At 35.9% G+C, this 138,093-nt stretch overlaps 16 protein-coding genes and 2 long non-coding RNA genes across 29 annotated transcripts in view; 6 read left to right on the forward strand and 12 right to left on the reverse strand.

Annotated features, from left to right (window-relative positions):
* Positions 1 to 4,230: 4,230 nt before the first annotated feature.
* On the reverse strand, positions 4,231 to 6,854 carry LOC114537818 (spermatocyte protein spe-26-like). The gene is made up of 3 exons (XM_028558916.1): positions 6,758 to 6,854; positions 5,419 to 5,920; positions 4,231 to 5,277 (listed from the first exon to the last, which is right to left on the reverse strand). Exons 2-3 carry the CDS (start codon positions 5,908 to 5,910, stop codon positions 4,252 to 4,254), a joined length of 1,518 nt encoding a protein of 505 aa, XP_028414717.1. The 5' UTR covers positions 5,911 to 5,920; positions 6,758 to 6,854; the 3' UTR covers positions 4,231 to 4,251.
* A 769-nt stretch (positions 6,855 to 7,623) lies between these two features.
* Positions 7,624 to 11,769, reverse strand: LOC114537798 (spermatocyte protein spe-26-like). 2 transcript variants are annotated; one of them, XM_028558892.1, is made up of 6 exons: positions 11,687 to 11,769; positions 9,552 to 10,053; positions 9,319 to 9,381; positions 9,161 to 9,223; positions 9,038 to 9,079; positions 7,624 to 8,783 (listed from the first exon to the last, which is right to left on the reverse strand). In XM_028558892.1, exons 2-6 carry the CDS (start codon positions 10,041 to 10,043, stop codon positions 7,722 to 7,724), a joined length of 1,722 nt encoding a protein of 573 aa, XP_028414693.1. In that variant the 5' UTR covers positions 10,044 to 10,053; positions 11,687 to 11,769; the 3' UTR covers positions 7,624 to 7,721. The 2 variants fall into 2 exon arrangements, with proteins under 2 accessions (XP_028414693.1, XP_028414694.1); XM_028558893.1 differs by lacking the exon at positions 11,687 to 11,769 and adding an exon at positions 10,767 to 10,845.
* A 2,630-nt stretch (positions 11,770 to 14,399) lies between these two features.
* Positions 14,400 to 25,531, reverse strand: LOC114537799 (kelch-like protein 5). 2 transcript variants are annotated; one of them, XM_028558895.1, is made up of 6 exons: positions 25,408 to 25,531; positions 21,199 to 21,700; positions 20,981 to 21,043; positions 20,823 to 20,885; positions 20,700 to 20,741; positions 14,400 to 15,624 (listed from the first exon to the last, which is right to left on the reverse strand). In XM_028558895.1, exons 2-6 carry the CDS (start codon positions 21,688 to 21,690, stop codon positions 14,563 to 14,565), a joined length of 1,722 nt encoding a protein of 573 aa, XP_028414696.1. In that variant the 5' UTR covers positions 21,691 to 21,700; positions 25,408 to 25,531; the 3' UTR covers positions 14,400 to 14,562. The 2 variants fall into 2 exon arrangements, with proteins under 2 accessions (XP_028414696.1, XP_028414697.1); XM_028558896.1 differs by lacking the exons at positions 20,700 to 20,741; positions 20,823 to 20,885; positions 20,981 to 21,043.
* A 1,459-nt stretch (positions 25,532 to 26,990) lies between these two features.
* LOC114537800 (kelch-like protein 23) lies at positions 26,991 to 31,140 on the reverse strand. 2 transcript variants are annotated; one of them, XM_028558898.1, is made up of 5 exons: positions 30,961 to 31,140; positions 28,813 to 29,314; positions 28,579 to 28,641; positions 28,421 to 28,483; positions 26,991 to 28,230 (listed from the first exon to the last, which is right to left on the reverse strand). In XM_028558898.1, exons 2-5 carry the CDS (start codon positions 29,302 to 29,304, stop codon positions 27,169 to 27,171), a joined length of 1,680 nt encoding a protein of 559 aa, XP_028414699.1. In that variant the 5' UTR covers positions 29,305 to 29,314; positions 30,961 to 31,140; the 3' UTR covers positions 26,991 to 27,168. The 2 variants fall into 2 exon arrangements, with proteins under 2 accessions (XP_028414699.1, XP_028414698.1); XM_028558897.1 differs by lacking the exon at positions 30,961 to 31,140 and adding an exon at positions 30,040 to 30,262.
* A 2,426-nt stretch (positions 31,141 to 33,566) lies between these two features.
* On the reverse strand, positions 33,567 to 37,904 carry LOC114537795 (kelch-like protein 5). 3 transcript variants are annotated; one of them, XM_028558888.1, is made up of 6 exons: positions 37,735 to 37,904; positions 35,599 to 36,100; positions 35,366 to 35,428; positions 35,145 to 35,270; positions 35,001 to 35,063; positions 33,567 to 34,809 (listed from the first exon to the last, which is right to left on the reverse strand). In XM_028558888.1, the coding sequence occupies exons 2-6, from the start codon at positions 36,088 to 36,090 to the stop codon at positions 33,748 to 33,750; spliced, it is 1,806 nt and encodes a 601-aa protein (XP_028414689.1). In that variant the 5' UTR covers positions 36,091 to 36,100; positions 37,735 to 37,904; the 3' UTR covers positions 33,567 to 33,747. The 3 variants fall into 3 exon arrangements, with proteins under 3 accessions (XP_028414689.1, XP_028414688.1, XP_028414690.1); XM_028558887.1 differs by lacking the exon at positions 37,735 to 37,904 and adding an exon at positions 36,814 to 36,979; XM_028558889.1 differs by lacking the exons at positions 35,001 to 35,063; positions 35,145 to 35,270; positions 35,366 to 35,428; positions 37,735 to 37,904 and adding an exon at positions 36,814 to 36,977.
* A 668-nt stretch (positions 37,905 to 38,572) lies between these two features.
* Positions 38,573 to 41,917, reverse strand: LOC114537801 (kelch-like protein 12). The gene is made up of 3 exons (XM_028558899.1): positions 41,832 to 41,917; positions 40,047 to 40,548; positions 38,573 to 39,905 (listed from the first exon to the last, which is right to left on the reverse strand). Exons 2-3 carry the CDS (start codon positions 40,536 to 40,538, stop codon positions 38,853 to 38,855), a joined length of 1,545 nt encoding a protein of 514 aa, XP_028414700.1. The 5' UTR covers positions 40,539 to 40,548; positions 41,832 to 41,917; the 3' UTR covers positions 38,573 to 38,852.
* Positions 41,918 to 42,970: 1,053 nt separating this feature from the next.
* LOC114537797 (kelch-like protein 20) lies at positions 42,971 to 46,413 on the reverse strand. The gene is made up of 7 exons (XM_028558891.1): positions 46,341 to 46,413; positions 44,968 to 45,469; positions 44,821 to 44,883; positions 44,642 to 44,725; positions 44,551 to 44,560; positions 44,414 to 44,466; positions 42,971 to 44,222 (listed from the first exon to the last, which is right to left on the reverse strand). Exons 2-7 carry the CDS (start codon positions 45,457 to 45,459, stop codon positions 43,164 to 43,166), a joined length of 1,761 nt encoding a protein of 586 aa, XP_028414692.1. The 5' UTR covers positions 45,460 to 45,469; positions 46,341 to 46,413; the 3' UTR covers positions 42,971 to 43,163.
* A 619-nt stretch (positions 46,414 to 47,032) lies between these two features.
* LOC114537814 (spermatocyte protein spe-26-like) lies at positions 47,033 to 51,091 on the forward strand. The gene is made up of 6 exons (XM_028558912.1): positions 47,033 to 47,128; positions 48,753 to 49,254; positions 49,424 to 49,486; positions 49,582 to 49,665; positions 49,747 to 49,809; positions 50,001 to 51,091. The coding sequence occupies exons 2-6, from the start codon at positions 48,763 to 48,765 to the stop codon at positions 51,063 to 51,065; spliced, it is 1,767 nt and encodes a 588-aa protein (XP_028414713.1). The 5' UTR covers positions 47,033 to 47,128; positions 48,753 to 48,762; the 3' UTR covers positions 51,066 to 51,091.
* Positions 51,092 to 51,996: 905 nt separating this feature from the next.
* On the forward strand, positions 51,997 to 58,061 carry LOC114537803 (cullin-5-like). The gene is made up of 20 exons (XM_028558901.1): positions 51,997 to 52,196; positions 52,408 to 52,507; positions 52,836 to 53,021; positions 53,467 to 53,608; positions 53,690 to 53,835; positions 53,963 to 54,043; positions 54,152 to 54,245; positions 54,334 to 54,464; positions 54,797 to 54,969; positions 55,111 to 55,243; positions 55,716 to 55,759; positions 55,837 to 55,924; positions 55,999 to 56,119; positions 56,213 to 56,292; positions 56,416 to 56,508; positions 56,593 to 56,708; positions 56,774 to 56,819; positions 56,932 to 57,050; positions 57,178 to 57,301; positions 57,867 to 58,061. Exons 1-20 carry the CDS (start codon positions 52,057 to 52,059, stop codon positions 58,059 to 58,061), a joined length of 2,352 nt encoding a protein of 783 aa, XP_028414702.1. The 5' UTR covers positions 51,997 to 52,056.
* Positions 58,062 to 59,479: 1,418 nt separating this feature from the next.
* Positions 59,480 to 66,209, forward strand: LOC114537826 (sestrin-1-like). The gene is made up of 11 exons (XM_028558924.1): positions 59,480 to 59,834; positions 59,959 to 60,024; positions 63,164 to 63,364; positions 63,626 to 63,655; positions 63,915 to 64,067; positions 64,137 to 64,467; positions 64,718 to 64,964; positions 65,084 to 65,189; positions 65,286 to 65,330; positions 65,414 to 65,488; positions 65,574 to 66,209. The coding sequence occupies exons 1-11, from the start codon at positions 59,583 to 59,585 to the stop codon at positions 65,649 to 65,651; spliced, it is 1,584 nt and encodes a 527-aa protein (XP_028414725.1). The 5' UTR covers positions 59,480 to 59,582; the 3' UTR covers positions 65,652 to 66,209.
* Positions 66,210 to 66,653: 444 nt separating this feature from the next.
* LOC114537806 (DDB1- and CUL4-associated factor 6-like) lies at positions 66,654 to 75,187 on the forward strand. The gene is made up of 12 exons (XM_028558903.1): positions 66,654 to 66,795; positions 66,912 to 66,973; positions 67,412 to 67,504; positions 68,002 to 68,079; positions 68,158 to 68,262; positions 71,297 to 71,410; positions 71,660 to 71,889; positions 72,538 to 73,762; positions 73,950 to 74,106; positions 74,421 to 74,506; positions 74,597 to 74,705; positions 75,103 to 75,187. The coding sequence occupies exons 1-12, from the start codon at positions 66,708 to 66,710 to the stop codon at positions 75,126 to 75,128; spliced, it is 2,373 nt and encodes a 790-aa protein (XP_028414704.1). The 5' UTR covers positions 66,654 to 66,707; the 3' UTR covers positions 75,129 to 75,187.
* A 129-nt stretch (positions 75,188 to 75,316) lies between these two features.
* On the reverse strand, positions 75,317 to 80,010 carry LOC114537804 (PC3-like endoprotease variant B). The gene is made up of 14 exons (XM_028558902.1): positions 79,650 to 80,010; positions 79,330 to 79,434; positions 78,757 to 78,846; positions 78,548 to 78,656; positions 78,404 to 78,441; positions 78,243 to 78,316; positions 78,064 to 78,152; positions 77,760 to 77,932; positions 77,462 to 77,683; positions 77,207 to 77,307; positions 76,845 to 77,066; positions 76,288 to 76,672; positions 75,988 to 76,156; positions 75,317 to 75,777 (listed from the first exon to the last, which is right to left on the reverse strand). Exons 1-14 carry the CDS (start codon positions 79,938 to 79,940, stop codon positions 75,347 to 75,349), a joined length of 2,499 nt encoding a protein of 832 aa, XP_028414703.1. The 5' UTR covers positions 79,941 to 80,010; the 3' UTR covers positions 75,317 to 75,346.
* Positions 80,011 to 80,264: 254 nt separating this feature from the next.
* LOC114537811 (protein kinase C and casein kinase substrate in neurons protein 1-like) lies at positions 80,265 to 82,662 on the reverse strand. The gene is made up of 5 exons (XM_028558909.1): positions 82,382 to 82,662; positions 81,772 to 82,041; positions 81,236 to 81,566; positions 80,648 to 80,768; positions 80,265 to 80,566 (listed from the first exon to the last, which is right to left on the reverse strand). Exons 1-5 carry the CDS (start codon positions 82,572 to 82,574, stop codon positions 80,465 to 80,467), a joined length of 1,017 nt encoding a protein of 338 aa, XP_028414710.1. The 5' UTR covers positions 82,575 to 82,662; the 3' UTR covers positions 80,265 to 80,464.
* Positions 82,663 to 84,061: 1,399 nt separating this feature from the next.
* On the forward strand, positions 84,062 to 97,116 carry LOC114537820 (unconventional myosin-VI-like). Its single transcript, XM_028558918.1, has 32 exons — positions 84,062 to 84,271; positions 84,511 to 84,580; positions 85,917 to 85,990; positions 86,161 to 86,290; positions 86,385 to 86,444; positions 86,569 to 86,614; positions 86,879 to 86,940; positions 87,044 to 87,141; positions 87,310 to 87,474; positions 87,995 to 88,178; positions 88,256 to 88,406; positions 88,893 to 89,050; positions 89,128 to 89,292; positions 89,475 to 89,602; positions 89,720 to 89,815; positions 89,951 to 90,124; positions 91,277 to 91,315; positions 91,385 to 91,551; positions 91,890 to 91,947; positions 92,067 to 92,144; positions 92,231 to 92,360; positions 92,457 to 92,547; positions 92,697 to 92,758; positions 93,720 to 93,808; positions 93,920 to 94,137; positions 94,540 to 94,618; positions 94,744 to 94,793; positions 94,925 to 94,982; positions 95,130 to 95,179; positions 95,359 to 95,447; positions 95,531 to 95,674; positions 96,719 to 97,116. The coding sequence occupies exons 1-32, from the start codon at positions 84,155 to 84,157 to the stop codon at positions 97,081 to 97,083; spliced, it is 3,645 nt and encodes a 1,214-aa protein (XP_028414719.1). The 5' UTR covers positions 84,062 to 84,154; the 3' UTR covers positions 97,084 to 97,116.
* A 6,322-nt stretch (positions 97,117 to 103,438) lies between these two features.
* On the forward strand, positions 103,439 to 104,801 carry LOC114537821. Its single transcript, XM_028558919.1, has 3 exons — positions 103,439 to 103,609; positions 103,724 to 103,990; positions 104,114 to 104,801. The coding sequence occupies exons 1-3, from the start codon at positions 103,568 to 103,570 to the stop codon at positions 104,621 to 104,623; spliced, it is 819 nt and encodes a 272-aa protein (XP_028414720.1). The 5' UTR covers positions 103,439 to 103,567; the 3' UTR covers positions 104,624 to 104,801.
* A 444-nt stretch (positions 104,802 to 105,245) lies between these two features.
* Positions 105,246 to 107,154, reverse strand: LOC114537812. Its single transcript, XM_028558910.1, has 7 exons — positions 106,787 to 107,154; positions 106,490 to 106,572; positions 106,310 to 106,417; positions 105,974 to 106,188; positions 105,833 to 105,901; positions 105,621 to 105,716; positions 105,246 to 105,492 (listed from the first exon to the last, which is right to left on the reverse strand). Exons 1-7 carry the CDS (start codon positions 106,935 to 106,937, stop codon positions 105,246 to 105,248), a joined length of 969 nt encoding a protein of 322 aa, XP_028414711.1. The 5' UTR covers positions 106,938 to 107,154.
* Positions 107,155 to 126,245: 19,091 nt separating this feature from the next.
* Positions 126,246 to 133,335, reverse strand: LOC114537824. 4 transcript variants are annotated; one of them, XR_003688643.1, is made up of 4 exons: positions 133,297 to 133,335; positions 127,860 to 127,957; positions 126,927 to 127,021; positions 126,246 to 126,393 (listed from the first exon to the last, which is right to left on the reverse strand). It is a non-coding gene; the product is annotated as an uncharacterized LOC114537824 (long non-coding RNA). The 4 variants fall into 4 exon arrangements; XR_003688642.1 differs by lacking the exon at positions 133,297 to 133,335 and adding an exon at positions 132,536 to 132,574; XR_003688640.1 differs by lacking the exon at positions 133,297 to 133,335 and adding an exon at positions 130,208 to 130,249.
* Positions 133,336 to 133,943: 608 nt separating this feature from the next.
* LOC114537822 overlaps positions 133,944 to 138,093 on the reverse strand; it is a 6,788-nt gene continuing 2,638 nt past the window's right edge. For 2 of the 4 annotated variants that reach the window (XR_003688636.1, XR_003688637.1), the window contains 3 exons: positions 135,916 to 135,965; positions 134,557 to 134,646; positions 133,944 to 134,354 (listed from right to left, as the gene is read on the reverse strand). This is a non-coding gene — a long non-coding RNA (uncharacterized LOC114537822). Of the gene's footprint in view, positions 134,355 to 134,556; positions 134,647 to 135,915; positions 135,966 to 136,174; positions 136,190 to 138,093 lie in introns of those variants that run through there. The other 2 variants (XR_003688638.1, XR_003688639.1) reach the window with 2 other exon arrangements.

Consider the following 138,093-nt stretch of genomic DNA (forward strand, 5'->3'; position numbering starts at 1 on the left):
ACAGAGAGTTGCGAGGGAGATCGTCTCAGAAAGGCTCGGATGGAACTTCATTTCAAGCTGAGGTAACGATTTGGTGATTTTGCAAAAATATTGCACCCAGATGTGACCTACTTTAGTATTTCACTCCGTCTAATGTCAGATGATTTTACTCATCAGTGGAAGAGTACTGTCAGTTAATAAGTTAACAAAACTATCTGTCAGTGTCTCTTGTTAACCCATTAGCTTGCAATGCACCCAGATGTGACCTACTTTAGTATTTTACTCTGTCTAATGCCCGATGATTTTACTCACCAAAATATTTCGCGTTAATACTGTTTACCGATCTCTTGTAATGCAAAATTGAATTTCTCTAATCAGGAAGTGGAAAACAGTGAAGAAAACACCTTCAGAGGAAGTCGTGTTGGAGGCCTGGGACGATTTTCCCCAACCAACAAAAGACTTCGTTCAAGAATGCGCGGGAAATCTTCTCATGACGTCATAGCCAGCAAGGATGTCGTGGATGATGACACACCCAATCATGACGTCATACCGACTAATGACGTCATGGAAGCGACTGGCGTCACGTCAACACAACCATCCTAAGTGATTCGAATAGAAAATGCTCAAAACATACACAAATTTTTTGGTTTAGATAAAAGTGTTCCTTTACATTAAAAAAAGGGATATCAAAGGATATTACATGTACAACGTTGATCGAGTACTCTTGAAATAAGCCTGTGTAAATTAATGGTGAAAATGTCAATATCTAATAGCAGTAATTTGATTTAATTTTTTCTACCTATCCCTTGGCGAAGGCCAAGCAAAAACGAGATTGGGTGAGTATATTTTATTCGTGTACCTCTCCCAAAGAAGTTCATGGTCAAAACGTGAAAGTGTTCCTCGTATTTTTCATGTATCCTATTTCTAAAGCGAGGCACATTTATTTTCCGGAGTTACAGTTAATTTTCTTTTAGATAAAAAGATACCCTTGTTCTGGCCCTTCTGGCCCTACACTACATTTACATATTAGTATTTCCTGTTTCTTCATTTCGCGCTAATTTACTGCTATAGCGGCTCTCATTGGCTCGCTGGGTTCTACCTGGGGGGTCCCTTCCTTCGTTTTTGCTTGTGTATTATTTACGCTTTACAAGTACACTCTTTTTACGGACAAACGTTAGTAAATAAAGATTTTAAAACTATTGCTTCGTCGTTCGTTATACGGCTGCTGAAGGGCAACACGTGTTCAACGTTGCCTGAAGGAGCAGCACAACCCTGAATGTGGAAAAAATAGGGCATCATTACCACAGCACGTAAAAGTTATTCACGGATATACACAAGAGAAGGCCGTAACACAGCAAGGTTGCAACGAATAGGCAAAAACCAAGGCGGCTAACTTGCAATCTTGGAGCCTTGCGTTGTCGAGAATTGCACCCGGACAGTTGTGACGACTGGCCCACATATTTGCAATTATACATGAAATACATAAAGGGTCAGAGGAATATGTTTTGTAAGTATGAAAACTCAATACTGCAAAACTCAATACCCAAATTCATAAATTTAAGTAATAAATGGTTAATTCCCATTCTGTAGTCTGATGTGCAAAGCAAAAGAGTGGCGAGGAATCCGGAGAAGGGCGAGGAATAGAAAACGCACCTTCTCACAGCCCAGTCACGGTCCTCCGACACCTTAAGACCCGGAGAGAGGGGAGATAGCAACGAGGGTGAAAAGAAACCCGGTGTTAAAAATGTTCAACAACTATTGTACATTTTTAGAACCGGGTTTCTTTGACCCCTTTGCAAATAAATATTGAACATTTTTGACATTTTTAAAAGACGTGCAGCGGAGAAGAAGTTAGCAACGTTGGAAAGTTACTTTTTCAGGTTGACCAAACGGCGAACGATTGCTCGCTTCTTTGGAAAGAGGAGACCGTCGAAATAATTAGAAGGAACCTCTCTTAAATAGTTGCCTTCTTTCTTTGAAGGCAACAATTTAAGAGAGGTTCCGAAGCAACCTGGCACATTAGTACATTATAGTTTCTCCTATATGTCTTTTCTAAACTTTGCTAAAGCACACAATCTCCAATTGAAATGCTTGATGGAGTTCGTCCAAGTTGATTTGAACAGCATAGAAACAGCAATCCTAAAGATAAAAAATTGGGGAGAAATTATCAACACGGGTAAACGGCGAAGATCACATGAACTGAAATGAAAACAAAGGCAGAATTTGATTACGGCGGAACAATACCAAACTGGGCTCAACTGTGAAGAGTCTGTAAGAATTGGAAATAATTTCTCCCAGGAATCTTCGCAGTCTATAAGAACGGAAGAGATCTTCAACGAATTCAGGGAGTACCTTCTGCTCCCGCTACTGTTAAGAGCGATTTCTCAACAGCTGCTGGAACAGGAGGTACTCTCTTCTTAACTCAACTTAACCATGGATGAATTTCGTGTGGCAGAAAGGCGAAACACGACAAAGGCGGTAATTCGCTGATGGTAACCCATTTGTGGTAGCACAAAATCTCCAGCAACGGTCCAGCACCATTACTTTGGAGTGAATGCGACTTTTCTATGGCAACAAAGTATTTCAGATACCTACGGCAGACTTACACAACATGCCAATCGCAAGGTAAAGCGCTGAACAATCACTTCTTTATCACAACTTCTGGTACGTAATTAGTTGGTAGTCTAACTAACTGCTTACCAGACGTTGTGTAAACGACGTGTTAACAATCTCGCTACGTCCCTTTGTCCCAATTCCAAAGCTTCATTCAAGACCGCAGTAACACGGCGCAGAGAGAAATATCTCGGAATGATGACACTTGTACGATACAAAGATTTCAACTGGCTAATGCAATGAGTCACTTGCCACAAACTTCAGACAACTACTATGCTCTGACTGATAAAACTGACGACGTAGTCAACGCTTATCAGTACACTCAAAATCAAGTTCTCTCACAGGACCCGAAACTACACTTCGAACTGTGAGGTTAGTAGAAAACGAGCCAATTTCTTCCCTGCCAGAAACGCAGGGAAGAAATTGGCTCGTTTTCGTTCATCACAACCCACGTTTGCAACTAAAAGAACCAGAAGAAAAATGTCTTCCATCGAAGAAGAACAATTCAAAACAGCAGTCGCCAATTTGCGACAAGACGAGAACTTACCCATCAAAAGCAGTGTTTACACTAGAGACCTATTCCTGACCTAAGACCTAACTTAAGCAGTTAGTCCTGTAGTGTAAACGCACTAGGACTGACCTAAGACCAACCTAGGACCGACCTAAGACCATGATTTCAGGCCAAGCATTAGAGGTGGCCTGAAAACATGGTATTAGGTAAGTTCTAGGTAAGTCTCGGGTCAGTCTTGCGGTGTAAACACATTTTCATTAACCCAAGTGTGATCCAAGCTAATTTCCATGACAACAAACGTAAATTCGAGTCTTTGATGTCAGCATTCAGCGGTCTTGAAATTTTAGCGTGATTTTGAAAAAATTAGGGGGAAACTCAGAGTTGATAATTAGCTACATTGCGAATTTCGGAACTTGCCGATAAGTTATATCATACATTTTTTAATTTTGCATGAAATCGTTGTTTGCCATTAATGCCAGTAATCACTACGTCGTATTCTTTTACGAGACTTTGTAGTTTGTACGAAAAAAACAAACAAAGAACTGCAAGCTTATTTTAATACTCTTCTCAAAGTACTTTATGTTGCGTGTATGTATATAAGTCCCGTTAGGTAACTGGTGTAAACACACCCTGTAAAACTTGGTTAGGTACTTCTCAGGTACGGGTAAATGTCAGGTAAATGTCAGCCCCTTCGTGTAAACACGGCTAAAGAGAAGCGACTCAGAAAATACGGATGCTGCTGTTCAAACAACCACCACCGACTCTTGAGATCACTAATACAGAGTTTTCAGCTATCCAGGCTCCTATGGCCAGGAAGCTATCCAGGCTCCTATGGCTTTGCTAGAAATCAATCTTAACCCGATTACAGCTTTGAACAACAGCAATTATTGGAAATTGTGCCCTTCTGCAAAAGAATTCACAAAACAACAAATTAGAGACAAATTCCAAACGTTAGTAAGAATAGAAAAACATGTAAGCATTCACCACAATAAAACCTAAGAAATTTATTTTATATTTGTATTATTATAACTAACAGATGTATCAATGGATATGAATTATCTCCCAGTTAATTCAGTCGAGTTAATCTCGTTTTGAACACTAGATAAAAGTTCTCGACTTTTTTGGAGTGTTTATTTTGAGAAAACGTTTCAGTCGTGAGGTTTAACAACCGCAGTGGATAGAAGTCGTTTTTCTATCATTCCTGGCAGTTCTTTCCAGCCATCTCCACCAATAGTGAAAGATTCCACTGAGTTGAGATATCCCTGCTCTGCGTTGTGTCCACCAAACACGACAATAACGCCATCCATGATCACGGCAGAGCTGCCTTTCCTTTTGTAAATCATGCAGGGCAGTCGCTCACTTAATCCAGTCTCAGTGTCGTACATAAAAGCGTCATTTAATGACCGATTATTTCTATCTGAGCCCCCAAGAACAATGATTTTATCACCCCAAGTGACTGTGGACATGCCACAAACAGGCTGAGGTAACGATGGATATGGTTTGAACTCATTCTTAATCAAATCATAAACAACAACGCTGTCAAGAGCATCTTTACTAAGACCGGTTGTTGTTCCGCCCAAGATAAATAGCTTTCCATTAACAAGTTCTGCTCTGTGATTCTTTTTTGCTTCAGGCATTCTCGTCAGCAGCTTGGCAGTATAAGGTGGTGTAAGAGCAATCTCATAAATGGCATTCAATGTTTTTCTTTCATCCCAGTCATATCCTCCTATTATATATAATTTTCCATGGTAAACTACGACGTCATGACCAGATAATTTGACAGGCAGTTTACCATCAAACATTGTCCATCGCAAAGGATGTTGGCTCATCTTCAAAACTTCGATCCTGTCAGTTCCTTCTTTACCATCGAAACCACCAACGATAAGAACGTCATTGTTGTAAACACATGATGTTGTTGATAAAAGGGGATGATTCAATCGTGGTAGCGGAGTTGACTTTCTTTGTACTATGTTGTATTTCTCGACTATATTCGAGATCTGATTATGTCTAGGGCCATACTGACCGCCGATGACAATAATATCTTGGTTGTTGATTGGACCAGTAAGAACCATTCCTTGCAATAACTGATTCATCATTTCCGTCATTCTTTCCAACTGTTGTTTCACCTCAGCTTCAAACCTCGCTTGGGATCGTCTCATCTCATCAACTTTTTCCTAAATTGAATGGAAAATGCTACGGTTTGAATTTAACGCGACCCTTTCTCAGTACACTGCATGCAAAGTTAATATGCCTTAACTATATTAACAAAGCAATTCTACTATTAACAACCTTGAACCAAACAAGAACAATCTTACCATAGTTTCTCTTTGACTTGCTCTTATTTTCTTGCAGTCGTGACATCGGGCGATTCTAAACTCACAAAGATCTCTCTCGTGAAGATCTTTATCTCTTTTATTCACCTCCATTCCACATCCTTCATTCTTGCAAGTCACGGGTGCAAAATCACATTTATCAACATGATTTTGTAAATTCTCAAGCAAGACAAAGCCTGGACAACCTCTTTCGCTGTATCCACACTTGATTTTCAGCGCTGCCAGAGTGTTCTTCATAAATCTCGGAGGATCTTTCAGGGTTTCTGGAGTGAGATGTTCTCTGCATTCAGGACACGTGTGGGAATGACGAAGATGTTCAGAAATACAAAAATGACAAAATGCATGTTCTTTATGGCAAGTTCGAGGGTTTCTGAGCACTCCTTGACAAATAGAGCAGAAGAGATCTTCGCTGATTGTTCCTTCAAAACGACTTTCATCATAACCTTGTTCGTCGTCCTCCATTCTCTGAGCCATTTATCGACGCCTAAAAAAATGCCGTTCAAACTATTTAACTGCGTCTAATTGCAGTCTGAAGTGCAGCGTTTGATGGCATCCACTGCAACTCGCCTCCAAAGCTTAAAAATCAACCAGATCAATTTTTGTATATTTTATGAATTGGAACTTGTAACATGATATTAAATCAATTCATGGCCAATTCAATACGTATTAGGCTTATCTGATACGTGATTTAACGCATGCATGAGGTATATTGTGCCTACATCGAAAGATTTTCATCTTTCTTTGTCTTTCCAGCGCTTGCATGACAAGCCATACAAAGCTGTCTGAAACAAAGAATTTATTCACCTACAATGCTTGTTGTTAAGCAAATAAACGGATGGATTTAAGTGCTATAAATTCCAAGCCTTTAAAAACAAAGTTTATGTCTAAATATAAAGTATTTCACTATTAGGCAAAGGATTATATATTTTAAACTTGATGATGAATTGTATTGGTAATTTTAGACGCTAATATTTTGGACTTCGGTAATCATAGAAAGTCTAAAGTTTTAGCAAAGGTTTTCCGATCGCAGTTCATAACAGACAGGTTTAACTACAAGTCGTGATTCATCTGTTGAACCAGTCAGATCATTATTAATCGAACTGGAACGAACCGAATATCTCTGCTATTCAAAACCTCAATTACCTACAAAACTAGTTCAACGAACATTCTAACAGTAACAGTCAAACGTTGACTTATAAATACGACTCGAGGTTAACTGTTTGGCAATGTTTACGATCCATCTTAAACAAATCTTTACTGCTTCATCAACTAGATTCACAATGGCGCTGTTATTGACAAAAAATAATGAAATTAGACCTACCAGGGTTATTGAATATCCTAAGAGCTTTTTACTGTACCATTTGCAACAAGGTTTCTATAACGTCGTCAGCGGTATTTTGTGTTTAAGACGAAAACTTGAAATCTTATCTTTGATGCTTCGTCTTATTCAAAACATCCGGTATTTCTACGTCATTCTTTGACTGATTCTTTTAAAAAGATCACTGGAGCATTGACGTCTGTCAGGATTTCAAGAGAACGTGTTTCTACACAGGATTCAGAGATCACTATTGGACACTGTGGAATATCGTAAATGCCGACTTCCGTTTCATGAACTTGCATATCGTAGTCACGGGTATTTTCTGTGCACAGAATGCTACAAGTGACGTCATATAAAGGTATAAATAATGACATCATAATTCATGACATAATGACGTAATGAAAAAGACTGAGCACAACCAAGTCATTGAAACTTAGAAAAGTACAAAATATAAAAAATCTACCTTTATTTTAATTATATCAAATTGAAATTAAAAATTCTACTGATTTCACTATTAAGTGTTCGCTAGTTTAGATTAAAATGTTCGTTTAAAATGAGATATACCAATATATATTATATCTACAATATTTACAAAGTAATTATGAACGAAGCTCGTTTAGTTTCGTTGAGATTTCAAAATGAAATCATTAATTAACATTTTTAAGCTAGGCGCTGTTACACTATGCAACTTTTCTTGCAACTTGCAATGCAATAATAATTTTGAGGGATGTTAATTTGTAAAGAGTGTTCGAAATGCTAAGAAAACGTCAGCAGATCGTGAGAAATGTTCGTATTAGACAACTTTAGATGCCTCAGGAGTAGAATTGCATTGCAAGTTGCAAAGAAAGTTGCATAGTGTATCACCGCCTTCATTCATCTCCTGCAAGAGTTGACTGAAATGTTAGACACAAAATATATAGTTGTAAATATTACCCTTCGAAATTACTACCGTTTGTGGAAAATCTTTTCAGTTGTGAGGTTTAACTACAGCAGTAGCATACTTTCTCTTTTCTATCATTCTTGGCAGTTCTTTCCAGTTATGTCCACCAATGGTGAAAGATTCCACTGAGTTGAGATTTCCCTGCTCCTTATTCCATCCACCAAACACGACAATGAAGTCATTCATGATCACGACGGAGCTGTGGCTCCTTTTGTAAATCATGTAGGGAAGTCTCTCGCTTCGCCCCGTTTCAGTGTCGTACATGATGACGTCATTTAATGCCTGGCAATTTTTATCCAAACCACCAACGACGATGATCATATGACCCCAAGTGACTGTGGACATACCACAAACAGGCTGAGGTAACGATGGACATGGCTTGAACTCATTCTTAATCAAATCATAAACAACAACGCTGTCAAAAGTATTTTTAATATAAAGGCCGGTTCTTCCACCCAAGATAAATAGTTTTCCATTAACAAGTTCTGCTCTGTGATTTCTTCTTGCCTCAGGCATTCTCGTCAGTAGCTTGGTAGTATAAGGTGGGGTAAGAGCAATCTCGTAAATGGCATTCGATGTTTTTCTTTCGTTCCAGTCAATTCCTCCTATTGTATATGATTTTCCTTGATAAACTATGACGTCATGACCAGATAATTTGACGGGCAGTTTACCATCAAACATTGTCCATCGCAAAGGATGTTGGTTCATCTTCAAAACTTCGATCTTGTCAGTTCGTACTTTACCATCGTAACCACCAACGACAAGAACGTCATTGTTGTAAACACACGATGCTGATGCTGTTCGAGGATGATTCAATCCTGGCAGCGGAGATGACTTTCCTTCTACTATGTTGTATTTCTCGACTGTATTTAATACTTCGGAATCTTTTGACTCGTACCAACCACCGATAATAATAACATCTTGATTATTTTCTACAGTTGCTGGTTCCATAGCGCTGGCACCTTTGATGTTGTTGTTTAAATTGTTTCCTTGCAATAACTGATTCATCATTTCCGTCATTCTTTCCAACTGTTGTTTCACCTCAGCTTCAAACCTCGCTTGAGATCGTCTCATCTCATCAACTTTTTCCTAAATTGGTAAATTTTAAATGTCAAGAATCACATGTTATATAACTTTTTCCTATCTTTACATAGGCTACAATTATTGATCGGAACGTTTCATTTCAATAAATATAACGTACAATAAGCTGAAATTAGGATCTTTCCGATAAAACCTTAAAACATGTTTACACTATTCTAAGAAAGCAAATACTGCCTTACCTTCGTTTCATCTTGACTTACTTTCATTTCATCTTGAGTTACTTTCATTTCATCTTGAGTTACTTTCATTTCATCTTGAGTTACTTTCATTTGATCCACACAATCCTGAATTGAAAAACACTGTATTTAATTCATATGCTTTTCATTAGTAAACAAAACTGCAAAAGAACAAAGGAAATCTCTTGCCTTAATTCTGTTTGATTCTACTTTCATTTCATATTGAGTTACTTTCACTTGATCCACACAATACTGAATTAAAAAACACTGTATTTAATTCATATCCCCTTCATTAGTAAATCTGTTCTCAATGCAAAACTCCAAAAGAAGAAATAGAATTTTCTTGCCTTCATTTTGTTCGATTCCACTTTCATTTCAGCCTGAGACTGCTTCATCGCTTCAACGGTTTTCTTCAAAGAAAAATTTAAATATCTAAGATATGGCATTGTATAAAACATAACTTTTAAATAAGGATAGAACATAAGCTAGCGTCAGTTATCTTTGTAAAAATGTTTGTTTCTACGGCATCTACAAAACAATCGAATTAGCTTTTTGAAAAACCAAACAAGAACAATCTTACCTTTGTTTCATCCTGACTTGCTCTAATCTCTTTACAGTCGTGACACTTGGCGATTCGAAACTCACAAAGATCTTTCTCGTGAAGATCTTTATCTCTTTTATTCACCTCCATTCCACATCCTTCATTCTTGCAAGTCACGGGTGCAAAACCACATTTATCAACATGATTTTGTACACTCTCAAGCAAGACAAAGCCTGGACAACCTCTTTCGCTGTATCCACACTTGATTTTCAGCGCTGCCAGAGTGTTCTTCATAAATCTCGGAGGATCTTTCAGGGTTTCTGGAGTGAGATGTTCTCTGCATTCAGGACACGTGTGGGAATGACGAAGATGTTCAGAAATACAGAAATGACAAAATGCATGTTCTTTATGGCAAGTTCGAGGGTTTCTGAGCACTCCTTGACAAATAGAACAGAAGAGATCTTCGCTGATTGTTCCTTCAAAACGTCTTTCATCATAACCTTGTTCATCTTTCTCCATGCTCTGAGCCATTTATGGACGACTAGAAAATAAATTATGATTTATGGATTACATGGCTTTGGTTGTACAATTCCTGTTTCATCGCACGCGACGGCAGTTTGAACAAGTTGCGAGTTACAACATTATTACAACTTGTTGTCAGGTTTGCTATAAATGTGTTATCAAATATAGTTTCGTTTACTTATGTAACAAGTAAAGCATGTCTTTGGCTGAATTAAACCTGCCCTTAATCTCGCTAAACTTGCATTTGCTTCGCTATTGTAAAATTAAATTCTCTGTCCAATTTTCGTGCAAGATAACAACAGATAGACACTGTGCATCATTTGTAACTTTGCCTTGTAATTCGACCTTGGTTAAAAGCTCTACTCCTTACAATTCAAAATGCTGTCAGAAAAAACTGTGAACTCATTGCAAGTTGCATAAAAAGTTAAACCAACTTTTACTTTTGCAAATACTGCAAGACAATACTTCACAATCTCTCTGCAGCTTGAGTCAACTGATCTCAGCAAGGATTAGACTGTGACTGGATGAATGGTTTATAAATTACAAGGCGTAACATGATCTTAATTCAATTCTTTCAAACAAATACAAAGACGAGACTTGTCGAAAACGTGGATTAGGGTTGCTATGTGATCATGCATACATAAAACAGATTGTGACTATTTCATGTTTCGTCGTCGATACTTCAAAATATTTTCGTTCGTTTTCGTTTTGACAACAATGCCAGTAAAATACCTTTGCTATAGCTTTTGAATTGCGGGCTTGTGTCCTTCAGGCGAGAGACTCATTCTTGTAACTTCCGTGCCTCATAACGACTGTCAGAATATCAAGTCGTATAAAGCTTTTTCAAATATAATTATAGGAATCATTTACTTGATGCGCGTGTTTAGAATCAAGTCAACAGTTTCATGAGCTAAAATCTATCCTTTCGAAACAAAGTTTATGTCGTAATATTTTCCCCATAGCAGAATGGATCAGACAAATCAAAAGCTATTCGTAATTTGAGGCGCTGATGTTTTGAAATTGTGTAATCATTGAACAGTCTACAGTTTGTTGTTCTCTTTATCTGATATTTCACCAGGATTAACAATGAATTATAATATTCTACAGTACGCGAGAATTACTGTTAGTCGCCTTAATTCAAACTCTTCAACAATCACAGCAACAGAAGGCTGGTTGCGTCAGTTGCGTGGCTGCAGTTGAGAAGATTTGAAACTTTGCATTCTCCGACGTCAACAATTGAAACAAAATTTGTCTACTCCTCCATATTATCTCGTCTTTTTCTTCCTGTCACAACTACCTTTGGTTTCGGTATCTTAATTTTAACTGTGTAATACCTCGCGTTCATTGTTGCCTTGCGCGTTCAGACGTATTGCGCTCAATAATATTGGTGATGTGTTTAGAGGGGAAAATATATGCTTTGAGACAATAAAAACATTCAACGCTTTACTAGAAAAGCAATTGATAAAGATTATATGAGGTTATATTATAAGTTCAACTAACATTCAAGCAGTAACGATTTAAAACGTGATTCAAAGTTAATTGCGTTGCAGTGTGTTTGCTGTTCGTAGTCAAACTCAATCACAACGCGTTTTATTAATACTGAATAGACCCTGGCAGTTTAAACAGGAAATAGATAATGAAATTAGACTTACCAGTGTTATTGAATATTGAAACTTGAGAGCTTTGCGCTGTGTCGTTCTGCAACAAGTTGATTTTAACGTTGTCTGTAGTATTTTGTGTTTAAAGTGCCCCTGACACAAAATGCGATTTTTACACTGTGTAAAGGACTCGTGTGTCCGAGTATTTCGCTGAAAGAATTTTTCGATTTCATCAAAACGTCGCAATTTTAGAGCCGTTTGAAAGCCTCAAATTTGGGGTTTCCAGTGGTACATGTCCGTGTTATAAGGAAACTGGAACGAGGGTAATTTTTGACGTCATACAAGTGAGTCGGCTTTTGAGTGCTTTTGAGATATAACTATGTTCAGCTATATTCTGTATAAGCATAGTAACTTATGTCTATCGTTGAGAGTTTTATGCGCATGACGCAGAAACCTGTCTCATTACGTGAACGCACATTTTAAAAGTTTTTTTGTAGCTATAAACATAATAACATACCCGATTTAAATATAGTTTCAGTGAGGATTTAATATATGCCCGTACGTAAATAACAAAGAACTATGGTGTAAAGTTACGTATTTTAAATTCGCGTCTTGGTCTCATATAAGTACTCCGTACATTTATCTATCTGTAAAAGTATAAACAGACATTTCGCTTCGTGAGGAGATCGATCGGTTTCGCATTTTACACGTATAAAGACAAAAGACAACACACTGCATGATCACGGTCAAAATCAGTGTATTACAAAATTCGGCATGTCGCGACTATAGGTCGAAACTGTGATGACTATTCGCTATATATAACCCGTCTGGCATTTCATACATTACAACGCAGTTTGTTATGAGATCTTTCTGTGCCTTTTGCTTTTGGTAGGCTTCTGTCTATTCATTGTCATCTAGAGGCTTTTCACCACATGCTAAAGCGGGTACAATTCTGAGTCGTCATCGCGCTCATCATAGCATGCGCGCTTCAAATCGCGCTTCAAATACCCTTATTCTCAGCATCTTCTCTTCGACGATGCAACGTATAACATTTAACCTTAATCCTGATACCTAGTAAAAAAATGAATCCCGCGGTCGACGTGATTTGAAAATAATGTGTATTAAAAACAGCATAGAACCCTAGGAAATACACTGTGAGTTTGCAGCGACTCACTTGCGTGACGTCACGAAAATCGCTAGTCCCAGTCTTCTGTTACGACGGCCATGGGTTCAAAAATATATCGATTCAAGAGGCTCTAAAATTTGTTCTTTTTTTAAAATCGAAAAATTCTTTCACCATAACACTCGGACAAATGCGTACTTTCCATGGTGCAAAAATCGCATTTTGTGTCAGGGGCACTTTAAGAATCGAGACAACACCTTGATATGTCGTAATTTTCACCCCTGGCTCAGGAAATCTCGTGGTTTCAACGTGATCCTTAGTCAACCTTATAAGGAAGTCACCAGGATATTTACAGGATATCCTAAGGATATCACCAGGATATTTAAAGATATCCTAAGGATATCACAAGGATATTTACAGATATCCTAAGGATATCACCAGGATATTTACAGGATATCCTAAGGATATCACCAGGATATTGTTTTAATTTCTGTATGGTGAAAGTTATAGGCGAGTGTAGACCATTGAAACATTGTTTCTTTTTTATTTTCTTTTTCTAACAATAACAGTTATATGAACATTGACTTTAAAATACGATTCGAGATTAAAGCCTTGTTCACACTTGTCCTAAGAATCTGGGATTGCCTTTGTCTGAAATGACTAGTGTGCAAAATGCTTTGTCTATCGGAAAATAATATAATGGATCCCCGACTCTAAAGAGTGTGAATCAGACCAACTGTTTGGTAATGTTTACGATCCATCTTAAACAAATCTTGACTGCTTCATCAACTAGATTCACAATGGCGGTTTGAATGAGAAAAAATAATGAAATTAGACCTACCAAGGTTATTGAATATTCTAAGAGCTTTTTACTGTACCATTTGCAACAAGGTTTCTATAACGTCGTCAGCGGTATTTTGTGTTTAAGACGAAAACTTGAAATCTTATCTTTGATGCTTCGTCTTATTCAAAACATCCGGTATTTCTACGTCATTCTTTGACTGATCCTTTTAAAAAGATCACTGGAGCATTGACGTCTGTCAGGATTTCAAGAGAACGTGTTTCTACACACGATTCAGAGATCACTAATATACCCTAACCCTATAAATTCCGACTTCCGTTTCATGAACTTGCATATCGTAGTCACTGGTATTTTCTGTGTACAGAATGCTACAAGTGACGTCATATAAAGGTATAAATAATGACATCATAATTCATGACATAATGACGTAATGAAAAAGATAGTTCACATCCAACCTAAGTCATTCAAACTTAGAAAAGTACAAAATATGAAAAATCTACCAATTATTTTAATTATATCAAATTGAAATTAAATATTCTACTGATTTCACTATTAAGTGTTCCCTAGTTTAGATTAAAATGTTCGTTTAAAAATGAGATATGCCAATATATATTATATCTACAATATTTACAAAGTAACTATGAACAAAGCTCGTTTAGTTTCGTTGAGATTTCAAAATGAAATCAATTTAAACACTTTTCAGCTAGGCGCTGTTACACTATGCAACTTTTCTTGCAACTTGCAATGCAATTATAATTTTGAGGGTTGTTAATTTGTAAAGAGTGTTCGAAATGCTAAGAAAACGTCAGCAGATCGTAAGAAATGTTCGTATTTGACAACTTTAGATGCCTCGGGAGAAGAGTTGCATTGCAAGTTGCAAGGAAAGTTGCATAGTGTAACATCGCCTTTCTACATCTCGTGCAAGAGTTGACTGAAATATTAGACACAAAATATATAGTCGTAGATATTATCGTTTGAAATTACTACCGTTTGTGAGAAATCTTTTTAGTTGTGAGGTTTAACTACAGCAGTAGCATTGTGTCTTTTTTCCATCATTCCGGGCAGTTCTTTCCAGATACCTCCACCAATGGTGAAAGATTCCACTGAGTTGAGATCTCCCTGCTCCTTATTCCATCCACCAAACACGACAATGACGTCATTCATGATCACGACAGAGCTGCCGCACCTTTTGTAAATCATGGAGGGCAGTCTCTCGCTTCGCCCAGTCTCTGTGTCGTACATGATGACGTCATTTAATACTTGATCATTCTTATTCCCACCGCCAACGACGATGATCTTATGACCCCAAGTGACTGTGGACATACCACAAACAGGCTGAGGTAACGATGGATATGGCTTGAACTTATTCTTAGTCAAATCATAAACAACAACGCTGTCAAAAGCATCTTTACTAAGGCCGCTTGTTGTTCCGCCCAAGATAAATAGTTTTCCATTAACAAGTTCTGCTCTGTGATTTCTTCTTGCCTCAGGCATTTTTGTCAGCAGCTTGGCAGCATAAGGTGGGGTAAGAGCAATCTCATAAATGGCATTCGATGTTTTTTCTTTATTCCAGTCATATCCTCCTATTGTATATAATTTTCCTTGATAAACTATGACATCATGACTATATAATATGACAGGCAGTTTACCATCAAACATTGTCCATCGCAAAGGATGTTGGTTCATCTTCAAAACTTCGATCGTGTCAGTTGCTTCTTCACCATTGTAACCACCAACGACAAGAACGTCATTGTTGTAAACACACGATGCTGATTCTGCTCGAGGATGATTCAATCGTGGCAGCGGAGTTGACTTTTCTTCTACTATGTTGTATTTCTCGACTGTATTTAATACCTCGGAAGCTTTGGGCCCGTACCAACCACCAATAATAATAACATCTTGATTATTTTCTACAGTTGCTGGTTCCATAGCGCTGGCACCATTGATGTTGTTGTTTAAATTATTTCCTTGCAATAACTGATTCATCATTTCCGTCATTCTTTCCAACTGTTGTTTCACCTCAGCTTCAAACCTCGCTTGAGATCGTCTCATCTCATCAACTTTTTCCTAAATTGGTAAATTTCAAATGTGAAGGATCACAAGTTATATAACTTTTTCCTATCTTTACATAAGCACCAATGATGTGTCCGAACGTTTCATTTAAATAAATATAACGTACAATAAGCTGAAATTAGGATTTTTCCGATAAGAGTTTAAAACAGATTTATATTAATCTAAGAAAGCAAGTACTGCCTTACCTTCGTTTCATCTTGGCTTGTTTTCATTTCATCTTGAGTTACTTTCATTTGATCCACACAATCCTAAATTAAAAAACGCTGTATTTAATTTATATGCTTTTCATTAGAAAACAAAACTGCAAAAGAACAAAGGAAATCTCTTGCCTTAATTTTGTTTGATTCTGCTTTCATTTCATCTTGATTTGTTTTTATTTCATCTTGAGTTACTTTCACTTGATCCACACAATCCTGAATTAAAAAACACTGTATTTAATTCATATCCTTTTCATTATTAAATCTGTTCTCATTTCTAAACTTCAAAAGAAGAAATAGAATTTTCTTGCCTTCATTTTGTTCGATTCCACTTTCATTTCAGCCTGAGACTGCTTCATGACTTCAACGGTTTTCTTCAAAGAAAAATTTAAATATCTAAGACATGACATTGAATGAAACATAACTTTTAAATAAAGATATTACATTAGCTAGGATCAGTTATCTTTGTAAAAATGTTTGTTTCTACGACATCTACAAAACAATCGAATTAGCTTTCTTAAAAACCAAACAAGAACAATCTTACCTTTGTTTCTTCTTGACTTGCTCTATTCTCTTTACAGTCGTGACACTTGGCGATTCTAAACTCACAAAGATCTTTCTCGTGAAGATCTTTATCTCTTTTATTCACCTCCATTCCACATCCTTCATTCTTGCAAATCACGGGTGCAAAACCACATTTATCAACATGATTTTGTAAACTCTCAAGCAAGACAAAGCCTGAGCAACCTCTTTCGCTGTATCCACACTTGATTTTCAGCGCTGCCAGAGTGTTCTTCATAAATCTCGGAGGATCTTTCAGGGTTTCTGGAGTGAGATGTTCTTTGCATTCAGGACACGTGTGGGAATGACGAAGATGTTCAGAAATACAGAAATGACAAAATGCATGTTCTTTATGGCAAGTTCGAGGGTTTCTGAGCACTCCTTGACAAATAGAACAGAAGAGATCTTCGCTGATTGTTCCTTCAAAACGTCTTTCATCATAACCTTGTTCATCGTCCTCCATTCTCTGAGCCATTTATGGACGACTAGAAAATAAATTATTATTTATGGATAACGGTTGTACTAAGAACTATCTCCAGCTTGTTAACGAGTTTGTTAATTAGTGGCTTTTTCGTAACTTTCTTCAAGGTTGTTGTTGACTCGAAAGACTTGTTACAAATTGTTCCAACAACTTGGTGTATGGTTCTACAATTCAACATCTTGTCAAGTCGAAATTTGTCTGAAATGTGTCTAGAGTTGCTTCTCAATGACGACAACGTGATTTTGAATTGATCGTGATTTTGTCCTAATAGTTGTGAACACGCCACTTTCACCGATGAATAATTAATAGTCTGGATCTAAATTTGTCTTTATTTCTGTATTCAAATCAATAATTGTTGAATGAAAACAAAGAGATATTATATAACATCAGCCACCTTCATGGAAACCAGGCAACACATAAAACCGGGTGAGACTTGTTGAGGTGTTTCTCATCTTCAAATATTTTATACTCTCTTTATCTTACCAGCATTTTTGGAAAAGATATGTTTTCCATAACGCTTCTCAATTCGGATTTTATAAGAGCCATTTTAGTGTTCTTCAAACCGGAAAAATATGCGAGGAATTCATTCACCTGCTGTGTGATGTTATGACATGTATCAAGTCGATAGCATTTATTACTCAGAGCTGGTATTTTAACTCTGTACTTCAATCGAAATCTGTACTTCAAACGTGTTTTGTCGATTGTGTATGCAATCTTAACCAACACATTTAAAAGTGATCACGCCAAGACACAGACAGTGTTGTTTGTAAGACTGCTATTAAGAAAATATGTCTTCCATTTAAGCCGTTTTTACAAATTCCCATGCTGCATTACCACGTCAAATACAGGCGTTGGAAATAAGTTCAATAAATGCTCTAAATGTCTGCATGTTAACGCGATTCAATTTTGCAGGATCCAATTCACCTCTGTCGTATGAAATGTAGTCAGGTTATTGATAAATCAGTACTGCATAAGTCTGCATTGGCTTAAGTTGATTTGCTGCGCTATACATTGCATTTCAACAAACTATAAAACATCCTTTAGGAGTTAATTGGAACCGACAAATTTGGATCGTGTGAACAGACTTTAAAAATGACACTTTTCAATTAACTTTAAAATATGATTCAAACACGGAGAGTGGCGTTTGTGGTCAATAGACTAAGGCAATTTTAACTTTTTTATCAACTGGATTAACCCATTTACCCTTGACAGTATAGTTATATAGTTAAACAGCACAAAAATAATGAAATAGACTTACCAAATGTAGTGAATTTTGAGAGCTTTTTATTTAACAATCGTACAGAAAATTGATCTTGACGCCGTCAACAGTATTTTGTGTTTGTGACAACACCTTAATATGTCGTAATTTTTATTGTGTTTAAGACATCGCGTGACTTCAGAGCAGTCTTTTAACATCCTTATAAGGAGCTAACTGTTCCCCTGGACAATAGAATCTTTACCATCATGCTGTGACCATTTTAAATATATTTTCAAACATTTGCATTTCACATGATCTGTTGCCTTCGTTTCGATAAATCTCGGTGTACCGGAAGAGACCCTATGAAAAGACGTTATAAAATATGCAAGAAAATAAAAGAGAAACAATGTGTCAATTACACTCGTCTATAACTTTCACATTACAGAAATGAAAACCATATCCTGGTGATGTCCTTAGGGTATCCTGTAAATATCCTGTGTTTAAGACGAAAACTTGAAATCTTATCTTTGTTGCTTCGTCTTATTCAAAACATCCGGTATTTCTACGTCATTCTTTGACTGATCCTTTTAAAAAGATCACTGGAGCATTGACGTCTGTCAGGATTTCAAGAGAACGTGTTTCTACACACGATTCAGAGATCACTATTAGACACTGTGGACTATCATAAATGCCGACTTCCGTTTCACGAACTTGCATATCGTAGTCACGGGTATTTTCTGTGCACAGAATGCTACAAGTGACGTCATATGAAGGTATAAATAATGACATCATAATTCATGAAATAATGACGTAATGAAAAAGACTGAGCACATTCAACCTAAGTCATTGAAACTTAGAAAAGTACAACAAATATCAAAAATCACCTTTATTTTAATTATATCAAATTGAAATTAAATATTAGTTTACTGATTTCACTATTAAAAGTTCGCTAGTTTAGATTAAAATGTTCGTTTAAAAATGAGATAAACCAATATATATTATATCTACAATATTTACAAAGTTACTATGAACGAAGCTCGTTTAGTTTCGTTGAGATTTCAAAATGAAATCATTTTAAACACTTTTAAGCTAGGCGCTGTTACACTATGCAACTTTTCTTGCAACTTGCAATGCAATAGTAATTTTGAGGGATGTTAAATTGTAAAGAGTGTTCGAAATGCTAAGAAAACGTCAGCAGATCGTAAGAAATGTTCGTATTTGACAACTTTAGATTCCTCAGGAGTATAATTGCATTGCAAGTTACAAGGAAAGTTGCATAGTGTATCACCGCCTTTATACATCTCGTGCAAGAGTTGACTGAAATATTAGACACAAAATATATAGTTGTAGGTATTATCGTTCGAAATTACTACCGTTTGTGAGAAATCTTTTTAGTTGTGAGGTTTAACTGCAGCAGTAGCATTGTGTCTTTTTTCCATCATTCCTGGCAGTTCATTCCAGCCATCTCCACCAATGGTGAAAGATTCCACTGAGTTGAGATCTCCCTGCTCCTTATTCCATCCACCAAACACGACAATGACGTCATTCATGATCACGACAGAGCTGCCGCTCCTTTTGTAAATCATGGAGGGCAGTCTCTCGCTTCGCCCAGTCTCTGTGTCGTACATGATGACGTCATTTAATATCTGGTTATTCTTATTCCCACCGCCAACGACGATGATCATATGACCCCAAGTGACTGTGGACATAGCAAACACAGGCTGAGGTAACGATGGACATGGCTTTAACTCATTCTTAATCAAATCATAAACAACAACGCTGTCAAGAGCATCTTTACTGGCCTTGGTTGTTCCGCCCAAGATAAATAGTTTTCCATTAACGAGTTCTGCTCTGTGATCTCTTCTTGCCTCAGGCATTCTCTCAGCGCTTGGCAGTATAAGGTGGGGTAAGAGCAATCTCATAAATGGCATTCGATGTTTTTCTTTTACTCCAGTCAGTTCCTCCTATTATATATAATTTTCCTTGATGAACTATGACGTCATGAGCATATAATTTGACAGACAGTTTACCATCAAACATTGTCCATCGCAAAGGATGTTGGTTCATCTTCAAAACTTCGATCCTGTCAGTTGCTTCTTTACCATCGAAACCACCAACGACAAGAACGTCATTGTTGTAAACACATGATGCTGATGCTGTTCGAGGATGATTCAATCGTGGCAGTGGAGTTGACTTTCCTTCTACTATGTTATATTTCTCGACTGTATTTAATATCTTGTTATTTCCTGGCCATCTCGAACCAATAATAATAATATCTTGATTATTTTCTACAGTTGCTGGTTCCATAGCGCTGGCACCATTGATGTTGTAGTTTAAATTGTTTCCTTGCAATAACTGATTCATCATTTTCGTCATTCTTTCCAATTGTTGTTTCACCTCAGCTTCAAACCTCGCTTGAGATCGTCTCATCTCATCAACTGTTTCCTAAATTGGTAAATTTTAAATGTCAAGAATCACATGTTATATAACTTTTTCCTATCTTTACATAGCACAATGATTGTCGAACGTTTCAATTAAATAAATATAACGTACAATAAGCTGAAATTAGGATCTTTCCGATAAAACTTTAAAACACGTTTATATCATTTTAAGAAAGCAAGAACTGTCTTACCTTCGTTTCATCTTGACTTACTTTTACTTGATCCACACAATCCTAAATTGAAAAACACTGTATTCAATTCATACGCTTTTCATTAGTAAACAAAACTGCAAAAGAACAAACAAAATCTCTTGCCTTAATTTTGTTTGATTCTGCTTTCATTTCATCTTGAGTTATTTTCACTTGATCCACACAATCCTGAAATAAAAAACACTGTATTTATTTCATATGCTTTTCATTAGTAAATCTGTTCTCATTGCAAAACTCCAAAAGAAGAAATAGAATTTTCTTGCCTTCATTTTGTTCGATTCCACTTTCATTTCAGCCTGAGACTGTTTCATGACTTCAACGGTTTTCTTCAAAGAAAAATATAAATATCTAAGACATGACATTATTAAATAAAGACAGTACATTAGCTAGGGTCAGTTATCTTTGTAACAATGTTTGTCTCTACGACATCTGCAAAACAATCGAATTAGCTTTTTTAAAAACCAAACAAGAACAATCTTACCTTTGTTTCTTCTTGACTTGCTCTAATCTCTTTACAGTCGTGACACTTGGCGATTCTAAACTCACACAGATCTTTCTCGTGAAGATCTTTATCTCTTTTATTCACCTCCATTCCACATCCTTCATTCTTGCAAGTCACGGGTGCAAAACCACATTTATCAACATGATTTTGTAAACTCTCAAGCAAGACAAAGCCTGGACAACCTCTTTCGCTGTATCCACACTTGATTTTCAGCGCTGCCAGAGTGTTCTTCATAAATCTCGGAGGATCTTTCAGGGTTTCTGGAGTGAGATGTTCTCTGCATTCAGGACACGTGTGGGAATGACGAAGATGTTCAGAAATACAGAAATGACAAAATGCATGTTCTTTATGGCAAGTTCGAGGGTTTCTGAGCACTCCTTGACAAATAGAACAAAAGAGATCTTCGCTGATTGTTCCTTCAAAACGTCTTTCATCATAACCTTGTTCATCTTTCTCCATTCTCTGAGCCATTTATAGACGACTAGAAAATAAATTATGATTTATGGATTATGGCTTTGGTTGTTCAAATTCTTGTTTCATCGCACGCGACGGCAGTTTGAACAAGTTGCGAGTGACAAAATTATTACAACTTGTTGTCAGGTTTGCTACAAATGTGTTGGCGAAAATATAGTTTTATTTACTTATGTAACAAGTAAAGCATGTCTTTGGGTGAATTAAACCTGTCCTTAATCTCGCTAAACTTGCATTTGCTTCGCTATTGTGAAAGTAAGTTCTCTGTCCAATTTTCGTACAAGGTAACAACAGATAGACACTGTGCATCATTTGTAACTTTGCCTTGTAATTCGACCTTGGTTAAAAGCTCTACTCCTTACAATTCAAAATGCTGTTAGAAAAAAACTGTGAACTCATTGCAAGTTGCATAAAAAGTTAAAGCAACTTTTACTTTTGCTAATACTGCCAGACAGTACTTGACAATTTCTCTGCAGCTTGAGTCAACTGATCTCAGCAAGGATTACGGCTGTATTCTAAAAGCTCACTCACACTCACACTCAAGTTAAACTCGAGTGAGCTGCTCCCAAGTGTGATTGAAGTGTGAGAATAAGTGGAGTGTGAGTATAACTTTGCACTTTGAAAGGTCGTACTCATTTGTTAAACAAACAGGTCAAATTGCATTCAAAAAGCTTACTCAAGTGTGACTAACTGGAGTGCAGTGCAGTAAACAATCATGTATATAAGAGTTTGATTTTCTCGGCTGTGTCCAAAGACAACGTGCAGTGAGATGTCCCAAGGCAGGCAGTATTTTTCACAACTAGAAAAGTAATTTCTTACAGAGTTAGTGGCAAAACACAAAGACGTCCTGGAAAGTGAAAGAAATGATTTTAGGACAATATCCCAGAAAAACACGTTGTGGGAAACGTTATCGCAAGAATTTAATTCGCAGTCAGGTGTGACTAAGCGGAAAATTTGAAGATGCGTGCCAAAAAGGTTCTTGCTAAACAAAAACGGGCCGCCAAAAAACCCAATCGTCCTTCATGACCTTCAACATCCGGAATCTCGTCATCTTCCTCTGGAATATAGTCCGGTTCTTTAAACGGATCATTTCGGCTTCGGACAAAGTTGTACAAAGTAGCTGTAGCAACAATAATAGTGAGTGTTATTTCTAGTTTTGTACGTACACTCATTGATAAGCATGGAAATAGTCTCTTTAATAATCCAAATGTTCTCTCTATCGTATTTCTCGTCCGTATTTGGGCCATGTTATATCTTCGCTCTTGCGGTGTTTGCGGATTCAACAGTGGTGTCATCAGATAAGGCCGACATGGATAGCCACTGTCGCCCAGTAAAATACCATTAATGTCCCCTCGTTCAAACTTTGCACATAAGCGACTGTTATCAAAAATTCTCGCATCGTCGTGCTGCCGCGTGTGACAATATTTAGAATTTCCAAATTTGCTCCGGAAACAACTTGCACGTTAATGGAAAAATACCCTTTTCGATTTCGATACAGTTCTGCATTTTGACCCCCGGGAGATGTAATTTTAACGTGGGTACAGTCTATTGCTCCAACAACGTTGGGAAATCCAGCAATGCGCCAGAAATTAAGCTTGCTTTGCTGTAGCATATTCTCATTAGGGAATGTTTTTTTTGTGATTATTATTTAGACGAGCAATAGCTTCCGACACGCGTTTTATAATGCGACTTGCTGATGGCTGGGATATTTCACATAAGTCCGCACATGCTAACTGGAACGTACCAGTCGCATAAAATCGGAGAGTTATCAGCAGTTGAATATCAGCGGGAATAGGTCTTCCCCTGTTGTTATGTGCACGTATATGTGGTCGAATAATTCGCAGCAACTCCTGAAAAGCATCCTTTGTTAACCTATATATCTCCTCCTAAATTGCTCATCGCCATACGTGTCTATATTGAACGTATATGTCTTCCGTTTATTTCTGTTATTGAATATAATATTATCGACGGCATTCAGTTTATTTAGCCATCTGCCGGCCATGTTTTTATGACATACACACTCGTGAGTGCAGGTCAAGGGAAGTATACATTTCACTCACACTTCACTCCACTTTTAGGCCTCATTGGAGGGTGAGTAACGTCTTTGAATGACTGGAGGGTGAGTGTAACAATCAACTCAATGAGTTCGAGGGGGATCTCATTGAATTGTAAGTTTTACTCATTGAGCATAAGCGTCCACTCGTTAAGTGTGAGTGTGAGTGAGCTTTTAGAATACAGGCGTGTGATTATTTCATGTTTCGTCTTCGATATTTCAAAATATTTTAGTTCGTTTTCGTTTTGACAACAATGCCAGTAATATACCTTTGCTATAGCTTTTGAATTGCGGGCTTGTGTCTTTCAGACGAGAGACTCATTCTTGCAACTTCCGTGTCTCATAACGACTGCCAGAATATCAAGTACATACATACATACATACATACATACATACATACATACATACATACATACATACATACATACATACATACATACATACATACATACATACATACATACATACATACATACATACATAAACAATTTATTTACTGACGCATTTCTCATCATCATTAAATTTATGTTCTTCCTGAGAAGCATCACAGAGATAAAAACATATTTACAAAAAAAATAAAACTTTAAATGGTAGGTTTCTTAGAAGGTCTTTGATAATAGTTATTGATCAAACTAGGCTTCAAGATGCCTTTTAAAAGCACTTAAAGTAGTTGATAGCTTTGCATCTGTAGAGAGCGAATTCCATGTTACAGCCCCACTATACTTAAAAGTTTTTTTAAGATATTCGCTCTTAGGTTTAGGGATAATCAAATCAGTTTCCCTATTTCGTAATTCATAGTTATTTTGAATATCATTCATTCTAAAATAGACTTAGTTGTATAGTCGTATAAAGCCGTTTGAAAAATAATTATAGGAATCATTTACTTCATACGCGTGTTTAGAATCAAGTCAACAGTTTTATGAGCTGAAATCTATCCTTTCAAAACAAAGTTTATGTCGTAATATTTTCCCCATAGCAGAATGGATCAGACAAATCGAAAGCTATTCGTAATTTGAGGCGCTGATGTTTTGAAATTGTGTAATCATTGAACAGTCTACAGTTTGTTGTTCTCTTTATCTGATATTTCACCAGGATTAACGATGAATTATAATATTCTACAGTACGCGAGAATTACTGTTAGTCGCCTTAATTCAAACTCTTCAACAATCACAGCAACAGAAGGCTGGTGGCGTCAGTTGCGTGGCTGCAGGTGGGAAGATTTGCATTCTTCGACGTCAACAATTGAAACCAAATTTGTCTACTTTCTCCATATTATCTCGTCTTTTTCTTCCTGTCACAACTGCCTTTGGTCTCGGTATCTTAATTTTAACTGTGTTTTACCCCCCGGTCATTGGTCATTGTTGCCTTGCGCGTTCAGACGTATTTCGCTCAATAATGTCGGTGATGCGTTTAGAGGTGAAAATATATGCTTTCAGACAATAAAAGCATTCAACGCTTTACTAAAATAGTAATTGATAAAGATTATATGAGGTTATAATATAAGTTCAACTAACATTCAAGCAATAACGATTTAAAACGTGATTCAAAGTTAATTGCGTTAGAGTGTTTGCTGTTCCTAGCCAAACTCAATCACAATGCATTTTATTAATACTGGACAGACCCTGGCAGTTTAAACGACAAATAGATAATGAAATTAGCCTTACCAGTGTTATTGAATATTGAGTCTTGAGAGCTTTGCGCTGTGTCGTTCTGCAACAAGTTGATTTTAACGCTGAAAGTAGTATTTTGTGTTTAAGAATCAAGACAACACCTTGATATGTCGTAATTTTCATCCCTAGCTCAGGAAATCTCGTGATTTCAACGTCATCCTTTATCAACCTTATAAGGAAATCACCAGGATACTTACAGGATATCCTAAGGATATCACCGGGATATTTACAGATATCCTAAGGATAGCACCAGGATTTTTACAGGATATCCTAAGGATATCACCAGGATATTTACAGATATCCTAAGGATATCACTAGGATATTTACAGGATATCCTAAGGATATCACCAGAATATTTACAGGATATCCTAAGGATATCACCAGGATATTTACAGGATATCCTAAGGATATCACCAGGATATGGTTTTAATTTCTGTATGGTGAAAGTTATAGACGAGTGTAGACCATTGAAACATTGTTTCTCTTTTATTTTCTTTTTCTAACAATAACAGTCATATGAACATTGACTTTAAAATACGATTCGAGATTAAAGCCTTGTTCGCACTTGTCCTAAGAACCTGGGATTGTCTTTGTCTGAAATCACTAGGGCGCAAAATGCTTTGTCTATCGGAAAATAATATAATGGATCCCCGACTCTAAAGAGTGTGAATCAGACCAACTGTTTGGCAATGTTTACGATCCATCTTAAACAAATCTTCACTGCTTCATGAACTAGATTCACAATAGCGGTTTAATGACAAAAAGTAATGAAATTAGAACTACCAAGGTTATTGAATATTCTAAGAGCTTTTTACTGTACCATTTGCAACAAGGTTTCTATAACGTCGTCAGCGGTATTTTGTGTTTAAGACGAAAACTTGAAATCTTATCTTTGATGCTTCGTCTTATTCAAAACATCCGGTATTTCTACGTCATTCTTTGACTGATCCTTTTAAAAAGATCACTGGAGCATTGACGTCTGTCAGGATTTCAAGAGAACGTGTTTCTACACACGATTCAGACATCACTATTAGACACTGTGGAATATCATAAATGCCAACTTCCGTTTCACGAACTTGCATATCGTAGTCACGGGTATTTTCCGTGCACAGAATGCTACAAGTGTCGTCATATAAAGGTATAAATAATGACATCATAATTCATGACATAATGACGTAATGAAAAAGACTGAGCACATCCAACCTAAGTCATTGAAACTTAAAAAAGTACAAAATATGAAAAATCTACCTTTATTTTAATTATATCAAATTGAAATTAAATATTCTACTGATTTCACTATTAATTGTTCGCTAGTTTAGATTAAAATGTTCGTTTAAAAATGAGATATGCCAATATATATTATATCTACAATATTTACAAAGTAATTATGAACGAAGCTCGTTTAGTTTCGTTGAGATTTCAAAATCAAATCATTAATGAACACTTTCAGGCTAGGCGCTGTTACACTATGCAACTTTTCTTGCAAGTTGCAATGCAATAGTAATTTTGAGGGATGTTAATTTGTAAATAGTGTTCGAAATGCTACGAAAACGTCAGCAGATCGTAAGAAATGTTCAAATTTGACAACTTTAGATGCCTCAGGAGTAGAATTGCATTGAGTTGCAAGGAAAGTTGCATACTGTATCACCGCCTTTATACATCTCGTGCAAGAGTTGACTGAAATATTAGACACAAAATATATATGTAGTTGTAGATATTATCGTTCGAAATTACTACCGTTTGTGAGAAATCTTTTCAGTTGTGAGGTTTAACTGCAGCAGTAGCATAGGTTCTCTTTTCTATCATTCCTGGCAGTTCTTTCCAGCCATCTCCACCAATGGTGAAAGATTCCACTGAGTTGAGATTTCCCTCCTCCTTATTCCATCCAACAAACGTGAAAATGACGTCACTCATAATCACGACACAGCTGCCGCTCCTTTTGTGAATCATGGAGGGCAGTCTCTCGCTTTGCCCAGTCTCTGTGTCGTACATTATGACGTCATTTAATGCCTGCCAATTTTTATCCAAACCACCAACGACGATGATCATATGACCCCAAGTGACTGTGGACAATCCAAAAACAGGCTGAGGTAACGATGGACATGGCTTGAACTCATTCTTAATCAAATCATAAACAACAACGCTGTCAAGAGCATCTTTACTAAGGTTCGTTGTTGTTCCGCCCAAGATAAATAGTTTTCCATTAACAAGTTCTGCTCTGGCATATCTTCTTGCCTCAGGCATTCTCGTCAGCAGCTTGGCAGTATAAGGTGGGGTAAGAGCAATCTCATAAATGGCATTCGATGTTTTTCTTTCTTTTCCGTCATATCCTCCTATTGTATATAATTTTCCTTGATAAACTATGGCGTCATGACTATATAATTTGAGCGGCAGTTTGCCATCAAACTTTGTCCATCGCAATGGATGTTGGTTCATCTTCAAAACTTCGATCTTGTCAGTTCCTACTTTACCATCAAAACCACCAACGACAAGAAGGTCATTGTTGTAAACACACGATGCTGATGCTGCTCGAGGATGATTCAATCGTGGCAGCGGAGTTGACTTTTCTTCTACTATGTTGTATTTCTCGACTGTATTTAATACTTCGGAATCTTTTGACTCGTACCAACCACCGATAATAATAACATCTTGATTATTTTCTACAGTTGCTGGTTCCATAGCGCTGGCACTATTGATGTTGTTGTTTAAATTGTTTCCTTGCAATAACTGAGTCATCATTTCCGTCATTCTTTCCAACTGTTGTTTCACCTCAGCTTCAAACCTCGCTTGAGATCGTCTCATCTCATCAACTATTTCCTAAATTGGTAAATTTAAAATATCAAGAATCACGTGTATATAACTTTTTTCTATCTTTACATAGGCCACAATGATTTGTCGGAACGTTTCATTTAAATAAATATAACGTACAATAAGCTTAAATTAGGATCTTCCGGACAAAACTTTAAAACACGTTTATATTATTCTAAGAAAGCAAGTACTGCCTCACCTTCGTTTTATCTTGACTCCTTTTCATTGCATCTTGAGTTACTTTCATTTGATCTACACAATCCTAAATTAAAAAACACTGTATTTAATTCATATGCTTTTCATTAGTAAATCTGTTCTCATTGCAAAACTTTAAAAGAAGAAATAGAATTTCCTTGCCTTCATTTTGTTCGATTCCACTTTCATTTCAACCTGAGACTGCTTCATCGCTTCAACGGTTTTCTTGGAAGAAAAAGTTTAAATATCTGAGACATGGCATTGTATAAAACATAACTTTTAAATAAAGACAGTACATTAGCTAGGGTCAGTTATCTTTGTAACAATGTTTGTTTCTATGACATCTACAAAACAATCGAATTAGCTTTTTTAAAAACCAAATAAGAACAATCTTACCTTTGTTTCTTCTTGACTTGCTCTAATCTCTTTACAGTCGTGACACTTGGCGATTCGAAACTCACAAAGATCTTTCTCGTGAAGTTCTTTATCTCTTTTATTCACCTCCATTCCACATCCTTCATTCTTGCAAGTCACAGGTGCAAAACCACATTTATCAACATGATTTTGTAAACTCTCAAGCAAGACAAAGCCTGGACAACCTCTTTCGCTGTATCCACACTTGATTTTCAGCGCTGCCAGAGTGTTCTTCATAAATCTCGGAGGATCTTTCAGGGTTTCTGGAGTGAGATGTTCTCTGCATTCAGGACACGTGTGGGAATGACGAAGATGTTCAGAAATACAGAAATGACAAAATGCATGTTCTTTATGGCAAGTTCGAGGGTTTCTGAGCACTCCTTGACAAATAGAACAAAAGAGATCTTCGCTGATTGTTCCTTTAAAACGTCTTTCATCATAACCTTGTTTATCTTCCTCCATTCTCTGAGCCATTTAGGGACGACTAGAAATTTAATTATGATTTATGGATTATGGCTTTGGTTGTTCAAATTCTTGTTCCATCGCACGCGACGGCAGTTTCAACAAGTTGCGAGTGCTAATTTTGTTACAACTTGTTGTAAGGTTTGCTAAAAATGTGTTGGCGAAAATATAGTTTTGTTTACTTATGTAACAAGTAAAGCATGTCTTTGGCTGAATTAAACTTGCCCTTAATCTCGCTAAACCTGCATTTGCTTCACTATTGTGAAAGTAAGTTCTCTGTCCAATTTTTGTACAAGGTAACAACAGATAGACACTGTGCATCATTTCACAATAGTTTTTAACTTTGTCTTGTAATTCGACCTTGGTTAAAAACTCTACTGCTTACAATTCAAAATGCAGCTAGAAAAAACTGTGAACTCATTGCAAGTTGCGTAAAAAGTCAAAATAACTTTTACTTTTGCTAATACTGCGAGACAATACTTCACAATCTCTCTGCAGCTTGAGTCAACTGATCTCAGCAAGGATTAGACTGTGACTGGATGAATGGTTAATAAATTACAAGGCGTAACATGATCTTAATTAAATTCTTTCAAACAAATACAAACTCGAAACTTGTCGGAAACGTGGATTAGGGTTGCTATGTGATCATGCATACATAAAACAGATTGTGACTATTTCATGTTTCGTCTTCCATATTTCAAAATATTTTAGTTCGTTTTCGTTTTGACAACAATGCCAGTAAAATACCTTTGCTATAGCTTTTGAATTGCGGGCTTGTGTCCTTCAGGCGAGAGACTCATTCTTGCAACTTCCGTGTCTCATAACGACTGCCAGAATATCAAGTCGTATAAAGCCGTTTGAAATATAATTATAGGAATCATTTACTTGATGCGCGTGTTTAGAATCAAGTCAACAGTTTTATGAGCTAAAATCTATCCTTTCGAAACAAAGTTTATGTCGTAATATTTTCCCCATAGCAGAATGGATCAGACAAATCAAAAGCTATTCGTAATTTGAGGCGCTGATGTTTTGAAATTGTGTAATCATTGAACAGTCTACAGTTTGTTGTTCTCTTCATCTGATATTTCACCAGGATTAACGATGAATTATAATATTCTACAGTACGCGAGAATTACTGTTAGTCGCCTTAATTCAAACTCTTCAACAATCACAGCAACAGAAGGCTGGTTGCGTCAGTTTCGTGGCTGCAGTTGGGAAGATTTGAAATTTTGCGTTCTCCGACGTCAACAATTGAAACCAAATTTGTCTACTTCCTCCATATTACCTCGTCTTTTTCTTCCTGTCACAACTGCCTTTGTTTTGGTATCTTAATTTTAACTGTGTAATACCCGCGTTCATTGTTGCCTTGCGCGTTCAGACGTACTGCGCTCAAAAATGTCGGTCATGCGTAAGAGGGGAAAATATATGCTTTCAGACAATAAAGACATTCAACGCTTTACTGAAACAGTAATTGGTAAAGATTATATGAGGTTATGCTATAAGTTCAACTAATATTAAAGCAGTAACGATTTAAAACGTGATTCAAAGTTAATTGCGTTGCAGTGTGTTTGCTGTTCGTAGTGAAACTCAATCACAACGCGTTTTATTATAAATACTGGACAGACCCTGGCAGTTTAAACGACAAATAGATAATGAAATTAGACTTACCAGTGTTATTGAATATTGAGTCTTGAGAGTTTTGCGCTGTGTCGTTCTGCAACAAGTTGATTTTAACGCTGTCTGTAGTATTTTGTGTTTAAGAATCGAGACAACACCTTGATGTGTCGTAATTTTCATCCCTGGCTCAGGAAATCTAGTGGTTTCAACGTGATCCTTTGTCAACCTTATAAGGAAATCACCAGGATATTTACAGGATATCCTAAGGATATCACCAGGATATTTTCAGATATCCTAAGGATATCACCAGGATATTTACAGATATCCTAAGGATATCACCAGGATATTTACAGATATCCTAAGGATATCACCAGGATATTTACAGATATCCTAAGGATATCACCAGGATATTTACAGGATATCCTAAGGATATCACCAGGATATTTACAGGATATCCTAAGGATATCACCAAGATATTTACAGATATCGTAAGGATATCACCAGGATATTTACAGGATACCCTAAGGATATCACCAGGATATTTACAGATATCCTAAGGATAGCACCAGGTTATTTACAGGATATCCTAAGGATAGCACCAGGATATTTACAGGATATCCTAAGGATATCACTAGGATATTTATAGGATATCCTAAGGATATCACCAGGACATGGTTTTAATTTCTGTATGGTGAAAGTTATAGACGAGTGTAGACCATTGAAACATTGTTTTTCTTTTATTTTCTTTTTCTAACAATAACAGTCATATGAACATTGACTTTAAAATACGATTCGAGATTAAAGCCTTGTTCCCACTTGTCCTAAGAATCTGGGATTGCCTTTGTCTGAAATGACTAGTGTGCAAAATGCTTTGTCTATTGGAAAATAATATAATGGATCCCCGACTCTAAAGAGTGTGAATCAGACCAACTGTTTGGCAATATTTACGGTCCATCTTAAACAAATCTTAACTGCTTTATCAACTAGATTCACAATGGCGGTTTAATGACAAAAAAAAATGAAATTAGACCTGCCAAGTTTATTGAATATTCTAAGAGCTTTTTACTGTACCATTTGCAACAAGGTTTCTATAACGTCGTCAGCGGTATTTTGTGTTTAAGACGAAAACCTGAAATCTTATCTTTGATGCTTCGTCTTATTCAAAACATCCGGTATTTCTACGTCATTCTTTGACTGATCCTTTTAAAAAGATCACTGAAGCATTGACGTCTGTCAGGATTTCAAGAGAACGTGTTTCTACACACGATTCAGAGATCACTATTAGACACTGTGGAATATCATAAATGCCGACTTCAGTTTCACGAATTTGCATATCGTATTCACGGGTATTTTCTGTGCACAGAATGCTACAAGTGACGTCATATAAAGGTATAAATAATGACATCATAATTCATGAAATAATGACGTAATGAAAAAGATTGAGCACATCCCAGTGAAATAAATATAACTGGAACGCTACCTTCTGACAGGAAGTTAAACCCCCAGTCTTTACACGCAAAAACAAACACGGCCAAAACAAAAATGTTTTTTTGTGATTTCGTAAATTTGATAAAAACTCCCCGAAAAATTTTTTTAGGAAGTTAAATAACTGATTTTGTTAGTGCTTACAGCCGGCTGAGACATTCTTGATGTTGGTAGAATGCATTTTATGGACCTATTATTGGCGTAGAGCCTAGCGTGACAATGCAGGAATATTTGTTTTACTTTACAATTAATACAACTTTTTTGCCATCTAGTCACTTGAAAATAAATAAATATAAACTTATAATATTAAACAATGTCTACCAAGTGTATTTTGCGATAAAATTTTAGCTTTTAGGATATCCGTTTCGTACAAATATTGTTGTCAAAATTGCACATCGCTATAAACTTGTTCCGTTTAAGAAAATTTGTTTCCAATCTGATCGGCAACTCCAGTTGTAATTCGTAAAACAATTTACCTGGTTGAATTTAAGATTAATTCCATTATAATTCCATAAAAAAAAACATTTAAAACCATGAAACAAACAAAAAATCAAATTTCTTTCAAATTCGCTCTGCATCTGCAGTGATCTCGCGAGTCACCCGCGAATGAAGCCAAAAATTTGCCAAAATTTGCGAGACTTTACCTCCAGACACGCGTGTCTGGAGGTAAAGTCTCGCAAACTTTGGCTTCACAAAAACAATGAGGAGGTATCGTTCCAGTTATTTATTATAGTTCACTGGCACATCCAACCTAAGTCATTGAAACTTAGAAAAGTACAAAATATGAAAAATCTACCTTTATTTTAATTATATCAAATTGAAATTAAATATTCTACTGATTTCACTATTAAGTGTTCGCTAGTTTAGATTAAAATGTTCGTTTAAAAATGAGATATGCCAAAATATATTATATCTACAATATTTAGAAAGCAACTATGAACGAAGCTCGTTTAGTTTCGTTGAGATTTCAAAATGAAATCATTAATTAACACTTTCAAGCTAGGCGGTGTAACACTATGCAACTTTTCTTGCAACTTGCAATGCAATAGTAATTTTGAGGGATGTTAATTTGTAAAGAGTGTTCGTAATGCTAAGAAAACGTCAGCAGATCGTAATACGATCTGCTGACGTTTTCTTAGCATTACGAACACTCTTTACAAATTATAAGAAATGTTCGTATTTGACAACTTTAGATGCCTCAGGAGTAGATTTGCATTGCAAGTTGCAAGGAAAGTTGCATAGTGTAACATCGCCTTTATACATCTCGTGCAAGAGTTGACTGAAATATTAGACACAAAATATATAGTTGTAGATATTATCGTTAGAAATTACTACCGTTTGTGGAACATCTTTTCAGTTGTGAGGTTTAACTACAGCAGTAGCATACCTCCTGTTTTCTATCATTCCTGGCAGTTCTTTCCAGCCATCTCCACCAATGGTGAAAGATTCCACTGAGTTGAGATATCCCTGCTCCTTATTCCATCCACCAAACACGACAATGACGTCATTCATGATCACGACAGAGCTGCCGCTCCTTTTGTGAATCATGGAGGGCAGTCTCTCGCTTCGCCCAGTCTCTGTGTCGTACATTATGACGTCATTTAATACCTGGTAATTCTTATCCAAACCACCAACGACGATGATCATATGACCCCAAGCGACTGTGGACATAGCAGAAACAGGCTGAGGTAACGATGGACATGGCTTGAACTCATTCTTAATCAAATCATAAACAACAACGCTGTCTAGAGCATCTTTACTAAGGTCGGTTGTCGTCCCGCCCAAGATAAATAGTTTTTCATTAACAAGTTCTGCTCTGTGATATTTTCTTGCCTCAGGCATTCTCGTCAGCAGCTTGGCAGTATAAGGTGGGTTAAGAGCAATCTGATAAATTGAATTTGATGTTTTTCCTTCATTCCCGTCATGTCCTCCTATTATATATAATTTTTTTTGATAAACTATGACGTCATGAGCATATAATTTGAGCGGCAGTTTACTATCAAACTTTGTCCATCGCAAAGGATGTTGGTTCATCTTCAAAACTTCGATCTTGTCAGTTCCTTCTTTACCATCGTGACCACCAACGACAAGAACGTCATTGTTGTAAACACACAATGCTGATGCTGCTCGAGGATGATTCAATCGTGGCAGCGGAGTTGACTTTCCTTCTACTATGTTGTATTTCTCCACTGTATTTAATATCTTGTCACTTCCTGAGCCATACCAACCACCAATAATAATAACATCTTGATTGTTTTCTACAGTTGCTGGTTCCATAGCGCTGGCACCATTGATGTTGTTGTTTAAATTGTTTCCTTGCAATAACTGATTCATCATTTCCGTCATTCTTTCCAACTGTTGTTTCACCTCAGCTTCAAACCTCGCTTGAGATCGTCTCATCTCATCAACTTTTTCCTAAATGGGTAAATTTTAAATGTCAAAAATCACATGTTAAATAACTTTTTCCTATCTTTACATAGGCCACAATGATGTGTCGGAACGTTTCATTTAAATAAATATGACGTACAATAAGCTGAAATTAGGATCCTTCCGATAAAACTTTAAAACACGTTTATATTATTCTAAGAAAGCAAGTACTGCCTCACCTTCGTTTCATCTTGACTTGCTTTCATTGCATCGTGAGTTACTTTCATTTGATCCACACAATCCTGAATTGAAAAACACTGTATTTAATTCATATGCTTTCCATTAGTAAACAAAACTGCAAAAGAACAAAGGAAATCTCTTGCCTTAATTCTGTTTGATTCTGTTTTCATTTCATCTTGACTTGTTTTCATTTCATCTTGAGTTACTTTCATTTCATCTTGACTTAGTTTCATTTCATCTTGAGTTACTTTCACTTGATCCACACAATCCTGAATTAAAAAGCACTGTATTTATTTCATATCCTTTTCATTAGTAAATGTGTTCGCTTTGCAAAACTCCAAAAGAAGAAATAGAATTTTCTTGCCTTCATTTTGTTCGATTTTGCTCTCATTTCAACCTGAAACTGTTTTATCATTTCAACGGTTTTCTTGGAAGAAAAATTTAAATATCTAAGACATGGCATTGTATAAAATATAACTTTTAAATAAAGACAGTACATTAGCTAGGGTCAGTTATCTTTGTAACAATGTTTTTTTCTACGGCATCTACAAAGCAATCGAATTAGCTTTTTTAAAAACCAAACAAGAAAAATCTTACCTTTGTTTCTTCTTGACTTGCTCTAATCTCTTTACAGTCGTGACATTTGGCGATTCTAAACTCACAAAGATCTTTCTCGTGAAGATCTTTATCTCTTTTATTCACCTCCATTCCACATCCTTCATTCTTGCAAGTCACGGGTGCAAAACCACATTTATCAACATGATTTTGTAAACTCTCAAGCAAGACAAAGCCTGGACAACCTCTTTCGCTGTATCCACACTTGATTTTCAGCGCTGCCAGAGTGTTCTTCATAAATCTCGGAGGATCTTTCAGGGTTTCTGGAGTGAGATGTTCTCTGCATTCAGGACACGTGTGGGAATGACGAAGATGTTCAGAAATACAGAAATGACAAAATGCGTGTTCTTTATGGCAAGTTCGAGGGTTTCTGAGCACTCCTTGACAAATAGAACAGAAGAGATCCTCGCTGATTGTTCCTTCAAAACGTCTTTCATCATAACCTTCTTCATCGTCCTCCATTCTCTGAGCCATTTATGGACGACTAGAAAATAAATTATGATTTATGGATTATGGCTTTGGTTGTTCAAATTCTTGTTCCATCGCACGCGACGGCAGTTTCAACAAGTTACGAGTGACAACATTGTTACAACATGTTGTCAGGTTTGCTAAAAATGTGTTGGCGAAAATATAGTTTTGTTTACTGATGTAACAAGTAAAGCATGTCTTTGGCTGAATTAAACCTGCCCTTAATCTCGCTAAACTTGCATTTGCTTCACTATTGTGAAAGTAAGTTCTCTGTCCAATTTTCGTACAAGGTAACAACAGATAGACACTGTGCATCATTTGTAACTTTGCCTTATAATTCGACCTTGGTTAAAAGCTCTACTCCTTACAATTCAAAATGCTGTGAGAAAAAACTGTGAACTCATTGCAAGTTGCATAAAAAGTTAAACCAACTTTTACTTTTGCTAATACTGCGAGACAATACTTCACAATCTCTCTGCAGCTTGAATCAACTGATCTCAGCAAGGATTAGACTGTGACTGGATGAATGGTTTATAAATTACAAGGCGTAACATGATCTTAATTCAATTCTTTCAAACAAATACAAACTCGAGACTTGTCGGAAACGTTGATTAGAGTTGTTATGTGATCATGCATACATAAAACAGATTGTGACTATTTCATGTTTCATCTTCGATATTTCAAAATATTTTAGTTTGTTTTCGTTTTGACAACATGCCAGTAAAATACCTTTGCTATAGCTTTCGAATTGCGGGCTTGTGTCCTTCAGGCGAGAGACTCATTCTTGTAACTTCCGTGTCTCATAACGACTGCCAGAATATCAAGTCGTATAAAGCCGTTTGAAATATAATTATAGGAATCATTTACTTGATTCGTTTGTTTAGAATCAAGTCAACAGTTTTATGAGCTAAAATCTATCCTTTCAAAACAAAGTTTATGTCGTAATATTTTCCCCACAGCAGAATGGATCAGACAAATCGAAAGCTATTCGTAATTTGAGGCGCTGATGTTTTGAAATTGTGTAATCATTGAACAGTCTACAGTTTGTTGTTCTCTTTATCTGATATTTCACCAGGACGATGAATTATAATATTCTACAATACGCGAGAATTACTGTTAGTCGCCTTAATTCAAACTCTTCAACAATCACAGCAACAGAAGGCTGGTTGCGTCAGTTGCGTGGCTGCAGTTGAGAAGATTTGAAACTTTGCGTTCTCCGACGTCAACAATTGAAACCAAATTTTGTCTACTTTCTCCATATTACCTCGTCTTTTTCTTCCTGTCACAACTGCCTTTGGTCTCGGTATCTTAATTTTAACTGTGTAATACCTCGCGTTCATTGTTGCCTTACGCGTTCAGACGTATTGCGCTCAATAATGTCGGTCATGCGTTTAGAGGGAAAAATATATGCTTTCAGACAATAAAGGCATTCAACGCTTTACTGAAACAGTAATTGATAAAGATTATATGAGGTTATATTATAAGTTCAACTAACATTCAAGCAGTAACGATTTAAAACGTGATTCAAAGTTAATTGCGTTGCAGTGTGTTTGCTGTTCGTAGTGAAACTTAATCACAACGCGTTTTATTATAAATACTGGACAGACCCTGGCAGTTTAAACGACAAATAGATAATGAAATTAGACTTACCAGTGTTATTGAATATTGAGACTTGAGAGCTTTGCGCTGTGTCGTTCTGCGACAAGTTGATTTTAACGCTGTCTGTAGTATTTTGTGTTTAAGAATCAAGACAACACCTTGATATGTCGTAATTTTCATCCCTAGCTCAGGAAATCTCGTGATTTCAACGTGATCCTTTGTCAACCTTATAAGGAAATCACCAGGATATTTACAGGATACCCTAAGGATATCACCAGGATATTTACAGATATCCTAAGGATATCACCAGGATATTTACAGGATACCCTAAGGATATCACCAGGATATTTACAGATATCCTAAGCATATCACCAGGATATTTACAGATATCCTAAGGATATCACCAGGATTTGATTTTCACTTCTGTTTCTGTTTCAACATTGTTTCTCTTTTATTTTCTTTTTCTAGTAATAACAGTCATATGAAAATTGACTTTAAAATACTATTCGAGATTTAAGCCTTCTGTGTACAAAATGCTACAAGTTATGTCAATGAAGGTATTAATAATGACATCATAATTCATGACATAATGACGTAAAGAAAAAGACTGAGCACAACCAAGTCATTGAAATTTAGAAAAGTAGAAAATATGAAAAATCTACCTTTATTTTAATTATATCAAATTTAAATAAAATATTCTACTGATTTCACTATTAAGTGTTCGCTAGTTTAGATTAAAATGTTCGTTTACTGAAAATGAGATATGCCAATATATATTATATCTACAATATTTACAAATTGACTATGAACGAAACTCGTTTAGTTTCGTTGAGATTTCAAAATGAAATCATTTTAAATACTTTTAAGCTAGGCGGTGTTACACTATGCAACTTTTCTTGCAACTTGCAATGCAATAGTAATTTTGAGGGATGTTAATTTGTAAAGAATGTTCGTAATGCCAAGAAAACGTCACCAGATCGAAAGAAATGTTCGTGTTTGACTAGTTTAGATGCCTCAGGAGTAGAATTGCATTGCAAGTTACAAGGAAAGTTGCATAGTGTATCACCGCCTTTATACATCTCGTGCAAGGGTTGACTGAAATATTAGACACAAAATATATAATTGTAGATATTATCGTTTGAAATTACTACCGTTTGTGAGAAATCTTTTCAGTTGTGAGGTTTAACTACAGCAGTAGCCCAGCGTCTTTTTTCTATCATTCCTGGCAGTTCTTTCCAGCCATCTCCACCAATGGTGAAAGATTCCACTGAGTTGAGATCTCCCTGCTCCTTATTCCATCCACCAAACACGACAATGACGTCATTCATGATCACGACAGAGCAACCTTTCCTTTTGTGAATCATGGAGGGCAGTCTCTCGCTTCGCCCAGTCTCTGTGTCGTACATTATGACGTCGTTCAATACCTGGCCATTTTTATTCCCACCACCAATGACGATAATCATATGACCCCAAGTGACTGTGGACATATAACAAACAGGCTGGGGTAACGATGGACATGGCTTGAACTTATTCTTAATCAAATCATAAACAACAACGCTGTCAAGAGCATCTTTACTATAGATGGTTGTTGTTCCGCCCAAGATAAATAGTTTTCCATTAACAAGTTCTGCTCTGTGATATCTTCTTCGCTCAGGCATTTTCTTCAGCAGCTTGGCAGTATAAGTTGGGGTCAGAGCAATCTCATAAATGGCATTCGATGTTTTTCTTTCATTCCCATCATATCCTCCCATTATATATAATTTTCGTTGATAAACTATGACGTCATGACTATATAATTTGACAGGCAGTTTACCATCAAACATTGTCCATCGCAAAGGATGTTGGTTCATCTTCAAAACTTCGATCGTGTCAGTTCCTACTTTACCATCGAAACCACCAACGACAAGAACGTCATTGTTGTAAACACACAATGCAGATGCTGCTCGAGGATGATTCAATCCTGGCAGCAGAGTTGACTTTCCTTCTACTATGTTGTATTTCTCGACTGTGTTTAAGACTTCGGAATCATTTGACCCGTACCAACCACCAATAATATTAACATCTTGAATATTTGCTGGTTCCATAGCGCTCGCACCATTGATGTTGTTGTTTAAATTGTTTCCTTGCAATAACTGATTCATCGTTTCCGTCATTCTTTCCAACTGTTGTTTCACCTCAGCTTCAAACCTCGCTTGAGATCGTCTCATCTCATCAACTTTTTCCTGAATTGAATGGAAAATACTACGGTCTCAATTTATACTGACCTTTTCTCTGCACACTGCATGCAAAGTTAATATGCCTGAACTATATTGACAAAGCAATTCTACTATTAACAACCTTGAACAAAACAAGAACAATCTTACCATAGTTTCTCTTTGACTTGCTCTTATTTTCTTACAGTCGTGACACTTGGCGATTCTAAACTCACAAAGATCTTTCTCGTGAAGATCTTTATCTCTTTTATTCACCTCCATTCCACATCCTTCATTCTTGCAAGTCACGGGTGCAAAATCACATTTATCAACATGATTTTGTAAACTCTCAAGCAAGACAAAGCCTGGACAACCTCTTTCGCTGTATCCACACTTGATTTTCAGCGCTGCCAGAGTGTTCTTCATAAATCTCGGAGGATCTTTCAGGGTTTCTGGAGTGAGATGTTCTCTGCATTCAGGACACGTGTGGGAATGACGAAGATGTTCAGAAATACAGAAATGACAAAATGCATGTTCTTTATGGCAAGTTCGAGGGTTTCTGAGCACTCCTTGACAAATAGAACAGAAAAGATCTTCGCTGATTGTTCCTTCAAAACGTCTTTCATCATAACCTTGTTCATCTTCCTCCATTCTCTGAGCCATTTATGGACGACTAGAAAATAAATTATGATTTATGGACAACGGTTGTACTAGGAACTATCCCCTGCTTGTTAACGAGTTTGTTAATCAGTGGCTTTTTCGTAACTTTCTTCAAGGTTGTTGTTGACTCGAAAGACTTGTTACAAATTGTTCGAACGACTTTGTGTATGGTTCTACAATTCAACATCTTGTCAAGTCTAAATTCGTCTGAAATGTGTCTAGAGGTGCTTCTTAATGAGGACAACGTGATTTTGAATTGATCGTGATTTTGTCCTAATAGTTGTGAACAAGCCACTTTAACCGATGAATAATTAATAGTCCGGATCTAAATTTGTCTTTATTTCTGTATTCAAATCAATAATTGTTGACTGAAAACAAAGAAATATTACATCACATTAGCGTCCTTGATGGAAACGAGGCAATACTTAAAACCAGGTGAGACTTGTTCAAGTGTTTCTCATCTTTAAATATTTTATACTCTCTTTATCTTACCAGCATTTTCACAAAAGATATGTTCGCCATAACGCTTTTCAATTCGGGTTTTATAAGAGCCTTTTTAGTGTTCTTCAAACCGGAAAAATATGCGAGGAATTCATTCACCTGCTGTGTGATGTTATGACACGTATCAAGTCGATATCATTTATTATTCAGAACTGCTATTTTAACTCTGTACTTTAATCGAAATCTGTACTTCAAATGTCTTTTGTCGATTGTATATGCAAAACTAACATTCTCTGTACCATAAGTCCATCTCAACCAACTCATTTAAAACTGATCACACCAAGACACAGACAGTGTTGTTTGTAAGACTGCTATTAGGAAAATATGTCTTCCATTTAAGCGGTTTTTACAAATTCCCATGCTGCATTACAGGCGTTGGAAATAAGTTCAATAAATGCTCTAAAGGTCTGCATGTTAACACGATCCAATTTTGGAGGATCCAATTCACGTCTGACGTATGAAATGTAGTCAGGTTATTGATAAGTCAGTACTGAATAAGTCCGGCTGCTTTGGCTTGAGTTGATTTGCTGCGCTATACATTGCATTTCAACAAACTATAAAACATCCTCTAGGAGTTAATTGGAACCGACAAATTTGGATCGTGTGAACGACTTTAAAAATGACAGTTTTGAATTGACTTTAAAATAAGATTCAAACACCGAACTTTATGGCGAGCGGCGTTTGTGGTCAATGGACTAACACAATTTTAACTTTTTTATCAATTGGATTAACCCATTTACCCTTGACAGTATAGTTATATAGTTAAACAGCACAAAAATAATGAAATAGACTTACCAAATGTACTAAATTATGACAGCTTTTTATTTAACAATCGTACAACAAGTTGGTCTCGACGCCGTCAACAATATTTTGTGTTTGAGACAACACCTTAATATGTCGTAATTTTTATTGTATTTAAGAACATCGCGTGACTCCAGAACAGTCTTTTAACATCCTTATAAGGAATTAACTGTTCCCCTGGACAATACAATTTTTACCATCATGCTGTGACCATTTTAAATAAATCTTCAAACATTTGCATTTCACATGATCTGGCTTACACTTCGTTTCGATAAATCTCGGTGTACCGGAAGAGACCCTATGAAAAAACGTTTTAAAATATGCAAGAAAATAAAAGAGAAACAACGTGTCAATTGCACTCGTCTATAACTTTCACCATACAGAAATGAAAACCATATCCTGGTGATATCCTTAGGATATCCTGTAAATATCCTGTGTTTAAGACGAAAACTTGAAATCTTATCTTTGATGCTTCGTCTTATTCAAAACATCCGGTATTTCTACGTCATTCTTTGACTGATCCTTTTAAAAAGATCACTGGAGCATTGACGTCTGTCAGGATTTCAAGAGAACGTGTTTCTACACACGATTCAGAAATCACTATTAGACGCTGTGGAATATCATAAATGCCGACTTCCATTTCACGAACTTTCATATCGTAGTCACGGGTATTTTTTGTGCACAGAATGCTACAAGTGACGTCAAATAAAGGTATAAATAATGACATCATAATTCATGACATAATGACGTAATGAAAAAGACTGAGCACATCCAACCTAAGTCATTGAAACTTAGAAAAGTAAAAAAATATGAAAAATCTACCTTTATTTTAATTATATCAAAATGAAATTAAATATTTTACTGATTTCACTATTAAGTGTTCGCTAGTTCAGATTAAAATGTTCGTTTAAAAATGAGATATGCCAATATATATTATATCTACAATATTTACAAAGTAACTATGAACGAAGCTCGTTTAGTTTCGTTGAGATTTCAAAATGAAATCATTTTAAACACTTTTAGGCTAGGCGGTGTTACACTTTGCAACTTTTCTTGCAACTTGCAATGCAATAATAATTTTGAGGGATGTTAATTTGTAAAGAGTGTTCGAAATGCTAAGAAAACGTCAGCAGATCGTAAGAAATGTTCGTATTTGACAACTTTAGATGCCTCAGGAGTAGAATTGAATTGCAAGTTGCAAGGAAAGTTACATAGTGTAACACCGCCTTTATACATCTCGTGCAGGAGTTGACTGAAATATTAGACACAAAATATATAGTTGTAGATATTATCGTTCGAAATTACTACCGTTTGTGAGAAAACTTTTCACTTGTGAGGTTTAACTACAGCAGTAGCATTGCGTCTTTTTTCTATCATTCCTGGCAGTTCTTTCCAGCGATCTCCACCAATGGTGAAAGATTCCACTGAGTTGAGATATCCCTGCTCCCTATTCCATCCACCAAACACGACAATGACGTCATTCATGATCACGACAGAGCTGCCGCTCCTTTTGTAAATCATGGAGGGTAGTCTCTCGCTTCGCCCAGTCTCTGTGTCGTACATTATGACGTCATTTAATATCTGGTAATTCTTATCCTCACCACCAACGACAATGATCATATGACCCCAAGTGACTGTGGACATAAAACAAACAGGCTGAGGTAAGGATGGACATGGCTTGAACTCATTCTTAATGAAATCATAAACAACAACGCTGTCAAGAGCATCTTTACTAAAGATGGTTGTTGTTCCGCCCAAGATAAAGAGCTTTCCATTGACAAATTCTGCTTTGTGATATCTTCTTGGCTCAGGCATTCTCTTCAGCATCTTGGCAGTATAAGGTGGGGTAAGAGCAATCTCATAAATGGCATTCGATGTTTTTCTTTCATTGCCGTCATATCCTCCTATTATATATAATTTTCCTTGATAAACTATGACGTCATGACCAGATAATTTGACAGGCAGTTTACCATCAAACATTGTCCATCTTAAAGGATGTTGGTTCATCTTCAAAACTTCGATCCTGTCAGTTCCACCTTCACGATCCTGACCACCAACGACAAGAACGTCATTGTTGTAAACGCACGATGCTGATGCTGCTCGAGGATGATTCAATCCTGGCAGCAGAGTTGACTTTCCTTCTACTATGTTGTATTTCTCGACTGTATTTAACATCGCGTCATCTCCTAGGCCATACCAACCACCAATAATAATAACATCTTGTTTGTTTTCTACAGTTGCTGGTTCCATAGCGCTGGCACCATTGATGTTGTTTAAATTGTTTCCCTGCAATAACTGATTCATCATTTCCGTCATTCTTTCCAATTGTTGTTTCACCTCAGCTTCAAACCTCGCTTGAGATCGTCTCATCTCATCAACTCTTTTCTAAATTGGTAAATTTTAAATGTCAAGGATCACATGTTATATAACTTTTTGTTATCTTTACATAGGCTACAATGATTGGTCGGAGGGATTGATTTAAATAAAAATAACGCGCAATAACCTGAAATTAGGATTTTTCCGATAAAACTTTAAAACACGTTTATATTATTCTAAGAAAACAAGTACTGACTTACCTTCGTTTCATCTTGACCTGCTTTCATTGCATCTTGAGTTACTTTCATTTGATTTTGAGTTACTTTCATTTGATTTTGAGTTACTTTCATTTTATCTTGACTTAGTTTTATTTCATCTTGAGTTACTGTCATTTGATCCACACAATCCTGAATTGAAAAACACTGTATTTATTTCATATGCTTTTTATTTGTAAACAAAACTGCAAAAGAACAAAGGAAATCTTTTGCCTTAATTCTGTTTGATTCTGCTTTCGTTTCATCTTGACTTGTTTTCATTGCATTTTGAGTTACTTTCATTTGGTTCACAGAATCCTGAATTAAAAAACACTGTTTTTAACTCGTATACTTTTCTTTAGTAAATCTGTTCGCTTTGCAAAACTCCAAAAGAAGAAATAGAATTTTCTTGCCTTCATTTTGTTCGATTCCACTTTCATTTCAGCCTGAGACTGCTTCATGACTTCAACGCTTTTCTTCAAAGAAAAATTTAAATATCTAAGACATGGCATTGTATAAAACATAACTTTAAAATAAAGACAGTACATTAGCTAGGGTACCTTTGTTTCTTCTTGACTTGCTCTAATCTCTTTACAGTCGTGACACTTGGCGATTCTAAACTCACAAAGATCTTTCTCGTGAAGATCTTTATCTCTTTTATTCACCTCCATTCCACATCCTTCATTCTTGCAAGTCACGGGTGCAAAACCACATTTATCAACATGATTTTGTAAACTCTCAAGCAAGACAAAGCCTGGACAACCTCTTTCGCTGTATCCACACTTGATTTTCAGCGCTGCCAAAGTGTTCTTCATAAATCTCGGAGGATCTTTCAGGGTTTCTGGAGTGAGATGTTCCCTGCATTCAGGACACGTGTGGGAATGACGAAGATGTTCAGAAATACAGAAATGACAAAATGCATGTTCTTTATGGCAAGTTCGAGGGTTTCTGAGCACTCCTTGACAAATAGAACAGAAGAGATCTTCGCTGATTGTTCCTTTAAAACGTCTTTCATCATAACCTTGTTCATCTTTCTCCATTCTCTGAGCCATTTATGGACGACTAGAAAATAAATTATGATTTATGGATAACGGTTGTACTAAGAACTTCAAATATTTTATAGTCTCTTTATCTTACGAGCATTTTCGCAAAAGATATGTTCGCCATAACGCTTCTCAATTCGGGTTTTATAAGAGCCATTTTAGTGTTCTTCAAACCGGAAAAATATGCGAAGAATTCATTCACCTGCTGTGTGATGTTGTGACACGTATCAAGTCGATAGCATTTATTACTCAGAACTGCTATTTTAACTGTGTATTTCAATCGAAATCTGTACTTCAAATGTCTTTTGTCGATTGTATATGCAAAACTAACATTCTCTGTACCATAAGTCCCTCATAACCAACACATTTAAAAGTGATCACACCAAGACACAGACAGACAGTGTTGTTTGTAAGACTGCTATTAGGAAAATATGTCTTCCATTTAAGCAGTTTTTACAAATTCGCATTCTGCATTACCACGTCGAATACAGGCGATGGAAATAAGTTCAATAAATGCTCTAAAGATCTGCATGTTAACACGATCCAATTTTTTAGGATCCAATTCACCTCTGACCTAAATCAGTACTGCATAAGTCTGCATTAGCTTAAGTTGATTTGCTGCGCTATACATTGCATTTCAACACGCTATAAAACATCCTTTAGGAGTTAATTGGAATTAACCGACAAATTTGGATCGTTTGAACGAATTTAAAAATCACTGTTTTGAATTGACTTTAAAATATGATTCAAACACGGAACTTTATGGCGAGCGGCGTTTGTGGTCAATAGACTAACGCAATTTTAACTTTTTTATCAACTGGATTAATTCATTTACCCTTGACAGTATAGTTATATAGTTAAACAGCACAGAAATAATGAAATAGACTTACCAAATGTACTGAATTATGAGAGCTTTTTATTTAACAATCGTACAAAAAATTGATCTCGACGCCGTCAACAATATTTTGTGTTTGAGACAACACCTTAATATGTCGTAATTTTTATTGTGTTTAAGAACATCGCGTGACTTCAGAACAGTCTTTTAACATCCTTATAAGGAACTAACTGTCCCCCTGGACAATACAATCTTTACCATCATGCTGTGACCATTTTAAATATATCTTCAAACATTTGCATTTCACATGATCTGGCTTAAACTTCGTTTCGTTAAATCTCCGGTAACCTCTCGGGTAACCGGATTTATGTGAACAGACTCTATGAAAAGACGTTTTATAAAATATGCAAGAAAATAAAAGGAAAACAATGTTTCAATGGTCTACACTCGTCTATAACTTTCACCATACAGAAATGAAAACAATATCCTGGTGATATCCTTAGGATATCTGTAAATATCTTGGTGATATCCTTAGGGTATCCTGTAAATATCCTAGTGCTATCCTTAGGATATCTGTAAATATCCTGGTGATATGCTTAGGATATCTGTAAATATCATAATGATATCCTTAGGATATCCTGTAAATATCCTGGTGATTTCCTTATAAGGTTGACAAAGGATCAGGTTGAAATCACGAGATTTCCTGAGCTAGGGATGAAAATTACGATATTTCAAGGTGTTGTCTTGATTCTTAAACACAAAATACTACAGACAGCGTTAAAATCAACTTGTTGCAGAACGACACAGCGCAAAGCTCTCAAGTCTCAATATTCAATAACACTGGTAAGTCTAATTTCATTATCTATTTCCCGTTTAAACTGCCAGGGGTTTGTCCAGTATTTATAATAAAACGCGTTGTGATTCAGTTTGACTACGAACAGCAAACACACTGCAACGCAATTAACTTTGAATCACGTTTTAAATCGTTACTGCTTGAATGTTAGTTGAACTTATAATATAACCTCATATAATCTTTATCAATTACTGTTTTGGTAAAGCGTTGAATGCCTTTATTGTCTGAAAGCATATAATTTCCCTTCTAACACATCACCGACATTATTGAGCGCAATACGTCTGAACACGCAAGGCAACAATGAACGCGGAGTATTACACAGTTAAGATACCAAGACCAAAGGCAGTTGTGACAGGAAGAAAAAGACGAGGTAATATGGATGAGTAGACAAATTTTGTTTCAATTGTTAACGTCGGAGAACGCAAAGTTTCAAATCTTCCCAACTGCAGCCACGCAACTGACGCAACCAGCCTTCTGTTGCTGTGATTGTTGAAGAGTTTGAATTAAGGAGACTAACAGTAATTCTTGCGTACTGTAGAATATTATAATTCATCGTTAATTCTGGTGAAATATCAGATGAAGAGAACAACAAACTGTAGACTGTTCAATGATTACACAATTTCAAAACATCAGCGCCTCAAATTACGAATAGCTTTCGATTTGTCTGATCCATTCTGCTATGGGGAAAATATTACGACATAAACTTTGTTTCGAAAGGATAGATTTTAGCTCATAAAACTGTTGACTTGATTCTAAACACGCGCATCATGTAAATGATTCCTATAATTATATTTCAAACGGCTTTATACGACTTGATATTCTGGCAGTCGTTATGAGACACGGAAGTTGCAAGAATGAGTCTCTCGCCTGAAGGACACAAGCCCGCAATTCAAAAGCTATAGGCATAGCAAAGGTATTTTACTGGCATGTTGTCAAAACGAAAACGAACTAAAATATTTTGAAATATCGAAGACGAAACATGAAATAGTCACAATCTGTTTTATGTATTCATGATCACATAACAACTGTTATCCACGTTTCCGACAAGTCTAGACTTTGTATTTGTTTAAAAGAATTTGATCATGTTACACCTTGTAATTTATGAACCATTCATCCAGTCAGAGTCTAATCCTTGCTGAGATCAGTTGATTCAAGCTGCAGAGAGATTGTGAAGTATTGTCTTGCAGTATTTGCAAAAGTAAAAGTTGGTTTAACTTTTTATGCAACTTGCAATGAGTTCACAGTTTATTCTCACAGCATTTTGAATTGTAAGGAGCAGAGCTTTTACCCAAGGTCGAATTACAAGGCAAAGTTACAAATGATGCACAATGTCTATCTGTTGTTACCTTGTACGAAAATTGGACAGAGAACTTACTTTCACAATAGCGAAGCAAATTTAGGTTTAGCGAAATCAAGGCCAGGTTTAATTCAGCCAAAGACATGCTTTACTTGTTACATAAGTAAACAAAGCTATATTTGATAACACATTTGTAGCAAACCTGACAACAAGTTGTAACAATATTGTCACTCGCAACTTGTTCAAACATCTGTCGCGTCTGATGGAACAAGAATTTGAACAAACAAAGTTATCAAAAATCATAATTATTTTTCTAGTCGTCCATAAATGGCTCAGAGAATGGAGAAAGACGAACAAGGTTATGATGAAAGACGTTTTGAAGGAACAATCAGCGAAGATCTCTTCTGTTCTATTTGTCAAGGAGTGCTCAGAAACCCTCGAACTTGCCATAAAGAACATGCATTTTGTCATTTCTGTATTTCTGAACATCTTCGTCATTCCCACACGTGTCCTGAATGCAGAGAACATCTCACTCCAGAAACCCTGAAAGATCCGCCGAGATTTATGAAGAACACTCTGGCAGCGCTGAAAATCAAGTGTGGATACAGCGAAAGAGGTTGTCCAGGCTTTGTCTTGCTTGAGAGTGTACAAAATCATGTTGATAAATGTGGTTTTGCACCCGTGACTTGCAAGAATGAAGGATGTGGAATGGAGGTGAATAAAAGAGATAAAGATCTTCACGAGAAAGATCTTTGTGAGTTTAGAATCGCCAAGTGTCACGACTGTAAAGAGATTAGAGCAAGTCAAGAAGAAACAAAGGTAAGATTGTTCTTGTTTGGTTTTTAAAAAAGCTAATTCGATTATTTTGTAGATGTCGTAGAAACAAACATTGTTACAAAGATAACTGACCCTAACTAATGTACTGTCTTTATTAAAAGTTATATTTTATACAATGCCATGTCTTAGATATTTAAATTTTTCTTTGAAGAAAAGCGTTGAAGTCATGAAGCAGTCTCAGGCTGAAATGAAATTGGAATCAAAGAAAATGACGGCAAGAAAATTCTATTTCTTCTTTTAAAGTTTTGCAATGAGAACAGATTTACTAATGAAAGGGATATGAATTAAATACAGTGTTTTTTAATTCAGGATTGTGTGAATCACATGAAAATAACTCAAGATGAAATAAAAACAAGTCAAGATGAAATGAAAGCAGAATCAAACCAAATTAAGGCAAGAAATTTCCTTTGTTCTTTTGCAGTTTTGTTTACTAATGAAAAAGATAGGAATTAAATACAGTGTTTTTTAATTTAGGATTGTGTGGATCAAATGGAAGTAACTCAAGATGAAATAAAAACAAGTCAAGATGAAACGAAGGTAAGACAGTACTTGCTTTCTTAGAATAATATAAATCTGTTTTAAACTTTTATCGGAAAGATCCTAATTTCAGCTTATTGTACGTTGTATTTATTTAAATGAAACGTTCCGACAAATCATTGTAGCCTATGTAAAGATAAGAAAAAGTTATATAACATGTGATTCTTGACATTTAAGATTTACCAATTTAGGAAAAAGTTGATGAGATGAGACGATCTCAAGCGAGGTTTGAATCTGAGGTGAAACAACAGTTGGAAAGACTGACGGAATTGATGAATCGGTTATTGCAAGGAAACAATTTAAACAACAACATCAATGGTGCCAGCGCCATGGAACCAGCAACTGTAGAAAACAATCAAGATATTATTATTATTATTGGTGGTTGGTATGGCTCAGGACGTGACGAGGTATTAAATACAGTGGAGAAATACAACATAGTAGAAGGAAAGTCAACTCCGCTGCCAGGATTGAATCATCCTCGAACAACACCAGCATCGTGTGTTTACAACAATGACGTTCTTGTCGTTGGTGGTTTCGATGGTACAGAAGGAACTGACACGATCGAAGTTTTGAATATGAACCAACATCCTTTGCGATGGACAATGTTTGATGGTAAACTGCCTGTCAAATTATCTGCTCATGACGTCATAGTTTATCAAGGAAAATTATATATAATAGGAGGATATGACGGGAATGAAGGAAAAACATCGAATGCCATTTATGAGATTGCTCTTACCCCACCTTATACTGCCAAGCTGCTGACGAGAATGCCTGAGGCAAGAAGATATCACAGAGCAGAACTTGTTAACGGAAAACTGTTTATCTTGGGTGGAACAACAACCGACTTTAGTAAAGATGCTTTTGACAGCGTTGTTGTTTATGATTTGATTAAGAATGAGTTCAAGCCATGTCCATCGTTACCTCAGCCTGTTTGTTTTATGTCCACAGTCACTTGGGGTCATATGATCATCGTCGTTGGTGGTGCGGATAAGAATAACCAGGCATTAAATGACGCCATAATGTACGACACAGAGACTGGGCGAAGCGAGAGATTGCCCTCCATGATTTACAAAAGGAGGGGCAGCTCTGTCGTGATCATGAATGACGTCATTGTCGTGTTTGGTGGATGGAATAAGGAGCAGGGACATCTCAACTCAGTGGAATCTTTCACCATTGGTGTAGATGGCTGGAAAGAACTGCCAGGATTGATAGAAAAAAGAAACCGCGGTTCTGCTGTAGTTAAACCTCACAACTGAAAAGATTTCTCACAAACGGTAGTAATTTCGAACGATATATATCTACAACTATATATTTTGTGTCTAATATTTCAGTCAACTCTTGCACGAGATGTATAAAGGCGATGTTACACTATGAAACTTTCCTTGCAACTTGCAATGCAATTCTACTCCTGAGGCATCTAAAGTTGTCAAATACGAACTTTTCTTACGATCTGCTGACGTTTTCTTAGCATTTCGAACACTCTTTACAAAATAACATCCCTCAAAATTCCATTGATAATTTGCAAGTTGCAGAGAAAGGTGCAAAGTGTGACAGCGCGTAGTTTAAAAGTGTCTAAAATGATTTCTCAACGAAACTAAACGAGCTCCGTTCATGATTACTTTGTAAATATTGTAGATATAATAAAAACTTTATAATAAACTTATGAACACTAATTTTTCGCGATTTTTATCGCGAATTTAGATTTAGTAAGATATAAATGTATAAAAAGATTACTTTGTAAATATTGCAGATATGATATCTATTGGCGTATCTCATTTGAGTTAACCAACGACCACTTTTTTCGCGACTTTTAATGCGTCTTTTGCGCGCCTTCGTGCACAACTTAAAAGACCTTTTCATAATGACATCAAACGCTGAAAGTCTGATGTTACACGAAGTTTGATTGGTTCGATAGTTTTCTGGAGCCAATCAAATTTCGTGTAACATCAGACTTTCCGCGTTTGACGTCATTATAAGAAAGGTCTATTAACGCGTCTTTTGCGCGACTTTTTACGCGACTTAAATTTATCCTATTCATCGCGACTTTTATCGCGACTTTTTCCCCGACTTTCATTTTCATCGCGAGTTTTATCCAGTATTACTATATAGTTCAGTGGTCTACATATCGAACCCAGGCTCCTCTCCGTGTTTCGAATGTCGTCAATTTACTTAATTAATATTGAAAATTATTATAAATTTATAATCTTTGTTTTTTTTGTAATTTTTCGAGCAAAATTCGCCCCGAAAATGAGTTCTCCTTTGCTATTGAATGAAAAGGAGCAAGCCAAAGAACAATTCAATGAGAAATGGCCGGCAATGAAGCCCATAGTTATAAAAATTTTGAAACAAAAAGGTGTTACAAAGTCTGAATGGCAAGACCTCTTCTGGTAAGTTGATGAATCTTTTATGAAGAAAATGAACAGTCTGGTTTAATATAATTAAAGGTCGTTCATTACAGAATATCCAGTTTATATTGAAATGAGCTTAGTTTATTGCATTGCGGTGATTGCACCATAAATTGCTTTCCAATAGAGTTTTTAAACACAAAAGAAAGACGACAACTACAACTAAGTACTAACTAAATATAATTCCTGTTAGGGATGTCCATAAAGTTTCACAATGGGACGAGAAAGGTGTGATGAAGATCTTTGAGGCTCTCAAGTCAGTTGTATCAGAATATATCAATGATGTTCAGAGGGTAAGATATAATAATAAACTAGCTGTGTCTAATGTCAGATGATTTTACTCATCAGTGGAAGAATACTGTCAGTTAATAAGTTAACAAAACTATCTGTCAGTGTCTCTTGTTAACTCATTAGCTTGCAATGCACCCAGATGTGACCTACTTTAGTATTTTACTCTGTCTAATGCCAGATGATTTTACTCATCAGTGGAAGAGTACTGTCAGTTAATAAGTTAACAAAACTATCTGTCAGTGTCTCTTGTTAACCCATTAGCTTGCAATACACCCAGTGCCTTGCTCTGTCTAATGCCAGATGACTCATTTCTTTGATGCTTTTCACCAGATTGTTATGAAAGAAGATGATGACTCAGTTTTGCTGAAAACATATATTCAAGAATGGACAAAATTCTTTGCTCAATGTCAATATATTGCTCAGCCTTTCAAATCCCTTGAGACTCACAATGCTAAAAATAACAGTGGCAAGAAAAATAACAAAACTGGAGTTTCTGAGTCAAGCTCAATTAAAAAGGTAAGAAAATAATCTTTCATTTATCCAGTGTTACTACATGAGGAAACCTAAACTAAACTAACTTTATTTATACTAGATAGCTCTATCAGTTCTAAACTGTTCTTCCTAGAGGTCCAGTAAGGATCATCTCTTATTGATCCAGTGTTACTACATGAGGAAACCTAAACTAAACTAACTTTATTTATACTGGATAGCTCTATCAGTTTTAAACTGTTCTTCCTAGAGGTCCAGTAAGGATCGTCTCTTATTAATCTAGTGTTACTACAGGAGGAAACCTAAACTAAACTAACTTTATTTATACTGGATAACTCTATCAGTTCTAAACTGTTCTTCCTAGAGGTCCAGTAAGGATCATCTCTTATTGATCCAGTGTTTAGTGTTACTACAGGGGTAAACCTGATCTAGCGGTCTCATCAATCTAACTAATCTTTTTGAATTTCTTTAGCTGATGCTGGACACATGGAATGAAATTATATTTTCAAACATAAATAGAAAACTTCAAGCAAGTGCTATGAAGCTTGTTCATGATGAACGTGCTGGGGAATCATTTGATTCTCAATTGGTTATTGGTGTAAGGGAATCCTATGGTATGTTTATGATGTGGTTTCACTTTGGGCCTGGGATTAAAATCATTCTTTTATATCCTGGGACTTTTGTACTTATTTTAGTGAATCTCTGCTGCAGTGAAGATGATAAATTACGAATCTACAGTAAAAATTTTGAGAAGGCTTATCTTGATGCGACCAGGCAGTTTTATTCAAATGTTGCTTCAATGTACTTGGAAGAAAATGGAGTTGAACAATACATGAATTATGTAAGTATTTGACTTTAAGTTGAGGTATTCAAACTGCTTTAAGGTAATCTGCATGCTTTGGACTGTTTTTTTTGTGGAAAAGGAGCTCTGGTGAAACCTTTGGTAACTTTATTTCCATTTATTTCAGGCTCATAGTAAACTACATGAGGAAGAACATCGTGCACAAAGATATCTGGAAACGTCACAAGGATGTAACTCTTGTGAACTTGTGAGTCACTTTTATTAACTGACATTGAATTTCTTAGTCTATGAGGCAAAGTCTCTGATATGTAAGATTTTATCATTATATTATTTTCTGCTTTTTTCTCTCTCAAAGTTAAGTCAAGTTTGTGTCAATGTTCTTGTGAGTGATGTTAAAGATTGTATATTGGAAGAATGTCCTGGGTTTATTGCAGGAAACTGCACTGAAAGTGAGTCAGTTCTGTACTTTTAACTTATGGAAACTAGTATTCAAAAGGAAATATATTTTTAATGGTTCAATCCTTTGACTTTATGTAGAATTGTTAAAGATGTTTCATCTGATGGACAGGGTCTCTGATGGCGTTCAACCAATGATCAGTCACCTTGAAAATCATGTCATAACTACTGGTTTAGCTGATATGATTGGTGCAGCGGCAACAATATCTACGGTATGTCCCTTGATGATATGTCCCTTGATGATATGTCCCTTGATGATATGTCCCTTGATGATATGTCCCTTGATGATAGTTTTGTTAACTTATTAACTGACAGTACTCTTCCACTGATGAGTAAAATCATCTGACATTAGACAGAGTAAAATACTAAAGTAGACCACATCTGGGTGCATTGCAAGCTAATGGGTTAACAAGAGACACTGACAGATAGTTTTGTTAACTTATTAACTGACAGTATTCTTCCACTGATGATTAAAATCATCTGACATTAGACAGAGTAAAATAAATCACTAGTTTTTACCTTTATGATACTTTTTTCTCTTCAGGACTCAGAGAAATACGTAGACAGACTCCTGATGTTATTTAATCGATTCAGTTCTTTGGTGAAAGAAGCTTTCAATGATGATCCAAGATTTTTAACGGCAAGAGATAAATCTTTCAAAAGAGTTGTCAATGATACCACAATATTCAATATAGAATTACCAACGAATATTAAATCGTAAGTAATCTCACAATTTGTATTTACCAATTGATTTTCAAGCTGGATTATCTCTCATATAAATCATCTCTAATCCTTTTTAATCCCTCCTATTCCTCCTTAATTCGTCCTAATCCTGTACAATCTTCCAACTCATAACAGAAGTTCAAGCAAGACAGTGCCAGAGTCAAAATGTCCAGAGTTGCTGGCAAACTTCTGCGATATGTTGTTGAGGAAAAGTCCCTTCAGTAAGAAATTGACATCTGATGAAATTGAAGCAAAATTAAAAGATGTTGTAAGTACCATGATCTGGCTTTTAAGAGGAATAGTCACTTTATAACCTTTGTTTAGGTTTCCTCCTGTAGTAACACTGGATCAATAACAGATGATCCTTACTAGACCTCTAGGAAGAACAGTTTAGAACTGATAGAGCTATCCAGTATAAATAAAGTTAGTTTAGTTTAGGTTTCCTCCTGTAGTAACACTGGATCAATAAGAGATGATCCTTACTGGACCTCTAGGAAGAACAGTTTAGAACTGATAGAGCTATCCAGTATAAATAAAGTTAGTTTAGTTTAGGTTTCCTCCTGTAGTAACACTGGATCAATAAGAGATGATCCTTACTGGACCTCTAGGAAGAACAGTTTAGAACTGATAGAACTATCCAGTATAAATAAAGTTAGTTTAGTTTAGGTTTCCTCCTGTATAGTAATCTCTAGGAAGAACAGCTGTTTCCTCACATGATTATTATTTTCTTGAATGTATAGCTGTTGGTCTTGAAATATGTTGATAATAAGGATGTTTTTATGAGGTGAGTAAGCTCTCTTTCCGTGAAAGAGATTCTGTTCTTACAATCCAGATAATTCCATTATGTTCTTTATTTTCCAGGTACCACAAAGCTCATCTGACAAGAAGATTGATATTAGATTGTTCAACAGACAGTGATTTGGAAGAAAATATGGTCGAATGGTTAAGAGTGAGTTAACTTTACAATTCCTCAGTCAAAATTGTTGGATTTATCCTAAAAATGAAACCTTTTTTCGAACACAGGATGTTGGGATGCCAGCAGATTATATTAATAAACTAGCGAGGATGTTTCAAGATATAAAAGTCAGTGAAGATCTCAACCAGGCGTTTAAAGATGTTTACAGAAATCGTTCACCCATGGCAGGTGATGAAACTTGATAAAACAACTGCTTTTGAAAATTTGTAGTTCAATTTATTGTATCATTCATTACTTGAACGACGTTATTTTTTTCCATAGATTCTATAGCCATTAAGATATTGAATGCCGGTGCTTGGGCAAGAAGTTCTGAAAGGGTAGCCGTATCTTTGCCGACAGAAGTAAGTCGTCTTGACCGTGTATCTCCTCAAATTTCTATTAAACTCACGTTAAACCATCTCCCAGCAAAGTCTCCCAGCCTGTGAATCACTTCAACTGCGATTTCTTGTATATTTTTGAACCAGCTCGAAGATTTTATTCCCGAAGTTGAAGAATTCTATCGTCGAAGTCACAGCGGCCGGAAACTTCAATGGATTCATCTGATGTCCAACGGCGTGGTAAGTCTGAAAGTTTTAAACTCTTGCTATGAAAATACTTGTGTCTTGTTGCAAGTAATCGTGAATTTTCGCTTCATACCATAGATAACTTTCGCAACGGAACAGGGGAAATACGATATAGAAGTCACAACGTTTCAAATGGCAGTTCTGTTTGCTTGGAACGAGAGACGAAGCGATAAACTCTCGTTTCATGATTTAAGGTAAAAATGATTTGGAGTTTTTAGAAAGAAATGATTGAACTAAAAGTTCGAATCTTTATTGTTAGGCTAGCGACGGAACTGCCTGAATCAGAGCTTCGTCGAACATTATGGGTAAGAAATATCTATTTCTCATAACAGCGATTAAATAAACCTCTGAGCACGAGCGGTTTTAGAAAAATACATCGTGTTTATTTCATCAACTTTTCTGTCTATTTTCACCTAGTCGCTTATCGCCTTTCCTAAATTAAAACGGCAAATTCTGATATGTGATCCTGCTGTAAATTCTCCGAAAGAACTAAAAGAACAATCGACATTTTGTGTCAATCACAACTTTGCTCTAATGTAAGTTTGAACAGTCAGTTGCCCCTGTTTATCAACTCTTTTAATTGTTAAATTTTCGAAATCTATTTGGATAACTTTTACCCTATGATAGCGATCATTCATAATCATGAATCTGCTTCGTCTTTAGAAAAAATGGAAAAGTACAAAAGCGTGGAAAAATAAATTTCATTGGAAGGCTTCAGCTATCAACAGATAAGCATCGCGAGGAAGATAATGAAGCCATCGTTGCTTTGAGAATACTTCGGACACAGGTAAGATAAGCGAGAGTTTACATGAGAGTTTCATCAACTATCATTGCTTGATCAAACGAGAACAAGAGTTGTATGAGAGTTGACAAGCGAGAGTTTACATGAGAGTTTCATCAACTATCATTGCTTGATCAAACGAGAACAAGAGTTGCATGAGAGTTGACAAGCGAGAGTTTACATGAGAGTTTCATCAACTATCATTGCTTCATCAAACGAGAACAAGAGTTGCATGAGAGTTGACAAGCGAGAGTTTACATGAGAGTTTCATCAACTATCATTGCTTCATCAAACGAGAACAAGAGTTGCATGAGAGTTGACAAGCGAGAGTTTACACGAGAGTTTCATCAACTATCATTGCTTGATCAAACGAGAACAAGAGTTGCATGAGAGTTGACAAGCGAGAGTTTACATGAGAGTTTCATCAACTATCATTGCTTCATCAAACGAGAACAAGAGTTGCATGAAAGTTGACAAGTGAGAGTTTACATGAGAGTTTCATCAACTATCATCGCTTGATCAAACGAGAACAAGAGTTACTTGTCAGTGATTAATTCTTTTCGTTTTTTAGGAGGGAATTGTACGAATTATGAAAATGCGAAAAACACTATCAAACGCTCAACTTCAGACTGAACTTGTAGAAATTCTAAAAAACATGTTTATACCACAAAAGAAATTAATCAAAGAACAAATAGAATGGCTTATTGAACACAAATACATCAAAAGAGACGAAAATAATATTAATCAATTTATTTATTTAGCATAAAAATATGTACAAAAGAAATTGTTTTTTAAATTAATAATCGTAGTTTTGTTAATTTTCACTGTCTTTTTTCATAGTTGGATATTTAAATAGGAATAATACCAGGTGAGTAACCAGTGTTTCTAATATAACCAAGGAGCAGCATGGCAGCGTCTTCAAACAACTTAGCATCAAATGTGGTATCACAACTGCCAAAATAGACAAAACACTTTTCGACGTTTCAACCTGAGGGCCTTCGTCAACTCTCCTGATGAAGGCCCTCAGGTCGAAACGTCAAGAAGTGTTTTGTCTATTTTGGCAGTGTTTATTTCTGCCTATCTTTTGATAAAAACTTGGAACTGAAAGTGGCATTGCAAAGGTTATACCTAGCTGAATGATTTGTGTTTCATTGATCTCCTGATTTCAATGAGATGTGTTCATGAAATGACTATGTTTCTTAACCTTCTATAACACCATGCAACCATCTATAACACCATGCAACCATCTGCAACACCATGTAACCATCTACAACACCATACTTTTTTTAGGTATTCAATGCTAGTAGCAGAGTTGTTCTAAAGGGATTTACTGATCATACTTGGTAAGGTATATGGAAGGTTATAAAGATTGACCTTCTTTCATAATTTATAAATTTTAGAGCTGTCCATAGCATAGGTACCCAAAATTTTGGCTGTCAGAGTTTAAAAACCTCCGGCATTACAGATGGTAGAAGAGCGAGTATCCCACCCAATGCAATAAGATAACAGATTAAGGATACCCTGATAATATTACAATATAGTGGTGGTCCTTGAGCTGATCATTCCAATATATATCCGAAGAGAAGGAAATGTCTCTTGAAGTCTGAAAACCAAAAGTGGGTGTTACACATGGTTGAAGACCACGCCTAGGTGCTCCACCCAAGTCTGGTTCCAATATGATAACAGGTTGAAGTAATCACTAATCAATGATGTTATAACGATGTGAATGCTCGTGGTGGTCGTTGATTTCCAGGGAGCGAAAGGGACGGATACATGCAATTGAATGTGGGATGTAAAATCGGGATCATCTTTCCAGCACTCCCACGGTTTTTTCCCAAAGTTGTAGGTGTCCACATGTGGGATCAACATTATAAAGCAGACGTTATCAATTCGTCGATTGTAACCAAAATTCGGAGTCGTAGTAACGGCCATCTTATATCCTCAATAGTAAAATTAATATTTTTAACTCCGGAACGACTACATTTGATATATTTAAATCAATAATCCCTGTAGTATAAAACAATAAACACTATTTATGTCCATGTTGTTTCTGATGCAATCTTAAAATTATATTTCTGGGGGCGTGTACCATGACACCACAAATACTGCATCCTGATTGGCCAGAGCCCGGAAGTCCTCGTTTCTGATTGGTTACATTTTGTTCGGCACACTGAAATTTTCCATGGATTTCCTGTAGACAATGGCGGGCAGACTAACTTTATACTCCAATATGAGATGACATTTTGAAGTATTTTCCGAGCATACAACGCTGTTTTCCAACCAAATAATGAGCCAGGGACAAAAGAAATACATCGAGGGGAGTGATTCTCTTCATTTTAATCTACTCGCCCTCTGTTCCAGAGATTTATCACGTCGAAAACACATTCTCGATTTGGTTCGCCATCGGGCTGAGGAGCTGGCAAACGATCGACAGACTGAAGTATTGAAAGCTTATCTTCCAGCTATTCTGCGACTGTCAAATGTTTGTCCATTTGAAGATGTACGCAAAGGATTAACGATACTTTTGCAAGAGTTAAAGGTCAGTTAAACTGAAAATATCAAACGCAATTGTCAATTGAAATTATTGAAAATGACGGCCGCGAATGACTTTTGTCAAATTTGACATTTGTGTAAAGGAATTATTTTTGTTTCATCTTCAACAGGAGAACGGGGAAAAAGTGCCGCGGAAGGTTCATGTGGGACCATCGTTTTTTATTCCTTCAAAAGAGGTTTGTAAAATATACAATATATATTTTAATTCGGCGGGGAAGAGTCTCAAAATGTATATAAAGAAATTATTAATAACTGTTTTGTGTATTTTGTGGGATGAACGAAAGTAACATTTGCAGCTGCGCTTTGAATCTGCGATATATTCGTTTACTCAAATGCTTTTTTGCTTGGCGAAACTTAAAAAAGCACTCCTAGTTGAACGGAAATGATCATTTTATTGTTATTCATAATTTCAAGCTCTTAAAAGCAACAAAAATTTGTGAAATATTGTTACGTAATATTTAACAATTATTGCATTCTTGTCCACAATCACCAACGTGGCCGCTGGGAAAACCCTTAAAACTTCGTAAAAAACTATGTAGTCTTTGAACTAAGCAAGAACTTTATTCATTCTTTTAAACTTTGAGTGAAAACGACACAAGAATCCCAGATAATATATTATATTGAATACTAAAGCTCTTATTCAAATGTTGAATGTTTTTTTGCACGTTTCAAATCTAAAGCCCAGATAGATCATAAGTTTCGTTTAGTTTTTTAGTCTCAAGAATCCTCTGAGCTTCAGTGGTTAGTTTATGCCCAAGATATAAGTTTAAACATAATTATTTCTTGTCGTATTTTATTTTCTCCTGAATATTTCCCAGCGTTTGTCATGTTAATAATAATGTGGTCAATAAATTTAATATGTTGTTAATCATTTGGTTTAACCACAAATTGAAGGGGTAATCGAGAATAGTTTTGTTTTTGCTGTGGGCTTTTGCAAGTTATGAATTCAATATTGTATACATGATGCAGTGTCTGATACCCTGTTGTGAGACCTGTTTTCATGAAAAAGCAATATAAATTGTTGATTTCTCCATGGATGATTTAAGCAAATTAGTCATGGCTTTAACTTTGACTAGAATAACTCATTATTGTTTTTTAAGCATTGCGGGATATTCACGCTTTGTTTACTTATAAAAAACCTCAAAATTTTAAAGATAAATAGCAATTAATATTCTTCTGTTCTTGACCACATATAAATTGTTTATAAATGCTGGTGATATTTCTCATTTTCTCCTTAAGTATTTAAGAGTATTTGTATGCAACATTGAGCTATATTTGGGGCATAACAATGCTAACAATGTCAATTGTTTAGCTTCATTGTAATCAGGTAATGGTCAACATTAAAAGGGGAATTGCATAAAAATACATTACTAGACATTACTAGTTTATTGTGTTAGCAAGAAACACTGTAAAATAGTTATGTTGACTAGTGAGGTTCAAAATCATCTCTAACTAGACAGAGCTTCTTTCTTTTCAAATGATGTGTTTGTTCTCAATCAATCCAGTCTATTCGAATTCAAAATTCTGTTTACATTAAGTAATTCCAGATGATGACATTAGGCTAATTGAATCTATCCTGTAAGGGTTATCAGCAAATACCAATTCTACCAAAATTTTACTTGCTTTGTTGTGTCAAAATCTGTGAACCTTTCTTGTAACCTGCTCAAGCGATTAAATTTGTTTCAAGCTAATTGGATCTCATATCACTAATGGCTGGCTCATTGCAAGTAAAACAACTATAGCAATTCTTCAAGGTGTTATTCACACTGAGAATAATAAACCAGGTGTATATTACCCTGTCAAACTGCTTTCATTAGCAATGTTTTGTGAAGTAAACTGCGTGACCTTCAAGGATTAAATTACAAAGTTTGTCTGGTTGCCTTGGATAATTCTGATGATGCATGTTGACTTAAGATTTTTGGTGTCAAACCTCGTTTTATTGTTAAGAACATGATCTAATGTGCATAATATCTTGCATGTATTCAAAAATTCTAACCCTTCTGTTACATAACTATATTTTATAGCTTTCGTTTCCGCCGAATTGTCCCCAGACAATTACCAGGATGTTTATGACGCACAAATGTGGTTATCCCTGCTAAAAATTCATTCATGCAATGTCTTCCCATTTGGAATCCTACCCCCGTTAAGATATTTTGAATGATTTTGTCTTTGTGGAAAAACCTGTTGCATGAACGTGATAAAACGTGGGATGATTGATAAGGCCATTCATTAGAAAACAATGAACTATATTACGAAAAGAACGTGACTCTAGTGAGACAGTGTTTAGGTAATTATTCTATACAACCAGGGTGCGGCTTTGTTAAAGCAATTTCAGTACGTAACCTCATTGTAACATTTATCATTTACGCACGTATTTAAAACTATTTTTCGCCTGCAAACCTTATCACCATCAAGACTCATAACCGAATTATATCACGCTGAGATTAAAACAAATATCCCGGCTGGATTGTCTACGCAGTATCTGCGCTAGATACACTGTGAAAATTCTGTAAACATTGCGCATTTAGATAGTTTGTGGAATTGTGTTTTCATAATCGTTAAATAACTGATATACCTGCACAGGCTGCACTGTCATGTTTTAGCTAGCGATGCTTTTCAGTTTATGCGAAACATATGTGTAAAATTTATAAGTTTGTTTTTATGACCTTGAATGTACGTGATAAATATAGAAAGAAGGTCAGAAATCTAGAAGTCCCCACGTCATATTTTCGGAAGAGGAAATAGTGAAATATTATTGCGTATATGGGTCAAGTTCCCACGTTGACGTGCCAGGATTTACTTACCATCAACTGTCATTTCTTGACGAGAGCAAGAGTTGCATGAGAGTTGACAAGCGAGAGTTTACATGAGAGTTTCATCAACTATCAATGCTTGAACAAACGAGAACAAGAGTTGCATGAGAGTTGACAAGCGAGAGTTCACATAAGAGTTTCATCAACTATCATTGCTTGATCAAACGAAAACAAGAGTTGCATGAGAGTTGACAAGCGAGAGTTTACATGAGAGTTTCATCAACTATCATTGCTTCATCAAACGAGAACAAGAGTTGCATGAGAGTTGACAAGCGAGAGTTTACATGAGAGTTTCATCAACTATCATTGCTTCATCAAACGAGAACAAGAGTTGCATGAGAGTTGACAAGCGAGAGTTTACATGAGAGTTTCATCAACTATCATAGCTTCATCAAACGAGAACAAGGGTTGCAATATAGAGTCATACAAAGTTGCCCACCCTGTGGACATTCATCATTCGTGGTCAGACTAAACAACTTTCTTATTTCTCGTTTTCTTGCAGGTGATTCCATTGAATGGTAATAAAGATGATACTGAGAGTTTACTGGTTGAATCATTCCTAGCAAGCGGTCGTCTCACCCACGTTCATTGGTTAATGGGTTATCATCCTCAGTACTTGGAGTGTTTTCTAAACACTCATTTCTACCTCATGAGGGCGGAAGGTCCACTGCCTTTCGATTGGAGATGTTACATTGCAATCTTGGTATGTCCTCTTAGCCGTGTTGAGTGCAACCGAACTACTTAACTGAACAATGAACCGCTCAAAATCAGAAGCCCTCGTAGTAGTTTATAATATCTTATGCCCTTCCATATAACTTCTGTTCAATCCATTCTTAGATCTTCTTCCCGGATTTTTATATCAGTTTCCTCTTTTTTCATAGTATTTTTCGTTATGAGCATACTTATTATGATATAGTTTTTTTCCCGTCAAAAATGTTTTTAATTTTTTATTATTCTCTTTTAGGCTGCAAGTCGCCATCGTTGCTGTTATCTGGTAGGTCTTTTTTTATGACATTTAAAAACTACGCTAAAAATTCCTAAAGAGAAGAAAGAAAAAACATATGATGTTTAAGACTTACCAAGACTGCTTAGTTCATCTTGTATGCTTCTGTCTTGACTTGTTCTGCAAAGAAAATCGTCAAGGATAATCATTTTTCCTTCCCTGTTTAACTAGAAGAGTAATTTATACATATTTCCTGACATGAGTGTACTGTAGTTGTCTTTGGGATGTTAAAATTTGCGTTCATTACCAGGTGAAGTTGTACGAGTCAGAGTTTTTGAAGAATGAAGGTGATCCGAAGTGGTTGAAAGGTTTGGAACACATTCCAAAGAAACTGTATAATTTGCATAATATCAACAAAATCTTGGCACATCAACCTTGGACGGTGAACTCAGATCATATGAAGGTAGATACTGCTTTGTGTTGGTACATGAGAAATTCCATCAGAACTAATGAATATGGCGTCTTTATATAGGATCTTCGTGAGGGTGAAGATAGTTGGTCTTTATCTGAATTAGTTCAGGCGATCACCATCTTGATTCACTTCCACTGTCTATCAAGTTTCGTGTATGGGTGCGGGGTGACCCCAGAGATCGACCTCGAAGGTGGACATACCTTCAGACCTCCCTCGTTAACCACAGATCATGATTCGAACGGGCTGGATAATGATGTTCATACAGGGAGGTCTAGGGACAATAAGGAACTCGTAGCGTTGATGAATGCCGTCTCGGAGAAACAGAAAGATCAAGGCGAGGTCTCGGTCGAGAAAATACGTCAAGAATTCGAAAATATAGCTTCTGATGAAGGTACGTCCAAGTGATTTCTGATTTTGATGAATGAATTTTGATTCGCAATATTGCTGCGTTTTTGCAGGGGCATTTTGATGGATGTGAACGAGTGAATTACTTACGCATGTTCAAATAAGAGTTCTTATACATCAGAGCAATCGTGACTAATCACTCGTTCACATCTACCAAAAGAAGAAAATCGCAGCAAAAATTGCAACGTTTAATTTTACTTTTAACGAGCTTTTTATTTCATTTTTTCTCAATTCAGTGGTAAACGTGAGTTATTCTGACAGCACGTGCACCCCGGAACAAAGTTTCTCTCATTACCTCAAGGATCCAAATTTTCGTTACAAGGATTTTGCTGATACGAGAAATGAAAACAATCAGCGATCATTGAACGTCAACGAATATTCTTGGGAAGAATATGGTTTCTCGCTGGTCGATAGATTCTACCCGGAAATGGGACAATTACTCGATGAGAAGTTTAAAGTTTGCGAAAACTTAACCTATAACACGTAAGCTGGAAACATACAATGTAAAAACAGTTTTAAAAATTCTGGACAGAATGCATAATATTCCATCTTCTAAAGTACATGCCAAGATGCTTGACCGAATTTTTGTGTATCATTTCTAGTGTTGGAACGGAAGAAAGTGTTGACACAAGAGCGTTCAGACAAGCAACCTGGAACTACATTCATCTGTTGTTTGGTCTTTTTCACGATGATTACAGATATAATGAGGTAGAATCATCTTTATCGAGTCTTTGCAAGCAAGCTGACTTTAATATACACCTCAATTGTATCATCATTACAACTTCACCGTTTCTGCATTTTTAGGTGAACAGTTTAATGGAAAAAAGTTACAAGACATACATTAAGAAGGTATTTACAGTCCGTGCATATCCCATATTCTTCGTCTTTTTTGGAACTCACAGTCTGTTTTGCTAATTACAAAATTTTTTTAGGTCGTTTGCTTTCCCGGACAAACAACTCAAGACGATTATCTTAATTGTCTTCGACAACTCACTCACTCTGAAAAGGTAAGATTTAGATGTGCTAAAGAAGCTATTTCCTGTTAGATTGCTGGGATATTTCGTAAATTAAGATCTTTTTCTTTCTACCCAGGTTCATATCAACCTCATCGCGTTTGAATCTCGTATGCAGGCAGAGTTGTTATATGCTCTTCGAGCAGTCATGAGGTAGCCTCTGGTTATGTTTGTAAACAAAAATATAGTATTATATAGTAGAGTAATGATATAGAATAGAGTTTATCCTTTGGCACTCAGTGTGAAATTTAACTTATTGAATACGGAGATTTAGATACGAACGGTTTTAGCGATTTGTGGATGGGGCAATTGGTGTTATTTTACGAATCTGTGTCTCTGTTTTATGTGATACAGTAGAAAAAAGTTATCCCTTGTTCTACGATGAAAACTCTGGGTATAAAAGAATATCCACAACTAATATTGCTCTTTCCCAAAGAGCTTCTTAAGTTAGTTCACTTTGTTTACATCGGATATTTTTGAACGGTTTGAACCAGAATTGCTTCTGAAATGTTTTCCAAAGTTGAACTCTCAATTTAGTGAAGTCATGAAATGTTGGTTACTGTAGGTTTTGCCCTAAAAGACTTCACAAAACTAAAATCTTGTCAACACTGATCGTCAATTGTCGATAGTCAACTGTCGATAGTCCATTTTTACTATAGTTTATTTATATTTATTGTGCAGAAATTATATATTTCTGCTCAAAAACCATTTTGTTTTTCTCAATAAGCCATGATTTTGGAAAATTTGTATACATGTAGATGTTTAAATAAAAATCTTTCAACGATGTTCTGTGAATTTTCATTGACCACGGTTGCTCTGTATAGAAATCTTTTTCCACTATCACTTTTGAGAAAATACCTGGTGAAATATGAAACAATAAAAGTACTATGCTATCTGTTGGTAGTTTAATGGTGAAGAAAATGGTATTTTTGGTTCCAATCGACGATTTGAATGCCATGAAAAGTTTTTATCATCTTCGAGGAACAACTGCGGAATGTTAAACTAAATGTTTACGGTGGAAATTAAATCTTTAATTGAGTCTAATTTTAATTAAATGTGGTAATCATTTTAATTGATAAAGAAGCCAAATCATGATTGCAAGATGAAGTATCCCGTTAAAAATCAAGATGGCGTCTCCTCGAATCGAGATAAAAAAATAAGAAAAAAAGTCTGTGAGCTCGACGGAATCATTTCATGAAAATATTAGGTTGAAATGGATAGAAAAAGGTCTATATTCTTCTCTTTGAATGACCGGGCGTATGGTTATAGGCGACACACTAACTTACAGAGAAATGTTTTAGGTAATAAATTCATTTAATTGATTTAAACCAACTAAATTTATCATTTTTGTTTTGTATTCAGAATTATAACGTTATTTCAAGTCATTGATTAGTGTTTGGTATTTTATTTCAACTAGGAAGTGAGTATATAATCAAAAGATTGAAATGCGAGCATTCGTTTATCGGTCATGAGGGATGTGTAAGTATTACCTTCTCATTTTCTAGGGAATACCAACCTTTATATGGTCTCTACACACAAGCAGGGCTGCCCTTACCCAGACGCGGGGAAAAGAGGGTGGCAGCTAACCCCCACCTTCTCCCTCCTCCCTAGAAGACGTTCAACTTTGAATTTTTAAAGCAATATGGTCCAATCTTGCCTTACTATTACAAATGAAGTCGGCATTTTTTTTTCTAGTCTGGCTTTTTATACTTTTTCCCCTTAATTCATGTAAACTTCAATGTAATGCTCGGTTCATATTTGATTGAGGCACGCCTGGGTTTTAATTGTTCATATCTTGTGTTGCATAAATCTTTTTTAATATTATCCAGTACAGCCCACTCACTGTTAGCTGTCATATGTGAACCAGGCTTTATAAGATATAAGATACTTCTGAGGCTAAATTTTGATATTATTCAGGTCAACACTGTCGTATGGAATGATTGTGGAGATACCTTGCTGTCTGGTTCAGATGATTGTAAATTGAATATCTACCATCTCTCGTCTTCTAAGGTATATTTTTCATCAGAAATTATATCAGTTCCTAATTTCAGTACCAGTCAACTTGTAGCAGAGATTTGGTAATCAGAGGGAGTTAGTCATTCACTGTATATGTTGGCATTGTGCTTGCAAAAGTTGCAAACATGACGACCTTATATCAGTTGTTACTCATAATAATGATGCAAAGATTTTAGATTGACAAAAACTCAGATAATATAATTGTACTTGATTAAGTGAAATGTTTGTTGAAACTTGAAACTCACCAATTGATAACAATAACTTACCAATAACTCACTAATTGTACATAACTAACCAATTGGGAGTGGTATTATTCAATACATGAGTTGTAACTCACAAATGGTAACAATAGACTAGGCTTTCATCCAGGAAAGAATGTATAATAGTTTACAAAGCAACATACAAATAAAATGAAGTTGAAATCCATCTGCCATTATGTCTTTGAATTAAAAAAGAAATATTATGTTTTGTTCATTTTATTTTCTTCCCAGCCAGAGCTCACAATTCAAAGTGGTCATAACGCAAACATCTTCAGTGCAAAATTTATCCCCTGTACTGGTGGTACGAAGGTATATAATGTAATATTTGTAATATTTTCATAATATGGTATCTACATAGTACATCATTGTATCCTCATGTATTTCTAGATTGCATCATGTTCTGGGGATGGTATTATTCAATACAACGAAATAAATACTAATTCATCTCATGGAATGAACCCATTTCATTGTCATCGCTCAACAACATATGAGGTACAGTATATGCTTAACTTGTTCTTCCTAGAGGTCCAGTAAGGATCATCTTCAGTGGTGGGGCAAGCGGGGTTGTTGTCCTTTTAGTTGTCCTTTTAGTTGTCCTTTTAGTTGTCTTATTGATTCAGTTTTACTACAGGAGGAAACCTAAACTAAACTAACTTTATTTATACTGGATAGCTCTATCAGTTCTAAACTAATCTTCCTAGAGGTCCAGTAAGGATCATCTCTTATTGATCCAGTGTTACTACAGGAGGAAACCTAAACTAAACTAACTTTATTTATACAGTGGATAGCTCTATCAGTTCTAAACTGTTCTTCCTAGAGGTCCAGTAAGGATCATCTCTTATTGATCCAGTGTTACTACAGGAGGAAACCTAAACTAAACTAACTTTATTTATACTGGATAGCTCTATCAGTTCTAAACTGTTCTTCCTAGAGGTCCAGTAAGGATCATCTCTTATTGATCCAGTGTTACTACAGGAGGAAACCTAAACTAACTAACTTTATTTATACTGGATAGCTCTATCAGTTCTAAACTGTTCTTCCTAGAGGTCCAGTAAGGATCATCTCTTATTGATCCAGTGTTACTACAGGAGGAAACCTAAACTAACCTAACTTTATTTATACTGGATAGCTCTATCAGTTCTAAACTGTTCTTCCTAGAGGTCCAGTAAGGATCATCTCTTATTGATCCAGTGTTACTACAGGAGGAAACCTAAACTAAACTAACTTTATTTATACTGGATAGCTCTATCAGTTCTAAACTGTTCTTCCTAGAGGTCCAGTAAGGATCATCTCTTATTGATCCAGTGTTACTACAGGAGGAAACCTAAACTAACCTAACTTTATTTATACTGGATAGCTCTATCAGTTCTAAACTGTTCTTCCTAGAGGTCCAGTAAGGATCATCTCTTATTGATCCAGTGTTACTACAGGAGGAAACCTAAACTAAACTAACTTTATTTATACTGGATAGCTCTATCAGTTCTAAACTGTTCTTCCTAGATCCAGTAAGGATCATCTCTTATTGATCCAGTGTTACTACAGGAGGAAACCTAAACTAAACTAACTTTATTTATACTGGATAGCTCTATCAGTTCTAAACTGTTCTTCCTAGAGGTCCAGTAAGGATCATCTCTTATTGATCCAGTGTTACTACAGGAGGAAACCTAAACTAAACTAACTTTATTTATACTGGATAGTTCTATCAGTTCTAAACTGTTCTTCCTAGAGGTCCAGTAAGGATCATCTCTTATTGATCCAGTGTTACTACAGGAGGAAACCTAAACTAAACTAACTTTATTTATACTGGATAGTTCTATCAGTTCTAAACTGTTCTTCCTAGAGGTCCAGTAAGGATCATCTCTTATTGATCCAGTGTTACTACATGAGGAAACCTAAACTAAACTAACTTTATTTATACTGGATAGCTCTATCAGTTCTAAACTGTTCTTCCTAGAGGTCCAGTAAGGATCATCTCTTATTGATCCAGTGTTACTACAGGAGGAAACCTAAACTAAACTAACTTTATTTATACTGGATAGCTCTATCAGTTCTAAACTGTTCTTCCTAGAGGTCCAGTAAGGATCATCTCTTATTGATCCAGTGTTACTACAGGGGGAAACCTAAACTAAACTAACTTTATTTATACTGGATAGCTCTATCAGTTCTAAACTGTTCTTCCTAGAGGTCCAGTAAGGATCATCTCTTATTGATCCAGTGTTTCTACAGGAGGAAACCTAAACTAAACTAACTTTATTTATACTGGATAGTTCTATCAGTTCTAAACTGTTCTTCCTAGAGGTCCAGTAAGGATCATCTCTTATTGATCCAGTGTTACTACAGGAGGAAACCTAAACTAAACTAACTTTATTTATACTGGATAGCTCTATCAGTTCTAAACTGTTCTTCCTAGAGGTCCAGTATCATCTCTTATTGATCCAGTGTTCTACAGGAGGAAACCTAAACTAAACTAACTTTATTTATACTGGATAGCTCTATCAGTTCTAAACTGTTCTTCCTAGAGGTCCAGTAAGGATCATCTCTTATTGATCCAGTGTTTCTACAGGAGGAAACCTAAACTAAACTAACTTTATTTATACTGGATAGTTCTATCAGTTCTAAACTGTTCTTCCTAGAGGTCCAGTAAGGATCATCTCTTATTGATCCAGTGTTACTACAGGAGGAAACCTAAACTAAACTAACTTTATTTATACTGGATAGCTCTATCAGTTCTAAACTGTTCTTCCTAGAGGTCCAGTAAGGATCATCTCTTATTGATCCAGTGTTTCTACAGGAGGAAACCTAAACTAAACTAACTTTATTTATACTGGATAGCTCTATCAGTTCTAAACTGTTCTTCCTAGAGGTCCAGTAAGGATCATCTCTTATTGATCCAGTGTTTCTACAGGGGGAAACCTAAACTAAACTAACTTTATTTATACTGGATAGCTCTATCAGTTCTAAACTGTTCTTCCTAGAGGTCCAGTAAGGATCATCTCTTATTGATCCAGTGTTTCTACAGTAGGAAACCTAAACTAAACTAACTTTATTTATACTGGATAGTTCTATCAGTTCTAAACTGTTCTTCCTAGAGGTCCAGTAAGGATCATCTCTTATTGATCCAGTGTTACTACAGGAGGAAACCTAAACTAAACTAACTTTATTTATACTGGATAGCTCTATCAGTTCTAAACTGTTCTTCCTAGAGGTCCAGTAAGGATCATCTCTTATTGATCCAGTGTTTCTACAGGAGGAAACCTAAACTAAACTAACTTTATTTATACTGGATAGCTCTATCAGTTCTAAACTGTTCTTCCTAGAGGTCCAGTAAGGATCATCTCTTATTGATCCAGTGTTACTACAGGAGGAAACCTAAACTAAACTAACTTTATTTATACTGGATAACTCTATCAGTTCTAAACTGTTCTTTCTAGAGGTCCAGTAAGGATCATCTCTTATTGATCCAGTGTTACTACAGGGGGAAACCTAAACTAAACTAACTTTAACAAATTGAATATTTGTTTGTCAGGTGAACACCACACCAGGAGATCCATCCACTTTTATGTCATGTGGTTCTGACGGCACAGTCCGTTTATTTGATCTTCGAATTAAAACGAAGTGCCTGTGCAATGGTTGCAAGGAGGTAATTGTTTATGACTTCTGAAATACAACTTAATTGCAACAAGTCAGCTATATCTATGTGCAAGTTCCTGGGTCAGCAAGCTATTGACAATATCTCAAGAAGCTGGAGAAGCTAGCCTCCTCCGCAGGCATCTCTTATGTATTTATATTAGGCATATTTTATATTTGGCTTGGGTTAGAAGCAGTAAGAAGACATCCTGTGTGGAAGAGCATTTTGTGAATGAAAATTCATTACTCTGTGTTTTTTCAGGATGTGCTGATAGATTGTGGGAAACCAGTGACATCATTTTGCGTGAATCCTGTTCAGCCAAACCATGTTGCTATTGGTTGTGAAAAGAGTTTGCTAAGAGTTTATGATCGAAGATCACTGAGCACTGGTGAGGAAAACAACGAACAGGACAAACAGCGTGGTCTTCTGTATCAGTTCAGACCAAGTGTTTTAAACAAAGAAGTGTGCAAAGTAACGTCATTGAAATATAGGTAAGTTCTGTCTAATATGTTTAGCTTGGGCTTCCTAATACTGGATCAATAAGAGATGATCCTTACTTGATCTGTAGGAAGAACAGTTTAGAACTGATAGAGTTATCCAGTATAAATAAAGTTAGTTTAGTTTAGGTTTACTCCTGTAGTAACACTGGATCAATAAGAGATGATCCTTACTGGACCTCTAGGAAGAACAGTTTAGAACTGATAGAGCTATCCAGTATAAATAAAGTTAGGTTAGTTTAGGTTTACTCCTGTAGTAACACTGGATCAATAAGAGATGATCCTTACTGGACCTCTAGGAAGAACAGTTTAGAACTGATAGAGCTATCCAGTATAAATAAAGTTAGTTTAGTTTAGGTTTACTCCTGTAGTAACACTGGATCAATAAGAGATGATCCTTACTGGACCTCTAGGAAGAACAGTTTAGAACTGATAGAGTTATCCAGTATAAATAAAGTTAGTTTAGTTTAGGTTTCCTCCTGTAGTAACACTGGATCAATAAGAGATGATCCTTACTGGATCTCTAGGAAGAACAGTTTAGAACTGATAGAACTATCCAGTATAAATAAAGTTAGTTTAGTTTAGGTTTCCTCCTGTAGTAACCTGAAAAGTGAATTTCATTGGCATTGTTTTTTTTTGTAGTTCAGATGGTCAAAATCTACTCGCCAGTTATTGCACAGACCATGTCTATCTCTTTGATTCAAATCCTAAATCAAAAGAATTTCAGTCCGAAAGTGAGGATGATCAGGAAGGATCCTGCGCTGACACAGCCAATGAAACATCGTTGTCGCGGTTACGTCTGCGACTGCGCGGTGATTTCTCCGACACTGGGCCGAACTCCCGACCGGAGGGCGAAGGCTCCGGCCTTACTCAGCCTATTCGCGGGTACCTATCAAGATGGATCCAGGAATCTAGACGGAGAAGATCTCCGCTGGAACAACAAAACGAGCCTTCAGCTGTGCCTGAAAATATCGATGACATCATTGAGGATGTGAATGACGTCAGCGAAAATGTCGATGACGTCAGCGAAGAAATAAATGATGTCACTGATAATGTTGATGATGTCAGTGGAAGTATGAATGACGTAATAGAAAATACAGATGTTACGGAAAATATGAATAATAATATGGACACAAGTGAAACATGCGTCGAACACGTGCGAGACCAGCAGGAATCACGTGATTTTAGTTGCGGCACAAGTACTCGTGGTGAAGACAATCCTAATAATAGTGTTTCTGGATCGCAATTTGGTGATCCAAGAGAAATAACGACAAAAACTAGTAAAATTGAATCAAATGTTGATGAGATAAATAGGAGAACTATATCCTCGGAGAATGAACCCTTGTTGGTCACGAATCCCGGGGGATCTCTGCCTGATCAGACGATGGACAATGAGGTACAACGTTTGGAAAGAGACACTGAACGCTGTGACAGTTTGGGATCGCAATTGCCAGAGATGGATTGTGAGGGACAGAACCCAGGTGTCTCCAGAAATACCTCAAGTATTGAAAAAATGGATGATGGTATTCTTGATACCTCGGCGATTGTATCCTCTGTAAATGTTTCACCTTCAATAGATACTAGGGTAACTGCAACCTCGGATACAGATACCCGGGGATCTGAGTCACCCACACTGAACTCTAAGTCTCCGGTTGCGGCAGTCGAGACAGATCGTGAAGACACGGAGAACCACGGCGAACCTTCGAGTTCCATCGACGAAAACTCGAGACGAGACGAAGCCGCTTCGACGATTCAAAATTTCTTTCGTTTTCGAGTCAAAAAAGACTTTAAAGAAATTCCTTGCAAGGTTCCTCTTTATTCTGATGTGAAACAAGTTTTTAAAGGACACCGAAATGTTCGCACAATTGTAAGAACAAAATATTGCTGGATAATATTTTTTACTAATGTCAGATGATTTTACTCATCAGTGGAAGAGTATTATCAGTTAATAAGTTAACAAAACTATCTGTCAGTGTCTCTTGTTAACCCATTAGCTTGCAATGCACCCAGATGTGACCTACTTTAGTATTTTACTGACAGAGTTTTTCCTTTAGATCAAAGAAGCAAATTTTTGGGGAGATGATTACATATTGAGTGGCAGTGATTGTGGTCGAATATTCATCTGGTCAAAAAAGACTTCTGAAGTGGTTATGTTGTTGGAGGGTGATCGTCGCATTGTTAATTGTGTCCAACCACATCCTTTTCTACCCAGTAAGTCTTTCAGTTCTAAACTGTTCTTTCTGGAGGTCCAGTAAGGATAATCTCTTATTGATCCAGTGTTACTACAGGAGGAAACCTAAACTAAACTAACTTTATTTATACTGGATAGCTCTATCAGTTCTAAACTGTTCTTCCTAGAGATCCAGTAAGGATCATCTCTTATTGATCCAGTGTTACTACAGGAGGAAACCTAAACTAAACTAACTTTATTTATACTGGATATAGCTCTATCAGTTCTAAACAGTATTTTCAAGAAAATGTACATTTCTAAAGTATTTTAATAGAAGATTTATTTCGTTGTTTAGTGTTAGCTACCAGTGGCATTGACTATGATATTAAACTCTGGACACCAACAGCTTTGAATGTTTGTGAACTTGAAAATACTGACGAGGTATTTTGTCGTGCATCTTCGATAATTTAGCCTAGAATTTGTTGTGAGATATTTCTGGAAAAGATATTTATTTATTACGATAATTTTTAGGTAATCGCTCGCAATGAGAGAATGTTAAGTGAAGGTCGACACACGCTTATTGTCCCAGCAGCGTTCATGATAAGAATTCTGTCTTCTCTACGTCGAGTTCGGTCCCAAGGTATGTAATTTTTATATTTTCCACACTATGTTCGTTTACACTTCTTTTTGCGATTTTATGAGCGATTTTCTTCTTTTGATAGATGTGAACGAGTGAATTAGTTACTGATGTTCAAATACGAGTTCTTATACATCAGAGCATTCGTAACTAATCACTCTTTTACATCTGTCAAAAGAAGAAAATCGCACATAAAATCACAGCAAAAAATCGCAAGTGTAAACGGGTTTTACCTTAGACTTAACGATAGAAATGGCGAGTCCTTCCACTTCGAATATTCTTTCCTCGTTTCTAGTCAGTTTAGTTCACTCCAGTTGAGTTTTTGTATTGAGACAGAAAAATATAATTGAATAGTTGAATTGAGGAAAAGTTTTTAATGTTTTATAAATGAATTTTGTAGCTGGGAACGATGCGTCTTCGGAGTAAAAAACAGACGGGATTATTGAGGCGTATGTATCAAGTGTGTGTTGTGAAATGTATGCGATTCTGTCTACTCTCTGCTAAAAACTGATCAAAAATTTCCCAACATTCATGATGTCATATGACGGCTGTATGTAACACAAGGGGATAAAATGTACCCCACACATAACCCTGAACATCCCATGGATACCCAATATTAATACACACGTATCCTGAGCATACCCTTATAAAGTGTCGTCATCGTCAGGGGCCTGTGAACCAGTGCCATAAAATGTTAGCTTCCACTGGAGTAAAATCCCCGAGGTAACATGTCCCGACTCGGAGTTGAACCCCGGAACAAAGTCTTCTTGAAATCCGTTATTAACTTGGACTCTTTGGGACCCAGTCTCCTCGAGTGTCTCTTGTGGGTGCGCGTCAATGTACGTCTGTTCACGTTTGCTCTCCGAACTTGTTACGAAGTTCTCACGATCATCGTCGGGATAAATTGAATCGAACATTGTATCTCGTTTAACGTATCTTCGCCCTCTCGGATCTTCGTCGTATTGATACTCGGAAGTGTACGGTTGGTCTACGTAACCGTACGTCATCGGTCGACCGTAGTTAAAGTCATTATAATAAGCGGAGTTTGAGCGATTCCAAAATGTTGGCTGGGTCACTGGAAAGAGAAAATATGAACGTTGATAAACTAGTTTTGGTTGGTTCAATTCAAACTTCGGGTTTAATATTTTATTGGTTTAATTAAGTAACATCGCTCATAAAGATTAACAAATGGAACATGTTTTTATTATTAAATCAATTAAATTAATTTATTGCAACAAAATTAAAGATTTAAAAAATGTAAATAATGTTTAATTGCGACACTAACCATAACCTTCAGTGAAGTATTTTCTGTCCTCAGTTCTTGGCATTCCTCGGTCGATAGTGAATTTCTTCACCCCCTCCGGATATCGTGCGTTATCCTGCACAGGACGGGGGGTGCTCGTTCCGTCATGTACTCGTTCTAACTCCTCTGTCTTCTTTTGATCATCAATGACCTGCAACGCAGCAAGATTATCTGATTAGCTGAGATCCAGTAAGGATTATCTATAGTTAATCCGGTTTTACAATTAGTTCAGAATAGTCTCGCAATCCAGTCATTTTTTCAGATCAGCAACTCGTTACCAACCTCTTGTTCAAGGTCCTCGACATCGGCTGCCTGTTTACTTGTGTCATGTTGAATAAACGTGCCCGCGTTCAGGTGTTTTCCCAGAATGTTTATATTATCAGTAACATTCATAATCCACACGCCTTTCGGGTTTTCTCCCCAATTATGAACCGTCATAAACGTCCAATCATGAAGCCCGTTCCTTGAATCGTCATAGCGACGTGTCGACAGCATTTCGTTCCTAGTCCCACTCGGTGAAAAAAGATCGATACTGACTTGCCCGCGTCTGCGATGTTGGAAGCTCATGGTCAGTGTGACATGCTCCAATTTTTCTATATCGTCCTTCGTGTCTGCACACGCAATCGTGTCTATGGTAACCGATAATGTTCCTCCTGCTGGGATCTCCCTAGAAGAGAAGGATATCATCCGATATCACTCGATATCCCTTACAACCACCTGTTATCTACCACCTACTCGCTATTCAATCCACTATTCAATATATCCCTTACAGTCACCTGTTATCTACCACGCCTAATACGCCGTATATCCCTACTTACTAGTGATATATCCACACTTACTGTTGTGTTTCACTAGATGGTCCCTTACAGACTCTTTGAGGAGCGACATTCTTCCAGGATTTTGCTTTCTGTACCAGTTGGTACGCGTCCATTCTTCCAAAGCCAAACTTATGATTAAAGTGGTAACCTGCACCATTGCTGATCCAGCCTTCGTCAACTGGGCTTGTTACTTGAGCACTTTCAACAATAACATGTTGAACATCACGCCAAGTTAGGTTTGGACTATACAAAACAAATCTCATATGAACGAGCCTCAAAACAACATGAATTTAAGGATATTTTAAATCATTCCACTTTCTATAAATGGGAGTTATTTAATTGTAGTTCTACACTGAAAATTTGAGAGAAGTTGTGATGATTACTTTGCCTCCAACGCGAGAGCTATCATCCCTGCTGCCAGTGGAGCTGCTGAAGACGTTCCTTTAAACTCTTCTGTACATCTGTGATGAAGATCTGTGGTCACCTGGGAGATTTGAAAGATTATAAACATGATATGGCAACATAATTTATCGAGTTAACACAAGATCTCATGGATTTGGTAATCGTTTAAGCCGATATTAAAGAATTGAGGTTGTCCAACGGTATCTATGAAGTGAAGCCTTGCATTGTTAACTTACAATTTTGTTTTCTTCTTTCTCTCTATGGGATCCGCCATTGAAGGTCACAGCGAGCGTTGATGAACACAGTTCTGTGTAATAAGCTGATAGACCGTGGTCACCAATACACCCAACTGATATCGTGAATATGCTGGTGGTATAACCATCACAGTTACAATCATCGTCTGTCAATCCACCATTCCCCGTGGCCCAAACATAGATATTCCCTTTACCATCTCTTCCCTGGATGAAAAAAATGAAGTCATTCTATTAGTATACTCCTTACTTTAATATCAATTTTACTTGTGTTTCCACATACCTTCAACGCGCCTTCCTTTAAAGCTTCCTGAGCGAGCTTCCCTGGTTTCCCAAAAGTCTTCCCATCGTCTTTTGGACCCCAGCAATTGCTGTAGACATCGATGTAGTTTGACTGAAAACTGAGGGCGCTTCCCTCAAGAACGTCTGTCGCTTGACCATCTAACATCCTCACACCTACAAATAAACGTAATCTTTGATGTTTTTATAACGAAACAAGCATCGTTCTAGAGTTCTCTGTGGTAATAAATCGATAGCCTCACGACCAGCATAATTTTTTTGATATTTCCAATGCAAAGTTTACTTACCGCCAATATTTGCATTATATGCGACGCCAACACCACAGATACTATTGTTAGCTTTCGCTGCGACCTCGCCAGCGCATCGTGTACCATGGCTAAATATGGATAACTTAGGTTAGCAATAGATAGAGGAACGAGGGACGGTGTTGGATTGAGTTTGGCTAAACTCTGGATCATTGTCTTACCAGTTGTCCGGATCAGTGTCTCGCGGATGTGGATCAGCGTCCATATCGTTAAAATCATAGCTTGCTTTCTGATCCTTGAAAATACAGCCAGGAGTTTTTTAGTTGTTTCAAGACCGCTCTCGGGCCGAATTTAAAAAAAAAGTGAGATATTGGCCACTTACAAAGTTATCGTGTAGATCAGGATGTGTGCTGTCAACTCCTTTAAAAATATTAAAACATTTTTCTATAAGCTCATGAAAGATTAGAGTATGTTGAAAACGTGAATACCATGCACGTTGTTGCTTCCCTCAGTACGCATAACATACCGTCATCCAGTATACTGACTACAACACCACGTCCTGTGATACCACTTCGCCAAACCGGTACGACATTGACATCAACACCTGCGGGCCCAGATGACTGACCTTGGTTAAACTAAGGCGGAAATAAAAATGTGGTGATCAAACTTTCTCTGTTATAAAGAGTATGTATTCCGCTTGCAATGCTCCCAGACTGAACCAATATCATTGCTTACCAGATACCATTGATCTTGAAACTTTGGATCCGAAGGCACTCCATCACGTTTGTTCCGATTAAGTACATGTTGACGCTCAGCCCATAAAACCTATAACATAGTTTAGTTAGAGTTTCATTGCTCTCATCTGGATCAATAAGAGGTGGTCCTTACTGGACCTCTAGGAAGAACAGTTTAGAACTGATAGAACTATTCAGTATAAATAAAGTTAGTTCAGTTTAGGTTTCCTCTTGTAGTAACACTGGATCAATAAGAGATGATCCTTACTGGACCTCTAGGAAGAACAGTTTAGAACTGATAGAGCTATCCAGTATAAATAAAGTTAGTTTAGTTTAGGTTTCCTCCTGTAGTAACACTGGATCAATAAGAGATGATCCTTACTGGAACTCTAGGAAGAACAGTTTAGAACTGACAGAGCTATCCAGTGTATATAAAGTTAGTTTAGTTTAGGTTTGCTCCTGTAGTAACAGTGGATCAATAACAGATGATCCCAACTGGACCTTTAGTAAGAACACTGAGTTTAGAACTATTTAAAGCTAGTTAAATTTAAGATAATCTATGTTTAGTTCAAACCTCATCCTCAGACATCAGTAATTTGGTTTTTTCATGAGTGCTTCTTTTCCCACGAAATGCGTTTCCAATATGTTTGAAATGATAATAACCAGCGAGAGTGCCAACCTTTCAAAGAGGATAATACTTTATTATAAACTCTCCTGGCTTGGTCAAACAAGAACAAGAGTTGCATAAACGATGGCTAAATCTCATATACTGGATGTTCAAATGAATACGTATAAACTCGCTTGTTGCAGAAGAAAAGATGAAGGTTTTCCTACAGACGTGTGCAAGAAGAACTGCCATATTGTGTATCTTTCTTTCTATATCATACTACGAACCTTTCCTAAATTAGCAAAACCGTGTTTAGCTGCAATTCTATCGGCCACTTCGACTTCAGCCTGATCTGTGAATTTCACTGCCCATGAGTCAGTATAAAACAATTTGCCTTCTTCGTCTTTGAGTGCGTCTTCAAATTTATGAATCTGTTTCCATTCCGCCTTCGTTAGTTTTGGTTCCGTCTTCTGATATTTTCCTCGACTTCGTTTCCTTCCTTTCGAAGGTCGGCCGTGTCCATTCATTATAAAACAAAATCCTAATACTAAACTACAAATATATATCTTTAGGAGCATTTTTTACGCGTTTCATCGGAATTATATATAAAAATCAAAACTAGAAAGTCACTATTGTTTACAGGTGGTTTTTTTTCTTTGACAAAAGTTCATCGTTTAAGTTGAAATGTTTATTATAAGTGTACGGGTGGTAACAGGTTGAAACACTCCGGAATCAAGTCTGATATTATAATAATAAACTAGTTCAAAATTAAGCATTTTTGTCTGGATAAAACCGCAACGGCGAACTCTAGAGTTTCTTCAACCCATTGACTTTGTAAAACAAGTATAGGAGAGTTCCATAAGAAATATCTTATATTAAAATTGCCGTAAACTTTATACCAATTGCTGCAATAAGTCTACAGTTTATGCAAATGATCACGCGATGTTATATTTACAATATTTACACGTTTTTTTTATGCATGAGCTGATTGAATATCTGATATCAAAGATCAAACGTGATGTATAAACGAGCATTGCAATCGAATGAGTACATTTAGTCTTTAAAGGGCATTTTTTTCTTCACACAAATAATGTTATTTACGTTATAATGTAGTGCAAACACCACTTTTATTTCGTTTTGCTGAGCTATTTTCCTCGTTCGTATTATTCTGTGTTTGAGGGCTCGCCGTGGTAGAATCGTATTCCTACAAAGAAGAACTCGTGGTAAGCCTTGAGTGTTTTTAAAATGAACCGGGGAGATTAGCAGCAAATGTTGGGATCCTGACCTCGTATTGTGGTATTTTCAGCTCAGAATTCACACCAACGAAATCCGCGTACCATTCCAGGTCGTCTTTTGTTGCCGTCTTCTTAAAAGTTGCCATCATTCCCTGATACATTGCTGACATTCTGACCAACAACAAAAAAAGGGAACAATTTGTATTTTATTCATAACATTATCAACTCTTATTGATCCAGTGTTACTACAGGAGGAAACCTAAACTAAACTAACTTTATTTATACTGGATAGCTCTATCAGTTCTAAACTGTTCTTCCTAGAGGTCCAGTAAGGATCATCTCTTATTGATCCAGTGTTACTACAGGAGGAAACCTAAACAAAACTAACTTTATTTATACTGGATAGCTCTATCAGTTCTAAATTGTTCTTCCTAGAGGTCCAGTAAGGATCATCTCTTATTGATCCAGTGTTACTACAGGAAGAAACCTAAACTAAACTCACTTTATTTGTTCTGGATAGCTCTATCAGTTCTAAACTGTTCTTCCTAGAGGTCCAGTAAGGATCATCTCTTATTGATCCAGTGTTACCACAGGAGGAAACCTAAACTAAACTTACAATATTCCTGTCGACATCTCACCTTGTAGCGTGCTCCTCACGCGTGACTGCTTTATGGTAACTCAGCAACAAGCTTTCAAAGAAGCTCTTGCGAAGTTCCTCGTGTTCCTGACATTTGTTAAACGAGTACTTCATATCATCTTTATATTTAGGAACGTAGCCGTTGAGATCTCGAAGCGATTCCTCGTATTTCATTTTAGAATCTTTCACGTCCTGCTGACATTTTTCAATCTTGTCTTCCAGTTTTTTTAGTGTTTCCTCGTTTGAATCTTTAGCCTTAGCTTCCAGTTGCTGTTGTTTGCCATTGTCAACATTACGACAAGAATTGTGGTAGGTTTTCTTCGCTTTATTAACTATATCAAGCAAGATAGAGTTAAGGTATTCCCGGGCTATTTTTGTAGGGACAAGGAAACGTACTACATGGGTTTCCTGGAAGCAACTTAATTACCTTTAACAAACCAGAAAAAGTGTTTTAGCTATGTCTGTTGTGGGGTTAAACTTTAAAGACCCCGGAAAACAATGTTTACTTGTCGAGGTAAAAAAATCTACAAGCTTTACCTTCATCGAGTTTCTTATTCCAAGGTTTTTGCGCTTTACCAAATCCTTCCTCTACATTTTTTACTTCCTTGTAACTCATTATAGACTTATGATAATTGTCTTTCTTCCATTGACTAACGCTCTGATGGACCTCGTTGAGTAATTTCTCCCGCAGTTCGAAATGTAAGTCTGCAAGTTGGTCACCCTCAACCATGATTCCAAACATGGCGGTTTTCAACGCACCATATTCTGTGCTCTTCTTGTGATTTTCCTCCCATTTTTTCGACCAAGCTACAAAGGAAAATGGAGAAGAACGCTTTACGCTTAGCAACGGTAGACGTTTGCAATTTAATATGTACTGAAGTAGGAGCCTGAATCGTCGTGTTGCGCTGGCTTTTAAATTCATTTTAAACGCGATTTAAGATGATTGATTTATTCTTGTTCGGGCACTCGTTTTTGACTGCGATATTCATGAAAGTTGAAGGAACTGCAAATTTCATAAATATTGCGGACAAATGTGATTAGATAAACTAGTAGAACAATCGAGGATTAGTCTATTCAAATATCAATTGATAATTGTAACAATCTGTTTTATAACCGACTCAATACCGCGCGCTTAAATGCCACTAACTTCGCATTTTATTAGAATACAAGGCTTCGATCTCAGCTCTTTCGGTGATCATCTTCATAAAATCTTCGCACAGCTTCGCGCCATCTTCCATACGTTTCACAATCGTCTTGTAATAATTCACATCCCAAAAATTCGAATTTGCGCCACTTGCGTCGCTGTTTATTGGGACAGTTTCATCTCCGCTATTGGCCATGATGTGTTGCAACTAAAAATGATTTATAAAACGCTAAACACAACGTTCGAATAACAATATTGCCTTTAAACACAGTACATTTGTGTTTGTAATACGATGCCTGTTTGAGTTTAGATAGTGACCTGCTTGTTGCCAAAGCAACGTTTAAAGTTTAAACAATCTACAAACATTTTTGGGGAATAAAAATCTATTAGAAACCAAGTGCCTACTATTATAAAATTGTTACAATAAAGAGAGAAGTTTTTTTTTGCAACATTTATTTTTAAGCAGATGTTTTATGACAAGAATCACAGATAGTATGCAAATTTCTCTATTTTTCATTGTGTGTTTGTTGCGATAACACATTCAAAATAGCATCCGATTAGAAATTGCAGAAAGGGAAAAGTGACAAAATACGTGATGGTTTAAAGAGGTAAGAGAGGGGTTAAGATAGAGTCGCGGAAATTGAGAGGGTGTCGACACCGCGGAATTGGTAATTATTGAGACCGCACTTCTCAATAATCACTGCGACATCACGCGAGGCAAATCGAAAACTGCCCCCTTACCTAGCGACTTTACGAACTGCATTGAGCCACCTTAACTAGCGTCTTTACGAGCGGCATTGAGCCACCTTAACTGGCGTCTTTACAAACTGGAGTGAGCCACCTTAACTAATGCCTTTACAAACTGCAGTGAGTCACCTTAACTAACGTCTTTACAAACTGCAGTGAGCCACCTTAACTAACGTCTTTGCAAATGGCAGTAAGCCACCTTAACTAACGTCTTTACAAACTGCAGTGAGCCACTTTAACTAAAGTCTTTACAAACTGCAGTGAGCGACCTTAACTAACGTTTTTGCAAACTGCAGTGAGCCACCTTAACTAACATCTTTACAAACTGCAGTGAGCCACCTTAACTAAAGTCTTTACAAACTGCAGTGAGCCACCTTAACTAAGTCTTTACAAACTGCAGTGAGCCACCTTAACTAACGTCTTTACAAACTGCAGTGAGCCACCTTAACTAACGTCTTTACAAACTGCAGTGAGCCACCTTAACTAACGTCTTAACAAACTGCAGTGAGCCACCTTAACTAACGTCTTTACAAACTGCAGTGAGCCACCTTAACTAACGTCTTTACAAACTGCAGTGAGCCACCTTAACTAACGTCTTTACAAACTGCAGTGAGCCACCTTAACTAACGTCTTAACAAACTGCAGTGAGCCACCTTAACTAACGTCTTTACAAACTGCAGTGAGCCACCTTAACTAACGTCTTTACAAACTGCAGTGAGCCACCTTAACTAACGTCTTAACAAACTGCAGTGAGCCACCTTAACTAACGTCTTTACAAACTGCAGTGAGCCACCTTAACTAATGTCTTTACAAACAGCAGTGAGCCACCTTAACTGGGGTCTCAACAAACAGCAGTGAGCCACCTTAATGACGCTTAACGAAGAACGCGGACCATTTCCGGTTGTTGTTAATTTCAATTCCTCGGTTTTTAAATCCCCTTGACATGTTTTGACAGCTTTCCTCTTCAAAACCACGGAATATTTCGAGTAAAAGACCTCCAAATATCATCCAAAGCATTGTTCGCTAATCATGGACATTGCCGGCTTCGTTTGGGCGCCTGATTCGAGTCATGGCTTTCGTCTTGGTCGAGTTGTAGACCTTGGATCTGACACAATTTCTGTCGAACCTCTCGATTCGCGAGGCTCAGTAAGTTCTTCCTTCCTCTTGACTTGAAAACTATCAATTTTTGTATCAATTTTTGTCTTGCAAAATCTCAATTTTATCCCAAATTAGAGTTCTTTCTGTGTATATTTTGTACTTTATGTATATTTTGTACTGTATGTCTATACTAAGGTAATGCAAATCGTTTGTTTCCTAGTAGTTAAATACAAAGTTTCTACCGCTACTATGCAGACAATTAAAAGACTTTCTTCTTGAAATTCCAGGCAATTTCAGCTCCGTACGAACGCGTTTTTCAAGCGGAGAAAGATAATGAAAAGGATGTCGAAGATAATTGTAAGTTGAGGAAATATTTTACTCTCTAAAACCTAATTATGCCGATTGTTAAAACACCTGCATTAAGATCTGCAATGGCTATATTCTATATTATATCATTGAAGATCTTTTTTTTTAAACCTGTTATGTGTAATTTATCACTGCAATGAGAATGCAAACTCTTTGAAAAGGCAATATATTTCAACTTAAAGCAATATACATCGCCTAGCTTCTTCAATATAAATAGAACAAGTGTGGGTGCATGCAATATGTCTATGAAAAAGCAAATGCTGATTTAATTGATAATGTTAATTATCAATTGTTTTTATATTTCTGAACATCTTTGTGATTCAAATCAGACTCAGTGATGTGGCAGACAGCCTTTCGAGGGTCTCTTAAGACAAAGACGTTTAATCCATTGGCTTGCAGAGTTTACCTCTGATTTGTAAAACTGATATTGAATATTTATAGTCAAAATAAAAATGCTTTGATAAGGCTATGTCTTAATTGGTGAAATGCCAGATAATGGTTTAAAAATACTTCTCACACAGTCCTGTTGCAAATCTTTACTAAAACGGTCAGAAAGCATTTCTTAAACAATTGTTTAAACGAGGATGGCAAATACATGCGGAGAAGTCTAATTAAAATAGCAACCATCCAACTGAGTACGCATTAATTTGAGCTTTTGCAACACACAGATGTCTAGGAGAAATTAAATTCCATATCGATATGTAATTTTCTAGACAAAAAGTTCATCCAAATCACTGGCAATCATAGCATGATAGAGTTCCCTTTTTTGAAGGCGAAATTATATGTGAATTTGAAACTCTTCAGGACTTACTTGCCATTATATGCAAATTTTGAGTGGTTATTAATCAAATATGATATTAATACTTGTCACATTTGTTTACATTTTGCAAGATAAATGAAAATTTATTTAAAGGCAACTATGATTTAAAAGAATAATAATTAATTGCTAGAAATCTTTCAAAGAATATAAATATAATTACAAATTGTATTTGCACAACTTGAGAGTGTTTGCCTTCAAAATGTTGACATTAAGTTTTATAATCTGCCTCCCCTAATCTGGTTAAGCTTTTCTGATTGAATTTCAGATTAGCTAGAGCTTGTGTTATTTTTTAAAACTCACATGCAAGATTTTAATGCAAACTGTCCCCTTTAATTGATAGACTAAACAACAATACTCTGTCTTTAAATACTATCATTTATAATAGCTTGATATATCAAGTATTGAAGAGTTTTTGAAAGATTTTATTTATGTATATATTCACTGGTGTTCCATGTTCATAAATTGTTTCGCTATAACAATTAATGAGCCTTTATTTTAATAATTCAGGTGCGTTGATGTTTTTGAATGAAGCTACACTACTAAATAATCTCAGAGTCAGATACAAAAAGGACTTAATCTATGTAAGTAATTAATCTTACTTGAAGTCCAAGAAGCAATTCTAACAGTTGAGAGTTTTGGCAGTATTAATTTTATCTTTTATGATTTGCAAACATGCTAGTTAAAAATACAGATATATCTGGAGACACATGGTATTATATATTTTGTTAAAACACCTCAATTTCTTTTATAGACCTATGTCGCTGATATTCTTCTTGCTGTGAACCCATATCACGATATGCGAGATCTTTACTCATCTGCGATGATGAAAAAATATCATGGGAAATCGCTGGGTGTCCTTCCACCCCATATCTTTGCAATTGGTTTGTGAACAAGTTTTAAGATAAAGTACTTCCAATGACCTGCACTAAAACTGCTTCAATAACTTCACTAATTTCATTGTTTTTCTCTCATCAGCGGACAAGGCTTACAGAGATATGAGAGCTTTGAAGGAAAGCCAGTCAATTATTGTCAGTGGTAAGCTAAGCCTGCCTTAGGATGAAAAAACTTCAGTTTTAAATATTGACCATTGTATATATAATATATTCAGACCTGCAATGACTTAACTCTAGTTGATATCTGTTTAAATTTTTTTTCAAAGGTGAATCTGGGGCTGGTAAAACTGAATCGACAAAATTTATCCTGAGGTAATTAATTGAAGAAATTGAGTTAATTAGTATGTGTTACAGTATCACTTGTTCATCTATAAGTCGCCTATTAACTGTTCTCTGGTACACGGAATATGTAACTGAGAGGATCAAAGAATTTGAAAACAAACCGTACAGTTTCCAATATTTCATCTTTGCCGATTTTTCTTATTGAAACACTAGCTAACACATGACACTAGCAGAGCTAGTTTTGTTAACTTATTTTGGCTAAGTGTACCCTCATATGTTTTTTTTCAATCACAGATATTTGACAGAGTCCTGGGGTGATGGACAACATGGTCATATTGAGGAAAGAATTGTTGAAGGTCTGTAAACCTAACATGCATTTTCATTGCTGAAATCAGACTTTGTTTTAAATCTAAATATCGTGGTCTTGGTATGCTCAACTTGTTTGACACCTTTTTTTAGCCAATCCCTTACTTGAGTCTTTTGGAAATGCCAAGACATTGCGGAACATAAACAGCAGTCGTTTTGGAAAATATGTTGAAGTTCACTTTAACGAAAAGGTAAAGATCTTTCTAGAATACAAAAACTAACAACTACTGGTGAAAGCTCTATAGTGATGGAGTGATTGCATGCTTGATTTAACGACATAGTTGCTATTTAATTTTGCTGGTTTGAAGTTTGCTATTGTAAACCTATTACCAAAAGTCTGTCTCTTTTTTTTCATCCAGCCCAAGGTTGTTGGTGGGTTTATTTCGCATTATTTGCTTGAGAAATCCCGGATCTGCAAACAAAGTCCTGGAGAGAGAAGTTATCATGTTTTCTACAGACTTTGTTCAGGCGCACCAGCAGCTCTCAAAACCTCACTGGGAATTACAAAAGCTGAAGATTTTCATGTAAGTTTACATATCTGTCTGTGTCTCTTGTTAACCCCATTAGCTTCCAATGCACCCAGATCTGACCTACTTTAGTATTTTACTCTGTCTAATGTCAGATAATTTTACTCATCAGTGGAAGAATACTGTCAGTTAATAAGTTAGCAAAACTATCTGTCAGTGTCTCTTGTTAAACCATTAGCTTGCAATGCACCCAGATGTGACCTACTTTAGTATTTTACTCTGTCTAATGTCAGATGATTTTACTCATCAGTGGAAGAGTACTGTCAGTTAATAAGTTAACAAAACTATCTGTCAGTGTCTCTTGTTAACCCATTAGCTTGCAATGCACCCAGATGTGACCTACTTTAGTATTTTACTCTGTCTAATGTCAGATGATTTTACTCATCAGTGGAAGAGTATTGTCAGTTAATAAGTTAACAAAACTATCTGTCAGTGTCTCTTGTTAACCCATTAGCTTGCAATGCACCCAGATGTGTGCTAGATACAGGATTTAATTTCTGAATATTATATTTTTCAGTTCTTAAACCAAGGATCTATACAAGACAAGAGTTTGAACGACACTCAAGACTACAAACTGATGTCAGAATCTATGGACAAAGTCGGCTTCTCCTCGCAGGAGAAAGATAATATATTCAGAATTGTAGCAGCCGTGATGCATCTTGGGAATATCGCATTTGAGGAAGAACTGGACGATAAGAAAGGTTTGTTGAAATTAACTTTCAAAATACACTCGTATTTTGTAAGGCCAGTCGTTATTGATTTTTCTTCTATCATTCAGGAGGATCAAAGGTTACAAAGAAGTCTGAGGGTGCTGTGAGTACAGTGGCGAAGTTACTCCAGGTTGATGATGGAGCATTGAAGACTGCGCTGACCGCAAGATTGATGTCACAGGTTAAACAACTTGGAGCATTGGGCACCGGCAATATCAAGTAAGAACTGCTGTCATTACAAGCTTCAGGTTTCCTCTTGTAGTAACACTGGATCAATAAGAGATGATCCTCACTGGACCTCTAGGAAGAACAGTTTAGAACTGATAGCGCTATCCAGTATAAATAAAGTTAGTTTAGTTTAGGTTTCCTCCTGTAGTTACACTGGATCAATAAGAGATGATCCTCACTGGACCTCTAGGAAGAACAGTTTAGAACTGATAGAGCTATCCAGTATAAATAAAGTTAGTTTACTTTAGGTTTCCTCCTATAGTAACACTGGATCAATAAGAAATTATCCTTACTGGACCTCTAGGAAGAACAGTTTAGAACTGATAGAGCTATCCAGTATAAATAAAGTTAGTTTAGTTTAGGTTTCCTCCTGTAGTAACACTGAATCAATAAGAGATGATCCTTACTGGACCTCTAGGAAGAACAGTTTAGAACTGATAGAGCTACCCAAAGTTACCATTTTCATTTACCATTTAGAGTTCCATTGAAGATCGACCAGGCAACGGCAGCAAGAGATGCCTTAGCTAAAGCTTTGTATTCCCACTTGTTTGATCATATCGTGGCCCAGGTCAATCAATGCTTCCCGTTTAAATCCTCATCGACCTTCATCGGTGTGTTGGATATCGCTGGATTTGGTGAGTCGCTACTAAAACTAGACACTTAAAGCCGTGTCTTTGAATGCCCGTTATTAAATCATTCTTAATTTGCCTAGAATTCTTCGACTTGAACAGTTTTGAGCAGTTCTGTATCAACTACTGCAACGAAAAGCTACAACAATTTTTTAACGAACGTGTTTTGAAGCAAGAACAGGAACTTTACAAGAAGGAAGGACTGAATGTCAGGGAAATTCACTTCATCGACAATCAGGATTGTATTGGTAAGCGAGTGTTGACGGATGATCCGTCTGTTTTCCCCTGTTTATACACAGATGAACTAGAATACGAACCATCTTTCGCTTGCCCAAAGTTCGTCCAGACAGATGATCCGTCTCTGGTATGAATCGGACCATTACTTAAAATTCTGTTTAATACGATGTTAATTGATATAATTAATTTACAGATTTGATTGAGTCGAAGAACACTGGTATACTGGTTCTTTTGAACGAGGAAAGCAAGCTACCAAAATCCACGTATCAACATTTTACAACAGAAGTTTTTCATAAAAACAGCGGCCATTTCAGACTAGCTGTGAGTCATGAATGTTTTGAAATATTCGTCCTCCGAAATCAGGAAAGATTTTGGTTCAGTTTTACTTTACGAATGAACACCAAAATATAGTTTTTTCATCTGTTTTCTCTTCTTTAGTTGCCACGGAAATCTCACTTGGTGATGCACAGGAATGTTAAAGATGACGAAGGATTTCTCATCAGACATTTTGCTGGTGCCGTTTGTTACAATACGGTAGGAAAAAAAGACATTTGACTTGTATTTTTCACAACATAGAATCAATTATGTTGTGAAATGTTATGTGAGCCTAGTTTGTGTATTATTTTGGTCGAATATTGGCAGTAGTAGCCTATTATTTTATGTTTTTAGGCTGAGTTTATTGCTAAGAATAACGATGCTCTACACAGTGATCTTGAAGCAGTTCTACACAACAGTAAAGACAGTTTTCTTAAAAGTCTCTTTCCCAACAAACAAGAAGCCGATAACTTTTTAGCACCAACAAAAAAGAAACTTGCATTTGATAGCATTGGAAGTAAATTCAAGGTAAATGATAAACATATCAGTTCTAAATAGTTCTTCCTAGATGTCCATGTCTGTTATTTATCCAGTGTTACTACAGGAGGAAACCTAAACTAAACTAACTTTATTTATACTGGATAAGCTCTATCAGTTCTAAACAGTTCTTCCTAGATGTCCATGTCTGTTATTTATCCAGTGTTACTACAGGAGGAAACCTAAACTAAACTAACTTTATTTATACTAGATAGCTCTATCAGTTCTAAACTGTTCTTCCTAGAGGTCCAGTAAGGATGATCTCTTATTGATTCAGTGTTACTACAGGAGGAAACCTAAACTAAACTAACTTTATTTACACTGGATAGCTCTATCAGTTCTAAACTGTTCTTCCTAGAGGTCCAGTAAGGATCATCTCTTATTGATTCAGTGTTACCACAGGAGGAAACCTAAACTAAACTAACTTTATTTACACTGGATAGCTCTATCAGTTCTAAACTGTTCTTCCTAGAGGTCCAGTAAGGATCATCTCTTATTGATCCAGTGTTACTACAGGAGGAAACCTAAACTAAACTAACTTTATTTATACTGGATAAGCTCTATCAGTTCTAAACAGTTCTTCCTAGATGTCCATGTCTGTTATTTATCCAGTGTTACTACAGGAGGAAACCTAAACTAAACTAACTTTATTTATACTAGATAGCTCTATCAGTTCTAAACTGTTCTTCCTAGAGGTCCAGTAAGGATGATCTCTTATTGATTCAGTGTTACTACAGGAGGAAACCTAAACTAAACTAACTTTATTTACACTGGATAGCTCTATCAGTTCTAAACTGTTCTTCCTAGAGGTCCAGTAAGGATCATCTCTTATTGATTCAGTGTTACCACAGGAGGAAACCTAAACTAAACTAACTTTATTTACACTGGATAGCTCTATCAGTTCTAAACTGTTCTTCCTAGAGGTCCAGTAAGGATCATCTCTTATTGATCCAGTGTTACTACAGGAGGAAACCTAAACTAAACTAACTTTATTTATACTGGATAGCTCTATCAGTTCTGAACTGTTCTTCCTAGAGATCCAGTAAGGATCATCTCTTATTGATCCAGTGTTACTACAGAAGGAAACCTAAATTAAACTAACTTTATACAACAATGTTTAATCTGTTTTTCGGTTTGTTTTAGAATCAATTGAACAAGTTAATGGAGAAACTTCGTAACACGGTGAGTATAATCGTCTACCAGTTCTCAAAATCACGTTATTTATGTTTTTCGTTATTTTCTCGTCTCAAGGGAGCGAACTTCATTCGTTGTATCAAACCCAATGGAACAATGCAGAGCAGTAGCTTCGAAGGAGGATCTATACTGGGTCAACTGGAGTGTGCAGGAATGGTCTCAGTATTACAACTCATGCAAGAAGGATATCCTTCAAGAACATCGTTTAATGATCTGTACAAAATGTAAGTGTATTAAGTTGCATAGCAGAAACTGATCTGGAGACGGTTGTATCAAGCCCGTTTAGCTTAAACGGTGAATAAGTTCAAAATAGAAAGCAAGTCTATCGTTTTATTCAACAAGCAAACTAAATGTTTTCAACCTTAATACAAAGATACTGTTTACAACTACATATTCAGTGCATAATATTCAAGTTGAGTCATTCAAGAGAGATGTAAGAGTGTTATTTAATTTTGACTTATCCACCGTTTAAGCTAAACGGGCTTGATACAACCGGCTCCTGATACAAAACTAGATATAAGGGCTAGTGTATCACTGTGAACTGTATCACATTTCTTTCAAGGTATGGAAAGTATTTGCCAGAAAAGTTAGCCACACTCAATCCAAGAACCTTCTGTCAGGTAAATATCACATATCTCATTTGTAATTGCCCTTTCTTGTTCTCGAAATCAATCGTTGTTAAACCACCTCTATTTTATGATATTTTAATGAACAATTTTCCAACAAACTTTATTATCAGGCGCTCTTCAGAGCGGTCGGCATGGATCCTGAAGATTTCAAGTTTGGGTTGACGAAAGTATTTTTTAGACCAGGAAAGGTAAGATTATCGTAACCTTGTTAAAGTGATTGATTTATTGATAGGTTTACACTAAAACATGGCTAAGTTCATTTTCATTATTGTAGTTTGCAGCATTTGATCAAATAATGCAGTCAGATCCTGAGAGTCTAAAAGCTCTTGTGTCGAAAGTTTCAAGGTGGATTGTTGTCAATCGCTGGAAGAAAGCGATATGGTGCGCAATCTCAGTCCAGAAATGTGAGTGACAATTCTCTCTATATGCTTGACTTCGCTGAAAAATCTTGGATATAAAGTCAAAAATCTGGTTCTAACTCTCATGTCTTCCTTCAACAGTGGCAAACAAGATCAAGTTCAGAGCAAAAGCTTGTGTCACGATTCAGAAGACCGTCAAAATGTTCCTCGCATGGAAGAAACATCAGCCAAGGTACAGTATATCAGGACTTTACAAAATTCTACTTAGGACAATAAAACTATTCCACCAAAATCTCTTAAGATCAACTATTTCCAAGTATTCATAATTAGTTAATGAAGCACAAGCTTATCAGACTTGTTTTGACGTTTTGTTTTTCACAGATATAAAGGAATGACTATGATTAAAAGACTTCATTCTCGATTAGAGACAATGAACAGCATTGGTAAGGAATGATCCTTACTAGACCTCTAGGAAGAACAGTTTAGAACTGATAGAGCTATCCAGTATAAATAAAGTTACCTTAGTTTAGGTTTCCTCCTGTAGTAACACTGGATCAATAAGAGATGATCCTTACTGAACCTCTAGGAAGAACAGTTTAGAACTGATAGAGCTATCCAGTATAAATAAAGTTAGTTTAGTTTAGGTTTTCCTCCTGTAGTAACACTGGATCAATAAGAGATGATCCTTACTGACCTCTAGGAAGAACAGTTTAGAACTGATAGAGCTATCCAGTATAAATAAAGTTAGTTTAGTTTAGGTTTCCTCCTGTAGTAACACTGGATCAATAAGAGATGATCCTTACTGGACCTCTAGGAAGAACAGTTTAGAACTGATAGAGCTATCCAGTATAAATAAAGTTACCTTAGTTTAGGTTTCCTCCTGTAGTAACACTGGATCAATAAGAGATGATCCTTACTGAACCTCTAGGAAGAACAGTTTAGAACTGATAGAGCTATCCAGTATAAATAAAGTTAGTTTAGTTTAGGTTTCCTCCTGTAGTAACACTGGATCAATAAGAGATGATCCTTACTGGACCTCTAGGAAGAACAGTTTAGAACTGATAGAGCTATCCAGTATAAATAAAGTTAGTTTAGTTTAGGTTTCCTCCTGTAGTAACACTGGATCAATAAGAGATGATCCTTACTGACCTCTAGGAAGAACAGTTTAGAACTGATAGAGCTATCCAGTATAAATAAAGTTAGTTTAGTTTAGGTTTCCTCCTGTAGTAACACTGGATCAATAAGAGATGATTCTTACTGGATCTCTAGGAAGAACAGTTTAGAACTGATAGAGCTATATCCAGTATAAATAAAGTTAGTTTAGTTTAGGTTTCTTCCCGTTGTAACGGTTGGGGGTAATTCTACAACACCTTCACTGACGGTTTCCTCATTGTTTCAATGTAGTTTCAGGTTTAAAAACCGACAAGAATGTTCTGACCAAACAGATTTCTGATATCGAAAAGGAAATATCAGCTGCTATGCAGAAAATCAAGGTTAGTAGACGTGTTGAAATGCTGCCTCAGGAACTTATCACGGAGTGTTGTTGAAGGCCCGTCTGTTATATATCATTGTCGATCTAATAATCTCTTGGTGCTGCATTTTAGAACACGATAATGAGCCGTGATCAGATCGAGAATCTCCACCGTGGTCTTGTGGCGAAGGTGGACAAACAAGTTGTAGATTTACAGAAGCAAAAAGAACTTCAGAAGAAGAGGGAGGAAGAAGAGAAGTTGAGAAAAATCAAAGAACAGATGGAACTGGAAAGAAAAAGGCGAGAAGAGGAGGAAAGGAGAAGAAAACAACTCGAAGAAGAAGCGAGAATGTAAGTTTAAAATGATCAAGTTTTACATTCAACGATATCCTCTTCTTTTTTCTCCCTCGTCGAGTTAAGATATGATAGTTTTTCTAGGAATAACTATGACACCAGATGATCCAAAATGGCGGGAATAGATTTTGACTATTTGTCAAACAAAAATCAAATCCTCGGTTGAAACAACTTAATATCACTTGAAGTATATGTCACATTTATCGCAGTTCTTATAACTAAACATTATCACGAAATTTCGGCTAGTTTCATAAAGAATAACAAAAGATATGATGGATTAAATACTGCAGAATGGTTTTCTATTTTGAAAACCTTGCCAAGCACTGATTGGCTATAATATGAGCGCTGGCTGTGTACGATATTTAAATGTTTACATTTTGTTTTTTTTGTGTGTTTTAGTAAAGCTGAAATGGAAGCCGAAAGGCGAAGGGCAGAAGAGGAAGAAATGAAACGGAGGGAACTTGAAAAAGCGAAACAGGTTTTGAGCATTATTACGATAAATAAATATAATTATTTTCAAAACTTTTTACATGTATTTATGTCGTACCATACTTGATCACCTCTGGCAATATTTTTACCGTGAATCTTTTCTGGTTTTTTTAGAAAGAAATCGAGGAACAATTAAGGAAAGAGGAAGAAGAGGCAAAATCTCGGTATGAACTTATTTTTGCTACCATAAACATCTTTGCGAGGTTTTACAAAAAAATTCCCAAGTCCTTTTTATAGACTCACACGTAATGCTTTAAATCTGATATTTTTTCAATGTAAAATTTTATTATTTTAGACAAGCTGCTCTTGAACAGGAGAGATTAGATCACGAACTGGCCTTGCGTTTGGCAAAGGTATTATACATGTATCTCAATATTTTTTCAATTTCTTTAACGATTAATACTACTAAATGCTTCCGTTTAACATTTCAACTGTGTGGAAGTTTATGTCCATTTTCTGCTAGACCGAATTAAGCCTATACTAATTTGTTCTCATTTTAGGAATCCAACTCGAATGTAGAACCCATGGAGGAACAAAAAGCTATTATAAGGTAAATATTTTATAATATTGTATAGCTCTATCAGTTCTAAACTGTTCTTCCTAGAGGTCCAGTAAGGATCATCTCTTATTGATCCAGTGTTACTACATGCAGGAGAAAACCTAAACATACTTTATTCTGATCAGCTATCACAAACAAGATACTAAAAAAATGAACTTGTTTCGTTACAGAGCGGCTTCCTTGAAAGATCCGAATAAGAAATATGACCTGAGTAAATGGAAATACGCTGAGTTAAGAGACACCATCAACACCTCGTGTGGTATGTGTTGTTTTCATTACTTGGTTCCTGTGGAAAGTTTAGTTTTTAATACAAAATATGGACTTCTGTTTTTGTTTTTCTAGATGTCGAGTTATTAGAAGCTTGTAAACAAGAGTTCCATCGCCGTCTTAAGGTTTATCATCAGTGGAAAAATAAAAATAAGGCATCGAAGTCGACGGGTCAAAGTGCTGGTGATCAAAGAGCACCTCAAGAGGTCGTGGAAGAAGGTTGGGAAATAGTTAATATCAACATTATATGCTTTTATTTTAACAAGTTCATTTATCAGTTCTGAACTGTTGTTACTACAGGAGGAAACCTAAACTAAACTAACCGGCTTTATTTAAACTGGATAACTCTATCAGTTCTAAACTGTTCCTCCTAGAGTTCCAGTAAGGATCATCTCTTATTGATCCAGTGTTACTACACGAGGAGACCTAAACTAAACTAACTTTATTTATACTGGATAGCTCTATCAGTCCTAAACTGTTCTTCCTAGAGGTCCAGTAAGGTTCATCTCTTATTTATTCAGTGTTACTACAGGAGGAAACCTAAACTAAACTAACTTTATTTATACTGGATAGCTCTATCAGTTCTAAACTGTTCTTCCTAGAGGTCCAGTAAGGTTCATCTCTTATTTATTCAGTGTTACTACAGGAGGAAACCTAAACTAAACTAACTTTATTTATACTGGATAGCTCTATCAGTTCTAAACTGTTCTTCCTAGAGGTCCAGTAAGGTTCATCTCTTATTTATTCAGTGTTACTACAGGAGGAAACCTAAACTAAACTAACTTTATTTATACTGGATAGCTCTATCAGTTCTAAACTGTTCTTCCTAGAGGTCCAGTAAGAATCATCTCTTATTGATCCAGTGTTACTACAGGAGGAAACCTAAACTAAACTAACTTTATTTATACTGGATAGCTCTATCAGTTCTAAACTGTTCTTCCTAGAGGTCCAGTAAGGTTCATCTCTTATTTATTCAGTGTTACTACAGGAGGAAACCTAAACTAAACTAACTTTATTTATACTGGATACCTATCAGTTCTAAACTGTTCTTCCTAGAGGTCCAGTAAGAATCATCTCTTATTGATCCAGTGTTACTACAGGAGGAAACCTAAACTGAACTAACTTTATATATACTGTATAACTCTATCAGTTCTAAACTGTTCTTCCTAGAGGTCCAGTAAGGATCATCTCTTACTAAATTAACTTTTTTCATACTGGATATAGCTCTGTATCAGTTCTCAAACGTTTAATTTCTCGTTTTAGCTGCAAGTCATGCAAGCGTTAGTAAGCCAACTTCCAGACTTCCCCCGCGTCGACCACAGCGATATTTCCGCGTTCCCTTTGTGAAGCCCGGTGACGAGTATCGTGACAACGACTTCAAGAAACGCGGGTACTGGTTCGCCCATTTTGACGGGCAATGGATAGCCCGCCAGCTGGAGATACACCCGAACGGAGTGAACGTTGTCCTGGTCGCGGGCACAGATGATCTTGATATGTGTGAGCTGAGTCTGGATGAAACAGGTCTGACTCGCAAACGTGGCGCTGAAATAACAAAACGTGAATTTGAATTTAGTTGGCAGAAATGTGGCGGCAAATCAGACGCTTATAAACAACCGACTTTTGAATGAAATCACTTCACCTAGGATTTTTTTTGAGATCTCACAAAATAGAACTTCATTTCTTTCCTAAATCTAATTTGGAGGAGATAGACTGAAAAGAGCCTCACATAATATCTTCGCAAATCAATTTCCACAATAGAACACTGTTCGACAGTTTTGGAGCATGTTTTTACAATGATCTCGCAATATTATTGAACTTCAATCTTTTCTCATTGCACCTATAAGCATGCACTGCTGGTGAACTGCTCCAACACTTAATGGTCACTATAGATAACTTTTTCCAATACTAGATCAAATTCGTAGATAGTCATTTTTAATCTATACGTTTATTTATTTCACTTTGTAATATTTATATACATAAAAATACTATGATGCAGTTAGGATAATTTTTTTCAACCGTCGTATTTTTTAATTTTGTGTTTTCTGTCTTTATTTGCCCGGTTTCTTAGCATAATTTGGTAAAGTGTGCTTGCATTGGGCGAACTGGAATGTGTCTGTAATATGTGTGTCTTTACTCTTACATCTATCTCCAGCTTTATTGACATAATTGTTGTATTATTTGTTTTCAATATGAAATACTCTGCGTACAAGGTTATGAAAAGTTTCGAGCTCTGATTCTGCCTGCAATGGCCAATGATGATCATTTTTTACGTTAAGATAGCGAAAGATGGCCCCTGGAATGCGAGAAAGGTTGTAATCATATTCTAGCGGCACAATCGTCGGTAAACAAAGTCGGGTGCGTAAACCAACGAGCTGAATTGAAAGTATTTAACGAGTAAAATGTTATTTACAATTTATTTGACAAGGTCGACAGTTAGCATTCAAGTTATCATGCACGACAATAAAAACTCGTTGTTCGGTTGTTAGCTGCACCATTATTAGTTTAGCTGATTTGACTATTAGCAGTTGAACTGTACGATTAGAAGCCATTTTAAAATCCCAGGGGCATAAAATCTATTGAGCTTATGAACAATATGAATTTTAGAAAATAAGTGGTTGCGTTTTTTTTGAGACACCCTGTAGTTTTAGTTTGAAAAGATTAACGCGAAAAGAGAAGGCTTTAAAATCAAACTAAGAGTTATAGTTCACGGAGCGGAATTTTGCTAATCACTTACAACGGACAATAGAAATATGCAAAACATTTTTATTTCGCTAATTTATATCTATTCCGGGCAAATCTGGCATGAGTTAGTTGATTATCTATTGTTGTCAATGCTAAAATTGTCCGTTGGAATTTTCTTTGTCGTTGAAGTAATAAAAGGCGGTTGAATCTAGACAAAACTCAGTCTTTGCAGTCTCGAAAAGGAAGCATCAGTCGAAGAAGTTCAGGAAAAGTTGGAAGAGTCTTGCTTACTAAGGTACATGGTGATTGTTAGTTTGAACAGCTTTTGGATTGATCTTTGGCTTTGTAAACAAATTTACTGATCGCTGTGTTGATTTGAATAGCGTGGGAAGACGTGAGCGAATGGAGTCATATTCTTGCCGATTTTTACTGCTTTATCTTGTATATTTCGATTGAAAATGTCCAATGCAAGTGAGTTGTTACATTAATTTAGTTTTTCCTTGCTTATTTGATTTCAGAACGAACTACGGCGCCGAAAATGGGAAGGAGAAACGTAAAGGCTTGCTCGCAGCGAATAATAGGTATTGTTCTATTATATATGTGTATTTTGCATTTGTGACTTGAAAAAACACGTTTGTACTTTGTTTACGGACAGTCGGGGTGGACGAAACTAGAATAGTTTTGATATATAGAAATGAATTCGAATTTTATGACTGAAACTAACTTTCCAGGCTGGCCTATTCGTTTTTCGGACAGGGTTGCCCAAAGGGAATGCTCGTTTTGAAAGGGAAAGACGGAAACTCAATGCCTATATAATTATTTGTATTGGTATATGATTGTACTATGCTAGACTTCCCTGTCCTTTTGTTTTACCGAAGTTCTGTTTTTGTAGAACGAAAGAATCGTAAAGAGATGTCGGACATGCCTTGGGACATTATGCACGCAAATACAAAACTCGATTTCGACAATATGCATGAGTAAAAATTATGGAATTTGGCTTTTTTGACTAAGATATAAACTGAACACTCTTCTGTTTACCTCCTTCATTTTCAGTTTTTCGCCTGTGCATGATTTTTGCATGAAGTCTAGGTCGTATCAAGCGCATGCGGAGTGAATACAAGTGATTCTGGGCCCCAATCACTTGTGTTTTCTCCATCTTGACGACTATATAGTCCGGACAAAAATATCGCTCAAGAGCGCTAAAACATAAAAACATGAATATGTATTTCTAGAAGGAGATGATAGTCCAGTGTTCTTTCTTTCTTGTACAAAACGTGCATGACATTTTGTTTTAAAACGTGCATGACATTTTGTTTTAAAACGTGCATGACATTTTGTTTTAAAACGTGCATGACATTTTGTATTAAAACGTGCATGACATTTTGTATAAAACATGCATGACATTTTGTATTAAAACGTGCATGACATTTTGTATTAAAACGTGCATGACATTTTGTATTAAAACGTGCATGACTTTTGTATTAAAACGTGCATGACATTTTGTATTAAAACGTGCATGACTTTGTATTAAAACGTGCATGACATTTTGTAAACGTGCATGACATTTTGTATTAAAACGTGCATGACATTTTGTATTAAAACGTGCATGACATTTTGTATTAAAACCTGCATGACATTTTGTATTAAAACGTGCATGACATTTTGTATTAAAACCTGCATGACATTTTGTATTAAAACGTGCATGACATTTTGTATTAAAACCTGCATGACATTTTGTATTAAAACGTGCATGACATTTTGTATTAAAATCTGCATGACATTTTGTATTAAAACCTGCATGACATTTTGTATTCAAACGTGCATATTTTGTATTAAAACGTGACATTTGTATTCAAACGTGCATGACATTTTGTATTAAAACGTGCATGACATTTTGTATTAAACGTGCATGATATTTTGTATTAAAACGTGCATGACATTTTGTATTCGCGTGCGCAATGCGAAGGCCACGAGTGACTGACGTTGGAGTGTTGGAGGTTCTATAAATTACCCTAAGTGCTTTATACATAAGTGACATTTCTCTCTTGGAATTATTCATATCTACTTTTGTGTCAGATGATGAAGGATCGTCGCAGGATCAGGAGGATCATCGCAACATCAGATGTTCAAGAATCGTCGCAGGATCATATGGTATGGTATGGATGGTAGGTATGGTATGTGGTATTGCTACCTAAGTGATATTTGTGACTTGAAAATTAATGTCATATCATTTTGATAAAGTATCGTTGCAGATCAGATGTTGAAGGATCGTCTCAGGATCAGATGGTGTGGTATGGTATGGTATGGTATGATACTGGTATCTAAGTGATATTTGTGACTTGGAAATTAATATATTCTTTGTTCTAAAGTATCGTTGCAGGATCAGATGTTGAAGGATCGTCGCGGACCAGACGGATCGTCGCAGGATCAGTGATGAATTAGATGTTGGAGGAGCTCGCAGGATCAGTGATGAATTAGATGTTGGAGGAGCGTCACAGGATCAGTGATAATTATGATGTTAGAGGAGCGTCGCAGGATCAAGTGGAAGCTGTTGAGGTATATACTTAGGTATGCATGATTAGTGCTGTGCATGCTGCATGGCATGGATCCTCCTGGTGGTCTAACCTAACATTCACACATCAAGTGCATTTCAACCTTTTCGACTATGCATGATAACAGGAAATTTCTCACAGCTCTTATGAGGGCATTTTTCGAGTTTTCTCGATAAAAAATTCCTAGTTTTGTCACTTGTGTGAATAAGTGTGAAATCCAACGACGTAGCGTCTGCGTATGCATGATGGCTTTAAAGCGTTCAAAAGAAACTAACAAAATGCAATTTGTTAGAGAAAATATCGAATTCGTATTAGCCTAATTTTAGATTAATACGAAGGTAATCGCGAGTACTTATATGATTATATAAGTTCTCTGTTCAGCCTGTTATAATGCGTTTCGAAGGACCGTCCGTCAGTGGCAACAAAAATTATACCTTAGCATGGAATTTTGAAGTTTGAAGTGAAAAAAAATGAGTGCTTTGCTGTTCGTATTAATTTTTTGGTTTGCAGTTGTAAGCTTTGAAAAATCCGATTAATCCCGAACATGAAGGAAATAAACGTGATCTAATCACTTTGACTAACTTGATGAAATTTGTATAAGAGGAAAATATACCTCCCATATTGCATTGCATGATAACTGGACTTATAGTGGGGGTATCTCGAGGTATAATGTTTAAACTGTAGGTTTAATATTGTATAGTACTCTCTTGCCTGAAAAGCCAACCCTTTAAAGAAAACCCTTTGCATTTTGACACACTTACTATGTTGTTTAATTTCTTACACGCCCAACCGTCGAGATGCTGTTGAAGAAGAAATAACTGTTTGGAGTGGAGCAATGAAGCAAGTGAAATTCGATACATTGTTTACCAAAGGTAATTATACGTTACGAAAATTTAAAGGTAAGGGGACATTATTGATTAGCTATATTGAGTAAGTTGCATGTTCAGCCCGATTACGTTTATTTCCTTCATATTCGGTCAACCGTAATCCAGAACGTATAAAATAAAAATAAAAACAGTGCATGAGGCATGTCTTAAAAAAGGGTAGAAGAAAAGTGTTATTGTCTACATCAGTTTGATATGAAAAGCATGCAAGTCGTGAAAAAGTATTTTTTTATCATAAAATAACATTTGAATAATTCGGAAATAATTTTCGTTGCCATTGTCGGACAAAGCGCAGTTGAATGTCTAAGAGCATGATGTTTTGCGCGCTCTAAATATGCGCGCGCTCCGCAGGTTAGACCACCAGAAGAATCGAATTAACGAGGATCAAGAATTGCATGGCAATTCCTGGGACTCGGTTTGAATAGCGGAGCTGAAACGATGAATTATAGATAAAAACTGAAGTGCATGTCATTGCGAACGATTTCTAATAAAAATACCAAATTCGGACCGCCGGTCAGGTAACCTGAAATTCAGGTTACCTTTGGAGGGTTTTTCACCGGGCACTCCGGTTTCCCTCCTTTTCGTTTGGCTTTAAAAAAGAGTGTCCAGGCCTGGGGCCAAACCAAAACGTGTTGTTTGATAGTGATAAAAACGCGTTTGTGGCTTCTGGGTTCGATCCCCAGAACACTGTCGTAAAAGAATTTTAAAAAGATGGTTGTGGAATCATTACGTAATTTACGTAATAAATAGGAAATATCTGGCATTGGGATTAGCACGTAATAGGTCCTCATGGTCAGGGCCGCGGGGATAGACCACTGTCAAGGGGGAGGGCATCTCCTGTACTCCAAAAACCTGGGAACGAAGATGTGGGGGGGGGCATCTCCTCCTCCAAGAAAATTTTGAAATTTACCAGGCCTCCTGTTTGAAAACCACGGTTTAAAACATTGTCTTTGAAGTAATAAAAGGCAGTTGAACCTACAATCTAGACGAAACTCAGTCTTTGCACTTGCAGTCTCGAAGAAGTTCGGGAAAAGTTGGAAGTCTTGCTTAGGTACGTGGTGATATTCCTGCCGATTTTTACTGCTTCATCTTGTATATTCCGGTTGAAAATGTCAAATGCAAGAGAGCGGTTACTTTAATTTAGTTTTTCCTTGCTTATTTGATTTCAGAACGAACTATGGCGCCGAAAGATGGGGAAGGAGAAACGTAAAGGCTTGCTCGCAGCGAATGATGTTCGTGGTAGTCCTTCTTGGAGATAAAGATATAAGATAAAGTAGTTTTCTCTAGTTTATATCTAAGTTTATATGCGTAATTTTTTTTTCTTTTGTATTGTGCATGCTTTATAAAAAGTATAAAGACAGGTTACAGCGGCTTCTGCGCATCATGTGCGAGCTTTGTTACTTTTGTTTGATCCGCAATGATTCTACAACATAATAACATATATTCGCAATGATTTATTAACAAAAAAAGAGAGGAGCGACGCTTCTTTCAAAAATATATTTGCGGAAAAAAACTATAGAAAAAACCAAAAATAAGCAAATACAACATTTTACGGAAACACTTTACAACAGTGGATGAAAAGCCGCTTTGAAATCGTAGATTAACAGCTGGAGCGGCGGCCGAAGTTGTCATACAAGGGGCCGAGTTCTAATCGGTTCGCTTTTGGTTTGTTTATATTTGGGACTTGATAGCCTTGGAAGTGTTAGTAATGTCTTTAATAATGAAATATACTGTGCGGTATCTTTCCGCCGTCGAAAACTCATTCATACCAGGGTGGTCACAGTCATGGCAGGAGCAATTGAAGGAAGCTTTTCGCTTGAAGATTTCGAAGCTAATGTTTTGGAAAACGCAGCGGCTAGCCTAACCGTGACAAAATCACAGTGTGCAAATGTAGAGGGCACTGTCTTCGTGAAAAAGGACGGAATTTCTGTCCGTGCAGAAGCATCAATAGCTTGTGTTCGAGCGCGTGTCATGGCGAAGACTTTGGCTGTTGCATGAACAACCAACTTGTTCAAGAAAGCGATAGTGATGAGAGTGTAAGTAAGATTATGTCATTCTTTAAATATATGGGTGGGAGAGAGCCAAGAGGGCTGGTTTCATTGTGGAAATATTTTTCCACTTTGTTTACTTTGTGATTTGCAATTATCTAGGACTCTGAGTTCACTATAGAGGAAAGTGAGAATGAGGGCGAGCAGCAGCTGCAGATTGAAAAGAGAGGACGTGGTAGGGGAAGAGGTCGTCCAAGGGGGAGAGCAAGAGGTCAGGGAAGAGGGCAAGGTACTGCTTCACAAAGATGTGGAAGGGGAGGTAGTGGAAGAGGTCGTGGAAGAGGTCGTGGAAGAGGTAGCGGGAGAGGGCGTTTGTTAGAAGAGCCAAATATTGCTGAAAATCAAGCAGATCATGAGCAGCATTTAGTGGTAAGATGAGCCTTTGTCAACACTTGATTTCATACAATTATTCTTAAAAGCCTTTGTGTAAAAACAATAAAACATAATACCACATGCAGCATATCTTATATTTTACTCTTATGCTGATTTCAGGATCTAGTTGAGGCAATGAATATAGACAACCTGAGAAGGCTTGCTCTTGAATTGCTAAGAAGACAGCCAGCAGCATTTGCTGACATTGTTAATGGTGAGCTTGTGAGCGGAAATGAACCCCAACCACCAAACCCAGAACCTGATAATGATGCTCCAGATTGGTGCAAGTGTGGGTGCTGCATTATTATGCCCACTCAAGAAGAGAACAAATGCTGCACCCGATCAAGACGTCCTTGTATCTCAAGAACAAATCTTTTCAGTCAACTAATCCTTGATGGGAATGTTTTGGAGATCTCAATGCGATACAGAGAAGATGTTTTGGTGTTGAACAATGTCAGGAACAATGAAAACTTTCGCCATGCTGCATATAGACAGCATGTTCTATGGCAACATGGTAGATTAGGAAGAGGAAATGGGAGAGTAGTACCAAGCTGTTGTGTGGTTGCTATTCGTAACTGTTATCCTTCACCTAATGGACAGTACAGGGAATATTTGCCTGCACGTGTTTAGATAATTTAGCACTTAAAGTATAAATGGTGCCCCCAAAAAGTAGACCAAAATAAACCACAATCGATGTTTGTGGGCATAAATATGTTTTTGGTCTGATGTTATAGCAGGCCCAAAAAATATTAATGCTCAAGAACATAAAGTATATTATTATATTATATTATATTATATTTATACAATGCAAGTGAACATTTTTAGAATTGGGCTGAGCCAGGCAGGTAATAAAATATATAGCTGGGTAAATTTTTCATTTTAGTCTTCATACATTGTAATGCTGATTTAGTTGTTGTAATTGTCCATGTGCATGATTAGCATCAACCTAAATGCTAATTTTCCAATTTCAAAGTGTTTTTTGGGACACCCTATACATATATCATAATAATTTATAAAACATTTCATTTAAGATATTATTATTTCATTGATAATGGGGTTTCGCTCTATATCAGAGCTCGTCAGCATGCCTAGGAAACACAAATGAAATGATGATAACATCAATGATTCCGACATGGACAGCCTGACCTAGGGTCTGGGGGTTTGAAATTAGAGTTTTCCTTCTCTTAGGTGAACTGCCTACCATGACTAATGAGCTCCACCTACCAAAGTAACTTGATTTTACACACAACAATTAAAATCTTGTTTTATGTGTGTCGACAAGTGTCTGTACTGATGGAGGAGGAACAGGGGCAATATTGGGTGCAATTTGTCTAGGATCATCACTTGGAATACCAAGTCTTTTGTTTACATTCCCTTCTGATGTGATCCTCTTTATAAAAACCTTCTGCATCAGTTCAGGAATGTAACTAAATTCTTTTGGTACAAGAACACGAACACGGCACCACTGTTGTGTACGCTTACTGAACTTCCGACCGTACCTAATAAAAAAAACAACTTTACAATTCCATACAATATGAGTACCATTACACTATAAGAATGCACAGGACCTGAAAAGTTGTTCACACTTAAGATGGGAACACTAAGGCAAAAATTTCAATACCAGTACCTTTCTTTCCCATCAGCTGTAGTTGCTGGTGCTCGGCCTCTGTGGTGGTTAAAGTCCAAGGCAGCAAGCTGGTTTCTAGCTTGGTATACTGAGTATCTGAAGATACAACAAACATCAACATTTTTTTATTAACAATGCTTCCTTGCATGGAAATCAACCATGATAGGAGTTTTATTAGCTGTTACCTTTGTAATAATATGTCATATACTTACGAATAGGCATGGCGCTTTGGAGCATACATCAAAATTACATTATGAAAGGACTCTAAAAATCCTGTGTGCCTAAAAAATATTTCAAACTTTGAGATGATATAACTTATCTGAAATTTTCAAATATCCAATCTCATTTGTTACCTGAAGTTAACATAATACACCAAAGTGTTTAAAAAGCGAGTGTCCAGAATGATCTTTGCCAGTGCTTTATGGGCAGAAGACTCTTTCTTAAGCCATGGCTTCTTTCTCTCACTTTCATTAAGAGGATCATGTTCACATTTTCCACCATTTACACCTTCCTCCAACACCCACTCATGCTCATCAACAACATGGTGTAAAATACCAATCCACTTATCCTATTAAAAAATATAAAAAATACAACATAAAGTGACTACATATTAACACATGTATGTACAGTTTGCACGAACTAGATAAGTATTGCTGCAAAAACCAGTAGTACTTCAATGTGAATCTTACTTTGAGATTTTTTGAGTCATTAGCACATGTTTTTGAACAATACCAAAAATGGTTCCTTATTGATGGTGCCCACAAGGTCAAATCTGCATTGTCTTTAGATTTAGCAGCCTAAAGAATAAAATCAATTCTAAATAAAGAAAGTTTTTTAACTAATTGCTGGTTGATATCTTCAACACTTACAGTAGTGATTTTCTTTGCAATGTTCTTTGCTCCATGCCACACATCATTCTGATGTGTGACCTCCTTATATTTCTCTTCCCTTTCTAAAAAATGCAATAATGCTTAATTAATAAACAAATGCATGTTGTAAATATTCCCTTACTGTCTTTTAAAGGGTAAACACAATTAATTATATAACATTGTAATCAATCTGCAAATGAAGTTGTTAAATTATTGAAAGTCTGACAATATTGATTATAACAGGTTGAACTATTAGAGTTTCAGGAATTGCCATATTGTTATAATGTAGATACTTACTCATCAATGCAGCAATTTCAATATGACCATCAGTTACCACCTCCTTCATAACTATTGGTGGTGCAAGCAGTGTGTTCATCCCTCTTTCAAACCCAATCCTCTCCATATTATTGCTCTTACCAGCAGCTTCTCTCACATCAACCACATTCATTTGCAGTATGGCACGATCATTGGTATCAGCCAAGCTGTAAGTACAATATTGTGCACTATGGCCAGGCGAGTCATTCCTTCCATCACCACTCAATATAACCTCTTTGTTCTCTCTTTCTTTCCAACATTTCTGTTTGTGTTCTTCCCAGTAGTCATTAATGGCAGGGATGATGTACAACTTCTGATACTGATTGAATAATATTGATGAGAAATACTGCAGATAACAGAAGTTGAACATCAACCCCACCTTGGCGTAGGAATTGCCAGACAACAACAAAGCAGAAGCAAGCACGAGGTTGCCTGCTCTAATCTTGTTGCAAGAGGGTTGAGCTGCCCATCTGCCTCCAACATGACCAGACCTACACCCCCAGGATACGACCAGGCATGTTCCAACATATGTTTTCTTATAGCTCAACACACGACCACATCCTTGTCGTTTACAAACACTCCCATTAATGATGTTATCAAAGCTATAAGAGTGTCTGTAAACACAATACACTTTTCCTTCTTGATTGCATCTTCAAGGATGACTTCTTCCACAGTAGAGATGTATGATGTTCTAACATCCGACAAAGCAGACAATGGACGCAGATTTGAGTGCGCGCTTGGCGTTGAGGTTTTAACTATAAAATATTTCATACGAATGTTTTATGCGAATATTTTAAAAAATAATAAATGTTTACGTTTTTGGAGCAGCACTTTAAAACATATGTTCTTACTGGGAGAATAAAAATATTTGGAAGGTGTACTTGGCGGCATATCCGTTGATTCCATTACTGTTTCGGTATGCGTGTCTGCATTGCTAAAGTGAGTTCAACACATACATAAAAAGCAAATCAAGTAAACAAATAACACACAAAAAAGATCAGAGGTTTTATCATTTTATACTTACCAAACTATACGATTCATCGCAAGATAGCTGTCAAGAAGCATATCCGCCACATCCTTGTCTGTTCTCAATTTATGCTGCTCCTTAAACGCTCTCCATCGAGGGAAAGAACCCAACAAATACACTTTAGAGGCATCTCTACTAGCATAATATTCTTTTCTACTCGACGACATGACTCAGTGCTCTTGAAAGATTGAGAATTTCTTTCTTAAATTGTCGGCTGGTCATGGTTTTTTTAGACTGAACAATCCGGGGGATTATCAACTTCAGGTGGAGTCCCCAGGCTGGCGCACGCGCAGAAGCCGTGTCTTTAAAACAGGCAAAAAAATAAGAAATTTCAACCGCTCTTCACCGCAATTTCGGCTCTCTTCACCGCAATTTCCACCGCTTTTCACCGCAATTTCCACCGCTCTTCACCGCAATTTCCACGGCTCTTCACCGCAATTTCCACCGCTCTTCACCGCAATTTCCTTTCGCTTCTACGCATGTGCGAGCTTTGTTTATATTTTTCGTTTTGGTGTGAATCCATTTCATTTGCACAACATGAAGTATCCAAAAAACTAAATTAAAATGGCGGACGCATCAAGAGTGAAGAGTGGAGCTTTATAAAACCATTCAACAATTGTCGTTTAAAAGACAACCAAATAAATATTTTGAAAAAGAACTACTGGAAGATATCTCCTGTAAGTTTGTCAATTTTATCTAAGTTTGAGATACTGTGTATAATTATTTTTACAGTGATTGTTGAATGATTATTAAATTTGGATAAAGGATTATACTCAGATAATGATTTTGTTAATAAAATACCTTCGTACTCTGTTCTAATATTGCAGGATTCAGATTTATGAGCAAGATAATCATGCTTCCATGGTCAAAGTGGCTCTTCTGAGTGTGTTTCATCATCGACATCAATGCCATGTGGGTCAACATCACTGAATGAAACTGCTTCAATACGAAAGCTTACAAGTGAAGATATAGATAGGAGAGGATTTTGATGGCGAGTATGGTTATCGAATGATTGAACTTTCAAACCTAGCAAGTGCATTTCAGTCCTTGCATAATTGGGAATTAGGCGGAGAGTTGAAAGTTACCGATGATGAGTCTCCTAGATATGGAAATAGCACAGTCATTGTTGAGTCAGATATTGCAGAGATTGCTGTGAGTTATGATAGCACATGGTCTAAGCGCGAGGGTTCACTGCAAACTTTGGAATTGATTTTGTTATTTCGGTTGACAAAGGTGAGGTTCTTGACTATAGTTTTGAATCCAAATTATCGAAGTTTGACATGTATGCATTATTGATAATTGGTGATAAAGTTGCCAACCTTAGTATAAATTAATATATGCTAGTCACTGAGTAGCATGTACGCGCACAAAACACGAATGTTGGGCTACCTATCGTATTACATGATGTTTCACCATTCGTTCTCTCACTTCTCTGAGCATGAAAAAAAAAATCCTGAAAATTCAACCACATTCACCACAAAGAAAAACTACGCCTCGTGTTTTAATAAGTCACTGTTGGTATCTTTTTCTTGATTTACTCAACTATATGGATCGCTTCTGACACTTCACCCTCGCAAAATTTCGTAGATGCTTTAATATTTGTGCATGGTGAGGCTGAAGTGAAGACTTCTAAAAATCGGACAATTAATTGATAATTGTCATGTAATTTCCTGTTATAACATCCCAACCTATACATTGTAGTTAAAATATAATAACAATATCAACATCAAATTCAACTAATATTTTGTATGCAATCAAGCAAAATTTGGAAATGCTGGTTGTTAATTTTACTGCAATTATTACACAAGATAGGATTACACTCCCTTATCATTACCCGGAATTGCTATCACATGTGAATGCAATATAATTTTTGTACACAATCATTATTTAATCATTGTTTTCAGCATAAATTATGCCTTAAGAGGCCTTCTCCAGACAATATTTATTGCAAGCTATATGATATTTGCTCCAATATTTGGCTATATTGTGAAAGATACAGTTGCAAGCTCATTATGATCTATTGCCTCGTTGTCTGGTCATTAACAACATTTCTTAGCACACTACTTAATAAACACCTATGTAAGCTTTTACTGATTTCATACAGTGAGTTAGAAGTCAGATATGTTAAAAACAGAAGGAAAATGGTAGGTTAATGATAAGTTTGTTATGTTCTTGGTTCAAAAGTATCTTCCGCATTTAGTGGTGGCAATAATTTTATAATAGAGAAAACACAGGTTATGTAAACATGTGAAATAAACATGTTATTACTTGATGTGTTTCAGGTAACTCCAATTTTGGAGGTGCTTCTTATTATCTTGGGCTTTATATCTGTTGTTTGAACCTGTCTAGGGGCAAATTGAAAAGAGTCAGGGTGATATTGTTGCAGACAAGGATGTTATCATTCGTTGTTCATGGTTGAATGATGCGAAACATATGTTACGCTGGTAGGTGATTTTTAACAACAGATGTTGCTTACTGCAGGAGGAACTGTTTAGAACTGACAGAATTATCCAGTGTAAATATAGCTAGTTTGTGTAGGTTTCCTGCTGTAGTAACGCTAAATCAACCAGAGAGGTGCTGAAATCACCTAACGCTCGCCTGCACTGTTTGTCTAGAATAAACTCTGTATGAAAGGTATCTGTATGAAGCACAAATTACCGATCTTTTTATTACAAATTACAAGGCTAAAATCCGCGTTGGAAGGTAATATTAAGCACAAACTTCAGATATTAGTTGTGACCTCAGAATTACTGGCCAAAACTGGCCTCGGAATTACATTAGTTTTATTTGTGACCAATATTTCTTCCGTTTCTCGCAATCCGCGCACGTGATATCAACAGGTAAGTTAACGGACCAGGCAAAAGTCCCTGCTTTAAGCCGGGCGCATACACAACGATTTTACGGTAGTTGGTCCATTCAGGTTTAGACATATAGGCAGCTCTTGCCCAGACATGTTTTCCTTCTCGCGGCGCTCGCGCCTCGCGCGTGTACGCGAGTCTACTTGGTCTAATATTATGACCAAGTATAGATCGCCACTCGCCACATTTTGATGAAAACATCCATCTAGACAATCTAGACAGGAATCGGCAAACTAAAATCGTCGTGTGTGCGCCTAGCTTTATGAAATAAACAAGATTGGATTTTTATATCTACACAAAAAAGGATTATGCATCAAACAACGAAAAGGTATGTACATAAATCTTATAGGGCCCTGTATACAATTTAACTGGCTTTAATAATATATTTGCATGTGTTCTACATAAATAATATGCAAATATATGTCACATGCGTTGCCATTTGCCTTTGCATTCCGAGCCTATCGGCTTTCTACTTATAAATACTTATGTGCTAAAGCTTGTAATTGCGAATTATCTGACAATATTCTTTAAACTTTAACGTTGGACTATGTTTCATTTATATTCACTCCCTGAATGATTTCTATATTAAGCGATTGAATTTTGATACGGCATGTCACAACACAATCTCATAATTTATAATTGTACATGTACAATACAAACATATGGTAGCATACAGGTGAAAATATTTGAAAGTTTCTCATTTGGCTTAGGGTTGTACAAATACTTTCGTTAAATATGATTCAGCTACAACTTTGAACTAAAAAAGACAGGGCTACACAATAGCCCTGAAAATCGTAATGAGCGGGATAACTCTGGATAACTCTAACATTGACCTTATCATGATGCTAATAAGCTTAACATTTGCCTTATCATTTGATAATTTTGAGCAAAGCTCTCTTTATTATTGTATAAATGTGTACCAAATGGCACTGAATAGTCACAATGCATATCAATGACTTATATTTATGATGATTCCTCTGATGTAAAGCCATAATATTTAAAAAATATAGCATCTTAACATTGACCTTATCATTATGCTAATTAGCTTAACATTCACCTTATCATTTGATAATTTTGAACAAAATTCCCATTATTTTTGTGTAAATGTGTACTAAATGTCACCATATAGTCACAAGACATATCGATGAGCTATATTTTTAAAGAATCTTCCAATGCAAAGCCATAATATTTAAAAAATATAACATCTTAACATTGACCTTATCATTATGCTAATTAGCTTAACATTCACTTTATCATTTGATAATTTTGAACAAAACTCTCTTTATTATTGTATAAATGCGTACCAAATGGCACTAAATAGTCACAATGCATATTGATGACTTATATTGATAATGATTCCTCTGATGTAAAGCCAAAGTATAGAAAAAATATAGCATGTTAACATTGACCTTATCATTATATTTTGTTGTATAATGTTCACTCCCCCCTGGTAAATGGTTCTTTTGCAACAAATAGACTCCTTAAGTAGATAAGTTGAAAATAATGGGAAAATAAAAGTGGCATCTTAACATTCTACTTATCATGTAGTGTGGACGCGGACGGGGACGGGGACGGTGACAGGGACGGGGACGCGGACGCCAAGACTATAGCAATAGCTCTCTTGCACTAAAGTGCAGGCGAGCTAATAAGAGATGATCCAGTATGCCATTCCTTGTTATGCCCTTGATCCTAGCTTCAAAATATAATGTTCTTTTTTATGTAAGTTAAACATGTATATCTGAAATAAAACATATATTTAATATTTCCGTAAAGACATTTCTATCATATAAGTTTTAGCAATTGTCTTGTTTCTTTGTAGATACAGACAGAGGCAAAGCATTGGCAGTCCTTATATTGTGGGTTTGGTATGTAATATACAATTTCTTTAACCTAAAGCTATGAATCACCGACACGTCCACTGAATCTAATTATGACGTCACTTCCGGTCCGCGGGGCTTATTTCGCTACTTCCTTATGCTTTGACTTTTGACTTCCGGTTTTTCAATGAGCGTGGTCAGACACGCCCATTTAATCTAATTATGACGTCACTTGCAGTGGACAGGGCTTATTTCGCTACTTCCTTATGCTTTGACTTTCAACTTCCGATTTTTTTTGGCATAGTCAGACACGCCTACTTATACTAATTATGATGTCACTTCTGGTGAGCGGGGCTTATTTCGCTACTTCTTTACGCCTTGACTTTCAACTTCCGATTTTTTGTGGGCGTAATCAGACACGCCTACCTAATCTAATTATGACGTCACTTTCAGTGGGCGGGGCTTATTTCGCTGCTTTCTTACGCTTTGACTTTCATCTTCAAATTTTTTGAGGGCGTGATCAGACACGCCCACTTAATCTAATTATGATGTCACTTCCTGTAAGTAGGGCTTATTTCGCTACTTCCTTACGGTTTGACTTTCAACTTCCGATTTTTTGTTAGCGTAGTCAGACACGCCCCCTTAATCTAATTATGATGTCACTTCCGGTAGGCAGGGCTAATTTCGCTACTTCCTTATGCTTTGACTTTCAACTTCCGATTTTTTGTGGGCGTGATCAGACACGCCCACTTAATCTAATTATGACGTCACTTCTGGTAGGCGGGGCTTATTTTGCTACTTCCTTATGCTTTGACTTTCAACTTCCAATTTTTTGTGGGCGTGACCAGACACGCTTACTTAACTTAATTATGACGTCACTTCCAATGAGCATGGCTTATTTGGCTACTTCCTTACGCTTTGACTTTCAACTTCAGATTTTTTGTGGGCGTGGTCAGACACGCGCACTTAATCTAATTATGATGTCATTCTTTGTTATGCCCTTGATCCTAGCTTCAAAATATAATGTTCTTTCTTATGTAAGTTAAACATGTATATCTGAAATAAAACATATATTTAATATTTCCGTAAAGACATTTCTATCATATAAGTGTTAGCAATTGTCTTGTTTCTTTGTAGATACAGACAGAGGCAAAGCATTGGCAGTCCTTATATTGTGGGTTTGGTATGTAATATACAATTTCTTTAACCTAAAGCTATGAATCACCGACACGCCCACTGAATCTAATTATGACGTCACTTCCGGTCCGCGGGGCTTATTTCGCTACTTCCTTATGCTTTGACTTTTGACTTCCGGTTTTTCAATGAGCGTGGTCAGACACGCCCATTTAATCTAATTATGACATCACTTGCAGTGGACAGGGCTTATTTCGCTACTTCCTTATGCTTTGACTTTCAACTTCCGATTTTTTTTGGCGTAGTCAGACACGCCCACTTATACTAATTATGATGTCACTTCTGGTGGGCGGGGCTTATTTCGCTACTTCTTTACGCCTTGACTTTCAACTTCCGATTTTTTGTGGGCGTAATCAGACACACCTACCTAATCTAATTATGAAGTCATTTTTAGTGGGCGGGGCTTATTTCGCTACTTTCTTACGCTTTAACTTTCATCTTCAAATTTTTTGAGGGCGTGATCAGACACGCCCACTTAATCTAATTATGACGTCACTTCCTGTAAGCAGGGCTTATTTCGCTACTTCCTTACAGTTTGACTTTCAACTTCCGATTTTTTGTTGGCGTAGTCAGACACGCCCCCTTAATCTAATTATGACGTCACTTCCGGTAGGCAGAGCTAATTTCGCTACTTCCTTACGCTTAGACTTTCAACTTCCGATTTTTTGTGGGCGTGATCAGACACGCCCACTTAATCTAATTATGACGTCACTTCTGGTAGGCGGGGCTTATTTTGCTACTTCGTTATGCTTTGACTTTCAACTTCCGATTTTTTGTGGGTGTGATCAGACGCGCTTACTTAACTTAATTATGACGTCACTTCCAATGAGCATGGCTTATTTCGCTACTTCCTTACGCTTTGACTTTTAACTTCCGACTTTTTGTGAGCGTGGTCAGACACGCCCACTTAATCTAATTACGACTTCACTTCTATTAAGCAAGGCTTATTTTACTACTTCCTTACGCTTTGACTTTCAACTTCCGACTTTTTGTGGGCGTGATCAGACACGCTTACTTAACTTAATTATGACGTCACTTCCGGTATGCGGGGCTTATTTCGCTACTTCCTTACGCTTTGACTTTCCACTTCCGATTTTTTGTGGGCGTGATCAGACATGCCCATTTAATCTAATTATGATGTAACTTTTGATAGGCGGGGCTTATTTCGCTACTTCCTTATGCTTTAACTTTCAACTTCCGATTTTTTGGGGCGTGATCAAACACGCCCACTTAATCTAATTATCACGTCACTTTCGGTAGGCGGAGCTAATTTCGCTACTTCCTTACGCTTTGACTTTCAACTTTTGATTTTTTGTAGGCGTGATCAGACACGCCCCCTTAATCTAATTATGATGTCACTTCCAGTGGTAGGGGCACATTTTGCTACTTCCTTACGCTTTGACTTTCAACTTCCGATTTTTTGTGGGCGTGATCAGACACACCCACTTAATTTAATTATGATGTAACTTCGGGTAAGCATGGCTTATTTAGCTACTTCCTTACGCTTTGACTTTGAACTTCCGATTTTTTGTGGGCATGGACAGACATGCCTACTTAATTAATCTAATTACGACTTTACTTCCAGTAGGCAGGGCTTATTTCGCTACTTCCTTATGCTTTACCTTTCAACTTCCGATTTTTTGTGGGCGTGATCAGACACGCCAACTTAATCTAATTATGACGTCACTTTCATTCTGCAGGGCTTATTTCCTTACTTCCTTATGCTTTGACTTTTCACTTCCAGTTTTTCAATGGGCGTGGTCAGACACACTTACTAAATCTAATTAAGACGTCACTTCCGGTTCGCGGGGCTTTTTCACTACTTCCTTATTCACTTTTTTTCTCCATTGGGATTCAAATTGGGATTCACTTTTTTCTTGAGATTCACTTTTTTCTTGATATTCATTTTCGGTTTCATTTTTTTCTCTCTTTCTTCGCTACTTCCTTACGCTTTGACTTTCAACTTCCGATTTTTTGTTCTGATTTTTGTATAGTTCACTAACAGTTCAGTTCTGATTTTCGTACAGTTCACACAGTTCAGTTCTGATTTTCGTACAGTTCAAACACTGTTCGATTCTGATTTTCGTACAGTTCACACACAGTTAAGTTCTGATTTTCGTACAGTTCACGCAGTTCAGTTCTGATTTTTGTATAGTTCACTCACAGTTCAGTTCTGATTTTGTGTACAGTTCACACACAGTTCAGTTCTGATTTTCGTACAGTTCACACAGTTCAGTTCTGATTTTCGTACAGTTCACACACTGTTCAGTTCTGATTTTCGTACAGTTCACACACAGTTAAGTTCTGATTTTCGTACAGTTCAACACAGTTCAGTTCTGATGTTTGTACAGTTCAACACAGTTCAGTTCTGATTTTCGTACAGTTCACACAGTTCAGTTCTGATTTTCGTACAGTTCAACACAGTTCAGTTCTGATTTTCGTACAGTTCACACACAGTTCAGTTCTGATTTTTGTATAGCTCATTCACAGTTCAGTTCTGATTTTCGTACAGTTCACACACTGTTCAGTTCTGATTTTTGTATAGTTCATTCACACTTCAGTTCTGATTTTCGTACATTTCACACACAGTTCAGTTCTGATTTTCGTACAGTTCAACACAGTTCAGTTCCGATTTTTGTACAGTTCAACACAGTTCAGTTCTGATTTTCGTACAGTTCACACACAGTTCAGTTCTGATATTTGTATAGTTTTCTCACAGTTCAGTTCTGATTTTTGTACAGTTCACACACAGTTCAGTTCTGATTTTTTAATAGCTCATTCACAGTTCAGTTCTGATTTTCATACAGTTCACACAAAGTTCAGTTCTGAATTTCGTACAGTTCAACACAGTTCAGTTCTGATTTTCGTACAGTTCACACACAGTTCAGTTCTGATTTTTGTATAGCTCATTCACAGTTCAGTTCTGATTTTTGTACAGTTCAACACAGTTCAGTTCTGATTTTCGTACAGTTCACACACAGTTCAGTTCTGATTTTTGTATAGCTCATTCACAATTCAGTTCTGATTTTCGTACAGTTCACACAGTTCAGTTCTGATTTTTGCACAGTTCACACAGTTCAGTTCTGATTTTCGTACAGTTCACACACCGTTCAGTTCTGATTTTTGTATAGCTCATTCACAGTTCAGTTCTGATTTTCGTACAGTTCACACACTGTTCAGTTCTGATTTTTGTATAGTTCATTCACACTTCAGTTCTGATTTTCGTACATTTCACACACAGTTCAGTTCTGATTTTCGTATAGAAAACTATACAAATATCAGAACTGAACTGTGTGTGAACTGTACGAAAATCAGAACTGAACTGTGTTGAACTATACGAAAATCAGAACTGAACTGTGTGTGAAATGTACGAAAATCAGAACTGAAGTGTGAATGAACTATACAAAAATCAGAACTGAACAGTGTGTGAACTGTACGAAAATCAGAACTGAACTGTGAATGAGCTATACAAAAATCAGAACTGAACGGTGTGTGAACTGTACGAAAATCAGAACTGAACTGTGTGAACTGTGCAAAAATCAGAACTGAACTGTGAATCAGCTATTAAAAAATCAGAACTGAACTGTGTGTGAACTGTACAAAAATCTGAACTGAACTGTGAGAAAACTATACAAATATCAGAACTGAACTGTGTGTTGAACTATACGAAAATCAGAACTGAACTGTGTGTGAAATGTACGAAAATCAGAACTGAAGTGTGAATGAACTATACAAAAATCAGAACAATTTCGTATAGTTCAACACAGTTCAGTTCTGATTTTTGTACAGTTCAACACAGTTCAGTTCTGATTTTCGTACAGTTCAACAAAGTTCAGTTCTGATTTTCGTACAGTTCAACACAGTTCAGTTCTGATTTTCGTACAGTTCACACACAGTTCAGTTCTGATTTTCGTATAGTTCAACACAGTTCAGTTCTGATTTTCGTATAGTTCAACACACAGTTCAGTTCTGATATTTGTATAGTTTTCTCACAGTTCAGTTCAGATTTTTGTACAGTTCACACACAGTTCAGTTCTGATTTTTTAATAGCTGATTCACAGTTCAGTTCTGATATTTGTATAGTTTTCTCACAGTTCAGTTCAGATTTTTGTACAGTTCACACACAGTTCAGTTCTGATTTTTTAATAGCTGATTCACAGTTCAGTTCTGATATTTGTATAGTTTTCTCACAGTTCAGTTCTGATTTTTGTACAGTTCACACACAGTTCAGTTCTGATTTTTTAATAGCTGATTCACAGTTCAGTTCTGATATTTGTATAGTTTTCTCACAGTTCAGTTCTGATTTTTGTACAGTTCACACACAGTTCAGTTCTGATTTTTTAATAGCTGATTCACAGTTCAGTTCTGATTTTCGTACAGTTCACACACAGTTCGGTTGTGATTTTTGTATAGCTCATTCACAGTTCAGTTCTGATTTTCGTACAGTTCACACACTGTTCAGTTCTGATTTTTGTATAGTTCATTCACACTTCAGTTCTGATTTTCGTACATTTCACACACAGTTCAGTTCTGATTTTCGTATAGTTCAACACAGTTCAGTTCTGATTTTTGTACAGTTCAACACAGTTCAGTTCTGATTTTCATACAGTTCACACACAGTTCAGTTCTGATTTTTGTACAGTTCAACACAGTTCAGTTCTGATTTTCGTACAGTTCATTCACACTTCAGTTCTGATTTTCGTACATTTCACACACAGTTCAGTTCTGATTTTCGTATAGTTCAACACAGTTCAGTTCTGATTTTTGTACAGTTCAACACAGTTCAGTTCTGATTTTCGTACAGTTCACACACAGTTCAGTTCTGATATTTGTATAGTTTTCTCACAGTTCAGTTCTGATTTTCGTACAGTTCACACACAGTTCAGTTCTGATTTTTGTATAGCTCATTCACAGTTCAGTTCTGATTTTCGTACAGTTCACACACTGTTCAGTTCTGATTTTTGTATAGTTCATTCACACTTCAGTTCGGATTTTCGTACATTTCACACACAGTTCAGTTCTGATTTTCGTATAGTTCAACACAGTTCAGTTCTGATTTTTGTACAGTTCAACACAGTTCAGTTCTGATTTTCATACAGTTCACACAAAGTTCAGTTCTGAATTTCGTACAGTTCAACACAGTTCAGTTCTGATTTTCGTACAGTTCACACACAGTTCAGTTCTGATTTTCGTACAGTTCACACACAGTTCAGTTCTGATTTTCGTATAGTTCAACACAGTTCAGTTCTGATTTTTGTACAGTTCAACACAGTTCAGTTCTGATTTTCGTACAGTTCACACACAGTTCAGTTCTGATATTTGTATAGTTTTCTCACAGTTCAGTTCTGATTTTTGTACAGTTCACACACAGTTCAGTTCTGATTTTTTAATAGCTGATTCACAGTTCAGTTCTGATTTTCGTACAGTTCACACACAGTTCAGTTCTGATTTTTGTATAGCTCATTCACAGTTCAGTTCTGATTTTCGTACAGTTCACACACTGTTCAGTTCTGATTTTTGTATAGTTCATTCACACTTCAGTTCTGATTTTCGTACATTTCACACACAGTTCAGTTCTGATTTTCGTATAGTTCAACACACAGTTCAGTTCTGATATTTGTATAGTTTTCTCACAGTTCAGTTCAGATTTTTGTACAGTTCACACACAGTTCAGTTCTGATTTTTTAATAGCTGATTCACAGTTCAGTTCTGATATTTGTATAGTTTTCTCACAGTTCAGTTCTGATTTTTGTGCAGTTCACACACAGTTCAGTTCTGATTTTTTAATAGCTGATTCACAGTTCAGTTCTGATATTTGTATAGTTTTCACAGTTCAGTTCTGATTTTTGTACAGTTCACACACAGTTCAGTTCTGATTTTTTAATAGCTGATTCACAGTTCAGTTCTGATTTTCGTACAGTTCACACACAGTTCGGTTGTGATTTTTGTATAGCTCATTCACAGTTCAGTTCTGATTTTCGTACAGTTCACACACTGTTCAGTTCTGAATTTTGTATAGTTCATTCACACTTCAGTTCTGATTTTCGTACATTTCACACACAGTTCAGTTCTGATTTTCGTATAGTTCAACACAGTTCAGTTCTGATTTTTGTACAGTTCAACACAGTTCAGTTCTGATTTTCATACAGTTCACACACAGTTCAGTTCTGATTTTTGTACAGTTCAACACAGTTCAGTTCTGATTTTCGTACAGTTCACACACCGTTCAGTTCTGATTTTTGTATAGCTCATTCACAGTTCAGTTCTGATTTTCGTACAGTTCACACACTGTTCAGTTCTGATTTTTGTATAGTTCATTCACACTTCAGTTCTGATTTTCGTACATTTCACACACAGTTCAGTTCTGATTTTCGTATAGTTCAACACAGTTCAGTTCTGATTTTTGTACAGTTCAACACAGTTCAGTTCTGATTTTCGTACAGTTCACACACAGTTCAGTTCTGATATTTGTATAGTTTTCTCACAGTTCAGTTCTGATTTTCGTACAGTTCACACACAGTTCAGTTCTGATTTTTGTATAGCTCATTCACAGTTCAGTTCTGATTTTCGTACAGTTCACACACTGTTCAGTTCTGATTTTTGTATAGTTCATTCACACTTCAGTTCGGATTTTCGTACATTTCACACACAGTTCAGTTCTGATTTTCGTATAGTTCAACACAGTTCAGTTCTGATTTTTGTACAGTTCAACACATTTCAGTTCTGATTTTCATACAGTTCACACAAAGTTCAGTTCTGAATTTCGTACAGTTCAACACAGTTCAGTTCTGATTTTCGTACAGTTCACACACAGTTCAGTTCTGATTTTTGTATAGCTCATTCACAATTCAGTTCTGATTTTCGTACAGTTCACACACAGTTCAGTTCTGATTTTCGTATAGTTCAACACAGTTCAGTTCTGATTTTTGTACAGTTCAACACAGTTCAGTTCTGATTTTCGTACAGTTCACACACAGTTCAGTTCTGATATTTGTATAGTTTTCTCACAGTTCAGTTCTGATTTTTGTACAGTTCACACACAGTTCAGTTCTGTTTTTCGTACAGTTCAACACAGTTCAATTGAACGATATTAGTCTTAGGAAGCCATTTTCAGCATCTTAAAACAGTTTTTGAACAAAGGGGTAAGCCTTACCATTTTGGTCAATTTTGAAGACTTTTTCAACTTTTCAAAAAGTGTCTCAAAATGCTCTAAAATGAAAGATATTAGTCTTAGGAAGCTTTTTTTAGCATTTTAAAACAGTTTTTGAAAAGTTCAAAAAGTTGTCAAAATTGACCAAAATGGTAAGGGGTGAGCCATTTTGATTACTTTTTCAACTTTTCAAAAAGTGTCCTAAAATGCTCTAAAATGAAAGATATTAGTCTTAGGAAGCTATTTTTAGCATTTTAAAACAGTTTTTGAAAAGTTGAAAAAGTCGTCAAATTGACCAAAATGGTAAGGAGTAAGCCTTACCATTTTGGTCAATTTTGACGTCTTTTTGAACGTTTAAAAAACTGTTTTAAATGCTAAAAATAGCTTCCTAAGACTAATATCTTTCATTTTAGAGCATATTTAGAGCTGATTTTTTAATAGCTGATTCACAGTTCAGTTCTGATTTTCGTACAGTTCACACACAGTTCGGTTGTGATTTTTGTATAGCTCATTCACAGTTCAGTTCTGATTTTCGTACAGTTCACACACTGTTCAGTTCTGATTTTTGTATAGTTCATTCACACTTCAGTTCTGATTTTCGTACATTTCACACACAGTTCAGTTCTGATTTTCGTATAGTTCAACACAGTTCAGTTCTGATTTTCATACAGTTCACACACAGTTCAGTTCTGATTTTTGTACAGTTCAACACAGTTCAGTTCTGATTTTCGTACAGTTCACACACCGTTCAGTTCTGATTTTTGTATAGCTCATTCACAGTTCAGTTCTGATTTTCGTACAGTTCACACACTGTTCAGTTCTGATTTTTGTATAGTTCATTCACACTTCAGTTCTGATTTTCGTACATTTCACACACAGTTCAGTTCTGATTTTCGTATAGTTCAACACAGTTCAGTTCTGATTTTTGTACAGTTCAACACAGTTCAGTTCTGATTTTCGTACAGTTCACACACAGTTCAGTTCTGATATTTGTATAGTTTTCTCACAGTTCAGTTCTGATTTTCGTACAGTTCACACACAGTTCAGTTCTGATTTTTGTATAGCTCATTCACAGTTCAGTTCTGATTTTCGTACAGTTCACACAGTTCAGTTCTGATTTTTGTATAGTTCATTCACACTTCAGTTCTGATTTTCGTACATTCACACACAGTTCAGTTCTGATTTTCGTATAGTTCACACAGTTCAGTTCTGATTTTTGTACAGTTCAACACAGTTCAGTTCTGATTTTCATACAGTTCACACAAAGTTCAGTTCTGATTTCGTACAGTTCAACACAGTTCAGTTCTGATTTTCGTACAGTTCACACACAGTTCAGTTCTGATTTTGTATAGTCATTCACAATTCAGTTCAGATTTTCGTACAGTTCACACACAGTTCAGTTCTGATTTTCGTATAGTTCAACACAGTTCAGTTCTGATTTTTGTACAGTTCAACACAGTTCAGTTCTGATTTTCGTACAGTTCACACACAGTTCAGTTCTGATTTGTATAGTTTTCTCACAGTTCAGTTCTGATTTTGTACAGTTCACACACAGTTCAGTTCTGATTTTTTAATAGCTGATTCACAGTTCAGTTCTGATTTTCGTACAGTTCACACACAGTTCAGTTCTGATTTTTGTATAGCTCATTCACAGTTCAGTTCTGATTTTCGTACAGTTCACACACTGTTCAGTTCTGATTTTGTATAGTTCATTCACACTTCAGTTCTGATTTTCGTACATTTCACACACAGTTCAGTTCTGATTTTCGTATAGTTCAACACAGTTCAGTTCTGATTTTTGTACAGTTCAACACAGTTCAGTTCTGATTTTCGTACAGTTCACACACAGTTCAGTTCTATATTTTGTATAGTTTTCTCACAGTTCAGTTCTGATTTTCGTACAGTTCACACAGTTCAGTTCTGATTTTTGTACTCATTCACAGTTCAGTTCTGATTTTCGTACAGTTCACACACTGTTCAGTTCTGATTTTTGTATAGTTCATTCACACTTCAGTTCTGATTTTCGTACATTCACACAGTTCAGTTCTGATTTTCGTAGTTCAACACAGTTCAGTTCTGATTTTTGTACAGTTCAACACAGTTCAGTTCTGATTTCACAGTTCACACAGTTCAGTTCTGAATTTCGTACAGTTCAACACAGTTCAGTTCTGATTTTCGTACAGTTCACACACAGTTCAGTTCTGATTTTTGTATAGCTCAACACAGTTCAGTTCTGATTTTTGTACAGTTCAACACAGTTCAGTTCTGATTTTCGTACAGTTCACACACAGTTCAGTTCTGATATTTGTATAGTTTTCTCACAGTTCAGTTCTGATTTTTGTACAGTTCACACACAGTTCAGTTCTGTTTTTCGTACAGTTCAACACAGTTCAATTGAACGATATTAGTCTTAGGAAGCCATTTTCAGCATCTTAAAACAGTTTTTGAACAAAGGGGTAAGCCTTACCATTTTGGTCAATTTTGACGACTTTTTCAACTTTTCAAAAAGTGTCTCAAAATGCTCTAAAATGAAAGATATTAGTCTTAGGAAGCTTTTTTTAGCATTTTAAAACAGTTTTTGAAAAGTTCAAAAAGTTGTCAAAATTGACCAAAATGGTAAGGGGTGAGCCATTTTGATTACTTTTTCAACTTTTCAAAAAGTGTCCTAAAATGCTCTAAAATGAAAGATATTAGTCTTAGGAAGCTATTTTTAGCATTTTAAAACAGTTTTTGAAAAGTTGAAAAAGTCGTCAAATTGACCAAAATGGTAAGGGGTAAGCCTTACCATTTTGGTCAATTTTGACGACTTTTTGAACGTTTAAAAAACTGTTTTAAATGCTAAAAATAGCTTCCTAAGACTAATATCTTTCATTTTAGAGCATATTTTGTTATTTTTGATCAATGGTTCAAAAACTGTCTTAAAATGCTAAAAATGGCTTCCAAAGACTAATATCTTTCATTTTATATCATATTTGGTTGGTTTTTTGAACATTGAAAAAGTCGTCAATTTTGCCTTTAAGTATTGAAATGTATTATTTCATGGCACGTATCAACACACAATGCGGTGGCCTAGTGGTTAAGAATCCTGCAAGGGTAAGTGTAATTTTTCCCACCTAAATTGCTATTTAATTTAAAATTCTTCGAATAGGATTTAGTAAATAAAAAAAAGAACTATTGATAAATGATGCTGTGGCCCAGTGGTTAAGACTACCGGCTACCAGGTTGTGAACCTAGGTTCGAATCCTGCCTGGGAAAAGTTCGATTTTTCCCACCGAAATTATTCTTTAATTTAAACTTTATCGAAAAGGATTAGGTCAAATAAAGAACAATAGCTTTCAACAAATGATGCGGTGGTCTAATGGTTAAGACGTTCGTCTCTCAATCCGAGGACTAATGCTTCAACTCCTGGCAATGCAACAAAATTAGCCTAAAAAATTTCAGTGTGACTTAGAATGTTTAAAACAGTTAAAATACTTCTCGGCCTTTGCAAAAGACAGTAAATTGGAAAAAATTTGAAATATAAAAACCAAAAAAAATCTATCGCCTTCAAAAGTACCTGAAAATTGAAAGAAAAGCACAGGAAAAAAGAGTTCTAAAAACACGAATCTTCTAAAAAGCCTGAAAATGAAGAACGTCGGCCGGGAAAAAATTTAACAATGTCCCGCTTTTAAAAAACTCATGTTTACTTACCTTAATTTTTTTTCACGAAAATTTGACAGGGTGATTTTCTCGAGAGTGAAAAAATTTAATTTTTTTCACTTTTTTGAAATTCTCTAAGATTTTTTTTTACGAAGATGTATTTTGTCTTGGGCTAGCTGTGTCAATCTTGGGCTACCTGTGTCTGGCTTGACACAGGTAGCCCAAGACATAATACTTTTTCGTAAAAAAAAATCTCAGAGATAAACTAGAGATATAAAAGAAAAAAATAGAAAATAAACCAGAGACCACAAGACAAAAATCAAGTTTTTTCTAAAACTTTTCAAAAAACATTTAGAAAATACTTAGAGAAAAACATTAAGAAGAAACTAGAGAAAAAAACTAAGCAGAAAAATAGAAAAAAACTAGAAAAATAGAAGAAAAAACCAGAGAAAAGAAAACTAACTAGAAAAACTAGAAAAAAAAACTAGAGAATAAAAGACAAGAGAAAAAAGAAAAAAAAACTAGAGAAATAGAAGAAAAAAACCGAAAAAAAACTAACTAGAAAAACAAACAAGAGAAAAACATTAAGAAAAAACTAGAGAAAACACTAAGTAGAAAAATAGAAAAAAAACTCGAGAAATAGAAGAAAAAACCAGAGAAAAGAAAACTAACTAGAAAAACTAGAGAAAAAAAAAAAGAAAGAAACATTAGGAAAAAACTAGAGAAAAAAACTAAGTAAAAAAATAAAAAAAAACTAGAGAAAAAGAAGAAAAAACCAGAGAAAAGAAAACTAACTAGAAAAACTACACAAAAAAACTAGAGAATAAAAGACATGAGAAAATAGAAAAAAAACTAGATAAATAAAAGAAAAAATAGAGAAATAGAAGAAAAAACTAAAGAAAAAAAAACTAGAGCAATTGAAGAAAATACTAACAGATTTAATTTAGAAAAATACTAAAAAATACTAAGAGGTTCAACTTAGAATTGTCAAGTCACACAGAAGAACTTGCAAAATAAACTAACTAGACTAACTAGAAAAACTAGAGAAAAAAACAAGAAAAAAACATTAGGAAAAAACTAGAGAAAAAAAATAAATAGAAAAAAAACTCGAGAAATAGAAGAAAAAACCAGAGAAAAGAAAACTAACTAGAAAAACTACAGAAAAAAACTAGAGAATAAAAGACAAGAGAAAATAGAAAAAAAACTAGATAAATAAAAGAAAAAATAGAGAAATAGAAGAAAAAACTAGAGAAAAAAAAACTAGAGCAATCGAAGAAAATACTAACAGGTTTAACTTAGAAAAATACTAAAAAATATAAAGAGGTTTAATTTAGAATTGTCAAGTCACACAGAAGAACTTGCAAAATAAAAACACTAACACCATCAGACGAAAAAGGTTTATTTCTTAAACTTTACAAAGAAAAAAGATTTATAAATCCAAGTTTTGAAAATTGTCACATTATTCATAACATTTCACACTAAAAAATATTAATCAATGAAACTGGGTGCCTTTCAACTTTCTTCAACACCAAAGAAAAAAAGAATTTCATCAAAAAAATAATAAGAGAAAAATATTTAGAAAAAATACTAATACTAAGAAGAAATTAAAGAGAAAAGAAGTATGAGAAAAAGCCAAAAGCAACTGCTAAATATTTTCAATTGTGAAAGCACAGGGAAAAACATGCAAAATCAAAACACCAACACCACCAGACAAAAAAAGTTTACTTCTTAAACATTACAAAGAAAATTTTCTCTTTATAAATCCAAGTTTTGAAAATTGTCACATAATTGATCACATTTCACACATGTTATCACACACTAAAATATTCAATGAATCTAGGATAGGGCTAAAATAATTCAGGTTCTTCTGGGGTGCCTTTCAACTTTCTTCAACTTCATTCATTCTAAAGAGAAAAAGCATTTCATCAATCCTTTTACGCAAAAAGTTGTATTTTCAACCTGACATCATTATTAAAAGATATTACTCATTATCTTACTTTAGCCATCTTTCATGGATAGACAATACATTCGTGAATGCATTTTGTTTTATGCCAATTATATTTTAGCTGTTTTCAATAAAAAGAATGTGTCACATGCATATATTCAACCCAGAAATATGTCACTATTTAATTTGAACACAGAAAAACTGGGTACCACCCTTCTGAGTACTACAGAATATAAATCACATGTAAATCAGAAAAATTTCTCCCAAGTTTAAAATAGTAATTGCTGTCTTTTTTCATGGATATTTATTGTAAGACCACCACAGGAATTATAGTAATCAGCCAGACTTGTTCAGCTGTTATAGCATTAAGTTTCATCATTGGTTTCACACATGGTGACCATAGAAGCAAATTTCAATTTCATTGTTGTCATCTCAACAATGTAGTGGCTTTTTAAAATCAAATGCTGACCATCCATGACAAAATCAAATTACCTCAGTGCAGATATCTTGTTCACTTTTCAATCAATGTACATCTGACAGTAAAGTTCATATCCACGACTCATGTTGCACTCTTGACCAGGGAAAATCTTGAATATTACAAGAACACATAATTAATATAAAATTGCATTTTCAACTATCTTAATTATTGTCTAGTTTTTGGTCAGGCATTCTATGGTTACTTCATCCCTCTATATAAATATGCTATATTTATTCAAAGCCCACCACAGGAATTTATCATTGGTGACCACATAGAGAGCATAGAAGCAAAGTTCACTTAGCAATCCTAACAAAATTGTGACTGCCTGACGATTTTAATGAAGATCCTAGTTGCAGCAAATTCCCCCTTATACTAAATAACAAAATATATATCTGGGCGGTTGATATATATTACAAGGTCACTACAAGAATTTCAGCTGCAAGGCTAATATAAATTTTGAAGGAACAATCAAATTACCTCTGCAAAAATCTTGTTCACTTCCAATTTTCCTCTGACAGTAAAGTCCATATCCACAGCAGCTAATGTGGCTGGTTGCACTCTTGATCAATGAAAATCTTGAATATATAAAGAAGTTATTATTAAGACAAAATTCCATTTTCAACTATCTTAATTATTGTCTAGTTTTTCGTCAGGTATTCTATGGTTACTTCATCCCTCTAATATAACTATGGTTGCTATATTTATTCAAAGACCAGCACAGGAATTTATTACTGGTGACACATAGTGAGTATAGAAGCAAAGTTCACTTTATAATCATAACAAAATTGTGACTGCCTGATGATTTTCATGAAGATCCTAGTTGCAAAAAATTCCCCCTTATAGTAAATAACAAAATATATATCTGGGCGGTTGATATATATTACAAGGTCACTACAAGAATTTCAGCTGCAAGGCTAATATAAATTTTGAAGGAACAATCAAATTACCTCTGCAAAAATCTTTTTCACTTCCAATTTTCCTCTGACAGTAAAGTCCATATCCACAGCAGCTAACGTATCTGGTTGCACTCTTGATCAAGGAAAATCTTGAATATATAAAGAAGTTATTATTAAGACAAAATTCCATTTTCAACTATCTTAATTATTGTCTAGTTTTTCGTCAGGTATTCTATGGTTACTTCATCCCTCTATATATAACTATGGTTGCTATATTTATTCAAAGACCAGCACAGGAATTTATTACTGGTGGCACATAGTGAGTATAGAAGCAAAGTTCACTTTATAATCTTAACAAAATTGTGACTGCCTGACGATTTTCATGAAGATCCTAGTTGCAGCAAATTCCCCCTTATACTAAATAACAAAATATATATCTGGGCGGTTGATATATTACAAGGTCACTACAAGAATTTCAGCTGCAAGGCTAATATAAATTTTGAAGGAACAATCAAATTACCTCTGCAAAAATCTTTTCACTTCCAATTTTCCTCTGACAGTAAAGTCCATATCCACAGCAGCTAATGTGGCTGGTTACTCTTGATCAAGGAAAATCTTGAATATATAAAGAAGTTATTATTAAGACAAAATTCCATTTTCAACTATCTTAATTATTGTCTAGTTTTTCGTCAGGTATTCTATGGTTACTTCATCCCTCTATATATAACTATGGTTGCTATATTTATTCAAAGACCAGCACAGGAATTTATTACTGGTGACACATAGTGAGTATAGAAGCAAAGTTCACTTTATAATCTTAACAAAATTGTGACTGCCTGACGATTTTCATGAAAAAGATCCTAGTTGCAAATTCCCCCTTATATAAATAACAAAATATATATCTGGGCGGTTGATATATTACAAGGTCACTACAAGAATTTCAGCTGCAAGGCTAATATAAATTTTGAAGAAACAATCAAATTACCTCTGCAAAAATCTTTTTCACTTCCAATTTTCCTCTGACAGTAAAGTCCATATCCACAGCAGCTAACGTGGCTGGTTGCACTCTTGATCAAGGAAAATCTTGAATATATAAAGAAGTTATTATTAAGACAAAATTCCATTTTCAACTATCTTAATTATTGTCTAGTTTTTCGTCAGGTATTCTATGGTTACTTCATCCCTCTATATATAACTATGGTTGCTATATTTATTCAAAGACCAGCACAGGAATTTATTACTGGTGACACATAGTGAGTATAGAAGCAAAGTTCACTTTATAATCTTAACAAAATTGTGACTGCCTGACGATTTTCATGAAGATCCTAGTTGCAGCAAATTCCCCCTTGTACTAAATAACAAAATATATATCTGGGCGGTTGATATATATAACAAGGTCACTACAAGAATTTCAGCTGCAAGGCTAATATAAATTTTGAAGGAACAATCAAATTACCTCTGCAAAAATCTTGTTCACTTCCAATTTTCCTCTGACAGTAAAGTCCATATCCACAGCAGCTAATGTGGCTGGTTGTACTCTTGACCAAGGAAAATCTTGAATATATAAAGAAGTTATTATTAAGACAAAATTCCATTTTCAACTATCTTAAATATTGTCTAGTTTTTCGTCAGGTATTCTATGGTTACTTCATCCCTCTATATATAACTATGGTTGCTATATTTATTCAAAGACCAGCACAGGAATTTATTACTGGTGACACATAGTGAGTATAGAAGCAAAGTTCACTTTATAATCTTAACAAAATTGTGACTGCCTGACGATTTTCATGAAAAAGATCCTAGTTGCAGCAAATTCCCCCTTATAATAAATAACAAAATATATATTCGGGCAGTTGATATGTATTACAAAGTCACTACAAGAATTTCAGCTGCAAGGCTAATAGAAATTTTGAAGGAACAATCAAATTACCTCTGCAAAAATTTTGTTCACTTCCAATTTTCCTCTGACAGTAAAGTCCATATCTACAGCAGCTAATGTGGCTGGTTGCACTCTTGACCAAGGAAAATCTTGAATATATAAAGAAGTTATTATTAAGACAAAATTCCATTTTCAACTATCTTAATTATTGTCTAGTTTTTCGTCAGGTATTCTATGGTTACTTCATCCCTCTAATATAACTATGGTTGCTATATTTATTCAAAGACCAGCACAGGAATTTATTACTGGTGACACATAGTGAGTATAGAAGCAAAGTTCACTTTATAATCTAACAAAATTGTGACTGCCTGACGATTTTCATGAAGATCCTAGTTGCAGCAAATTCCCCCTTGTACTAAATAACAAAATATATATCTGGGCGGTTGATATATATTACAAGGTCACTACAAGAATTTCAGCTGCAAGGCTAATATAAATTTTGAAGGAACAATCAAATTACCTCTGCAAAAATCTTTTTCACTTCCAATTTTCCTCTGACAGTAAAGTCCATATCCCAGCAGCTAATGTGGCTGGTTGCACTCTTGATCAAGGAAAATCTTGAATATATAAAAAGTTATTATTAAGACAAAATTCCATTTTCAACTATTTAATTATTGTCTAGTTTTTCGTCAGGTATTCTATGGTTACTTCATCCCTCTAATATAACTATGGTTGCTATATTTATTCAAAGACCAGCACAGGAATTTATTACTGGTGACACATAGTGAGTATAGAAGCAAAGTTCACTTTATAATCTTAACAAAATTGTGACTGCCTGACGATTTTCATGAAAAAGATCCTAGTTGCAGCAAATTCCCCTTATAATAAATAAAAATATATATCCGGGCAGTTGATATATTACAAAGTCACTACAAGAATTTCAGCTGCAAGGCTAATATAAATTTTGAAGGAACAATCAAATTACCTCTGCAAAATCTTTTTCACTTCCAATTTTCCTCTGACAGTAAAGTCCATATCACAGCAGCTAACGTGGCTGGTTGCACTCTTGATCAAGGAAAATCTTGAATATATAAAGAAGTTATTAAGACAAAATTCCATTTTCAACTATCTTAATTATTGTCTAGTTTTTCGTCAGGTATTCTATGGTTACTTCATCCCTCTATATATAACTATGGTTGCTATATTTATTCAAAGACCAGCACAGGAATTTATTACTGGTGGCACATAGTGAGTATAGAAGCAAAGTTCACTTTATAATCTTAACAAAATTGTGACTGCCTGACGATTTTCATGAAAAAGATCCTAGTTGCAGCAAATCCCTCCCTTATATAAATAACAAAATATATTCGGGCAGTTTGATATATTACAAGTCACTACAAGAATTTCAGCTGCAAGGCTAATAAAATTTTGAAGGAACAATCAAATTACCTCTGCAAAAATTTGTTCACTTCCAATTTTCCTCTGACAGTAAAGTCCATATCCACAGCAGCTAATGTGGCTGGTTGCACTCTTGATCAAGGAAAATCTTGAATATATAAAGAAGTTATTATTAAGACAAAATTCCATTTTCAACTATCTTAATTATTGTCTAGTTTTTCGTCAGGTATTCTATGGTTACTTCATCCCTCTATATATAACTATGGTTGCTATATTTATTCAAAGACCAGCACAGGAATTTATTACTGGTGACACATAGTGAGTATAGAAGCAAAGTTCACTTTATAATCTTAACAAAATTGTGACTGCCTGACGATTTTCATGAAGATCCTAGTTGCAGCAAATTCCCCCTTTACTAAATAACAAAATATATATCGGGCAGTTGATATATAAAAGTCACTACAAGAATTTCAGCTGCAAGGCTAATATAAATTTTGAAGGAACAATCAAATTACCTCTGCAAAAATCTTGTTCACTTCCAATTTTCCTCTGACAGTAAAGTCCATATCCACAGCAGCTAATGTGGCTGGTTGCACTCTTGACCAAGGAAAATCTTGAATATATAAAGAAGTTATTATTAAGACAAAATTCCATTTTCAACTATCTTAATATTGTCTAGTTTTTCGTCAGGTATTCTATGGTTACTTCATCCCTCTATATATAACTATGGTTGCTATATTTATTCAAAGACCAGCACAGGAATTTATTACTGGTGACACATAGTGAGTATAGAAGCAAAGTTCACTTTATAATCTTAACAAAATTGTGACTGCCTGACGATTTTCATGAAAAGATCCTAGTTGCAGCAAATTCCCCCTTATAATAAATAAAAAATATATATTCGGGCAGTTGATATGTATTACAAAGTCACTACAAGAATTTCAGCTGCAAGGCTAATAGAAATTTTGAAGGAACAATCAAATTACCTCTGCAAAATTTGTTCACTTCCAATTTTCCTCTGACAGTAAAGTCCATATCACAGCAGCTAATGTGGCTGGTTGCACTCTTGACCAAGGAAAATCTTGAATATATAAGAAGTTATTATTAAGACAAAATTCCATTTTCAACTATCTTAATTATTGTCTATTTTCGTCAGGTATTCTAGGTTACTTCATCCCTCTATATATAACTATGGTTGCTATATTTATTCAAAGACCAGCACAGGAATTTATTACTGGTGACACATAGTGAGTATAGAAGCAAAGTTCACTTTATAATCTTAACAAAATTGTGACTGCCTGACGATTTTCATGAAGATCCTAGTTGCAGCAAATTCCCCCTTATACTAAATAACAAAATATATATCTGGGCGGTTGATATATATTACAAGGTCACTACAAGAATTTCAGCTGCAAGGCTAATATAAATTTTGAAGGAACAATCAAATTACCTCTGCAAAAATCTTGTTCACTTCCAATTTTCCTCTGACAGTAAAGTCCATATCCACAGCAGCTAATGTGGCTGGTTGCACTCTTGATCAATGAAAATCTTGAATATATAAAGAAGTTATTATTAAGACAAATTGCCTGACGATTTTCATGAAAAAGATCGTAGTTGCAGCAAATTCCCCCTTATAATAAATAAAAAAATATATATCCGGGCAGTTGATATGTATTACAAAGTCACTACAAGAATTTCAGCTGCAAGGCTAATATAAATTTTGAAGGAACAATCGAATTACCTCTGTGCAGAAATCTTGTTCACTTCCAATGTTCATTTGAAAGTAAAGTTCATATCCAGAGTTAATGTTGCACTCTTGTCCAAGAAAAATCTTGAATATAAAAAGACATTATATTAATATGAAATTCTATTTTCAACTATCTTAATTACTGTCTAGTTTTTGGTTAGGTAATCTATGGTTACTTCATCCTTCTATATATAACTATGGTTGCTATATTTACTTCAAGACCACCACAGGAATTTATTACTGGTGACACATAGTGAGTATAGAAACAAAGTTCACTTAGCAATCTTAACCAAATTGTGACCGCACTGACAATTTTCATGAAAAAGATCCTAGTTGCAGCAAATTCCCTCTTATACTATTGAAATAACAAAATACATACCCAGGCAGTTGATATGTATTACAAGGTAGTGACAAGATTTTCAGCTGCAAGGCTAATATAAATTTAGAAGAAACAATCGAATTACCTCTGTGCAGAAATCTTGTTCACTTCCGATGTTGACCAAGGAAAATCTTTAATATAATAAGACATTATTAATATAAAATTGCATTTATAACTACCTTAATTATTGTCTAGTTTTAGCAGAAGGCACACAAACAGTAAAGTAAAATACTTAACTTTGACCAGACAGCACAACAATCTTGCTCAGAAAGGTCCGCGAACGGTCCACGTGTATAGTTTTCTTCGGCATCGCCATTTTGAATTCGGCCGGGCGAGTCTTGAACTGATTTCTATTTCAACTGTTCTCTTGACGTTCGTCTTGATAACTAGCTGTTGAGATAAACGTTAATGACAAAATCTTCAGTTCTGCTTCAGTCTATGGGTACGAAAATTGCTCAAGACATAAATTTTCAGTAAAAAATTATCATCATTGCAGGCAAAATTAATCTCGAAACTTTAGATAACCTTGTACGCAGAATATTTCATATTGTATATGGTTTTTTGTTATTTCTGACCGACAATTAGCAGAAGGCACACAAACATCAAAGTAAAATACTTAACTTTGACCAGACAGCACAACAATCTTGCTCAGAAAGGTCCGCGAACGGTCCACGTGTATGGGATCGCCATTTTGAATTCGGCGGCGGCGAGTCTTGAACTGATTTCTATTTTCTATTTCAACTGTTCTCTTGACGTTCGTCTTGATAACTGGCTGTTGAGATAAACGTTAATGACAAAATGTTCAGTTCTGCTTCAGTCTATAGGTGCGGAAGTTGCTCATGACATAAATTTTCAGTAAAAAATTATCATCATTGCAGGCAGAATTAAGTTCGAAATTTTAGATATATCCTTGTACGCAGAATATTTCATATTGTATATGGCTTTTTGTCATTTCTGGCCAACAATTAGCCGAAGACACACAAACATCAAAGTAAAATACTTAACTTTGACCAGACAGCACAACAATCTTGCCCAGAAAGGTCTGCGAACGGTCCAGGTGGATGGTTTTCTTTGGCATCGCCATTTTGAATTTGGCCGGGCGAGTCTTCGCATTCATCTTGACAACTAGCTGTTCAGATAAACCTATATACAACGAAAAAAAAGGGTTCGGCTCAGCTACACTGTACTCCTTAAGGAAGGCCTACGGCCTTCCCGTAGATTAGTGTAAAGGCCTACAAGTGGGAACTAGCAGCGTGCGGGGGACCAAAACGCTCTAGGCAAACGGTCCCCCTACTGGGGTCGGACAAAGCAACCGCAGATTACGCATATAATCGCCGGAACCCACCTTTTAGTCAACGGCGAACTCCTTCTTCTTCGAACAATCTTCAATCTTGCTGAGCTTCGATCTTGCTGTCCACCTTCGATCGCAACCAATCTAAAGAAATTTTTTTTTAACGTTGAGATTAGTTTCATAGGCAATAATTACCATGTGATCTTAGCAGATCACGTGGTATGATAATGTACGACAACATGCCGATCAACTCCGAACATCATCGTGAGCGATGTTACAATAAACGAATCACTAAACGACTAGAAAAAAGTTGTCCTTTCCTATATTTCAACCTTTTAAAAGCAGTGCATTCTAGTTTTGTTTTGAAGCACAATTTGTTTTTTGCTTCTAGTTTTTTGGTTTCGTTTTAAAAGGTGAATTGTCTCTGAATTCTTTGTATTTCTGATGTCAAACACTCCTGTTCTCTTTGGTATCATAAATATAAGCTCCTTTGTTTTGGAGACATACAACAGTTTTTTTTATATTTTAGCCAAAACATATAGCAGCAATTACAGATTCACTAAGTTCATTCTCATCTTGATTCACAAATTTTTAAAGGACTTGAATCGATTCCATGCGGTCTACAATAGCTGGGCGAACGTCTTACACCTAAAGTCAGTCAAAGATTGTTGTATCTCAATTCTTCAGCTTCAGTGGTTCTTTAGACTTAGCAATAGTTTATTTCCCTTTCTTATCATTGCATTCCAGTTTAAAATTATAGTTTATATTGTATTTCCAGGCATTTATTCCATATTTCCCTTTCTTATCATTGCATTCCGGTTTCAATTTATAGTTTATATTGTCAGACAATAATTGTCTTTCCAGGCATTTATTCCACTACATATCTCCAATATTGTAAAAATGGTTCTTTAAGCCTTCAGATCAAAACATTGGCAAAAACAATCTGAAACACAAAATATTAACATCAGACTCTGATAAAACAACATTGAATCAACGTTTAAACAATTCTACTTCCCCTCATTCTAAGGCTACTAAATGGTGCTAACCCCTCTTATATATCAAACTACATGCATCAACCTGCCTTGGCAAAAACAAAAACGGGCTTTAAAGAGTTAGTAGTTCCATTTCTTTTCTTAGCACTTAATCGAATGTTTCAAAATACAAACTAATTTGGCAACACAGGTCCCACAATTATGTCAAACACCGAATACATGGTCTGAAATAATTCGCCATTCCTCTCGCCTCTCGACTGAAGGCGGATTTTTTAATAAAATTAAACCACAAATCTTTCTTAAAACTACTGCACCCTTACTGAAGTGTTCGGTTGGGGCATGGAATGTTAAAATAAAACAAAAACAACACACTATTAAAAAAAGTACGAAAATTTATTAAAATGGCGGCTTACTGCCTTACCTCGTGGTTTTCAAATCGCCTTTCACTTCATTTCTCGCTGGACTTTTAATCTAACAAAGCAGAAAAAATGAACGTCATTTACGTGAAATAAATGCTTTGGCATAACAAACATTCTTACTCTAAAACGTTGAACTAATGCAAAAGAAATCGACCGAAAAAATATTCAGAAAATTCCAACATTCGATGCGCGAGGACGAAGTCATATTAAAAAAGGCAGCAAACAAAAACATACGCTTATAAGATATATATCTAGATATACTTATAATCGGAATATCTTTTTCTCAACAAGCTTCACTTCATTAAAATAACTTTATAGTTTCTCTTTAAAACATAGAAAATTAAAACATTTCCGGGCTTTCCTTCCTTCGCCTTTCTTCTCCGAAATCTATCCTCGTTACCCGGTTTTTCGCGTACTGGGCGTGCCGAATGCCCCCCCCTGATTTGTGCACAATTTACCGTACAATTTTATATTATTGATACTGCATGTCTAAATTCTAAAACGATCAATATTTTCAATACATTCAATATTTTTTAGGTAATTAGTTATTGTATTTAAAATTAATTGTGATAATGATTTATTTGATTCTTTCTCCATGTAAATAATCATGAGAACAAGCATAGGCATAGAGTATGGGGGGCTGAGGGGCTCGGCCCCCCCAAGAAATCTTACTGGGGGGCCTCAGCCCCCCTAAAAATTTGCCAAAAAGTAATAATTGCATCAGAGCAATGTTGAATCTTTCAAAAAAGATCTTTATATACACATGAAACGGTATTATTATAGTTGATATTATAATATCGAGCAACTCGGAAAAGCAATTGCGAAATACAGAATTTTCAGCTGTAAATCATAAAATACATGGCAGCTTGTAAAATCATAAAATACATGGCAGCTTGTTCATTTTATCTTTCATTAGCTTTTCTACCCACAACAGGTCAAATCATTGGTAAATATTTTCTCCACCTATCGGCATATGAACCATGACTACCGATGCAACTATATATCAAGAGGAAATTTATTCTATTTAATTTTATCTAATGTCAGAAAGTGTTGCTAGCTAGATATCATGTATCTAAAGTTTAAGCCCCCCCAGAAGAAAACAAAACTCTAAACCTATGAGAACAAGTTTCAAAATTCATGTTTGTAAATTCATAAATCCTTGCTCTTTGCACAAAATTCCTCAGTCAGCACTTTTTTATTGCTAAGACTCCCAGTGAAATCAATTACTCAGGCTTTTTGGCAAACCTGGAAGGATGGCCCACAAAATCAATTTGGAATTTCCCACAATTTGCATAACTATCCAGAGCTCCCATTTTCATCATATAATACCAATAAAGATACAGTACAGATATCAGATATACAGAGACAAAAGAGTACAGAGATCAACTGAAGCACTAACATATTGTACATGATCCAATAAACATCTGGGGCTTTTAATTCTAGTTCATTAATTTTTTTTCATTTTTATTTTGAAAAATATAAAAATCTTTTCATGACATATTGCAAGTCAAGTTGCTCTGAGTAAAAAAGACTTGTAGAAAATTTCAATTGCTATAGTTACCCAGAACAAACACACCCAATGGTGGGAAATAGACGATTTTTGCAAACAAGATAACAAACTAGGTTTTAACGCTAAAATGACAGCATTAGTTTTTTTTTAGTTCTAAATATTTTTGCCTCCAAGCTGAACCTCAAATAAATAAAACTTTTCTAAAACATTTTACAGGCTATATATTTAAAACTTCTATGATGTATCAAAAATAAACAGTCCCTATTTAACGTAGACTGAATGGTTCACGTACCAGCCAATTGTCTTTAGAATAAACCATGAGAATTTTATCAAGTTACCTTTTATTATTTTTCGAGTTATCATGCACGAAAGTAAAGGGAATGACAATTTTAGTTTGCTAAAAGAAACTAAAAAAGTTTTTCATTAATTATACAGAACAATGAAACAAGCTAATCGACTCCTTAAATTTTTAAAACAGGGTAAATCTACATTTTCAATGACCAACACCACCTTAATGAAATCTGCCAATTCTAGAGAGAGCATTTAATAGAGAGAGGCATTTATATCATTAACACCACCATATTTTGAAGAAGTGAAAATACCACTAAGACTAAATATCAATAATTTGTGATGCCATTCTAATACATACAGCATCAAGTGTTAGTTAATG

This window comes from Dendronephthya gigantea, unplaced genomic scaffold, assembly GCF_004324835.1.
Source record: "Dendronephthya gigantea isolate DGI-Jeju-01 unplaced genomic scaffold, DenGig_1.0 000165F, whole genome shotgun sequence".
Classification (NCBI taxonomy): domain Eukaryota; kingdom Metazoa; phylum Cnidaria; class Anthozoa; order Malacalcyonacea; family Nephtheidae; genus Dendronephthya; species Dendronephthya gigantea.

Coding starts and splice junctions, on each gene's coding strand:
- LOC114537811 (XM_028558909.1), bottom strand. CDS start 82,574: ATGGCCAATAGCGGAGATGAAACTGTCCCAATAAACAGCGACGCAAGT. Junction 81,567..81,771: donor GAATAAGAAACTCGATGAAG/GTAAAGCTTGTA, acceptor TGCTTGATATAG/TTAATAAAGCGAAGAAAACC. Junction 80,769..81,235: donor CGTGAGGAGCACGCTACAAG/GTGAGATGTCGA, acceptor GTTGTTGGTCAG/AATGTCAGCAATGTATCAGG.
- LOC114537821 (XM_028558919.1), top strand. CDS start 103,568: ATGAACAACCAACTTGTTCAAGAAAGCGATAGTGATGAGAGT. Junction 103,610..103,723: donor AAAGCGATAGTGATGAGAGT/GTAAGTAAGATT, acceptor GCAATTATCTAG/GACTCTGAGTTCACTATAGA. Junction 103,991..104,113: donor ATCATGAGCAGCATTTAGTG/GTAAGATGAGCC, acceptor TGCTGATTTCAG/GATCTAGTTGAGGCAATGAA.
- LOC114537803 (XM_028558901.1), top strand. CDS start 52,057: ATGAGTTCTCCTTTGCTATTGAATGAAAAGGAGCAAGCCAAAGAACAA. Junction 53,836..53,962: donor TTGAACAATACATGAATTAT/GTAAGTATTTGA, acceptor CATTTATTTCAG/GCTCATAGTAAACTACATGA. Junction 57,051..57,177: donor AATCACAACTTTGCTCTAAT/GTAAGTTTGAAC, acceptor CTTCGTCTTTAG/AAAAAATGGAAAAGTACAAA.
- LOC114537800 (XM_028558898.1), bottom strand. CDS start 29,304: ATGGCTCAGAGAATGGAGGAAGATAAACAAGGTTATGATGAAAGACGT. Junction 28,484..28,578: donor TGGAATCGAACAAAATGAAG/GCAAGGAAATTC, acceptor TTTTTAATTTAG/GATTGTGTAGATCAAATGAA. Junction 28,231..28,420: donor GGAGTCAAGATAAAACGAAG/GTGAGGCAGTAC, acceptor TTACCAATTTAG/GAAATAGTTGATGAGATGAG.
- LOC114537826 (XM_028558924.1), top strand. CDS start 59,583: ATGAGCCAGGGACAAAAGAAATACATCGAGGGGAGTGATTCTCTTCAT. Junction 60,025..63,163: donor TTTTTATTCCTTCAAAAGAG/GTTTGTAAAATA, acceptor GTTTTCTTGCAG/GTGATTCCATTGAATGGTAA. Junction 63,365..63,625: donor GATGTTACATTGCAATCTTG/GTATGTCCTCTT, acceptor ATTCTCTTTTAG/GCTGCAAGTCGCCATCGTTG.
- LOC114537806 (XM_028558903.1), top strand. CDS start 66,708: ATGGATAGAAAAAGGTCTATATTCTTCTCTTTGAATGACCGGGCGTAT. Junction 66,796..66,911: donor CTTACAGAGAAATGTTTTAG/GTAATAAATTCA, acceptor TATTTCAACTAG/GAAGTGAGTATATAATCAAA. Junction 68,080..68,157: donor CCTGTACTGGTGGTACGAAG/GTATATAATGTA, acceptor ATGTATTTCTAG/ATTGCATCATGTTCTGGGGA.
- LOC114537818 (XM_028558916.1), bottom strand. CDS start 5,910: ATGGCTCAGAGAATGGAGGACGACGAACAAGGTTATGATGAAAGTCGT. Junction 5,278..5,418: donor CAAGTCAAAGAGAAACTATG/GTAAGATTGTTC, acceptor CATTCAATTTAG/GAAAAAGTTGATGAGATGAG.
- LOC114537798 (XM_028558892.1), bottom strand. CDS start 10,043: ATGGCTCAGAGCATGGAGAAAGATGAACAAGGTTATGATGAAAGACGT. Junction 9,224..9,318: donor TGGAATCGAACAAAATGAAG/GCAAGAAAATTC, acceptor TTTTTAATTCAG/TATTGTGTGGATCAAGTGAA. Junction 9,080..9,160: donor TAGAATCAAACAGAATTAAG/GCAAGAGATTTC, acceptor TTTTCAATTCAG/GATTGTGTGGATCAAATGAA.
- LOC114537812 (XM_028558910.1), bottom strand. CDS start 106,937: ATGAATGTGGTTGATGTGAGAGAAGCTGCTGGTAAGAGCAATAATATG. Junction 105,717..105,832: donor CCAAAGCGCCATGCCTATTC/GTAAGTATATGA, acceptor TTGTATCTTCAG/ATACTCAGTATACCAAGCTA. Junction 105,493..105,620: donor ACAGCTGATGGGAAAGAAAG/GTACTGGTATTG, acceptor TTTTTTTATTAG/GTACGGTCGGAAGTTCAGTA.
- LOC114537804 (XM_028558902.1), bottom strand. CDS start 79,940: ATGCTCCTAAAGATATATATTTGTAGTTTAGTATTAGGATTTTGTTTT. Junction 77,308..77,461: donor AGAAAGAAGAAAACAAAATT/GTAAGTTAACAA, acceptor CAAATCTCCCAG/GTGACCACAGATCTTCATCA. Junction 76,157..76,287: donor TCGAGGACCTTGAACAAGAG/GTTGGTAACGAG, acceptor GCTGCGTTGCAG/GTCATTGATGATCAAAAGAA.
- LOC114537814 (XM_028558912.1), top strand. CDS start 48,763: ATGGCTCAGAGAATGGAGAAAGACGAACAAGGTTATGATGAAAGACGT. Junction 49,255..49,423: donor CAAGTCAAGAAGAAACAAAG/GTAAGATTGTTC, acceptor TTTTCTTTGAAG/AAAAGCGTTGAAGTCATGAA. Junction 49,666..49,746: donor CAGAATCAAACCAAATTAAG/GCAAGAAATTTC, acceptor TTTTTAATTTAG/GATTGTGTGGATCAAATGGA.
- LOC114537797 (XM_028558891.1), bottom strand. CDS start 45,459: ATGGCTCAGAGAATGGAGAAAGATGAACAAGGTTATGATGAAAGACGT. Junction 44,726..44,820: donor TGGAATCGAACAAAATGAAG/GCAAGAAAATTC, acceptor TTTTTAATTCAG/GATTCTGTGAACCAAATGAA. Junction 44,223..44,413: donor CAGGTCAAGATGAAACGAAG/GTAAGTCAGTAC, acceptor TTACCAATTTAG/AAAAGAGTTGATGAGATGAG.
- LOC114537799 (XM_028558895.1), bottom strand. CDS start 21,690: ATGGCTCAGAGAATGGAGAAAGATGAACAAGGTTATGATGAAAGACGT. Junction 20,886..20,980: donor TGGAATCGAACAAAATGAAG/GCAAGAAAATTC, acceptor TTTTTATTTCAG/GATTGTGTGGATCAAGTGAA. Junction 20,742..20,822: donor CAGAATCAAACAAAATTAAG/GCAAGAGATTTT, acceptor TTTTCAATTTAG/GATTGTGTGGATCAAGTAAA.
- LOC114537801 (XM_028558899.1), bottom strand. CDS start 40,538: ATGGCTCAGAGAATGGAGGAAGATGAACAAGGTTATGATGAAAGACGT. Junction 39,906..40,046: donor CAAGTCAAAGAGAAACTATG/GTAAGATTGTTC, acceptor CATTCAATTCAG/GAAAAAGTTGATGAGATGAG.
- LOC114537820 (XM_028558918.1), top strand. CDS start 84,155: ATGGACATTGCCGGCTTCGTTTGGGCGCCTGATTCGAGTCATGGCTTT. Junction 88,179..88,255: donor AGAACTGGACGATAAGAAAG/GTTTGTTGAAAT, acceptor TCTATCATTCAG/GAGGATCAAAGGTTACAAAG. Junction 90,125..91,276: donor GCATTGGAAGTAAATTCAAG/GTAAATGATAAA, acceptor GGTTTGTTTTAG/AATCAATTGAACAAGTTAAT.
- LOC114537795 (XM_028558888.1), bottom strand. CDS start 36,090: ATGGCTCAGAGAATGGAGGACGATGAAGAAGGTTATGATGAAAGACGT. Junction 35,064..35,144: donor CAGAATCAAACAGAATTAAG/GCAAGAGATTTC, acceptor TTTTCAATTCAG/GATTGTGTGGATCAAATGAA. Junction 34,810..35,000: donor CAAGTCAAGATGAAACGAAG/GTGAGGCAGTAC, acceptor TTACCCATTTAG/GAAAAAGTTGATGAGATGAG.